Source organism: Battus philenor, unplaced genomic scaffold, assembly GCF_028537555.1.
Source record: "Battus philenor isolate CCGP_79_NKW_IND1 unplaced genomic scaffold, ilBatPhil1.0.hap1 SCAF_13, whole genome shotgun sequence".
In the NCBI taxonomy this organism is placed as follows: Eukaryota; Metazoa; Arthropoda; class Insecta; order Lepidoptera; family Papilionidae; genus Battus; species Battus philenor.
This window is the reverse complement of record NW_027181675.1, coordinates 15,299,024-15,443,202: the sequence shown is the minus strand read 5'-3', so window position 1 is coordinate 15,443,202 and position 144,179 is coordinate 15,299,024. Positions and strand designations below refer to the sequence as shown.

General features: G+C 43.8%; 6 protein-coding genes and 1 pseudogene across 11 annotated transcripts; 2 read left to right on the top strand and 5 right to left on the bottom strand.

The window, feature by feature from the left end:
• Positions 1-30,995: 30,995 nt before the first annotated feature.
• LOC137933216 (ras-related protein M-Ras-like) lies at positions 30,996-35,926 on the bottom strand. The gene is made up of 5 exons (XM_068777070.1): positions 35,559-35,926; positions 33,831-33,984; positions 33,389-33,542; positions 32,838-33,000; positions 30,996-32,372 (listed from the first exon to the last, which is right to left on the bottom strand). The coding sequence occupies exons 1-5, from the start codon at positions 35,595-35,597 to the stop codon at positions 32,286-32,288; spliced, it is 597 nt and encodes a 198-aa protein (XP_068633171.1). The 5' UTR covers positions 35,598-35,926; the 3' UTR covers positions 30,996-32,285.
• Positions 35,927-35,955: 29 nt separating this feature from the next.
• LOC137933215 (uncharacterized) lies at positions 35,956-56,460 on the top strand. The gene is made up of 8 exons (XM_068777069.1): positions 35,956-36,038; positions 50,876-50,940; positions 51,673-51,825; positions 53,161-53,315; positions 53,698-53,881; positions 53,954-54,100; positions 54,787-54,936; positions 55,019-56,460. Exons 3-8 carry the CDS (start codon positions 51,678-51,680, stop codon positions 55,975-55,977), a joined length of 1,743 nt encoding a protein of 580 aa, XP_068633170.1. The 5' UTR covers positions 35,956-36,038; positions 50,876-50,940; positions 51,673-51,677; the 3' UTR covers positions 55,978-56,460.
• LOC137933513 (uncharacterized) lies at positions 37,517-42,102 on the bottom strand (annotated as a pseudogene).
• A 2,326-nt stretch (positions 56,461-58,786) lies between the features above and the next one.
• Positions 58,787-65,373, bottom strand: LOC137933324 (double-stranded RNA-specific editase B2-like). 2 transcript variants are annotated; one of them, XM_068777239.1, is made up of 10 exons: positions 65,069-65,373; positions 64,788-64,843; positions 61,699-61,851; positions 61,496-61,592; positions 61,083-61,204; positions 60,805-60,904; positions 60,054-60,146; positions 59,857-59,987; positions 59,184-59,406; positions 58,787-58,949 (listed from the first exon to the last, which is right to left on the bottom strand). In XM_068777239.1, the coding sequence occupies exons 1-10, from the start codon at positions 65,151-65,153 to the stop codon at positions 58,870-58,872; spliced, it is 1,140 nt and encodes a 379-aa protein (XP_068633340.1). In that variant the 5' UTR covers positions 65,154-65,373; the 3' UTR covers positions 58,787-58,869. The 2 variants fall into 2 exon arrangements, with proteins under 2 accessions (XP_068633340.1, XP_068633341.1); XM_068777240.1 differs by lacking the exon at positions 60,054-60,146.
• Positions 65,374-67,108: 1,735 nt separating this feature from the next.
• On the bottom strand, positions 67,109-68,216 carry eIF6 (eukaryotic translation initiation factor 6). Its single transcript, XM_068777297.1, has one exon. It carries the CDS (start codon positions 68,081-68,083, stop codon positions 67,346-67,348), a length of 738 nt encoding a protein of 245 aa, XP_068633398.1. The 5' UTR covers positions 68,084-68,216; the 3' UTR covers positions 67,109-67,345.
• Positions 68,217-68,535: 319 nt separating this feature from the next.
• LOC137933512 (uncharacterized) lies at positions 68,536-74,288 on the top strand. Its single transcript, XM_068777470.1, has 8 exons — positions 68,536-68,724; positions 69,006-69,116; positions 69,418-69,505; positions 70,277-70,428; positions 70,900-71,129; positions 71,300-71,520; positions 73,966-74,098; positions 74,186-74,288. Exons 1-8 carry the CDS (start codon positions 68,536-68,538, stop codon positions 74,286-74,288), a joined length of 1,227 nt encoding a protein of 408 aa, XP_068633571.1.
• Positions 74,289-74,877: 589 nt separating this feature from the next.
• On the bottom strand, positions 74,878-139,714 carry LOC137933136 (microtubule-associated protein futsch-like). Of its 5 annotated transcripts, none has more exons than XM_068776932.1 (19): positions 139,506-139,714; positions 110,871-110,925; positions 110,305-110,419; positions 109,887-110,012; positions 101,510-109,773; positions 99,700-100,984; positions 99,077-99,294; positions 98,092-98,653; positions 97,303-97,410; positions 96,106-96,309; positions 95,418-95,554; positions 83,464-83,562; positions 81,317-81,392; positions 81,091-81,189; positions 77,901-77,996; positions 77,414-77,501; positions 76,392-76,530; positions 75,386-75,537; positions 74,878-75,084 (listed from the first exon to the last, which is right to left on the bottom strand). In XM_068776932.1, exons 2-19 carry the CDS (start codon positions 110,922-110,924, stop codon positions 74,961-74,963), a joined length of 11,946 nt encoding a protein of 3,981 aa, XP_068633033.1. In that variant the 5' UTR covers position 110,925; positions 139,506-139,714; the 3' UTR covers positions 74,878-74,960. The 5 variants fall into 5 exon arrangements, with proteins under 5 accessions (XP_068633033.1, XP_068633032.1, XP_068633034.1 ...); XM_068776931.1 differs by lacking the exon at positions 139,506-139,714 and adding an exon at positions 126,540-126,608; XM_068776933.1 differs by lacking the exon at positions 139,506-139,714 and adding an exon at positions 126,540-126,608 and having other exon boundaries at positions 99,086-99,294.
• Positions 139,715-144,179: the final 4,465 nt, after the last annotated feature.

Sequence of the window (144,179 nt, the reverse complement as noted above, 5' to 3'; positions counted from 1 at the left end):
ACGAGGGCCCGGCCCAGGCACGCGGTCGCGTAAAGCGGCGTTCGTAATACGTCCGTACGATTTTGATGGAAACCTTAACGGCTCACGTTGCGAGCTTTCTACATGTTTACGCAGCTGTAAAATGTTCCATGAGCTGCGTCGCCATTTTTAAATATAAATTTTATATCAAACAGTAAAGAGTGTTTATGGGCCATAAAACCGAAAGCTATCTGTTTGTGTGCGGGGTGTGCGGGAAAGAGCGGGGGACGAGCGCGGGCGCCGGTGCTCGCCTGCACTCGAGCCGCTGCTGCACGCGCTCGCTCGGCCTGCAGCGACGACCTCGCGTTCTCGAATGTTAAGGTGGCGACATCACGGGGGAGTCTTCACTGACATCCTGTGGCCGTCCCAAGCACGACGCCTTTCCTGTTTTCACCCCACGGACGGAAACAATCCCGTATCAGGGCGCGAGCTGTTGCACTGGCTGCGGCACCCGGCGCGGCGTGACGACACTCACGGCGGCACAGAGATATTAGCAAATGTCACGTTACGCCGACCGTCACACACGAGCGGGCGCGAGCACGCGCCGTGTGCTCGCACCCTTATGCTTCAAACCTAACGAACTTATTAAACGTATCAAAGCTATCTGTGTCCACTCGCGGTCGGCCCAAGGGGCCCATTGTGCGGGAATCGATTCGTCACCCGCGCCACGCACGCTCCCGTGTGATCCTTCGGACGCCCCCTGCCGCCTGCCCCGCCCCCCCGACCGGACTGCCGCCTCCCCCCACGTGCGGTTACGGCGAAATTGACGGCGCAATTAATGCGGACACGAGCGCGACACCCGGCCCCCGCGGCCGTGTACATGCGGTGTAAACAACTTGTGACCGCTTCACAGACTGTACACTACGCACACGACGCACACGACGCACACGACGCGCCGGCCGAAGGACGAAACATTTATTTATATTACAATTAACAGCTTTACAGCGTTTGAGAGAAAATAAATGACTAAACAAGAACCCTAAACTTTGTAACAAATAACCAAGTCGAAGTCGAAACTGTAGCAGTAACCATGTGTAGCGACTGCGGGCCGACAAGCGCGCGCTCGGCGATCGGAAGTCATGGCCTCCAGGGTAACGATACGTATTAAAAATGTTTAATAAGATGTTGACATACAAATAAGCTCATCGTCATGGGTTCACCGGCAAGGGGGCGAGTAACGAACCCGGGAAGCTTACGGCCTCGATGTACGACGGCTGAGCGCACGACGCACGCACGCACGACGCACGCACGCACGCACGCGTCGCGCCGCCCGCCGCCCGCCTCAGTGTGCGTCCACACTGAAAGCGCGGTGACTGGAGCCTAGGCGGGCGCGGCGAGCGGTGGCGTGCGGTGGCCACAGTAAAGGCGCGAGCTCTTGTAGCGGTTTGACGTACATCAGGTGTTGTAAACTATTATGGACGAGGATTTGCTATTTTTACTAGACAGTCCGATTCTGAGATGGGAGGTGTTGAACACCAGAGATGGTGTGCACGAAATAAATAAAAAAAGAGCAATAACTGGTGAATTTGTTAACTTATATGAAGAATTGAGATTATACCCTACAAAATTCTTTCAATATACTCGAATGCCCGTGTCAACTTTTGACTACATACTAAGTAAAATATGGATATTTGCTTTTCCAAATCGGTGGTTTAGATTAAATTGCACATATAAAAGATTCAGTATCTATCGCCATTTTACGACAAACAAAACAAACAGACGCGCATACGCCGAGCGACAAGACTGAATTGGTTTGTTACCCCCGCCATCCGCGCTTTGGGTCGCTCGCTGACTAGGCCCGTAGTGGGGCCAAAACGCGCGGACAGAAGGGTTTGAAACTTAGGCGCGCTGTCTCGCTCAGTCCCGTCGCACTAGGCTTCCGCCTTAGTCACTACAATATGGACGCAAAGGCGCGTTTCATATGTTTGATACTTCGCGCCCGTCGTCGCAACCGCGCTAGGCTCGCACTATGGACGCACACTCAGACGCCGGGGCCTTGACTCTTCTACGGATCTTCTCATTCAATTGAGCAGTAGCACAGCCCTCTCTATTGCTCTCCGAGTGCCCTTGACTCTTTCAGTATGGCCAACCGCAGACGACAGCGGCTCAGATCAACAAGTTAGCACCAGTAACATACACTGATCCTTCGATGATTTTGAAAACGTTTAGAGCTTGCTCTTTCGATGAGTGGTTCCCAAAGTTGGACTTTGCGAGTTGGACCGTTTGTTCTAGGTATATATAACTATCTGCAACTTCGAGCGGCCATTACTCGAACAGGCACGACAAGGACATTAGCCGTCTACTTCGTCTTCTACAGATTCATTTTAAAGCCTATTGCCTGGATATCATCTTGTCGAGTATTATGTGAACACCTCTCTGCCGACAGTCGACTCAGCGCGTCGGACTGACCGCAGCGCGCCTCGGCCGAATCGAAGGCATACTCCTAACCCACAAACGCCATGCGCAGACAACCATTTTTAAAATACATTTTGAATAATAATTGGTGATTTGAGATTGTTATCAGTAAGTAGTTACTAATAACACATTTGAAGTAGACCATTGGAAGAGCACCAAGCACTCGTCTAAAAGGTTTTTAATGTAAGCTTTTGTTACCTTCCGTGTCATCTACATTTATGAAAAACTTTCAATTCTTTTCATCTCAATCGCAATTTCATTTATTTAAATAAAATAAAATTTTATTTAAATCGCAATTTAAAACAACGTTGTTAAATTAAATAATATTTAAAACTGTTCAATGTACGGGCGCAGAAATAAAACTACAAGTTGGTTGAAAAATATACTTATGGTTCTACTCTACAGGTACCATCACAATAGCTGCTCTTTTGTATTTAAATAAATACCTATTTTTTCCACCGTTATATATTGTACTGCAATAATTAAGCAATATGTTGCAAAAGTTACGAATCTTTTTTGTCAATGACACGCGCCACGCGTAGTTAGGGCACTGTCATCTAATATCAATTTGTCCTATGTACCGAAGATGTTCCGAACATAGGCCTTTTCAACATTAATCCCTCCCTCAATCAAGACTAACAAGCTTGGGCTCCTTACCCAGGAGGTGGCACAGGGTCGACACACACGGAGCACTAGCTGCGGTCGCACGATGCAAAAGAAAATATCACGGCGGTAAGCATAACAGTTACAATGTAATACAAACATTTGTGATGAAGTCGGATGTTTTCAACCAAAGTCACAAAGTCTCAAACAACATTAGAAACATACGCGCGAGTGAGATGGGCAGGTTTATCGCGCCGCTTGTGTTCATAATTAAGGATGAGATGAGTTGCGTTCGTGCCAGGCCTGCTGCACCCTGCACACTGCTACGACTCGCACCTGGACTGAGGTCGCGGAGCCGGTCGCGCGCCTGCTCGCCATTGGTTACCCGAAACTACTTTTGTCAAATCGAGGTTTGCAATCAAATCGCAACGCGTAAGCGCTGTTTAAACAACATAAAATATATTTAAAAATATTGCCGTACCGCGGCATCCAATCTACATCAACAAAAAATTACATTTTTCACTTCACTCGCTCAAATGCCTCCAGAACTTTTTACCTCTGAAAACCAAGATCTCCCTCGTACAGACTCTCCTTTTCCCCATTCTTGACTACGCTGACGCGTGCTACCTGGATGCCACTGAGAAGCTTCTAAACAAACTAGAGCGTCTCCAAAATGTATGTATTAGATTTATTTTCGGTTTACGTAAGTACGATCATATTTCCCAGTTCCGATCGCAACTCAAGTGACTTCCAATTCGTCACCGCAGGAACGCTCATGTTCTTTCTACTCTCTATAACATCCTATACAATCCCTCTGCTCCTTCTTATCTCCGTAACCTCTTCCACTTCTCCCGGGCCCAGGACAAACCTTGTCGTACGAACGTAAGGACGTCACTGGCCATCCCCACCCATCACTCTGATTTCTTTTCCTATTCCTTCACTGTCCATGCCGCAAGATTATGGAACGCTCTCCCCTACGAAGTACGTGATTGTCCATCATTACCTGTATTTAAAAAGCGAGTCAAAGAGCACTATTTATCGCTAGTTGTCTAGTATATATAATATTTTTAGTTATATATGTTATATATGTATTTATGCTTATATTATGTATATATATTATTTATTATGCTTATTTATGTAAGTATATAATATGTAAGTATACATTTATGTTCATGTTAAGTATGTAATTATGGTCAAAAGTCGTATCTATTGTAAATATTTCAATTTAATTATTGTGCACGTTGTGTCTGCCTTACTTTTTATGAATCTCCTTCCGTAGGCCTACTGGAAGAAATTTCTGGTTAGAAATAAGTAGTGCCTGTTGTGTCAGTTATATTTGTATTGTTACTTTAGTGTTTTTATTGTGTACAATAAACTGTTAAATAAAATAAATAAATAAAATGTTTTCCGAAAAAATTCCTGACGTCGGTTCTGCTCGCGGCTCGAGGACCTCTCGAGCGCGGAATCGAGTTTAAGGAATTTTTCGGCAACTGCCCCGCGCCGAGTACAAAATTATCTCTCATGAAATGTACGTACTCCTTACTAAACCCAAACGTTTCATAATTAGTGTTTATCGCTGCATGTGAGGGCATTCATTGAGATTGCAACGACTGCCAGCGGGTGCGGTACCCGCTCGCTGGCTTTCTTCTGGCTGCAAACGTTTCCAGGTTTTTCTTTCCAGGTCAAAGATTTATTTCGGACGAGAGCAATGAGCAATGAACGGCGTCGGCAAGACGCGCTGATCATAATTTATATTGAATGTGATAATAGACGTGTGCTGCTTTGGCAGCGTCAGCAGGGTGGCGGGGGTGGCGGGGGTGGTGGCGAAGGTGGCGGGTGCCGCGCGCCGGACGTGAAATAGATATACAAAAGCCATTACCTGCGCTAATGGACGCCCGGCGCCCGGCGCCCGGCAATCAAACGGGTCCCCGCAGTACGCGCCCGCCGCGCTGCCGGTCGTGTATCCAATTGTGTTCGCGCGTCGTTCATCAGGCGCGCTGGCTGCGCCGGAGCGTGCATTTCACTTAAAAGTGAAATGCATGTTAGAAGATTAGAGTCTTAAGAATGTCAATTTGAAATTAGCGGTACATTGAGTTTGGCAACTTCTACATTAATGACGATTCTTGAGAGAAGAGAGAAAACATTACAGAGGAAAAACGACTATTGATAACGACGAAATTGTGCGCAATGTGCCATTAAGTTAATCTTTCATAATAGAAAGAATATAGGAGAATTTAATTTTTGAATTACATTCAGGCCGAGGCAAATGCAACTTTCGGCAACTTTCGTCGCTAGTCGGGGATGTTTTAATAGATTTAAACTTCCTCAGATTTTAATGTTGATGAAACAAGCATTCTTTAGATAAAAAATGCCAAAAGAAACATTTCTATTCCGTGAAGAGAAACGAGCACCGATTTTAAGATATACCGACGTTGTGATGTAGCAAGAGAGCGATTAGCACTTTTACTGAGTGCCGACGCAAGCGGAGATTTACAATAAAAACACAAGTAGTTTTTTTATTGTAAATCTCCGCTTTACTTTTCTAAATAAGAACTTCACCTGTGATTTGGTAGTCTAAAATAGTCTAAAAATAAAAATCATGGAAAACTATAAAAGTTTTTCGGGATTGGTTGTAACAGTTAGTTAAAATTTAAACACGAGAAACATCTCATAAATCGCAATACAGCAAAAAATTGTTCAACCCTTAGCGAGTATCGGTACATCTCAAGTCGCGTGGGGTCGTGGGAGCGTGCTATTGGTTCAGCGGATCTTTGTTTTTATAACAAAAATTCTAATGCGCCCGCGCACCAGCGACAGCAGTTTACATCATTGCCCGGGAGAAAGATCCTGGCCTCGGTCGCGTTCACTAGCTAGGTGTCGTCTCACGCACTGGGGCCAATTAGAATTTACGTTATAAATTCACGTCTTGGTCCTTTTCATTCTCTGGGCATCATTTAATTCACTCTACAACTTTTATATCGCCTCGCACCTCAAAGGTTGAACAAAAGTGTTGAACAAATATTATAAATACATTGATATTAAGTAGCGTTTAGCTATTAGTTGAAGCTCAACATTTTGTCTGTGTCCATAGTTCCATCATTATGTATTCATTATTACTTTTCAATTTGTTTGTTTATCTCTCCTTTTTCTATTTTACATGCTTTACATTTCGTAACTTCGTTCTGACAGTAACCAATCACATTAACTGCTTTCGGCTTCTTCCCTTCCTTCGTCGCAAGCCATCCCAGGGTTTACTGTCAGCGGAGCAAATTGTACATTAATTTATTTATGTATATCACAACTGTGATATTTATTCACAGGTGCGAGTTTTATACTAAAAATTACCTACAATCCTTGAGGTTGAATTTGTATCACCTTGCACCAGAACTAACACATCCTATGAACTCCGGCGCTCCCTGCTCTCGACTAGCTGCCGCCTGACCAGTCCTGAGAGATCGTGCGGCTGGCTACCACCACCATCAGAGGAGTACCGAGCTGCTATGTAAAATCAGAACTAAGTAAAACAAACGATATGAAAAATGGGGTAAACGTGAACGCGTCGAAAAATTAGTTCAAGAATCTTTCTAATAGGGCTCGTAAAAACAAACGAACAAGAAGAAAACATAAATATCGATAGAAGTGATTTCGAAGAAGAACGAAAAAACCTATGATGGCGTTCGTAGGAAGGAGTTTGACTGCTGTTACTGAATCTATGAACCAATTTGTTGTAAAGGATCCAACTTTCGAAAGGAGCTCAAAAGCAAGGCGGGGCGATAGAGATCATAGTAGAAGAAGTGAAAGAAATAACTGTTTGGTTTTATTTTTATTAAAGAGACATCATTATTAAATTTAGCACATAACCAATTTCTACCTATATTGCTCTAACCCTATTATTTACATACGGAGATGGCCTCGCATAACGCTCTACTTTGATGGCACGTAGCTTACGCGTTAAGCGGGGTCCCGCTGTACCGTCCCCACCCGCCTGCCGGCGCTGGTCGCGCGTACAATTCGTGCCGCGGGCGGGGCCGCGCCGCAGCTGTGGCGGTTTGTTCCGAAGTCGGTCGATTTACTTTCCGCACAAACGTCTCGGGCGTCGTGCAGTTTATAGCGTCTTTAGGCGCCAGGCCCCCCTCCCCCCTCCTCCCCGTGCCGCCCCGCGCCCTCCTCCCGTTGTTTGACAAACACTCGCGCAGATGTAGTTGTAAGCAATGCGATTTACGGCCGCCACGTGCCGCAATCTCGTCGCGGTGAAAATTACGTCAGGTTTATTTTGTCGGCGCACAAAGCGAGCGACGCGGCCCGGCCCGCTCAGCGCCGAGGAGCGTCGAGTCGCGCGCTCGCCTCCTCGGACGGCCGCTTGTCGCTGTGGAAATTTGTTTGTTTGCTGCGAACCGTCCCAGAGCATACGACTGTCGTTACCTTGTTAAAAGTAAATCTACGGGCTCGTATACGCGCGACTGCTGTGAAAACTCTGGCCTCAGAAACGTGACGTTGTTGTACTGACCACCACCATAATCAATTGGCGGGTGTTCCGACGCCGCACTCGCGTATATCCTTTATTCTTTTATTTATATGGACCGCTCTCGGACGAGACTTCATTCAAATAAAAAACAAAACATTTGATAAAACGACAGAAGCAAAACAATTTCTTTGGAATTCGCAAATAAATTGTTAATGGCGATTCGACATGGACTGATTTCCAATGATTACCTTCGTGTACTGCAAGTGCAGGCTCCAGTTCAAAACAATTTTTTTCTCTTGATCAAATTCACGGCCAAAATTTATTTTCCGTTTAGTGACCCCTGCGCACCACGTCGCGACGGTGGTTGAAAAATGCAACGGCTGCCAGGTGGCTGCCAGCGCCGGCACTCGGGGCGCGCTCAGTAGTTCAAGCCCGCAGCACTCGGCTACGCTGGTTACTGTTATTGAATTACAAGAGTCGTATCGGATATGCAAGTTTCCGTCGGCAGTACATTCTTACGTAGCATACGTTTTCATTGTGTACGTTTGCCGCAAATTGTCCGAGTGACTAATGGTTGAGGCGCGCGCCGCCGCCGGCCGTACGTCTTCAATTAGAGCGACTTCACATGGCTATTTGTTAACAAAATGTGTTCACTTAAAGTTTCAGCTTCACTCTGCCCACAGTACCAGAGCTGTCCTGGCAACAGCTCGCACAGCTCCCTTGCGGAGGCGTCCAATTTCGTTGAAGAAATTTTGAGCTTTAGAATCAACCTGGTCAGACAGGCGCTGCGCAAGTCCGGGCGGCGGCGCCGGGCCATTAGCGTTAAATCCGCCCCCGCGCCCGGCTCAGCGCTAACAACTAATTAAAAGCAAACACCAGATATCGGTATGCACGGGCACGAACTCCCCCTGCCCGCCCCCGCACCGGTGTCCCCTGCGCTGCATTATGCAGGAGCTCGACCGGCGAGTTCGCGCTTAGCTCGCGTCCTGTTCTTATGTCGCAGCGCACGCGGAGCTGTAAAACTGAGCGGCGCATCGTGCATCCGGACACATTGGTTGTGTGCGACGCTATCGTTCGTGTGGCTGTGTTTTGAGGGCACTAATAACTTTGTTTTCTGATAATAATTCTTTCTTTCTTTGTCGCTGCAGAAATTATAACCATGTTCTGTACGCGGCCATAAGAATGGAGTGAAATCTTTCTGGCCTACCGCCACCAGGTAAAAGTTGTCAACTGAATTTTTCTCAACTAAACTGGAAGTCCGTTTCACCGGGTGTTTTCTGTTTTGAGCAACATTACCGGCAGCGCCCGCCGACTGGGTTCGGCGTTGATTCAAGAAGGTCAAGTTATCCGATTCGCAATTAAGAGAGGGCGCGCAGTCCGGTAACGTGATCCAACCGAGAGCTCGCCAATTAGGGCGCTCGCACGCGTCGCGCAGTTGTCTGCCTGGTACTCGGATGGTTTGAAACGCGAGACTTTGGTGTTCCGCCAAATTGAAGAATTCACTTAATTGGCTCGTCGGTCGGCTCGTCGGCGCGCCAGGGCCGCCGGCGTCGCCCTCTGCGGCGTTGGCAGGTGGTGCACGGGTTGCAGCTCCTGCAGACACGCAGGCGCAGCAGTCATCACCTGCGTACTCTCTCGCGATATATCGGCAGCCAAAAGGCTTGGAGTCAAAATCTTTAATCAGCAGCTCAGGTGCCATCCTGAGCCATTGTGTATTGAGAAGAGTCCGCCCTTGTGGTCGCTGTGGATCGTTCGTGTTGCACGGTACGACACCAGACGTTTATGTGACAACAACGAGCTGCAAGCGAAGCGCGGGACACCGTCATGTTGTTTTACCTAACTCGTACTAACGAGAACAAACGTACCCGTTTTATTTGTAATTTTCAGATGGACACTTTAGAATCTACAAAGATAAATCGCACGAAAGGTTTACTAAACAAATATTATGTTACAAGATTACGCGGGAGCTTCTGTACCTTTGATCCTTACCATTTTGTTCCATTAGCGAACAGTCTATTGCGAGGTCGCCGCTCGGAGCTCCCCGCGCCCGCGATCTCTTATTTGATATAATGCGTAAGGGTTACAGGTTCACCTTGTTACATAAGAAGGGTTCCCGGGGTATGATTTAAATCCGTTCAAGGCACACGCGGCTGCAATAACATATAGGAACAATCCGGTAAACCTCATAGCGCGCACGCGGCCCGCCTTGCGCTGCTCTGATAAGATAATAGTAAATATAACTGCGGCCGAAGGAAAAGGAAACACGACCCGTCTTGTCGAAAAGCACTAATCTTCAATTGGACGTTCCTTTCAGACAAAAAAATAGTTCAGCAATACAAGTATGAAATCGCTATGAGGGACCCAATGTGTACCGTTTTATGTTTTATCATGAACTATGATTTCAAACGGCAGAATGCCGCCGGCAATGCAACGATGCTCATTTTGGATCGATGTGGTCAAGGAGCACGTGCACAAGGACGCCGGCGGCGCGTGCACTCGAGCGGTGGACACCGCACGCGCGACGACGCCTCGTCACGAGCGGACAACGCTGCTGCTGGCAGAGGGCAGCGAGCGCACCGCACACACACACAATTCATTCAACTAATTTCGGCAGATACAGGTTTCACATTAATAACCAAGCCGCGCCGCGCCGCGCCGCGTCGTGCTAGACAGGTCGGACACGTTGTGTGTGTGCATCGTTTGCAATAGTGGAGTACACCCAGTATTGCGAACGATTCAAGAACGTCTTTATCAAAAGCATTCTTTTCTTCATTTGAATGTAATATTGCATTGGTTTCGAAAAGTTTGAGTAGTTTCCAGGCAACGAACCGTCTGGTGCCGGAGTCCCGCGTCGCAGAGCGTTGCAATTGAAAATCGAGATTCTAAATGGAAGTGAATTGCGAAGGAAAACCAATTTCCGACAACATGCCCGGCGAACTTTACTCGGGGCGGGCGGGCGGCGGCGGTGCGCGCGGGGGCAGCGGGGGGAGCATACTGTCGGCAAACACAGATGTTCCCGTGCAAGTAAATCCAGTAAATAGAACCGAAGATTACTTTGCGATTGTTTTACAGGGAACAACTTATATCGACGTGCCCAACTCCGCATACCCCTTGCCTCCGCTGGTTACTATTTTTGTTGAACTAATTTCCAAAAGGCAAAACCGCCAAGTGAAAGAAAACTGCCATTAAAGAATTTATGGTAATCTGTCACTCCCAAGAAATTACAAAATTATAATCAACTTTTTTACATTTATTATTTTGATATTAAAAGATTTGTGCGTAATAAAACGGTACCGATTCTAATTGTTTTAACAAAATAACGTCCGCGCTGCGTCCGGCCCGCCGCGCACTTCACGCCGTCGCTTCCCAACAGCGCGCGCGGGAATAACCAATGTTTATAATTTTTCAGTGTCACCAGCCAAGAGGCGGACGGATAATGCGGCAACCGCCACCGGTCTCCGGCGCAAAGTCAAACTTGAAGAACATTATTATCACTGGTGATGCTACGAGGCTCGCCCCGGGCGCCTGCTCTTAATTAAAAACGTCATTCAGCGCGCAGAACAAGAAGTCAGGGCGCAGTAGCGCGGAGTGAAGGGGGCGCTCCCGAGAGCTAATTAAAATAAGTCCGCGGCCGGGAGCCGGGAGCCGGGCAGCTGGATCTTTTGTTCATTTCGGCGTGAGGCGACCGTCTGCGAAGCGGGTCGGCTCCGGCGGTCGCTGCGGCGCGTGCCGTACGACCGACGGAAGTTTTGCAATAAAATTGAAAAGTTTATGTGAGACTGTCCAAAACCTTCCTTAAAACAGTGTATCCTAAAAATCAGAAGCAGGCTGTTCATTGCTGCTGTTTATATCAAATATTTTAAAGAGCAATTGCAGACATCGCTCAGACGCTAATGTCTTCTTAGTCGACAAAACGCCGCTATCGACCCGCACCCAAACCGCTAAATGAAAGTCAAAGGTTATTTAGGGGGTACTGAGCGTTACAGAGCTCTGCGCCCGAAAACACCCGTCGAAATAACCCGTCGACGTCGGACCAGACCTAGACACAGGCCGCGGTCTGGCATTGTCCGCGCGGCGTAAAAAATGTAAACATTTGGGCGATTAGGTAAGGTAACCCAGGCCATCCACTAGCGTCCACGCTATCCATCGTCAGCGCGGAAACGTTTGATTAGAGGTCGAAGTAGCATCCGTTGCAACATTTTAGGTCATTTGTAACATTCGCACGCATCTAGAGACCTTCCGGCCGCCGGGTCGAAGCTAGGTCACATTTTGACATCGACTTTGAGAGAAAGTAAATGTTTGAGAGGAGAACTTTGCCGCCGCCATAACCTCGTTACAGAGCGACCGGCTGCGGGAACCGCCCCGCCGCTCCGCCACCCCGCCGCCCCGCTACCGGGGCGCGCTCGAACGCCAGCCGAATGCAATTAGGCTGAACATTATATATCCTAATTGGACACGCGCTAAATGAAATTAGCCACACGCGGCCACGCGGCAACGGTGCATCGCACTGGGTCCCGCAGTCCGCTAACAATAGAGCAACTACCCTGGTATCTTTGGTATTTGACTCATAAAGCCAAAAGATGTGAGACGTCTGACGTCCAGCCCTGGGCGCCCGACGACAATTCCGCGGTCGTCCCGAAATTCAGTGATCACCTATGTAATATAATTCCGGAATAACCAAATTTAGTAGATATTGATATAAAACTAGGCTCCCCTAATGACGTTCTGTTGTTTAAAATAAAGCTAAGAGAGTTCGTGTCGCGGCCGAGTCCGATACGAGCTCGCAACAAACTCGGTCGAGATTAAACGTTTCCGTACGCAATCTCTACTTGATGATACTTCTGGACCACACGCGAGGGAACGCCCGCCTCCCGCAGCAACGGGAGACCGTTGCAGCGATGTCTACACGAACCCGCCACGACAAGAAGTAGAACCGTCTCCTCGGCAGAACTTATTGAGAAGAAATTGCTTCCCGATGCGCGCGTCGGCTAATTTCGGGAAGGACCTATAAGCATTGATGTTGAGAACCGCGCGCCGGCGGCCGAACGCTTACAAGAGGATTCCCCGGTCTGCACCTGTTATGAGAGCCGCCGGCGCTCGCGTCAGCGCTCCGGGCGGTCAAAGTACTCTAAAACGATACTTTAATTAATACGAAAACTTCGGAAGGTGTTGAAGCAATTGTCGGGCGGGGTGTGGGCGGTGTGCGGCGGGGGGAGCGCGGGGGTGTCTCCTCGACACGAACTTCCATAAGTTTAGCGATAAAGGTGGCGTTAATGACACCGTGACTGGTGACAGCGAACTTTTCGCGTAAAACGTTATTAAAAAATAACAAAAGTAATGACAAGCGACGGAACCGAACGACTAATGAACAGGAGGAAACCTGGCAGGTGGCGCCGCCGATTGGTTTTGGTTTAAGGTTTGTGGTTTAAGGTCGCGCGGCGCACCAACGGCGATAAAAAAATTTCACTGTTAAACCGGTACTGCGGTGAAGATGTGGAACCAATGTAATGCGACATTCACCAATCCTCAGTTTCTTTCACCCTTCCGCGTGCTCCGCAGTGTCGAGATGGACGCGGTCTCGGTGCAGCTCTTCACGGGGCACGGGGGATTCTTTGAGTACCTCCACAGGTTCAAGCTCAAGGAGGACCCCTCGTGCTTCTGTGAACCGGGCGTGGACCAGACCGTGGCCCACCTTGTGACCCATTGTCCCGCATTCGGGGGACTTCGGTTCGACTTCGAGTGCCGGTCTGGTGTAAAAATCAGGGAGGAATCAATATCCTCCCTGATTAAAGAAAAGACAACAAAGAAAGACTTCCTCTCACTCTGCAGAGTAGTAATTAGCAACGTAATAGATAAAAATAAAAGCTAATAAAAATGTAAACAACAAAAATCCAAAAAATAATAATAATGTAAAACAAAGTGATATGTGATAATAATCCTATATAGAAATAAAATAATAAAAATGTAAAAGAGTAATGAGGGATGTATGAAAGGCGTTACAGAGCGAAACGGGAAGACAGAAGAACTGTAGCAAGAATGAAAAGATCGAAAGATCATATGATGTATGAAAGAAGATAAAAAAATATGTGAAGAAAATTAAATAACGGTAAATAGTCCTTGTCCCACACAAGATAGGGGGTACGAGAGGCTCCCAATAGCGGGGGCCATTAAAAAACCCTTACTTTCAATATCATTGCGTGCTTAGGAGACAAGTAGCGGTTAAAAAAGCACAAGGCCAGCACACACGAGACGTTAAAACAACAGTTAAATAGAGAAATAATAAGTGTAATTTTACAATTTCCACGTACCAGGTCCTAGAGGGGCTTGTTTTATCGGCCCAAGCGATAGCGCGTTGTTTTTATTTCGTTCTGGACGGGCGGTAATGTAACGCGGGCGCTGGTCGCTTCATTTCAAAACTCCGGGCGCCGCGGGGGCAGAGGCAGTCACATACACGGATTAGATTGCACGGTGACATATGATAAATAATGTACACGCGGGAAAGAAATGAAAAAGTAAAATAACTCTTAGTACTGAATTCAAACTCTAGAAGAGACAGTAGATATTTAATTCTGGCTGGAAACAAACCCAACTGTTATTTTATCGCTTTAAAAGTGTTCAGTGTTCAGTCTCAACATATTATAGAGACAATAACCACTTGACAATTTTAAGTTTGGCTTCAAGTGCAGAGCAGCGTTTTATATCTTGACAAGACCTAAGTATTATTTTGTAAGCAAAAGCAGACATATAAACGTTTCGCGACAGTGTCTGTGATCGGTAACTGTAATCTGAAAACTCAACATGGGATGTAAATCTTCAGATGCGACAGTGGTTCCGTGCCCGGAGCCCGGAGTGCCCGCCCAATTTCAGCGTAAACATTCGCAATTATTCATTAAAATCTCAAGTTTTGAGTTGAGTGGAAGTCGTACGCTCGCGTTCTATTGCACGATCCCGGGGAGGGGAGTCAAAGTATAAAGTTCCCACGTACTCGTTACGCTGTAACTTAAGGCTCGGAACAAACAAAGCGAACGATTTATTTTTGGTTCTGTATGTGTTTACAGTTATCCTTACATGTGTGTTGTGTGTGATTGTGTTTGGGTACATCTTAAGCTTCAAGTGTTCTGTTGATATGGATGCCCACAAGGAAAGACGTTATTCTGATATTTCTTTTAAGGGCACCATATGCTTTCAATCATAAAAAAACACATCGCAAAGAGTCCAGGGAATGCTGCAGCACAAATCGCCTGAGACAAAGGCAGCTGATACAGCCTTCCGCACAACTATTCACTTAAAAACCTCGACAGACGGCGCGCTTTGTCCAATCGGCAGCTCGCGCTGAATGAATGTCAGTGTACCTTGTTCGATACGCAGCCCGCCCTCGGGGACGCCGCCGCGACGCGCCGCGCAGTGTTCGCAGAGCCCGCGCGACTCCGGGTACACTTTGCAATATTATTCCTGCGGGTGTATACACAGCCATGTCATTTAGTAAACATTAACATTCCACCAGCAGTGTGCATCAGCCATCCGGTTTGCTTTACTTCCATACAGTAACGTCAACTTTTCTTGACGATTTACTAACGGAGGTTGTATCAACAATTGGAATCAGGTGTATTATGTAATATTATTACTTAAATGTAAAAACATAATAACAAGTAAAAGATAATGCTCTGAATATTTCTACCATATTGTTGCGGCTTGCGGCGGCGGGTCGCGGACGAGGGATCCTCGTTATCTATTAAAGTGACTCCGGGCAGAGACGCGACACGCAATTCTTTGAAGACGAAAATAGCTTTTGGAATTTTCATCGCTAACCGGTGCTACAACCGAGAGGGAATGTCTGTCGCGTATGAACGTGGACTGAAACAAAGTGACGGGAAAACACGCCTCACCGGATGGCATTTCTCCTAAATTTTTTTCCTAATCATTAAAGACTGCATGTGTTTCTTTGTTAACTTGCATCTACAATTTTCTCATGGTACTCGGGACTCCTTGAACACGTCACCCTAGCCTTTGCAGTTTTTTGTAGCTGCCACTTGGGCCTTCATGTTTTATCGGCCGCTTGCTAGCCCTCCAGTTTGGACCAGTTACAGGCAATTCGCAATGGCACTCCGCAAGGAACACTCATTCGATTTTCTTCACGCAATATTCTTTTAAATTAGGACAGAGAACCTCTCTCAACTCCTGAAGGTTCATCAAAGTACAAGGTTCTCTATTGCTAAAACCTCATACTTTGTTTATTTTTGCTGCATATTTTGGTTCGGACTTCAACTCGCATAGTTTTTTTCAGTCATTAACACAGTATAGTTCTACGGCCTGCTACTGTGGGATAACGTTGCTGCAAGAAACACAACTTCTGTACAGCAGGAGTGAGCTATTCGTGCCATTTCCAATTTAAATTGTAGTGTTTTTTAAAATATATTGCGACGACCGCTTCGCGCTAGATCAGAACATGGGCAGTTTGAAGTCTAACGCCTCGTCAGCGACAGGCAGGGATGACGTCGAAGCAGTGTTCGTGAAGTAACGATCCAGGGTTCCCGCAGTGACGGAATGTTCTGCGAATAATCAGTATGTATCCATGAATCTTTGCGATCTCGGTGCCGTCGGTAAGCAAATCTTTCCCGTGCAAGTGGCATCTTAATGATGCCCCATCTTTACACGTCACAGTGTATTCACAAACACATCACCGATTTTCTCAGAAACTGATGTGCACAATGTGCGTATTAGAAGTAAAAACAAATTATTACTATTACGCACAAAGTAAAACAACTTCATCAAGTTGCAAGGGAAATGTATAAGTTTCCATTGCTAGATTAAAAAAGGTTATCAAAGAACGTTTGTTGTGCTAAGGGCTACTGCACTCTACACGACTTCATTGCAGAAGCCACAGCTGGGAATGATTTGTTCGCTTCTGGGATATTTCATTGTTCATTCAACTATGTAGAATCGAAGCGAAGCATTTAGCCTTGATAAATTTTCTACGCTTATTATTTTCTTAATTTTTTGTGGTCAATTTTTCTAAAAGCTACCCACTGTGAATTGTCGCTCGGTTTCTGGATCATAAAAATAGATCCCGTTTCGTTGCCAATGATAAAAACTGCATTTCTGGCACCGACGGTGAACTTTAAAATTATTAATTAAAAAAAAACGATAAACAGGTCAAATCTTCCTGACGCCTAAATGAACAAGTAAGATGTTTTGAATTTGACTTCAATCAATGCCCGAGCTCACATGAATCGGTTAAAATCTAACTCTTGGCAGCTTGTCAGGGAGCACCGCACAACGTCATTATTAGTTCCAGGAGTCGCTGTGGACGGACCTGCCTTACGCGGACTCTCGCCGAGGCCCGTAGCGAACACGCTCGGACTCGTAAAGTCAATCGTAAATTTACTAAATCTATCTCTATAACTTAAAACCGACCACAATGAAAACTTTCACGTGTTAAATTCATAGCGACGCCGAGAAGTGATTTATAAGTCGACACTGATTTGTAAAAATATTGACTGAGTGACATAAAGTACCTGAAAAGATTACAAAGACCTAATTTTAAAATGACTACTGGGTACTTTTATAACATAAAAGATCCTATACAACAGTGAACACCTCGCATGTCCATCGCTAAGTATTAAAAACTGAAAATAATTGCGCCGCGTTTTGTAATATCGTTTGCAGACCACTCAGTCTCCGCGAACTCATTTCGACGAAGCTTTAACAGCCCACCAGGCTATCAGCGTCGACTTCAACAGAAACAAGAGATGTTTTATCATCAAAATCAGCTAATTTCGTGGATACCGGAGGCGTGCGCGGCGGTAGTGACACTTTACTATTGTCGCAGCGACGCATTCCGTTACCTGTTCCACTTGAACGTGGCGCGTGCGGGCGGGGCGGGGGCGAAGCTGCGCCGCGCTCGCGTGGCGGTCGCGGCGAAACACAAATTGAATCGGCGAATTTATTCAATAACTATGTAAATATGCGGTGCGTCCCACGGGAGACGAGGCGCGGGCCAGGGCGGGAGCGCGGGCGGGAGGCCGGGCGGAGGGCCGGCGTGACGGCGCGCGGTTAATGTCTCCGAGCCGCGGTGAAGCTGCGGTGCTGCAGGCGGCGCGGTCGGCGTGCCGGACGTGTGTGCGGGTGTGTTTACATTATGCTCGGACAAATGAATTCCAAAGAACGCCGGAGCCGCGCAGCGCGACCTATGTAAATCACTTCTTTCAACTTTCGTTCGCGACGGCGCCTCCCCAAGCGCGTGATGGATGTTCTGTCCGAGGGTTCTGCGGACACTCGCTTTGTAACTGTCACTAAAAAACTACGCGAATTACAAATTGAACTTTTCCAGTTGTAGCTACAGCAGATGTGTGCGTGCGCCGTAACACTGATGCGAACAACTATAGATTCAGTTCAATTGTAATTTTCTTAATTTCTGTCCCTATTTTTTTAACTTTAAAGGACGAATAGCTTTAACATGAGAGACTCAATTTATTCCTTGCAATTAAAACCATCACGATGGTGGTGTGGGGTGGGTGGTACATTGGCGTGGTGGTCCTAAGCCTACTTGTCGGTCTTCGGAGCTGTGGGAGTTTAAGGCGGCGGCCCTATCCCCCCCACGAGCTCCGACTGCTTATGTTGTCAAAGACGGTACGCAGATTACTGGGAAGACGGGCTATTCATTACAGCGCAGCGCTGGAAGGGCTGCGAAGCGTTCTCGACGGAGTTTCCGCAGCAACTTACAAGCGCAGAGAACAATTACTGAGGGAGTTTTAATAGCTGGATATCCTACATAATCCTTGCCCCAAAAGCTAGTCATCTTGTACAGTTCAGAAGTTTTCCTCCTAAGTAAAAATGCTTGCAGCTCAGCATCTAAACATTTCCAATTTTAATTTACATTCATTTTGCGGTGAGCTTTGAGAGCAGCGCGCCTGCAATCAGAGATTGAACGCGCGCCCGTGAGTGCGGACACCGAGCGTGCGCGGCTCCGCGTGTTGCGCCGCGCGCCGCCCGCCGCCAGCTCGGACTCCGAAGGGTCCGCGCCCTTGTAATGTGTAAAACGAATATTGCATGAACCGGAGCGAGAGCGTGGGGCGCGCGGGCTGCGGGGCGGGGGGCGGGCGTCGTCTCCTATCAAACGCAACAACCGTGCCCCCCGCGACACCCCCGCGCCACCCCCGGTGAACTCATGAGATGGAAATAATCATACACGATATTTACCTTTTATCCAGCCGTCCGGAAACTTCATGCTTCTTCAAAATATTAACCCGGCAATAAGTGACCCTCAGACGCCCCCCCTGCCGCACCCCTGCTTCCCACCGCGCCCGCGGCGGTGTGGAGCGCACAGCTGTACCAAGTGACCATCTCCGTGGCGCCAGTTCTGTCGGCGTGCGGTAATGCGACTGAATCCCCACTGAATGCGTCCACCAGATAGAATCATAGTAGCAGATCAAAGAGACTTTTGATAGCTAAATGTTTACATAGCTATGCAGTGCACGCTGGACAAATAAAAACAACACAAAAAGGTCTCTGTATCAACTATCCCACATTAACGATAAAAGTAAAACACGGCCTCATTACAGCCACAGATGAAAAATTACAAAATGAAAACTTTCCGTATGCGCGTAAGGCTTGTGGTACAACGTATACCTGTACGTAATTGTAAATTGTCCGGCGCATTCCCTTGAACTCCTGACACAAGTTCAAACGGAGGTCCTCCGATCTGGTATTCGCTCAGGGAGCAGAAAATATTTTGTCAACAAATGTAGACCAACATTCTCTTCATCAAAATTTGTTAACATGACATGTTCTCCTTCTTGCCTAATTTGGTTAATTATTAAGACTAGTGTATATTCTGAGTTATGAACCAAATAATAAAAGAAGAGCCGCTGCAGGTCAGCGGGAGTCAACCGGTCGTGCGGCGGCGGCCGGTCCCGACCCGTGTTTGGGTGTCGCTTCCACGTACACTAGGCTCACGGCTCTACTCTCAGGCCTCACAAGACTTGACAGGGGAGGAGGTGTGCGGCACTGCCCCCGCCGCAGATTCAATTACTACTCTGTTATTGGAGCCCTTTTTAATCGAATTTTATCAATTTTTCAAAAAGACGAAGATTCTTGTGTCAACTCTCGGTGCGACGCTCGGAATCGATACAGAGAGCGGCGCCGGGCGGGGCGGCCCCCGCGCCCGCCTGTGATTTGACACTTTGGAGCTGTTCTCAGTTACAATGCATTAGCTGCGCGCCGCGAGCGGGCGCCCGCAAACTATAATCAAAACTCACACCGCGCCCGGCGGCGTTGCGCGGGCTGACGTCACGACGGTGCGCCCGTGTCCGTCGCAATACTTCATTAAAGCCGCAGGGGAGTGATCTATACTTTAGTATTATTATATGTAACACACGCTCACTAACAGTATTACACAATTTTTCCTTCAATAACAAATATAAAAGAAAACAATAGCTATGCATTCAACTGGACCAACTACATCATAACATACGCTTTCTGAAACTTAACGTCGAAGAAGCTTTTGTAAGCTTTGCGTTGGATCAAAGCGATCCCGCGCTGATGACCAGAGCGCCGGGGCACCGGGGCACCGGGGCACCGGGGCGCCCACCGGAGCCATTTGTCGGCTGCCACAAGCACCGCGCTGGCACCCGACCTTGCCCAGTCCGCTCCCGCCAAAAGACTCGACATGGAATTATTTTATTGACCCCTGTCTTTTTTTAATGACCGTCTATGTAGAAAATATTTGCTTTACGCTATAGAAGCGGGGTTGCAACACCGGTTAACATACAGATAACGCGTGTTCGTGTGCGAGGAGATCGCGCGGAGTCGAACCCGGGCCAGACGGGCGCGCGGCGGGTGCCTGCGGCCGCGACCTGTGATTTCTCAAGCCCCCGCAATGATGGATGCCCATTAGCGAAGCATAAGTTTATTCCCGGGGGCGGCGTCATCGCGCGCGGGGACGGGCGGGCGCGGCGCGGGGAGGGCCGGGAGAGGAATCACTTCCGAATAAGAGATTGAATCTCGGGGGTGGAAACCTTTGCTTCATTGAAAAGAAATAATTAAATGAGGCGCTCGCCGCGCGGGAGATGTTTTTCCGCTACGCGTTCCGCGGCTGTTTATATCAAATTATGACAACATGCGCAGCTGATAACGCTCGCGTGTGTGTGCGGCGCGCCGCTGCTCTGTCATGAGCTGGCGTTGTTGTTTTCAATTAGAAATTAGTTATCGCAGCACGTCACGCGTCCGGCTAAACGCGACGCGCGCTCTTCGCGACAGATTGCCGGCGGTGCGAGCTGGCACAACTCGTTGTAACGTTGCGTTCCATATGTTTTAATCAAAACCTTAACAAAAATGTATAAACACAAGAAATGTCGGTACTCACGATACATTTCAGTTGGCGTGGGATCGTGGAAGTGTGGTATCGGTTCAGCGGACCTTTGTTTTTATAACAAACATTTCAATGCGCCCGCGCTCCCGCCACAGCAGTTTAGATGTATTGCCAGGGAGAATAGACCCTGTCCTGGGTCGCGTTCACTATCTGCGTGACTTCTCACGCGCCGGGGCTAATACGAATTTACATTGTAAATTCTCGTGTTGGTTCTTCAACTTCATTTTCGGTGCATCTTTAAGATCACGCCACAATCTTTACATCGCCTCGCACCCCAAAGGAGTAATTGTTGAACAAATATTATAAAAACATTAATATTATGTAGCGTTTAGCTATAAGCCAGCGCTCAGTATTTTGTCTGAGTTCATAGTTCCACAATTATGTATTCCTTATTATTTTTCAGTTTGTTTATCTCTTCTCTTTTCATTCACTATGGTTAAAATTTTGTAACTCTGTTCTGCCAGGAAACAATCACATCAACTGTTTTCGATTTCTTCCCTTCCTTCATCGCAAACCAACACGGGCTTCACTGTCAGCGGAGCAAATTGCATATATATTTATATATGTACATTATAATCGTGACATCTATTCACAGGTGCGAGTTTTATAATTAAAATAACCTTCGGTCATTGAGATTGAATCTATTCGTGCCTCGTACCGGCACGAACACATCCTGTCAACTAAAGGCGCTCCCTGCTCTGACCTGCTGCCGTCTGACCAGTCCTGAGAGATCGTGCGGCTGCTTACCACCACCATCAGGGGAGTGCCGACATCCGGTGTAAAATGACACCAGGCCTTTAGCCCACTACCATTCATTTATAAATATATTTTTTTTCTTTTCTCGAGTTTGCTGTTTCTTTTACCTTCCTCGCCTTAGGCAGCTAGAAGACATGACCGGCACAACGTCTGTCCGCCGACAAATCGTTGCGGCTACAAATATATTAAAAGCCGCTGTTAAAATGGAAATACACGTGGAGACAAATGGAGGGTTCAGACCTTAATGACGGGATATGCGAAAGGCAATGGAGCTAAGCGGCAGTAGCGCTGGTTGCGCGGCGTATCAAGAGCAAATTCAAAACAAGCCCAAGTCATTAGTCGTTAACGAAATTGCGGGCAAAGCTGCTGTGCCGGCGCGGGGCGCGCGGGGTCCCGTAGGGTTCCGCAGATGAATTCGAGGTTGCGAGGCGACAGCGCGTGAGACATGTCCATTTGTGATACAGAGTTTGCGTTTACTATACAAGTTGCTGCCGGCGTGACTGACAGGCCTAGTTTCAATAATTATTGCAGGTCTGACTTCAATGTGTCGTGTTTTATGTCGACGGTAGGTATATCGATGCAATGATCAGTGTTTGATGGGTTTATTAGCATCATTTTACTGAACAAACACACAACTAAACTGTAATAAAAGAGGCAGCGGGCCGCCGGCACGAGTTTACGAGGCGCCGCCCCCTCGCCCCCTCGCCTACCGGGCCCCCCCGCAACGAACCGCCCGATATTGGAAACTGTTTATGGCGTCTTCATAAAGATTGCGCTGATCTGACAAGATGTCCCCCGCGCGGGTGCATCGTGCTCGCACGCGCGCAGCTCACGAGCGCTGAGCCAGGTCCTCGCTGAAGTTCATTGCGCTTAACACGAACCGATAGGCTTTCAACTGTAAGCGATCTGTCCGATATCGTCCAGAAACGTATAAACATCGGTACGCGTAAAAACATTCTAAAGAGATCGTCCTGACGTTCGCCGCGGTGGTGCAATAAAATATTAGCGCGCCCGCGCCCCGCCGCCTCGAGGATGAGGGGGAGCCATCAACAACATCGGACTGTTGCGAACAAGTTTATGTTGCATCGAGTGGTACCCGCGCCGCCAGCACTTATCGGCGCGCGGCAGCAGCACGGCAGACATGGACGTGTTTAGCTTAATAACTCGCTGGAGTCGCAGTCATTATCAAAGATTTAAATAGTTCATCGGAAACGCAAACGCTGGCCGCGACCGGCTGATTATTTTCAATGTGAACAAAAGCTCGCGGCGCGGGTGCAGTCGCGACTGATCTGTCACCTGTTGCAAACAGTGACCCGCCCACCGCACGCGACGCGCACGGACTGTTCATTTTCATAATCTTGTACACTAATTCATATGCATTCTACACACCCACAGTACAATTACGAAGTATATCTGAGTATTCTGTATGGATTTGTAATAAACGCACGCGCACGCGCACGTAAATGTCCCCCGGCGCGCCGATAAACGGTCTGATCGGCGGTGCAGCTCCGCGCGACAAACATATGCTAATGTCAGTTTTTCCAACATTCGTGCCCCGATGTTGGAAAAACTAAGAAACTAACAACAACTAAAATGAAATGAGTAGTCGTTGATCGCGCAGTATTTTGAAAAAGAATTTTTTTTTGTTATAAACTTGCGATAACTGTTATCGCAAGTTTTGCGCGCGTGTAACAGAGTCGCATGCCCGAACGTGGCAGCGAGGTGGCCAGCGCGACGCAGTGCACCAGAAAGCACTCGTCGCCGCTCATCAGGAGGCCGGCCGCTCCGCACGGAGAGCGCGCCGCCTCGACTAATAAGGGTGCTCACACAACGCTAGTAATTATATTTAAATTGCAGTCAAATAAATTAAAACCCCACCAACGTATTAGTTTACACACAACAAACATAACGATGAACTTATGTAATACTAGTTATAATCGATTAAACAGTTCCTCAGTAAAGTTGAATTGCGGGCAGTTGCATTCCGTCTGGATCTCAAATGAATATTTATACATTCGAGTACAAAATAGTTACATTAGAAACAGTGGTGTAGCACCAGCCCCGACCTTCTCGCGACTTGAGCGTGTCGTAGCGCAGGAGCGGTTTACAATCGCGCTTCTATATTTCCAGCATCACTTCCGAATCGACCGCACGCGCTGCTCGCTTCCATCGCCGCCGAATGTTCTGGATAATGCTTCTCGTTCTTGCAATTTGTCTTCCATAGATAATCCAGTTTTTGATTTCGTCAAATGCTTGTCTACTGTGTCAACAATTAGACAAAATGATATAAATTATTTTCTATTAGTTCGTGTTCCTGGAAAATATTCTGGATTTTTAACTCCGGGATATGTTTGAAATTTTAAAAATCTTAAAGTCGTAATTACCGATGTCTACTTCTGACAATAAGCAGGAGCGGAATTAAAGCTTAATTTCTTTCCGAGTAATCTCTGCCGTGTAAACAAATCGATAGGCGACCAGACGCCGCGCGGTGATCGCGGACGAGTGCCCGCTGCGGCCCCCCCCAGCCGGGGCCGTCACACCTGCCGAGCCTCCGGCGCGCACCGCATGTGTCACTCAATTACCGCTAATACGGAGTGATTCATGGCGGCGCCGGAAACAGGAAATGGCAGCCAGCGGCCGCGCGCACCGCCAGTTAACTTGTTTATGGAAGTGAACGAGCGGGCCGGCCGGCGCGGCGTCCCGCACCGCTAGCGGTGTGCCGCTCAACTTGGTATCGATATACATCTTGCCCCGGCGTTACCGGTCGGGCATCCCCGAAACTCGTAAAAATTGCGGGCTACGGCTCTACGTGACAGCCGTAGCAATACGCCGGCGTAGCACGCGCCGCACCCCGGCGTAACCCCCGTAGCAAGACAAGGTTGTAGCACATGCTCGCCGCCTACGAACCCGTGTCGTTATCGAGTTGTTTTGTAGCAGGTAAAGTTTTTACTGCCACGCTGTCTCATTCACACAGAAATTTTTTAAACTGACCATTAAAAAATAAACGAAATTCCGAAATCTCTACAATTTCAAAGAACTCTTCGAATATTTCCACGTACTGTAATGTATTTTAAAAATTCGTTGCAACTATAAAATAAATATCATCGTCGTTGCGGACTAACACGAGTACATTTTTGCTCAATAATTTTTGAGGAGAGCGGACGCGGTCCCCGCTGACTTCGTTACTGCAGATGTCGATTAGATTTTTTATTTAGTGCTGCCTCGCCTTTGTGCGCACAAAATGTTTAATGTTATTTTCCAAACCTACTTGCGAGAAAACTAATCGAAAAATTAACAAAGGAATGTTATGAAACCTCACTCACGAAGCAAAAATTTGTGTGCGCATTTTCGGTCGCAGCCGCGACTGGTATGGTATTTGTTTCATTTATTTTTTGTTCCGTTTGTCTCTCTGCCGGAATTAAAACATAAAGAACAGAAAAGTTCAGATATTTTTAAAACTCGTACCCGTGTGGAATACACGCCGCTAAACAACAACGGTTAAAATTAACATTCGGCTTCGTGGCATCGCTGCCGAGTCCGGAGAACATTATTTAACGTTGACATGATCTCGAAAATTGCCTGAGAAACGGTCGCGCCTACACCAAGGAGTCCGGCCTTAGGGCGAAATTCAAATAATTAAATACAAGTTTATAAAGAGCGATTCAACAAAGACTTCGGTTTTCAATGTTATATAAAACGAAGCTTGTGTACAAAGATTATTCAAGTTTTTACTGTCGACAGTGAGGATTGGCAAATACACGCGTGCACCCCATGTCAATGAGTGTGCGTGCATGGAGCGCGGAGAGAGATATCGGAAATGCTGACGTTGACACAATTCAAAGTTTCGGGGGCGACCCGTATGGCATGTAGCATATAGCATTTAACATATAGCCAACAACATGCATCGTATATCAAATAGCTTATAGCATGTAGCGTGTAACAGCTCGCGTGCAGCGCAAATCAAAATGCAAATAGTTTATATCATAAACCGTATGGGAAAGAACGTATAACACATGCGGTATATATCACCGGGGCGGCGGGGCGGCGGGGCGGCGGGGGACGGGGCGGTTCAATTACGCGCACGTGTCACGCTCGCGCGACTCATTCAATTTTTTGTCGAGACAAACCTTGTTACTGGCGCGCTGTGTGTTGACGAAAATAAATAGCTGCCTCCGACCAAATTGGGGTCCGCCGGCAGGACGGCACATACTCAAGAGTTCTCAAGAGTTTCCAGTAATGCTTTACGTACCCGAAACTTTAACGATTTAAAAACGCACTGACGCTTTACTTATGTAATGCTGGAGAAGAATATCGCAAAGGGCATGGATTCAGCGCTGCTTGGTTACCCCATCCTCCAGCACCTAAAGACCAAAGAACGCACGTATCGGCAACCAATTGACCTCCAGTTCTAAAATTCTTTTGCCTGGTACAAATTAGGAATCTTTCCGTACGCTTTTGGTGGGATCTGTATATTTGGGATAATAGAAAAGACAGCTATGGGTATTCCGTCCGGTTTCTTTCGGAATCTGTGCGTTCGAGGAACCTCCGGGAGCGAGAGAAGGCAGGAGAATGGACGCTCAGTGACTTCATGACCATGACTTTTCCACCGGGAGTACACGACTTGGAAAAAGAGCCAAACAAAGAACGATTTACAAGCGCCGCAGTGCGAACGGTGCCAGCACTTGAAGCGCTGCGATAACAGCAGGCCACGGCGCATCGCGCGGATAGGATAGTGTATGTAAGGTTAGTTGAGACCAAAAGTTTTAAATTCAAACTAAGCAAGTTATTGAAGCTAATTTATGCAACTTTGTATTTATTTATAACGTAAGAAGTAGTTACAGCTTGCGACCAGTGCTTTTACACGGTGCTCAGCTGTGCGGCGCGGGCACCGGACGCGAAGCAAGTTGCCCGAAACTGCTTTACGAAAGGCCTCCGAAAATTCTCGTGTTGTTATTATTATGACGCAGAACGTTTTCTAATATTAATGATCGACCCACATGAAGCGTTGAGACTTTATTAAATAGTTATAACACAATTGCATTATGAAGAAGCGTACGCGGCGCGCGCCGCCGCTCCTCGATGCGGAGGGGGTGAGGGCAGGGGAGCGCCGCCGTCCCGGATACATATATTAAACGAGTTACGTGCTCCGATACACGACCGGAACATTCTCTCTGCCGTGTGCCATAAATCGTACTCGCATTAGAAACTGAAGCAACCGACTGCGGGTCCTTGCGATGTTGATTGTTTGTAAACAGCGGCACCGCGCCGCGCCGGCCGTGTTCGCCCGCGGGCTTAGGACGTCACGCCCTGATCCTGCGTGATCACTCCGTCCTTTGATCCGCCCGCGCGCCGCCCGCGCGCCTCACGCACCAGACGCCTGAATACATTTGCACACGCTCGGGCTCCCGCTGCATCTATTATTCAGAGGGCGGAGATACGTTACGAAGCCCCTTACATTGTAGAGTGAACGGTATAATACGAACTGTTTGTTCGGGTACGCGCAGCTTCGGCCAACTTGTCCTGAATGAATAAATACGTTGACAAGACATTGCACCGCGCAATTACTGTTCGGACGGGGCTGGGGTTGGGGGGGGGGGAGCTCCGACTTCATCAATCAGCGAGCACTCGGTCCAAGCCCCGTCCGCATCGCCCGGCTCCTAATCGTTTGGTTCGGTTCAGCGCTGCGTGCACAGACCTCTTCCACGAGCTCGGCGCGGCGGAGCGTTTGACTAGTTATTACGTCTCTCTCTCTCTCACCATGGTCCCTTGATAGATTTCTTATAATGCCGTAGAGCTTGATATCTCAGCGCTATTTACAATGGAAAATGGCGGCCGGCGGTCGTTTGTTTGTCTCCCGTTAATCTCCCGGATCATCGAGGGGGCCGGTGGGGGGACGGGAGTACCGGCTTACTATGTTTTTATCAGCTTCAACTAATGTTAGATTTGTAAATTGTTCTAATTGAATTACAGCAACAGAACCATGCCGGAGTTTGCGGAGTATAATCATCATATACACACATACACAGTTAAGTGTAGGTAACGGCGAAAGCGACGTGTGTGCTGGGTGTCGTGGTTTCATTGACATCTTGGTGAAAGGCTCCGGGAAATCCGCTGCCCGCTTTAGTTGAAGAGGCTAAGAAGACCTTTCACTTTCCAACACACCATTCCTAAGGTAGAGAATGAGTAATGAGTACGATACTTTTCCGTGATGATGGGTCATGATGAAGAAACATCATTTAAATCGATGCAAGGTATAGCCTGCTCTTGCGCACACTGGAGTGATTGTGTGCGGGCATGTCCCAAACGTGCAAATAAATAAATTAAACAAAACCAAGGTGACTTTTAAAATATTTGTTTATGCTATTATTTCACTGGTAAGGTTACTCGGAGACAATGTCCGCCCTAACGTATTGTTTATGTTTTTTTTTTCAGAAAAACCTGAATCGTCCGCAGTAGCAGCTACATATATACATTAATTTCCGCGAGGCATCCGTCACAGAAATCCACACCATTTATTTATTATTTCAATATTGACCGTAACAATTATTTTCCTCGTTCCATATTATATACAAATTATATAAATATACGCAAAATATACTTCATTAAATACTACTTTCTGACCACATTTGTTTTTTAATCTAATATTAACTGTACTATCAACAACTTTTTTATTCACTTCTATTTGCACGTATAAAATATTCCCTAAGTTTTACGACAAATCTAAAAGTTTATCCGTTTCTTTGCGAAGTTAATATTGTTCTGAAGTTTTCTTTTCAAAATTCTTAGTTCGCACAAGCAATACGGAATGTCGGGCAGCTTCAACTGTGCACCGCAGTGTACACGTCATTCCTCAACTCCTCCCTCGGACTCACAAACGCTCCGGCGCGCAGATTGCATTGGAATCATTGGTTTCTAACAGGGGTACGTTGAGCTCCTGTCAGTGTCTGTACCTAAACAACGTTCCAGTTGCAAGAAAATAGTAAAAAACGTTATACAAAAAAATAAAAATCCAAATATACAATAAGAAATGTGATAAAATGTGATAAAATAAAACTCAAATGTGATATATAATGTATTATAGAAAATAAGTAAAAATGTAAAATAAAAATGTAAAATGAAAAAATGTAAAAAGAAAAGAGGAAAGAATGATAGATGAACAGAGCAACAGGGTAGAAAATGAAAAAGTAGAAATGTAGCACGAAAGATAGATAATAGACCAAAAGAGAAAGTAAAATATGAAAGAAGAGAGTAAAAATAAAAAATCATGTAAAAAATTAAATTGCAAATAAAGTCCCTGTTCCACCATAAATAGGGGAAGGAAAGGCTCCCAATAGCGGAGGTCATAAAAAAAAACAACGTTCCAAACAAGGGTGGATGGGCCAGGGAACAAACCAATACCATATGTGCTTTGCGATGAAGTCTGTTCTCTCTATAGGAAGTAATGTCAGTGCAATTATAGTTAGAAATGCGTCTTACACCATGTTTGCTGGTTCATACGGCCAACTGGTCGATGACGTTTCGATGACAATGCTGATAGCGACTTCAGTGTGCATACAGACAACTAAGTTTAATAGCTTAAAAGCTTTAAAAGGATTGTGTTGCTGTCAATAAATAATCACACTTTCCAAAAAAACCAATGCCTTCAGAAATAATGTATATCTACGTAATGATAATATAGTAGACGAATCGTTTTCAAAATTCCGATTACTGCATATTAAATTTAATTATTATTTACTGTCTGGTTATTTGCCTACCACACTCTGAAAGACCAAACAAATTAGTGCAACATGTTTTAGAGTGACCACTTTATACAGGTTGATTCGAAATAGGTATGAAAGCTTTACAGCATTTTCGTTCACAAATGAGCCATACATTCACCCGTTTAAAGTTTTTCCACGTGTAAACAATCATACGTGTATATGGAGGTCAGTTTAGACACATTGGATCGTTGAATGTTCCATTTAGCCAGTGTAAATAATCGTAACATGGATACATATCTGCGTGCGTAGTAGATAGTGCCTGTTTTGAACCCGGTTCAGAATATAATTCGTTTTGCGTAGCACGCATCTCATATTATTACATTTCTCATCCATTCATTTATCCGAAATTATTGCATTTACTTTATTTACAAGTACTTAGGAACAAGAACTCCATCAACATATCTCAAATATAGATTTATAATATGCAAAAATCTTTATAATTATATACCTTAAATAGTATATTATATTATATATATATAATATATACATGGCATATTTACTTACGACAGAAACTTATTACAAAATGTATGTAACTGCCATCTATGAAAAGTTGTCGTAAAATAACTGAGAATTTTAAAATAGTTCAAATTTTTTTTTCTTAGTCGGTGGTGTAAATTGAAAGCACATAAAAAAAGAAATCTAACAAAGGTACGATTTCTTTAAATCACAAACATTACTTTGTGTGCGATCGCTTGAGCGACAGTCGTGGACAGTGACTTGCTACGTGAATCGACGTCAATACTTATGAAGAATATTGTAATTCAGTCGCCCTGAAAAATTGCTTCATCAGTTGCATGACTGACAGTACATGGAAATTAATTAAAACAATTATTCGATTTTAATATATTGTCAAAATATAACGCCATCTAGTAGCCTTTTAAGTCACTTATTTATCGAAAACACGCCACATAGGTGCTCTGATATGCGCAAGTTTCATTTAAATTAAATAAATATATTTAATACTGCTACTGACCTATTTTATTAATAATATAATGGGTCAGCGATTATTATTTGTATGCGTAGTACTATACCACAGGAAAATAACCACTGTTGTATATTGTTGAGATAGTCTTCGATCATTAAAAATCAGATTTTAAGCCAAGCCTTTAGTGTAAAATTTTTTCATTGTTTTTATATACATCAAAAATGTTATTCTATCCTATTTTTTTCATTTACTAAAGGTTTCCTAATCAAAAATTGTATCGGGTTATCGAAAAGTTTATGACGTGGGTTTTTGGTTTAGCGGCCGGTGATTAAAAAAAATCAAATTTTAGCGATTACTGCACCGAGAGTAGCGACATACAGCACAGTATTTCATGCAGCAATCAGCATCTGAAACATAAAAGTATGTTGACAGATTTAGACATCTGTCACTGTAGTGACATTCTGCTAATGGCCGAGGAATACAGTTGACAATTTTATACGCGGCATGAGATCACTTTCTTCGAACTAGGTAGCCCTTTGATGAGACCCCAAACACGACGCCACCGCGCAGTTGTCACAGCGGGCGCGTGGCTACGGTAGCCCTTATGGCCACTGCCACCATAACTTTTAACTTATGACGCAATGTTTAAAAGGATATTGTAGAGGGAGTAATTAAATAAAACACTCGTGATGCATTTCATTTAATGCAGGTTACAGCACGTGAACAACAACACACATACTTCGCTACTATCGCGGCTACAGTCGACGTGGTCGGTGTTAGTACTGTCTGTACAAAAACACTAGAATGTAAAGAAGGACTAGAATTGAGAAAACGAAACTCTTTGGTATATCAAAAGTATTACAAAAGGTCCGCGTGCGGTCGGAAGCTTCACGGGTAGTTTGTACGCTCTATGTTAATTTGTTCCGAGGCGACGCCAAACCGCGCCGGCTATTAGCAGATATCGCACTATTTGTTTATAATCGCTTATATTTTTTTTAAATAAATATACGACTTAAATAGTAACTAGATTATGATAACTAAAACTAAACTAAACGCTATTCGTTGCGATGGCGCCCACCGCCCCCGCGGTCTAAGCAAACGTCGACAACTTCTAAGCGGACAGTGATCTTGTCACGAGATAACAGATGGCGCTGATAATATTTCAACTGACAGCATTAGCTCGGTCTATGCGGTGCTGTATACAAATTCAAAAGTACAGCTACAGAATATCAACATCTCAGTGTTCGTTTGTGCGTGTATATGTGTGCGTGTGTGTGCGCGCTGAAAAATCTCGTTAACAACACATGGAACATCAATATTAATAATTACACACCCGGCTCAAAACTCCCACCTATAGTACCTTCTCAAATTAACTACTGGGACTTGAGCCAAGACTTATATTCCATAGAAATGGCCGTCGCGGCGAGGGCGCGTGGGCGTGCGCAGCTGGGTAGGCCTTCGTTATCTCTTACGACATTTAATCCTAAATAATTTCAATTCCTTAAAGTTGCTCCCCATGGACTGGACAGTGCGTGCAGATGGCGCGAGTGCGGGTCGACTTGCTCGGTGCAGCGCACGCCTCCGCTAAATATTAAACATACCGTGCGCGTCTACAGCTAACGCGGGTCGGCTCAAAGAGGGCCGTTGGTAATGTCAAAGAACCACTCCGTGCAATAGCCAACAAATACATTGAACAGCAAAACATTTAGACAGCAAGCAAGTTACACAAACACGTCGCGTCGCGGTGCAGCGCGGAGAAACGGTTTGCTTATCATCGATAACATCTGCGAGGGATCTAACGCGCACTAGGTTTGCGACGAAAGGGCGGCGACGCAGCCGAACTTAAATCGCAGGGTAATAAATCAGATATTATTGTTTGTAGTCGGGTAACACTGTATGAAGGTCTTCAAAAGTGTAGAAAGGGATAGAGCGATGAGGAGTGAGTGAGAAAGCAATGTGTAATGGGCGTGGTGTTCACAGCAGCGCGCAACGGCCGAAGAACCGTCGCCGGCGGCGCTGCTTCTCTTCCTGTTGCGGGTGCTTGCGGATGATGCGCACGAGCTGCAACACACAAGTCACTCTCTAAAGCTAAACTTACTGCGTTCTTGCTCCAAACAAAATATAAAATACAGTTATCCTATAGCAATTAGACAAGGTCCAGGTCTTGTTCCTCTTGGGCACTCCTGCTTTGAAATGGTGAACGCATCCCAAGCCAAGGTATTCTCGACTTGGACTGCATGTACATTTGTGCAACCAACCTATGAACTTCGGCTTCTTAATGCATTCAATTAACTAACGTAACAACTCGAGCCGAGGATCTAGGCAGCTCCCTCGAGTTTAGCTACTGTCAAAGCGAGTTTATTAAATGAAACAACGTGTCTTCAGTACCCGAAGAACAGCGGCCACTTCGTCGCGTGCCGCGCTACCTTCAACAATATCTTAAACTGTGCTGTGTCCATTTAGAAATGTCAAGGATAGACCGCCTTCATTTGCATATACTCATATCTAATTGTTGCAAGTGATCACCTCGTGGAAGGCGGCGTCGATGTTGAGCGGCGGCTCCTTGGCGCTGGTCTCGATGTATGGCGCGGCCAGCTGGCGCGCCAGCTCGCGGCCCGCCTCCTCGCTGACGACACGCGCGTGCACCAGGTCGACCTTGTTGGCCGCCACCAGCATGGGATACGACTCGCTGTGACACAACCGCAGTAAAATTATTATATGGGCAGTGTGTTGGCCGGTAGCTCAGACGAGACATTCCTAAATACACATTGAGTGATAGTCCAAGCCAACATCCTTGAATTCCCTTGGACCACTCAGAGCGTTTGCCAAAGCGACTTGGCTTTTAGTAACTTGATACCTCTGTTCTACCATCATACCCTGCTTCTCACTGATAACCAATTGATTGTTGTATTCAATTCTTTAGCAACATTGTGAAACTGGAAGCATACAATGTATAGACTAAGTAACTACTACAATAAATTGAGAGTCATCTTAAATCTATTGATCTAAAACACACTTCTTTGGTTCTGCAACAAAAATTAACTTTTGCTTCAAGGTCACAACGAATGCCGCCTCACCGGTCCTTCACGCGCAGGATCTGCGTGTGGAAGTGACGTATGTTCTCGTAGCTCTGCACATCGGTGACGGAGTAGACGAGCAGGAAGCCGTCGCCCTTGCGCATGTACTGCTCGCGCATCGCGCTGAACTCCTCCTGCCCCGCCGTGTCCAGCACTGCCAACAAAAGTGGCACAGTCAAACACTTTATGCCAGAATTTAACTAATGCAACAACTATTTTGCAATATCAAGAATGTGTTACAAAATAAATCAGAGCTCAAAACAGAGCGGATCATCTCACAACTATTGCATACAAAACTTTTAAAAGTTCTGTATAGAAATGTCTTGATACATTGCTTTAAATGTGCTATAAAAATATTAATGATTAATATACAACAGATAATACTGCATATTGTATCTGTCAACTTTTCTGAGAGCTTAACAATTGACATCAATTGCTGTACCATCTAGTATGCACCACTGGCCATCCACCTCCGTGTGCTGTATGTATGAGTCCTCAATGGTGGGGTCATAGTCTGTGACGAACAGCTTCTGAAAGAACTGGATGGTAATGGCGCTCTTGCCCACGCCACCGTCGCCCACAACAACCAGCTTTACCTGGGACAAGTAAAAAGGGATCCAATTATTATTTATGACAATTATTTTTAAGACAGAAAAAAACATTGAAACATGGTAAAGCATAACTTTTTCTCATCTTTAGCTGCACAGTGTAGTCTAATAGAACACATACTTTTTCTCTGTTGATGGTATTATTATTAGCCTAAGAGCTTCTACAGCTTCATCGGAGCTGAGTTCATGGAGCAGAAGGGCCCGTGAACTTAAATAGAACACATGCTAATTGTTTATAAGTATAATTAATAAGCTGCAGGTTGGTGTTATTATTCATCAACATAAATATGTGCTATAGGAGGAAATTATATGAAATATATGTAACAATCATGGAAAATAGCTTAGAATTTAAATTGAGTAAATTTAATATTATGTAAACATAAATAGTGATAGATAAGGCAAAAAAGCCAACCACTGCATGATGGCAGTGATTGAAAACAATTTGGAATATTAAAAAAAGATGCAATCAGATAGTTTCTTTGGCTCAAATCAACACTAACAATTTCACTGGCTATATGGTGGTGGAGCACTGAATGTGTTAGCCCAGATGTATTTGCAGTGATCAAGTTACTTTTGAGTGCTGTATATTTATGAGAGATCTGAGCCAGCGGAAACCCACCAAACGACTCTGGCTCTTTTAGTCTTTATTGTTATATTGTAATTATTTAATGACACTTTAATTGTGTGGCAACACTAAAGACAGTCATTGATTGCCAACATTTGGAATCATTAAGAATGAAAACAGCTCACTGTGTAGGTATAGGCCACTGCAAGCTAATGAGATATTGTACACTTTTGACCAATACATAGGTTGCTTGCAATGCCTTCATGTTAGCAAAGAAATAAACACATACTGCTTCTATGAGGTTATTTAGAAAATAATTTCAACTAAATTCATGTAACAACATTGTTTAAAAAACAAATGTCCGCACATAACAGATAATGTGAGCTATGATGTTTTATAACTTAATTATATCAATGATGAGTAACTTATTTAAGCATCAATTACTTCCTGCTTTTGTTGTGTTATGGTAAACATTAAAAACTTATGGTAAATATGACAGTTTTTTTACAAGTAAATGTTACAGATTTAACAGGCCTCCAATTAATACTAGCATTTAATAATGCAGGGAAAAAAATATATTATTATATCATTGCTACTAGAAGTCTATTATTACAATTTCAGTAAATATTGGCATTATAAGATAAAATAACAAAATGTTAATAAAATTTTGTGATAAATATGCCACTTCTTATCATGATTAGAGAGATATTTATCAGGGAGTCTAATTTATCTTTTATTATATAAACAGTATAATATAAATAATTTAAAAAATTGCTAATTATTTTGTATTTTCAATATTCGTGCAGTAAAACTATCAAACTAGATAACTAGTAAATAGAGAAACTAATAATTATTTAACAACCAATGTATACCATGAAAAAATAACACTGTACTGTAATATCGTTGTTCCTTCACAAATGTTCCAAAGTGCAGCTAATCAAGCATTTCCTGTTCATTGGCACTGAAATAGAGTTTAGACGAATTGTAAACAACTCACAGTGGGAAGATTCTCGCTCGGAGGTCCGGGCCGTGTCATTTTGGTTTGTAGGCGCGCGCGCTCACGGAGCGTCTGCTGCGGCTGCGAGCGGAGTGCGCGGAGTGCGCGGAGTGCCGGCGGGTGGGCGCGGGTGGGCGCGGAGTGCACACAGGTGAGCGCGGCCGGCGCGCTAACAATTAACGGTGGCTACGCATCGTGGCGGAGTGCGGCGTACGTTCGCCCACCGCCGCGCTTGTGAACTGTGATCACGTCTGTGATGATAAGACAAATCGGCAGGAGGACATTAGAGAAGTGTTATTGAATTTACAATCATCGATAAAAAAGATCACTTATGTGCACAAAACATTGACAGCTGTCACTCACAGCTACGTTACGTCAAAGACAGTAGTGCAATAACATAGACAAAAAGAAAATTGTACTGAACAACGAGCAAATTTATGCTGTTATATTGTATTAAATGCAATAATAAAACTTTTAAAGGTAAGAATAACAATAATAATTAATAAAGCTTTTTATTTCATACTCTTCTATGGAGGGTGATTTTTCTGGAAAACCTAATTCTTACAGTGGACTTAATAAGGCTGATATAATAATACATTAAAAAAAAATAGAATTAGCTGTCTCAATTAAAAACAAGTTTTTTTTTTTTAAAATTACTGAACTTTCTCACAATATAGTAAATAGAGATGCCGTCGAATTGCATGCAGTGGTCATCCTGAAGCATACCCGCGAGGGGCCTCGGATTGGGCATCACTTGTCGGTAATACCCGGTAAGCATTTCGTAACAAGGACGCCCGAGAGAGCCGAACCTCTTGTCTCACTTCGAAAAGCGTTAGAGCTAGTAGAAGACGTGGCGGAAGAAACGTATGACGAACAAATAAAAGTACGAGTATAGCCGCCGCCTTTGATGTATGATCCGGACTCGTTACCGACCAGGCCGCTTAGTTAGAAAATGGTGACGATGACGGTGTGCTGACACGAAGACAATAAGTCATCGTACCCTTGGTTTATTGTCGTCGTGTCTTAATATAATGCGACATTTTAATGTACCGAATATAAAAGTATAGTAGGTGGCGGCACCAACAACCAAATAATTTGTGTCGTCCCCGTTCTAAGATCTGGGCGATTTTTATTAGTTACGGGTCGACATGCAAGTCTGCATTGCTTAAATGGCGCGCCTGTACCTGTACGCATGGACCTGTACTGTATGACCTGGAGAGTGTGGATGAGGCGCAGAGTTGCCCGAGCGAGGGACGGGCTTGCACAGCTCTGTTTTGAGTTTTATAAAGTGTCACTTTTTGACTGTAACATTCTACTCCTGCTGCTTAGCAATAGATAGAGGCGGCCAAGAACAGAGATCCACTGCCATTAACGAACGAATAATTTATCAATTGAAGTATACTATAACACACAGAGAAAACATTAGCTCTGCGCACGATAGACCTTTAGGTAAAGAAATTTTGTTTACTGTTACAATAATCGTAGTTTAAATATAAATATTATGTTGGTGGCGGTGCGCGCCAGGAGCGATCTCGTGTGCGAGGTTTGAAGGGCTGGCGTCAACTAGCTGCGCCGATCGGGGGCAGCGGCCGCGGATTATCTTGGTTACAGTCACGACACCGCGGCGAGCGATTCTGGATGCTCGATCTTGTTTTTGTTCCACGTCTATGAGTTCGTAACACTAAGTGTACACGTATATACACTTACTCTTACATACCAAACAAATACGGTTAAAATTGCGATCAACGCATGCAGTCACACTAACATCAAATCATTTTGTTTATACTTTGCGATCTTTCAAAATGATGCTCGTCTACGCTGCAAAAAATATATTTTTTTATTTTAAATTTCTAACATATGTTATAACTTTGAAATTTTTTACGTTACAAAAAAGTTTAACTAAATTATCTGCAGGCAAACGCTTGTAGCTAGCGACCTATCGTCAGACCGCATCGAGCTCAAGAAATATTTTCATCGTAAACAGCGAGGCAGTTAGATTCGGATTCGAAGACAGGTGTTCGGTTAGACCGTCCGGCCCCAGCGAGCGTCTCGTTTGTTCTTCTTTTCAGCCGATAGATGCCCGCTGCAAAGATTAGGCTTCCCGCTACCTTACGCCGTCGTTCTTCTGCAAATTCTCTCAACCTCCTAAGCTGTCCCTCTTCTTGAATGGCGACCTTGAGCCTTCTCATGAGAGCGGTCGTAAGCGACATCTCGGATGCGTGTGTCATTACTAGCAACACACATTGCTCAAAGACCGTTGTCTTCAGGTCTTGCGGTGATTTGGTCGAGAAGATGTTTCGGAGCTTCCGGAACACTACTAACCCGATTTGGATTCAGCGAGTGGCCTCTTTCTCTAAGTTGGATTTACGAAGCTGGACGATTTTTCCCAGGTATATATAATCGTCTACAACTCCGAGCGTAGCGTCGACGACAACTACATGAGCAGGCACGGCATGGACATTAGACATTAACGTCATCTTGTCCATATTTATTTTAAGGCCTACTTGTCCAGAAACCCTACTGAGTTTATCGAGTATTGTACCCAGGTCCTCCTTAGTCTCATTCATCGGTGACCGTTTCGGAAAAATAACGTCTCCCTGTCTCACACCTCTTTGTAACTGTATTTGTTTCGAGCTCTGGTTCTGCAGGCTGATTGACATGGTAACGTTTTTACATGAGTACTTCAACATCTGGATGTACCGATAGTTGATCTGGCATCTTTGAAAGGACTGCAACACACCAAAAGTTTCGACCAAATCGAAGGATTTCTCGTAGTCCACAAAGACCAGGCATAGTCTTCAGTCTTCTTTATAATCAGCCGCAGCGTATGAATGTGGTCTGTTATTAGTCTTTACGGAAGCTGGCTTGATCGGGAGGCTGGGGATCATCAAACCTGCCCACGAGACATTTTGGTTTGACCTTTGAGAACAACTCGCAGTCACGGCACACAAGTGAGATGGGCCTTTTAATGAGTCTTCAGCAAGATATCACCCTTTTATGAACAGCGCCACGACACTTCTGTTCCAAGACGTTGGCCTCTTGTTTTCGTTAAGGACAGTGTCAAACAGCTACTAAAGGCCTTCGGCTCACTCGTACCTCCATCCTAATCTTTATCTGTTTGCGAGCCATGTTATGTATAGCATCTGTTTTTAAACATTATGCCGTATCAGGCTGTAGATGGTAGGTGAAAAGAAAACAGCAACTCGGCAACAGAAGAAAAATGTATTTAAATCAAAAGGACAGGGGGCAGAAGGCCTGGTCTGACTTTACACCGCAGCTCGGTACTCCCTTGATGGTGGTGGTAGCCGGCCGCACGATCTTCTGGGACTGATCTGGTTCTAGGCGGTAGCGGGTTGAAAGGAGGAGCGCCGGCAGTTGGCGGGATGTGCTCGTGCTGGTGCGCGGTACGAATAGATTCAACCTCAACGACCGTAGGTTATTCTAAGTATAAAACTCGCAACTGCGAATAGATGTCACAGTTATATACACATGTATACATATGTAAATATGTGTGCAATTAGCTCCGCTGTCAGTTAACCCGGAGGTGACATGAAGGAAGGGAAGAAACCATAAGCAGTTGACGTCATTGTTTACTGTCAGAACGGAGATAAAAAATTTAAAACATTGTAAAACAAAAAGAGAAGAGATAAAAGAATAAACAAAATTAAAAATAATAAGGATTACATAATGATGGAACTATGGACACAGACAAAATACTGAGCGCTGGCTTATAGCGTTTCACGTGTTTATATTTTTTTGCTTAAAATTTTAACTAAGATATATGGGACGTTAATATGCAACGTTACAACATATCTAAAAACCATCCATCATAATCTTTAAAAGTCATTCTTGTATTTACGTTAACTACACAATTACTTAAAATTTTAAAAGAAATTCAATAATGTTACACTAATAAACCGACCTGACAAATCACCCGTGAATTAATCGTACAAAGGCGTTGCCATGACGACAGGATTGGCAAAATGGCGGATCTCGCGTGCCTTCCCGCGCTTTCTGTGTTTTCCCGCCTCATCGATCGCGCACGTTCCGAGTCACAAAGCATCGTCCAACATTATCGTGCTGCCGTTTAAGCAAATATCTTTTAAATATGTTAACGATCAAAAGTTTCTTTTAGATAATATATAAACCAACAGATAAATTCCATTTATTTTCAAATTCTCTGTCACAAAATAAGAAATTTATTTTATTTTCGTTTTGGAAAAGAGATTAGTTTTTGAATGACTCTTTGCTTAGAGTACATTAACCGCCTTTTATTATTTTTTAACTGCTAGACATTTTATAATTAGCAAAAACAAGAGTTCTTAAGACAGGAAAACGATGTGATAATAATTACACAAATCGTAAAGTCCTTTGTTTAGTTTTTTACACCATTGCAATCTCTGTGCAATATTTTCGTATATCAAAAGTTTTTCTTAGTCCGTAAATTAAAGATCGTAATAAGAAACAATTAAAGTTCAATATACCAATGATAATTAGGAAATAATTTGAAATTAATTTAGAAGCGGTGTTCTTTCACTAACTCTCTTAAAAATACTTTTTCTGCCTAACACTGGACTGATCTCATCAAAACTGCTAGTGACAGTTTACGGGCTACGTTTAGGCTACGTAAATGAATGCTGTCACTCCGCTAAACACCGAACTGCATGGCGACGCGTAGCGAGAGCAGCGGGGGCACCAAACCGACAGGAGCACGACCACGACATCCTGACAAGAGTGCATCAATGTGAAGACTTTAAGTAAAGATATAACAAAAAATATACACAGTACTTGTGTTCTGATTCAATAATTATGCTTTTGAAAATTTAAAGTACATGTCAGACGAAAACAAAGGGTTAACCGTTCCTTGAAAAGTAATAAAAAGGCTTCGTTAGGGAGACAAGAGCGTATCGGTAAACATACGTAAGAGCTTACGTATTTCGAATTCGGGAAGTTTCGCCGCGGACCCTCCGGCGCTCAGTACGTCCCGGGAGCCCGACGGAGCGGTCGCGTGTCACGTCGCGCCGCGGTGCCGCGGGTTCAATGCACTCGCATCAATAATACAGTTGCTTACAAAGCGGCAAATCTGCGGGAAAGTGTTGTTTTGACATGATTACAATTAATCTCCGCTGAGCACTGTTGAGCGGGGCGCGTGGGGAGCAGCGCGCGGACGCCGCGGCGATGCGCGCCGGCCGGTGAGTGGCGCCTGCTTATTGAGTAATGATAACAGTCCTCCAGGTATTGCGAGGTGGGCGCGCGTCGGCCCGCGTGGACCCCGACGACAATGATTGACGGATTAATTAGACCGCGCCGCCACGTATTACGACCAGTAGCTGTTGACACAAATTCTATAGTTTCTTTATTTTTTGCAATGTGGAGTTTTAATGGATTTTTATATTATTTTCATTCTTTAATAAGAATTTTATTTTTGTTACGTCAGTGCGTTAGAGCTCTTTGTTTTAAAATAGTTTTAAGTGTGTAAAAATGTTCATAACAGGCGCTGAACCAGGTGCCTTTGTACAATTTAATGAGGTTACCATAACTTTGAACAAAGAACTGATTTCTTCCTTTGACGTCTGCACTGTAATAACTGAGCCAATGTGAAAAATTTTTGTATATTTCCGAAAATTATATTCAAATTCCGAAGGTAAATTAAGAGTTATTGGCGCCCAACGCGGGACTCTGCTGTTTTATACCGATTTATTTGTAGTGTTCATGCAGGCCGTTAGCTTATGATAGAACATTACCGTTTGTGCGTAAACCTTGAAACTTCATTAAATTATGACCCTGTTAATTAGCAATTAATCGGCGTAAGTGAGGAGCGCGACATGCGCCGCAGCGCCGCAGCCCCGCTTGCTGGCGGTTAACGTTCGGTTCATTTCTTTGTTGCTCTCGAGGTAACGACGTCGTTACGTCATAAGCTTACGCGGTCATTGTGGAGGGCAGCCTAGTCTTTAGTGCCATACTTCCGGTACTTGTCTTGTGTAGTACAAGAACCAAAGTCCAAATTATCTAATAATACATGGAAAAAACTATAAAAATTACAATCATATAGAATCGAATAGTTTCCGCATACATGCGAAGTATGCAGTTCTAGGCAGGCCGTGTTCATGCAAGCAAACATCTTCGTCTCTTCACTGGCTGCTAACGTAACGCGGACCGGCGCACTGGTTGTACCGGAGGCCTTACGCCCCACTTGCTGCTCCCAGGTCCCGACGTCACTTCAACTTTCGAATCCGCTGTGACCAATGAAGCGCAGGTCGAGAGTCCACGTTGCAGTGTCGTATCATTTTTAACACGCATGGGTTGTAAATTTTCGCCTTAGGCAATGAGGTATATTGGACAGTAAGGTGTTTCGTAACTATCCCAACTCAAAAATATTCAAGGCTTATTTGAAGCATCTCCTGATCACGTTTGAAGTAAAAAAACTGCGTTTGCTAACCCGCGTGCCGAGCGAGTATCGATATACACACACTTCACAACAGACAAAAAGACCTGGCCGCCAGTCACCGGCAGCTCCCCTATTCCAAGCGGGGGTGGCAGCCATGGTGAGCCGGGGGTACTAAGAATCCCGAAGTATTTTAGGTGGTAGGAATTCTACATAACTCTCTTTTCTCTCCGTAGGTAGAGTATTTTGTTTTTACGGAATTTCCAAGGAAAGCTACGTCTTTATATTTTTTATTGTGTATTAAAATTACTACTTTTGTACGGGAAACACCTCGCCTTCTCAAGGCAAGTCGAGGTCAAATGATATCGTAACCAAATTGAAAACCTCTGCAGTGGTCCTTAGTTGTTTGAGGAGATCCGGAAATCCACCGGCGGACAATTAAATCCTGACCTAACTTGTAGTCCCTTTTAGTCGTCTTCTAAGACGTGTTAAGGGTATCTTAGTCGTATTTTCAAAAAACCGTTAAAGGCCATCTACGAGAAAATCACAATGGTCGCGAGAACGTGGTGGCCTACTTTATAACGTGTTGCGAAATAGTCGTTTGAACGGCATTGTCATGGTCACTGCTTCGTATCAAGTGCTGACCACTAAATACTAACAATAGGCCGCGGCAATGCGCAGCACCGAGCGGCAGGGCGTGCCTTATCGACTTCAAATCGCACGAGAGAGCGGCGCCGAGTGCGATTAGTATTAGCATCTTCTATCGTGTGAATCGACTTTTTCATTTCATCAACGAATTAAAGAATCGGGGAAATATCTCATCGCCAGAGGTTTGGACGCAATACGCGGAGTCACGGCCCAGCGCCTTGAAGTTACTTCAGTAATTATCCAGGTAGCGTTGCATTTGAGAAAGCGATGGATATATCTTTAGCCGATAACCTGCTGACCCCTCTGCGAAGTGATGCCAAAAGTCGTTGCAATAGATCGCAATAAAAATAATTATTGTCTAAATTTTCTTAATTGTTATTTTCTACCCGCCTAGTAGATTGTGCGTTTTCAATAGAAGAACTGTGTGGACTGCAGTGATCTCTAATTAATTCATTTCCCGTTAGATCGAGACAGTTTTGAATGTAAAACTTATTCTTATTTGTTTGGAAACCATCAGCTAACGTATTTGTTATTAATTAACAAAGGAGGAAGAAGTAGCCATTATTTTTTTTCTTAATAAAGACTCTTTATATTAGTTTATTATTAGTCACTTTGTCGACCCATTTCTCTGTCTCGATGGAAACTGCCGACTCAGCGGAGGACGCTGCCCGGCCTCATCAGCGACGTCTGCGCGCCCCCGCCCCGCCGCCTCGCCTCTTGGGGTGGCTCGTTCGGGACGAAATGCTCTCTATTTAGATGTACAAATCTACTAATACAGGCGCGTTGGTGTCCATGGTATAATTTCATCAGCGGACAGTCCGTTGAGCAATCGACAGCTGTCACAACTGGTCAGTCACATAGCTTCCATGTACCAATCGCACATTCAGGAAGGGGCGGACTTTCTACCCTTACCATGATGGTAGGGGAGGAAGGTCTTTACCGTGTCATTATTTCATATGAATTCAAATTTCTCAAAAGTATCCCATCATGCGATGCGCCCCAATTCTGACTGGTATTGTGTCATCAGTCAAAAGAGTGGAATTTCAATTTGGTAAAATAAATAAAGTAACTGCGAGAACTCTGGCGTCCGGACGAAGTCTAGGCTAACACTTTGCATCCCTGTAATCCCAAATTCGACAAAGTTGTGAACGCCAACGAGCACACAGTTATTGAAGTTATCTACTTTAGATCACGTGTAGTGTATACGACAAGAGAAGAATATCAAAAGGGCCCAACTTGGGAGAAACTGGAACCAAATGAGCTCTCCTCTAATGACAACCTTAAACTTAAAATCTGCGGAAGTTCTAATGGCAAGAAGTGCTACCTACTCCGAGAAGATCCTCAACAAAGTCAGTTGCACTTGTTTCTGATCCCTGTCACAAATGTTAAACACATTTGTAGCCATTAGAGCAATTAATTCCCAACTCGTGTTATTTATTTTTACTAGATTTGGTTTAAGAAACTTTTCAAATTAACTAATCGCCTGCGGTGGGCTCGCGTAAGGTGATAACGTCCGACGGTTACTGCACTCGACAATTTATAAACAACACTTATCGCACGATGCGGCGAGGGACCCTGCCCCCGTTTATACTTCGCAAAGCCGAAGGAGACGGCCCGCGCCGCCGTACGCAACCCTACCGGCGCCCGGGGGCGTTCACCCCCCGCGCGGGGCGGCGGCCCCGTGCACCCGATAATTCACCCCAATCCTCCGGTGGTTCCGTCTCGTACTGATCTGTTAGATTATTGCGGTGGATGAAATAGCAAACTGATACAAATAAAATAGTTACTCATAGCATATCAACTTGCATTTGGATCTTCATAAGTCTTCACAGTTTTCAAAGCTTTGTTGAAGACAAAATCAAAGTTTCGCAGATGTTCTCCTTTGTTCTCTACACTAAACTGTGTTTATGTAAAAATACGGTTCAACTCAAACGAAACTATCACACGATAATTCGAATTTATTGGAAACTTTTATTGAATCTCTTGTTGTATAAAAATGTACCTTTGTTTTATTTGGATCTGTTTATATATTGAAAAAACTACAGCTTGAACCATTAGGTAACTTACTTAAATCTGTAACAAATGGTAACACGGGAGACACGACTGGCTGTTGAAGGTTCATCTTGTTTCCGAGTCAAATCCAATTTGTCGTCCCGCCGCAGCGCCCCGCGCCGGCTGGGGACGCTCCCTCGCGTCATGCGCTGAATTTAAATAAGAGTTAAATTTTAAAACTCATGTTCGTATAAACCCACGAATCTAGACAATCACTGCGCTCGATATGTTTATATTCATTTGTTAGAGAAGGCAAAGATAATGAGATGCGTTGAGCCAAATCTCGCGTTCCTTCGCCGCGTTATATTTCCGTTGTGATCTTTCAATAAATATTTATAATTTTATTACGCTCCTCTATGCGACGTATAATAGTTACGCGCATTGTCAATCCTCACTTTTATAAATCAGCCTTCCTTTATCATTAGTATCCATGCAAATTCGCACCGTCATAGAACTTACGTAGTAACCAATATCCCATTTCTGATTCTGTAGCAAATCAGACAAAAAATGCAATCATGCCTAGTTGTAATAATGTCTAAAACTGCTCTAAACTACCCCTTAAGTAAGTTTTTTTTTATTTTGGTCTATTCCTCAGATACGTTTATTAATTATCTGTAGGTATAGTGTCGCTGTTGATGGCGCTGTGATCGTGCCGTGTACAGTCGCACGGTTCAACTGCGGCAGCTTTTAATGAAGGGTTTGTGCGGAAAAAATATTAGTGCCTGTGCGTGGTCAATGCGGTGGGCGGCATTACGGCGTGAAATAACGTTTTATTGCGTCCCCGCAACCCGTTACGTTCAAGTGTGAGTACGCAAACGTGTAGCGTCGCGTGCGTCTGTTTACTTAGAATGCGGCGTCACGCGAGCGCTTGTACTCATGACGCTCCGTGTAAATTCACCCACCGCACTCGACACAATGACCGTATTCATACCTCCCACAAAGAACCTTCCGCGCGCCCCTAGCGTGACTAATATTTTTTCTTTGGTTAACTTTGTGTTGCGGGGGAAATATTTAAATCATGCACAACGTTACTACAAAAACCAGTTTCATCAGCGGGCTGGTCATCTCCGCCGATAAAATGTCAATCAAATTTATAAGCACGTTGTATAGCGCTCACTCCGAGATATCTAGATGTTTTCGGTCTGGTCACGGCAAGCAATATTTTAGGCAAACGATAAGATTTCATGACCGAGCTGCGTGAAGTTCTTAGATGCTGTGTAATGTAACTAAACGGAAGTCGATAGATTTCACACGAGATCGATATACGCTTAGAGTATAACGTCCTAAACCGCAATTGATGCATTATTTTATTAATATCCTGAGATATTTTAGAATTGATAACGCTAACAAACGGCGCACTGAGGAGCAGTACGCACGCACACACACGAGCGAAGGCTCCCGCATTTAATTACTTTCTACCCCCAAATAATAAAGATCAAAGAATGCTTTCCTGGCCGGGAATATTCTTACATCATCATTTTTTCGGAGCAGTTTTGCAAACAAGTCGACCTGGTGCTCCACACATGCCGCTCCTCAATTAAGTGCGGCGAGGTGACGCCGCTCGGGCGGCACCCGGGCTTCGCTAAGCGCGCGCCGACGAGATAAGCGCCCCCCGGGAGGGGCGGCCGCCCGCCCCCCGGTCGGTGCAGCGGGTGCGCTCACTGGAGCGCTTCCATTCAAAGCCAGACTCCGCTGTAATTAAAATGCATAAATCACGACAACCGGAGTGCCGGCTGCCGTCGCTTGCCTGTTCATGTGTCGAACGCGACAGCGGCTGTAGCGTTCGATACATGAACACGCTCCGTGGGAGGTGCTGAGGCTCGCAATCGGCTAGGTAAAATCGGTATCGGTAAAATCTGTGAAACAACCGCCTCCTGACACTTTCTATTCGAAAAAGGAAACGTATACAACATTTCTGTTATAAGTGTTGATTTATAATCAACTTATAATTTAACCCTTCTTTGCATGATTTTTACTATTTTTTTTAAAATAAATCAGGGTGATGTAATTAATGCTCTAGATTAAAGGAAAAATATTAAAAAAAAATCCTAGTGTTAATAAAAATATGTATTATGTAAAAAACAATATGATGGAAATTTACATCATCATGCAGTTTCACATATTTAGCCCGGTACTAAATAAATAAAAAAAGTTGTTTACTTAGTCTTCTTTTTTTTAGTGATAATTCAAAAAACAATAATTATTTTATTTAAGCACCAATTGACGCCACATTTATTACACGAAATTGTAGAATAGCCTTTACATTTGGGAAATTTGCACCGGGGTGACCCACCTACTTTTGGTCAATGTTCAGCACCATCTTTTCTTATGTCTTTTGGAGGTGGTGGAGCTGGAGAACCTTTTCTTTTTTTGATTGTAATTCTTCTTCTAGTACACTGGTACCAGGACGCCCTCTTTTAGCTGCTTTGGTGGTTCCTTTGTTGCATAGCACAAAGGACAATTCATTTCTGAATTGGCCCCATTGTAAGCAGACTCTTTTTAGGTTCATCACTTTCTTGAGCATTTTTTTTATAAACAATCCAAGAGTTAATAATAGCAAGATCAAATAGATGAAAAAAATACGCAAATACCACTTTTTAGACCCCATTTTTATATGATTCTGCCCAAAAAGCTATCCATGAGATCTACTCCTCCCATATGTTTATTGTATTCTTGGACAATAAACGGACAAGTAATATCAGTATGTATACCAGAATGATCTTGTGCTAGGAAATTTGATTACTGGCATATATAATAATATACCAAAGAACTTATACAAATCATATTCTGTAAATGATATAGATAAACTGGGATTACTCTGTTTTTTATATAAATTTGTCTCCTTTAGTAATGTTTTGAAAAAATCTTCAGTGATAAAATGGTGAAAACATTGATATGGAGTTTCTAGGTGTGATAGACCACCTGAAGCAGCAGAACTCCCCAAGAAAGTAATTTTATCTGTGTCACACACCAGATTCCTTTTTTTCCAAATCAAGTTTCTTTTGTCAAATGGAAAACTGGATGAAGACTGCAAATTAGATGAATTTGATGTGAGGGGGTTCTTGATCGTCTGGTTTTACAAGAGGAGGTTCAACGTCAGCAGTTTCATCCACATCGTCATCATCATTCTCCTCCTGCAACACTTATAATTTCATCAGCATCGTGGTTTTCATTATCGGAATCTTGGTCATTAAGGCCATCTTCTGAGAGCCAACCGCCTTATAACTTACAAAGATAATCTGCAATATCTCTTTCACTCAAGTTTCCCCAAAAAACAACATAAAATAAACATTTACAAAAAAAAAATTCCCATACATTACAAGTGAAGTTACTGCATAGTGATGTAAATTTCTATTACAACGTTTTGAGAAATTCATTTATAGTGTTTTGATATAAATTGTACATAAAATAACAAAAACATGAAAACAAACCTTTTTTCCACTCATTTTCATTTTTTATTGTATTTTATATCTCCGTTTATTTCCATAAAACAATTTAATATCTCGCTCCTTTCTTCCAGTTTAAACAAACAGCAGAATTACAAGTTCTAGGTCTGGTAATTCACAGTGACCTTTGCTATTTTTCGACAACCGCGTTTTGTTGTACGCAATAGTCGCTTAAAAAGTTGCGAGCAACAACAAATTTACGTTACAAGGTTTTTGAGTATATTTTTTTGTTGACTAAATGTTATGATGGAAATTTCCATCACCATGCAAAGAAGGGTTAACTACACTATTATTTTGTACATATGTATTTACGTGCAACTGTAAGTCTTCGATAGAAATAAATAAAATAAAAAATATATACGTTGTGCAATGCAGCTGGTGCCCGCGCGTCCGGACGCGGAAAGCGAGCGCTGCGAGTCGGTGCAGCCGACGGCGGCAGCAAACGCAGTTATTTGAGAGAAGATCGCGCAACGCGTTCTGCACTGAAACGTCAGAATTAATAAACGTCTCCCCTTTCAGGAAATTAAAGTTTACGTTTTAATTTTAAGCAACGAAATAGCCGCGCGTTTGGTTTTTGAAATCTCATTCGGCGGCGATTCCTTTTCGTTCAATTTGGATGTTTTTAACATTTTACTTGTTTAAATTTAGACAGGGATTGAAGACAATTTTAAATAATACATTTATTAACTAAATATCTACATTACGTTGCTTCACTGTAAAGTGAGTATTGCGGTCTTGTGGTAAACAAAAGGGATTTCCTTTTATGTGTTTACGTGTGGAAAGTTAAACGTTTCAGCCGAAATGTTTTAGGGCGGGGGCGGGCGAGGGTGCCGGGCACAAAGCCGCGCGACTAAAAAAAGGTTCGTCGAGTTTTTATTGGGGCGGCGCCGCGAGGCGACGAGTGCACGCGCACCGGCGCTGCGGGGCGACGAGTGCACGCGCACCGGCGCTGCGGGGCGACGAGTGCACGCGCACCGGCGCCGCCGCGCCGCTGCATCGCAGCAGCCGGCACGAGACACTTCAAACTTGAAATCCGTCTCCAGATGATCACCAGTCGCACAAATTATGATGATGTATACGTGTTTTCGCAGCCGCAAGAAACTGATTGAGCATTCTCTGCTTTTTTAGTTAAAATCATTACGTTGCGTGTTTTGAGGAGAATGTTTATATAAAATCTCTGGCAGCGCCAGACTTTGGACGGCTGTTCTTATAAGATTACAATAATAATGTATATAGCACTGTTGGCAGAAGTAGCCGTGGTGTAGCAACAAGGAGCGCTCCCACTCGAACGCTGCAGACACGGACTCCCGCTAAGCCGCGCGTGTTTAAGAATGGACATGATTATGTTAACATCACTAAATATTATTAGCGCAAACAAAACACAAAGAGCAGACGATAGTTTATACTGAGCGTCGTAAATACAGTTAAAGAAAATAAGTCGTCACAAGAGCATGTTACGAGAACGACACATATTGAAAGCACTCGCCAACACCGCCAAACGGCAGCACTGCAAGGACCGTCGTAGTTGTGATCACAATAACAAGTATGGTATAGATATACGTATGTGAGATAAGTAGATTCCGCATCTTAAAGCGGAATCCGTTGCATACGCACTCCTCTAACTGCCGACTCGTACGTCTAAAACTGAATAAGCCGTGTAACTCGAGGAAATGCTGCAGGTGACCTGCTCTGCCGGACTGCAGAAACCTTGTTCAGTCCCCTGATCTACTGAGCGTTGATCTGGAACATGAACGGTACGTGTATAGAGATTTTGTGATCAGCGTCAAAGCCTTTGTAAAACTTTTTTGCCAATTTCACCTCCAAAACGACGCCATAAGATCTTCAACGTTTCAATTTCTTTGTGAGTGCAATGCACGCACAGCGGCGTCGAGTACATCGCGTCAGAGTCGCTGTGCACCAGTGGCAGTGCGTTGTCGGCTGCGCGGTAACTTAGCACACCAGCGAACTTTCAGACTTGTGCAGTTATGTGGACCCTCTAAGCTCGTCTCACAAAGCGCATCGGCGTGGACGCTGAAGTGAACAATTGGCAGCCCGTCAATGGTCACGAATGCAGTACCATTTATGAAGCGTTCCAATAGAAGTTTTACATATTAGTTACATCGACCAAACGTTTTGACGGTTGGAGCGGCGGGGTCGCGTCCTCTCGTCAATATTTACTCGTTACGGCGGCTGGTCCCGGTCGAGCCCCTCCGTCCGCCGAGAGGGCGCGGCGTGCGCGGGCGGCGTGCGGGGGGGCGGGGGCGATGAGGGCGAGGGCGCTGCAGTTTTTGCCGGAAGCGCGTTTGAGTCCGGAGAGGCGCGCCATTATGGCTGAAGGGTGTTGAAATTGAAATTGCTCTGCAGCCACTGATGCCTATTTTTTTTTAACTTTTACATGATCTATCTAATGCTTACACTATATGAATTTTTATTAAATATAGATTTATTGTATTATTGCGTTACAAATTATTTTGATTATTATATGAAGAATATTTCTGAAAAGTGACGGTCACTGGTGATAGAAAGTATCATTATTTCAGCCGCAGTACGTGCGCTCCACAGCGTCCAGCGTCTTTCGATGACTTTAACGAAATCATCTGTTTAGTTTGCGAGCTGGTGCACTGCGCTGCCCTTGTCGGCCCTTGCTCTCCACTCACGAACCTTGTTTATAAAGGATAACAAATATAAGGGATAAAGGAAAATCATTCATTAAAACAGAATATGATAAAATTATGATTCATAATCAATAATCATATTTTAAAAGGTACAATTGTTATGCGTTGCAGTGGTGTCAACACCCGGCGGGCAAGCCTGCAGACCGTCAACGGCTGATCAGTGGAAACAGCAGTTTGTATGTGTGTCTCAGTATAGTGTAATAGAGTGTACACCTACCCCCGATTTACACGGTACTCGTTTTCGCTTTTACACGGTTTTACAAATATTTTTTTGTTTTAATAACCGATTTTATTACCATCTCTCACATTGTAAATATTTCTGCTTCAAATATCGAATCGGCACAAATAACTTCGAGTGATGGAAGTGAAATCGGACCTCGAAGGGATTCGAATCGAATCCGAAAAAAAGAATGAGAGTAATTTCTTTTTTGTTCTTCTGTTTAATGTATTGCAGTTAAATAAAAAAATAGTGTCTCCGTAATATATTTAATATTTTAACTTGTCAATGCATTTTTTAATTTTTGTGTACACCTAAAATAATTGAAAAAAAATCACAACTGTTAAATAGCAAAATCATACATTTTCTGCAAGTTTTTCGATTTACACGGTTTTGACTTGAAAATTTTTAATTTTTGATTTACACGTTTTTCTCCGAAACGTATCTACCGTGTAAATCGGGGGATAGGTGTATATCTATCATGTGGTCTGTGCAAATTCCTATTTTTTTAAACCGTTAATAAAATTGAATAATAAAAAGACACCGGGTGAACCGACAGTACAGTCGAGGTCGCGGGAAATCGCTGAATGTAGGCAGCGCGCGACCGGTCAGCGCTTCGATTTCTGCGAGAGATTTTCTGTGCTTTGGGCCGTGTGTCAGCTGACATGATAGTTGCTGCCCCCGTCCGCAGGTAGCATGTGGTCGTGCGTGGAGGCGGGCGGCCCGGCGCCGTGCGCGCGCGCCAAGCACTCGGCCACGCTGCTGGGCGCGCACCTGTACGTGCTGGGCGGACGCGGCGCGGGCGGCGCGCTACCGCTACGTGACTTCTGGCGCTACTCACTCGGTAACTGGCGCCCACCTCGCCCGGCCGGCCACGCGGCTACACACCAACCACTTTACTCAGTATACCTGTTCGCACAAGAGCACACATCCATTTATCAAAGTACAACACTAACGTAATCGTCATCATGTCAGCCAATAGATATGGCTACAGCTCCCACTTCGGGGCATTGGCCGCCCACAAAGATCGCCACGGTGACGTCTTCCTTGTAAACTATGTCTTCGATCGTAGACATGAATAAACCTTCAACTGTCGTCTCTTAAAAACTATAAAATAATCCTTAACAATAAATGGTTGTCTTATCACTATGTTCTTTGCTGACGCTGCGGACCAATGTCATCTCACGAACGCATCCCATAGGTCGGAATGTCGTTATAGTAGCTATAGTTAGTTTAGTTAGCTGGTTATAAAATGAAGCAAAACAGTTTCAAAATTGTCAATATTGAAGCGGCTGGGAGACGCCGCGGGGGAGGGAGCGGGCGGCGCGCGTGCTCCGGGCGGCGTCCGAGCGCGCGGAGAATCGGGTCGAGAGGCACTCGCCTTCGACGCCGCCAATTAGTGGCCACGGCTTCAACTGAGCTGACCGCGGCGCCGTGCTCGCTGCGCGGGCGTAGGACGACGCTAATGACTTGCACCGCGACCGCGTGCGGCCTCTTCTTATTCCCTCCAAGAAATGTTTCAATGCTCCCACTGCGTGTAGTCAGAAATGGGCATAACTCAGTTCAAAATAAATATATAAATCCCTCATCACTTGTTCCATCCGCTGTCGTGCGATCCCGCACGGGGACTCTAAGAATTAGTTGGACACGAGAACATGACAAGCGTCATCACCATCACATCTGTCAACAGACGCCCACTGCAAGGCATATGCCTCTCCTAAGGATCGCCTCGATGAGCAGTTTTACGCTGCCTGCGTCCGCCGATTTCCCCCGACTTTAACTATGTCGCTGGCGCACCTAGCGGGGACGTATCTGCCGGGCCGCGCGCACCGGCCGCACGAGTCGTGTCACAGTCGTTTAAGGTTTTTCTGTGACCCTATTTCCGATTCGATTGCAACTGCGATTAACAGATTATTGATTAACAGCGTGCTGGGAGAAATTTCGAAAAGTTCACAGTGGCAATCGACAGAAGCAGCTAACGATTCTTCGTAATATTGCTGTTGGATGGTTGTAGTTTCTCCGCCGTGCTTTTTGAGTCTTGTGGTGAGAGCTTCTGTGCGCGGCAAGTGACGTATAATTGTAAATATTTGCACTCGGACGCGTGCACCGGGGAAGGTCTGGTTAAGTCAGACGTGGCCGCGCGAGTGTGCGAGTGGTGGTGTAAGCGGCGCTGTTGCAGCGGCGGGGCGGTGGGAGCGCGTAGCGGCGCGGGGCGAGGCTCCGCCGGCGCTGCAGGAGCACTCGGCCACGGCGCACGGCGGCCGCCTGTACGTGTTCGGCGGGCAGGCGGGCGCCTGCTCGCACGAGACGCCGCTATGGATCTACGACGCTGAGGTGCGTGACGTGACGTGATATTAATATTATTCACTTGTTTAGACAGTTAAAATAAAATGAAGTTAGAATGAGAGTGGTCGTTGTTGGTCGTTGTGATCTATCCCGGAAAGAAGTGAAATTATAAGTTATTACATTGTATTTATGATTCACATCTCGTTCGTTGTGGCAAAAAATGTAAGTCAATTTTACACGAATAAAAATAAATTTAGCTGCTCAACAGAAAATTAATTTAGGGTTTGTCCATTTCCTCTGAATATTGGCATCAATTGATTGTCATATGAGTTGTGGCCGCGACCATTTTATTTGTCCTATGAAGAGTTGTTTCTGTCATGTGCAAATAAGGTGTAATTATTAGTCCAGTAAGGAGCGTTTGATCCTGCAGCTCGAGACGTGGCGCAAGGTGCCGGGCCAGGTGCGGTGCGGCGGGCGGCGGCGCGGCGGGGCGGGCGGCACGCCGGGCGGGCGGCGCGGGCACTCGGCGCACGCGCTGCCCGACTGCTTGTTGCTGTACGGCGGCTACATGGACCTACGGGGCTCCACCGACGAACTCTGGGCCTTCCATTACGGTAAAGTGACGGGTCAGCCGCGCAGCTAAGTCACAAGTATGCACGCAGTAACCGAGCGGTCGGTGCGCGCAGAGACGGAGACGTGGCGGCAGGTGCGGGCGGCGCGCGCGGGCCCGGCGCGGCACCGGCACGCCGCCGCGCTGCTGGCGGAGCGGCTCTACGTGCACGGCGGCCAGTGCGACCTGCGCGCGTGCGCAGACCTCTGGCACTACGACATCGGTGAGCACCAGCCCCGGCGCGTCAGCCTCCGCGCGCAAACATTACAAGAAAACGGCTTCGCAAGATCGGTCATCGTGGCGATCCTCGGAGGAGGCCTATGCTTTGTAGTGAGCTATCCATACGCTGATGGTGATGATGATCGAGTCTTCTGGGCCCGTCAGAAAACAATGCCCTCTCCATGGATGAAGTTTTCATTTTTTTAATATCCTCCAGTATTATTTGAACTGTATTGTAAGCACGTGTAGTCAGACATCAGATGAAGTTAAATGATTACCGATTAACAGCAACAACGAGCCAAATATTTGGTTAGGCCAGAGGACGCGCGCGGTCCGCCGCCACCCACGCGACGCGTCCGCGTGTCGCTGCGGCTTGTTCGTGTCTCATTATATTTTCCAAATCAATCATTTTTAAAATTGACCTTCCTATGATGGCTTCTTTGAACTTAATAGGAAGCTGGGAAGGCGCAGCATTAGTACACGTCGTGATCTAACAGAACACCACAGACAAACTTCGTCAGATTTGTTTTGAAAATAATTTTTACGAAAGTAGAAAAAACGTTTCAACGCTTGAAACTTTCTGCGTTTTTGTTAATTTGCTTAGTATTTACAAGATAATATAAATTTTAATGATTCTAAAAGTAACAGCTGAAATGACTTATGTGTCGCGTTCCCGGTGCGTTGCCGCAGTGTCGCGCGTGTGGACGTGCGTGCGCGGCGGGCGGGGCGCGCCGGGCGCGCGCAGCGGGCACGCGGGCCTGCGCGCCGGTGCGCACTTCTACATCTTCGGCGGAGAGGCGCGCGGGCACGCCACCAACGAGATGTGGCGCTTCCACTTCGGTACGCGCTTCTGCTTTGTCGCCTTTACTTTATTAAAACGTACCTACTCGTGTTAATAACCTGTATCGTTTAATTTGTCCAGCGACGGAAACATGGGAGCGGATAAACCAGGGAGTAAAGTGGCCATCGGCGCGCGTGGATGGGCGCGCGCTACTGGTGGGGGGCGGGGGGCGTGTACGGGGGGCGCCCGCAGTCCCGGCCGGCGCTCGCGCCTCGCGCCTCGAGCCACCCGGCGGCTTCCTGCGTGAGATCTCCAAGCTCTCCTCCTTCCACATCCGGCGAGCCACGCGTTGCTCGTACAGCGTCTTGGCCGGCGAACAGGACTCCACCGAAAGCCTCATACGATCGGAGCAACCGTCGCTGTCCAAGTCACGCTCCGCTTACATCATCGACGAGCGACAACCAGCGGATGGCGACGAGAGCCCCGCTGAGGGCGATCTGCCCGAGGCGTACCGTTCTGAGATGTCGCGGGAACCCATATCAGTGCCCGACTTTGCCGACATGATTCTGCCCACGCCGGTACTCTCCTCCGTCGAAGCCACCAAGCTCGTGTATTTAGATTCTGAGGAGGAAGAAGAGATGAAGAAACAGATGTCTCGGGAAGCCACTGAGAAGGCAGCGAGCGCGCACACGAGGGCTCGGATTGTAGCGATCCCTAAGTCTGCGTCGGTGCGGTTCACGCGAGAGCGCGCAGTGGACGTAGGGGAAGTGGGGGATGCGGGAGACCAGGACGCGGAGCTTTCGACGTCAGACTACGCCAGCGCGGAAAAAGTCAACAGAATATCTGGGGCATCGTCCCTCGGCTTCAGCAACCCGCACTACCTGGGTCCGGACGTCAGAAACTTGGGAGTAGCTATGACTCCGGATTCTGGCGTGGGCCCCGGCGACATCGAACTACAGGATTTGGGAGAGAGACGCGCGCGAAGCGAAACGAGAAACGGGGAGACCCAGCTGCACCTACTGCTGGTGGGAGGGAAAGAGCCCCCGCACCTGGCACTGTTGCAGAGCCCGCTGTCCATGTGGACGTACCGCCTGTTGTGAGTATTGGCTTAGACTAGGAAACTTGACGTCCATTTAGTGGAACTAGAAAGCGTTTTCTATTTCGCACCGCTGCGACAGGACCGAGGGTAGATTTAGGAAGCAGGTGAACACTTGCTCGCAGCAGTAGCTCATTCTGGAAGAACACCAATGACTCGATTTTTTGAGACTACGTGGTTTTTACCTGTGGCACGACCAATAACAAACTGTAGAAACCAGTTCATTCAGGCGTAACGTCCAAATTCTTTATATTTAGAAAACATTGAAAGTTAAGAACAAGCGTCAGCGCGGCGCGCTAACTCCCGGAGACTGCGGCCGGACTTCCGACTTACAGTGCTATTGTTTTGCTTAAGTTGTTTGTACTGTGCAACTGATATTTTTTTGTATTAATGGGAGTTACCCCACCTAGTGCAATATTTTTTTTGTTAAATGGTATGTTAAGGAATGTGTTTTGTCCCCGAAATGTTTTTTAGATCAGAAATGAGAACGCTAAAATATATATTTTTATAATTATATTCAGTTTTAATAAATAATAATAATTCAATTATTTATAATTGACGAAGTAATAGACTAGGAATAGATGACCACAGAGCAGAAGGCGACGCGCGCGCCCCCGTTGAGACTGAGTGGCTGAGGTAAGCATTTTATTAATGATGTCCTGCTCCCGACCGTCAGATCGTAACGTGGACTCGTCCCATTATCTCATTTTGTTTGCTTAATTAGTTATGCAGTCTGCAGGAGTCAGTAAATGTATTCAATTGACTTCCGGCGAGAGTCCCACGAAGTCGAGAAAATCGATTTAAAAGCTCTTTTTTAAACCGAATTTATTTTAAAATTTGAATATTTTGTCAAAATTTGTTTTTTTTTCACTGTAACAAAAATTCACAGGAATGACTATGCCAATATATCTTTATTACCTTCTGGCAACACCGTTCACAGCTATGGAACGTCACTGATACGCGCGTGTTTACAAAATGACTAACTGAGAACATTCTTGAGACATTAATAAATGCGGTCACGTCCTTACACTGCGTTTTACTTTTGGCACATGAAACCTGACATTACATAAACTTCCGAATCGTATCCAGAGTTAGCAGGGCAGGACTTTCAGGGAGTGGTTGGACGGTCCGTTGTTGTGCGTACCGATTTGTTTTTAAGCTGGTTTTCTATAACACACATCTTTCGCACTTTGTAGTATACGGCACGGAGCCTAGATGGGCGTCATTAAATTCAGGTGACAATACCTCGACAGAAAAATGTAAACTTTTTCAGAAAACTCTCAACAAACCTGGTCCGAGTATCAGCATCATTTGATACGTTTCATCTAGGGCTCGTACACTCAACACGACACGATGGCAACGGTGGCAAACACCACACCACGTTATGTGATTAAAAGAAATCTTAAATAATAATAAGAAAAACGTCTGTTGCTGTCAATTTTTAGTAAATAGTTGTGACACTCTACCGATGACGTCATTCATAGCTTACGCGTGTACGAATTGCGGCGGCGAGCAGCACCGCGCTCCGGCGGCGACCAGGTCACACTACTCTTCGTCATAATAGCGCAGTTTGAGCAACAACAACTTGGAAGATAAATAGATAAGAAAAAGACCAAAATTTAGCCACTTCCGCACATGCAGTGGTTGTCGTGTCTTTTTTCTTACTTAGGATGGACTTCCGTTTAAATAGGTTTAAATAGTTCGTATACATACAAGTTTATGGTATTCAATTATGTGTACTATATTGTTTGTAAACCGTTACAGTTAGTAATAATAGATTTATCAATGACGGGTGTTTTTATCTTATTTTTCCTTCCTCTTTTGGTTTTTACAGATGGATTAACCACCTGTTTTAATTTATTTCTGCAAGAACCCAAACGGTTTAACGGCCTTACTTTCGCCATTTTACATACACAATGTATTATTATATATTAGAAATATGAGTCCACTGTACCGTATTAAGCCGTAGGTGGTGGATAGGTGAAAATTCAACCTCAATGACCGTAGGTTATTATAAGTATAAAACTCGCAACTGCGAATAGATGTCACAGTTATAGACATGTAAACATATGTAAATATATGTGCAATTTGCTCCGCTGACGGTTAACCCCGAGGGAGGGAGATGTGATTGTTTACTGTCAGAACGGAGATAAAAAAATAAAACATTGTAAAACAAAAAGAGAAGAGATAAAGAAATAAATAAAATTAAAAATAAAAAAGAATACATAATGATGGAACTATGAACACGGACAAAATACTGAGCGCTGGCTTATAGCTAAACGCTACTTCATATTAATGTTTTTATAATATTTGTTCAACACTTACCACTTTGGTGGTGGTGGGTGCAAGGCGATATAAAGGTTGTGGCGTGAATTTAAATATGCTCCGAGAATGAAAAGAACTAAGACGTGAATTTATAACGTAAATTCGAATTGGTCCGGCGCGTGAGGTCACGTAGCTGGTGAAAGCGACCGAGGCCAGGGTCCTTCTACCGGGCAATGGATGTAAACTGCTGCAGCTGGCGCGCGGTTTTGAACCAATAACGCGCTTCCACGATCCCGCGCCACTTGAGATATACCATTCGCCGTCAAAGGTTCAAAAATTTTATACTGTATTGCAATTTATGTGAGATTTCTTGTTTATATTTTCATGGATAAAATCTTAATTAAGGTGTATGGGACGGTAACATGCAACGTTACGCCACGTAATTATGAATATAGAACAGTCGTATGTGCGAGTGCACGTACGATATCTCACCGCTCGCAAGTTTCCGCGTGCCGGCAGCGGTGCACCGGGCAAATAAAGAGGCACAATTAATTCCAGCATCTTTATGTCATACATATATATAGTACGCAACTTCTTTATTAATCTACAGCTTATATCTACGCGCCGGCGCTTAGTTCTTGAACTCGACCCCGAAGAGCGCCTGGCAGGCGGCGCGCGCCGCCACCCGCCGCGCCTCCTTCTTGTTCTGCGCTGTAACATAAAATCATTTACAAACATACTGTCCGAACTAGCCAACCGAACGGGATGCCTCGATGTTATTTTCAAAAGGTTGAATCGCAGCGTGAGACGCACAAACGCCAGGAAATAATTCACTCGAAGCTTCAAGCAGATAATTGAAGTAAATAGTTGTGTGAGATCCCATCCCGCTACACAATAATCATTGTTACCAGTGCCTGCCAAATTATGGGTTTTCGCCGATGGTACCTTTGCCAATGTATGTGGTGCCGTCCACCTCCAGGCCAATGGTGTAGAGCATATTCTGCGGGCGGTCACCCTGCACGGCCAGCTCGTGGTACTCCAGCGAAGGCCGCATGTAGGTGAGCAGCATGCAGGGATGCATGAGCGCCGCGTCGGCCGGCAGCGTCTTAGGCTTCTTGGGCAGGCGCGGGGTGCGCGCCGCCGGCTCCAGCTCCACCGTCTCCGACTCCTGCCAGCAAAGCGCTTCGCGTACATTGCCGTGTCCAGCGGTCGTTAAGTTTTATTAACTAAATAACATCCACGCACACAACAGCGCACAGAACAGCGCACTGCTCTACTAATGCATTTAAACAATTACATCAAACTACTTTTTTATTTTAACACGATTCCTAACAAAATTCTATTAGACGTGTGCATATCTCACCTATTTACCGATGATAGCTTTTATTTCGTTTTTACTCCTTTCCCGTGGTTGCTGGGAAAATTGTTTAGAGTTTTTATATTCACTATTTTAAAAGTTGTGGGACACGGTATATGTACACTTACCGATTTTTTGCAAGACTTTCTAATTAAGATTTTCTAGACACGTTTACTATGTAAAAAGGCATGTAATGTGTCTAATGTGTGCGAGTGAAGGCGATCGTTCCGTGTGCAAACAAGTGCAAGTGCAAACACTGACCGAGGTGGCGACGGGCTTGAGCTGCGGCACGCGGTGCCCCTCCACCTCCCACTCGCAGAACAGCTTGTGCAGCGCGAACGACGCCAGCTGGATCATGGGCAGCGGCTCCTCCTCGTCGGCGGCGGCGGTGCCTGCGCGCGACGTGCGATTAGTGACCTCGCGTTACGGAGCAAGCGGCGGGTGCAAGCGGCGCCTACCTTCCGCGGCGACAGACTTGGAAATCTTCTTGATGATGAGGTCCCGGATGGCCTGCTCCGCCGCCGCGTTGCGCGCCATCAGCTTGTTGTCTCCTGCCAGTACGCGACACCTTTATACGGATGTCAGATGGGGAACCAACGTATTTATAGGAGATGAACATGCGCGGTGTTACCGCGCTGATTTTCATAAACCGTCAAAAGTGTAAATATAGAGTTTCGGACAATTTCTTCTCGATAGAACAACAACCGAGACCTGTGCGTCGCATCAATAAATGAAAACAGACATCAACAGATAAAATCTTTTCGAAGGCAAAGCCCATTCGAAAGAATATTTGTTTCAATGCTTTTCGTTCGGCTTGCGGCCAATAACAGACCCCTCAGGCGGGGCTACGGTTAAATTGAAGATTTTTTTAAATAGTCCGCGGCGCCGCCGCCCGCGGGCCGCGTGCTATCATGTATTTATTACACTGCATTTACACTCGGAACCTGTCCTCCTGTGCCAGCTCCGGGCGTTTCGTTTGGCTCGCAGGAAATATTATTTTTGTACAAACAGTTAATTTTAACTAGCGCACAGATATAACATCGTCGGCGGCGCTGTGCGAAGTTTTTTTAAATAAATTAATTTCCAACATTCAGTGATTCCTGAGGTCGGTAACAAAAAGGCATTTTATCGGAGCAGCTGGGGCGGCTGCAAGTGCAGGTGCAGCGCGTCGGCGTGGTGCTGCAGGCAGCGGTCGTCTCCTCGACTCACCGAAGCCTTTATAGTTTTGTCCGTCGAGCATGAGGTCGGCGCAGAAGCTCTGCGTCTTGAAGTACTGGTTGCTGCTGGGCACCACGTCCACGCGGAATTGCTGCAACACGTATTTTATCTTCAACTAGAGACGCACTTTCATTCAAGAGCAATGCTTAATACAGTATATTTTATTTTGGAAAGGATATACAACTAAAGCTTTAATTCAAAATTTGGTGTAGAGTGCACGTGCACTGAGCTCAAAGTGCGCGCGCACTGAGTGCGGAGGGAGCGCGTACCGTGGTGAGCTGGTCGTTGGGCAGCATCTCGTTGAGCACCATGAGCGCGTTCTTGGGCGTGAGCAGGCGCCGCAGGTTCTCATTCTGGCGTCGCCGACGCTCCTTGTTGCTGATCTTCTTCACTGCTCGGTGCCAACAAAATACACTTTAATAATAATGATCGACAACGTCTACCAAAACATTTGATGATTTTACATTAAATCTTTGCCGTTCTGTACACCACTCGCGGCTGAGGTTCGCTGCGCTCGGAACAAACACGCAATATTTATCCATCATTGCGCGCGCCCGCCGTCTGAAGTTAGGGCGGAGGCAGACAAGTTTTTTATGTCTATTCTGTAAAGTAGCGGAAGCGAGCGCGCGCCCTAGGGCTGTGGGGCGGCAGGGGTGGGACGAGTACGTGCGTGTGCTCTCACCGCCCGCTAGTTTGGACTTCATCCAGGGGGGGCGGGCCTCTTCTTTGTTTTCTCCCGCGTTATCCCGCGCCTCTGATTGCATGTCCGCATCGGTGTCCTGTAACATCATTGCAATATCTACAAAAGCCGCCACAAAAGCTCCAGAAGTGTCGGTGCTTCCCGCACACAGACGGTAGTGCCTTGATAAAAAGGTACACCTGTACCTGGACAGGGGGCAATTGTGGTGAAATTTCGTTCTTTATGAGGGTCGGCTTCACGAACGATTGGTCGGCGGCGGGCTGTCGCGGCGGCGGCTGCGGGGGCTGCGGCGGCTGCGGGGGCTGCGGCGGCTGGGGCTGCCCCGACAACTGCACGCCCTGCGACATTGACGTCACAAATAAACTAAATGCTGCGCTAAAAACAAATAAAACAAGATAGTGTGAACATCAAATATACATCTTCCTTTGTTACCGAACCACCCTGACTAGTTACCGCGTTATGAAATGACCTGCTGTATGTCCCTACACGTTGTAGACATTTTCACAACTCCGCGACTAACAAATTCATGAGCCGCCAAAAACATTATTTGCACAGTTCTATTGTGCGCAGTAAGGGCTTGTTGCCTAGCGAGGCGATACAGCGGAAGCAACGATGCCTCCCGCGCGGCGCGTCGGTGCAGATGTCGGCGACGCGACGCGAGATGGCGTGTTCTTACTGTCATTCCCACGTTTTCCCCTGTTCCGCGTCGCGTCGCCGACACCTGCACCGAGTGATTGTCCCAATGCAAACATATGATAAGCTAGTCATAAGGTACCCGTTTCATATAATCTCACCTAACAACCTGCAGTCATATTTTCGCTTGGAATTCTTAAACTAACTCTTCACTTTCTCGGGCACCATTTGCTAAAAAAAATTGAAGAATACCTTTGAGCTACAGGAAAGAATTCCTGGCATCGATTCGTTCCAGAAAGCTCCTTTGGGCCAATTAGAGTGCACCCAAATATCGCACTGTCATTTCCTGCCTAATACTCTGCTCTCGGCAATGGCAATAACTGCGCTCTCATTTCCATGCTCGCGGTGGTATCAAATTTATTTTATCTACCTCCGCTATTATTCCTATTCCTTCCTTCCTTCCCTAGAACACATAAACCGAATTCAGAACTTGAAATCGTTATGTCGTCATAGGGTCGCAGCACAAGGTGACAATACCCACCTTACTTCATGAGAGAACATCCCATGAAGTAAGGCGGGTCTTGTCAGTAGAACCATCTCATGATAATTTTTTACTTGACACATTACATTCACTTGGAGACCATATATTTTTTGGTCTTTTCAATTTCTATCTGAATCACTTGTAGCTTTTAATAGTTCCCACACTGCAAAAACATCTTGTGACTCAACTGAAAATCAAAATAATCAAAAACGTTCAAGTTATTTTGCAACAAATTAAAAAAGATCCTTAATCCAAAATTTAAAAAAAATCCCACATTGGTGTCAAGCAGTTTTTATATGATAACACAACTTGGGAATGAATTGCTCTATCCAATACATGCCACTAGGTTTGTAAACATGATAATAAAACTAGACTAAGTTTATCAAAGCTCGCTAAGAGATTAGAACACATTCAGTATATAGCCTATAGCTTTAAGTTGAAGACATGCATTAAAGGAAAGGGAAAACAATGTGATAACTGATGAATGAATTTTAACAATCAATAGAATATGTGGCACTCATTTTGATGGCTCGTTCTACTCAGGGACAAAACAACAAAAAATACAGGAAATGAAATAGTTCCTATGCCAGTAAATATAACAGTACATTAGTGCTAACAATGTACCCGACTCCACTGTATCATAAAATTCTAAGCAGGGATAATATGTTAAGGAATACCTTGTGCATCAGAGTACCTGGTACTTGGGAAAGCTTACACACTTTTGTCTACATTATAAGAATTTTATCACTTACTGAACTTTGATGCTGGTTTTGCAGAGGCTGCTTCTGCTGCAGAGAACCGGCCGCTCGCTGTGGACCCTGCGCGCCGCCCACCACCAGCTGGCATTTTGTAGCCTTCTAGGTCATGCCAGTTGCCTCTCATGTGCTCATACAACACTTGCATACTCTCCCATATACATACACACATACTGTCTCATAGACAAACCTCATCAACAATACTAATTGAAGCTAACACCACTCAGATTGAAACAGCCATACTGATACAGAAGGAAGTAAATATATATTGCACTGCTGTACACAACATGTGCATTCTTTTTAATGTTTCATGACCAATTTTATTTGTTAAAGTTAAATGTTTATTTGATAATATTTCACTACATATGTTTATAACTAAAAGATTTTTGTTAACTTCTTAAGAATTTAACTACCAATAGCAATCACACATAAGGGCAACTAACATCTACCACTTTCCCTCTTACATCCTAGCATGTGACCCACCCAGTGACCTTGTACCAGACTGCACCTCTGCCCACTAACATTAATAGCATCCTGCCACCTGCATCTCAGATTGTCCAGTTACAACTTCAGAGGGCAATCTCATATTAGGAGTTGAGGGCAGGATACTTTCCACCAGTCTAGAGAATACTTTATGTGCATGAAATTAGATCTCACACTCACAACGGATTCTCTTAACCCGCAGCTATGCTCCGAGACCACAACTCTCCCATTGTCACCTGATCTACTACATGTGTATACTTTGATGGAAATTAAAATAATTGTCAGAAATAATATTTTGACATATATGTTAAAGTCCAATATCAGAGAGATTTTAAAGCACACATCTTCTGTGATAGTGGAGTGCATGGAAAAGTTCTTGGCACAATCAGAGCATAGCTGGTGACTCAATGACAGTGCCTGGGTTTGGCGGCGCAGGGTTGCGCTGTATTAACAGATGTCTCATCAACATCGCATTACAAGGTATTATTAGGAATATCAAAAATAAATTGTAGAAAATTCTGTGTGGTTTATATTTCCCAAATGTGAGCCTGTGTCTTAAGTTACATGTCCGTCATTACCCGCTCAACTACTAAAATCCAGAGTGAACTTTGATAAAATACAACAGAAAAATGTACACCTTTACCTCAACTGGCAATATCTCAATTTTGTTGTTATAATAAGTTACTAAATGATTTTAACCTTTTTGTAACAATTGGTATGCTGTAACATTGTTGAACAGTTTTTGATTTGTTTTCACAACATTACATCAGTATATTAATAATAGTAAATAAAAGGTGTCCTGAGTGGAGGGTATGTTGCAGTACAGTTATATTACTAATATAATTGAACATCTACCGCTTACCTCGCCCGCGGAGACGAACTGGCCAGGCGAACTGTAGCGACCACTCCGAGTGTTGTCTGTGAACAAATATTGATGTGAAACAATTCGGTCGGAGCGCATGTTCAGAACCGGAGACCGACGTCAGCCTCGCGACTTCTTACAAATTCAACGTCTTAGTCGTTCGGGGCTATTATTTTGTTTTAGGGTTAGTACTTGAATTACATTTGTACTAATGTAGCAAAGATAATGTGAGAAAAGCCCAAATTAAGATGTACTTTAAAAAAAAATCACTGCACACTTACATTGATTGTACATTTTGTAAATAGCTTTGCTTGTTAAGAAGTTACTTCTTGTCGTATACGACTTCAATCTACATAAAAACGACATGCAACTATTAGTACTGTATGCACCAAGTCGTTTGAGAAAACAACCGTCCCGGCGGACGCACCGCCGCTCCGAATTATACTCAACGAAGAAGGAGATAAGACAATAGTTCAGGAGATAGTCAATAACAACGTCAAGGGTAATCGAATTGCTACTAGAGTTAAACCGAATTTAATAAATTCATGACTAAACTCAAACTAAACTATATTCGCAATTACTATAACAAGGGTACAATACAGATACTATATCGTATTTTGTTGCAGTAATAGCACAAAACATGAACTTTTTGCCTGAGTATATTCTGATAGTATATTTAATTTTTTTTTTCAAAAATTATAGGTATCCTTATTTTTACAATAAAAATAATGTGTTCCAAAGAATTCTTTACTTTTAATACTTTTCAATTATAATCATAATATTATTACTTTAAAAACAAATAAACACCTAGGATTAAAGAATCGATTTCCTCAAAAAATTAAAAGATAAAAATTGACTTATATCACTGAAAGACAGTTTTCAGTGATTTAAGTCAATTTTGATTATCTGATATAGATAATCTGATAAAATTATCAAGGCAAAATTAAGTTTGAGCGCATTACACATGCAGCAGTTTCGCAACATTAGACATACATATATGACAGCTCGGGGTTCACTGTGCTGCCAAACCAGCGAGCTTAGACGAGTTAATAGCAAACATTTATCAATAAATCAAATCAATTTTGGGGTCGTTGACTAACTTGCGGGGCTATCTCAATGTACATATAATTTCATTGCACGTGTACTTAAAATGACAGACGGGCTAAATAAGTCGCCGAGCTTCAAGGCCGCGTATTTATCGGAATTTAACAAAAATTTTGTTTCAAACTTGTTCATCAATATCAGAATCCGAAAGGTCAAAGTTTTATTAAAAAGAAGTTATGTGTTAACTATTTACTAACTTCAGTAAATACGCTTCTGAATTAAAGTAGTTTATTTTATTTACAAATGTTGTTTATTTTTAACAACGAAATAGGACGTATTATTTCCTTTTTTTTTTCACTAATAAGGAATAATTACCGTGAAATCACTCATTAGTAATATCATATTTTTCTATTTAAAATGATTGGGTCTCTTCAATGCCCCTCTTTTCTAAGTTTTCCAAAACAAAGCGGGATTCAGCTTCTTGGTAAAGCTCACAATATAATGTGGAGACTCCTAGTCGACTGTATTTTACATCAATGACATTCAAATAAGCTTCAGAGCAGAGGTAGATGTATCTGCTTTGATAGAAAGTAAACAAACATGGAGAAAAGGGTGTCTCCATATTGACTCTGCTGTTCTTGCCCTTCGAGACTATAAGAGGAAGTGTAGATGTGATAGAAGAGGGGTTGTGACAGATGTTCAATGCTTGTAGCAATATAAGAGGTTGTACATACTCTGCTCGGCTCTAAAGTTTTAAGACAGTGCTATCACACAGCCTACTTGATTTTAAAGGTATTTTAATTTTTAATAGTGCATTTCACAACATTTGTACTAAGCTTTATTAAGGGTAAAACATATTACACTTGTCTAGCTCCTATGAATTTTGTTTACTTTTATTTTAAAATTACTAATATTTTTATACTATACATACACTCTTCTATATTTAATTAGGTAGAAGTATATGAGGTCAATAGGTTTTTAACTGGTTACCACAAGCCAGTAGAGGCGGCATAGGTAGGCCGCACACTAGGTGCACCAATGACCTAATTAAGATTGCAGGAACATGCATGATGCAGGTGGCACAGGATTGGTCATTGTGACAACTTTTGAAGGAAGGCTATGTTTTCCTATGGGTGTCTGTCAGATAACATGAATGAATGAATATGCAGCTTTCCAATTGAATTCTTAGATGCATTTTCATGTTTTACATATAGTTAAGTATTGTTTATATTATTAAATTAAAAAAAAACTAGATACAAAAAATAGTTTATTGTGAGACAAGATTGTATTCCACATGGAAAAAATTGCTTATTGCTCAACTTTACATAAAGTGCAAGTATTGCACAATGTTAGTAAACAGACTGATGTGAAATTAAACAAGAATTATCATATTATAACTAATGATACTTGACTGAACAATCAAAAATGTTACAGTAACTATTCATGTAGGTGGTGCTTATAAACAAAGTATCACATAACATTTATGCAAGAAGGCCCTTCACAGTGGCCAGGTATTATGACATGCTATCAATGAGTGAGGCGCGCATAGTGGATGTGATAGCTGTTGGTTTGGCATCATTTAGTTTAAATACACTCTCGATCACAGATATCTCTGTTGAAGTAGTGTCCATCCCACAAAAAGCACTCCAGTCATTGACAACCATTCCGGCTGCAACTACTTCACTGCCTCTGTTCACTGTGCCAGCAACCAGCGGGACTTGCAATAAAGATGACAGCTCATCCTGATCTTGTATTGTGGTTTTTGGGTGGACTAAGCCCCCTCTGTTGCTGAGCGCTATGTAGGAGCCAACGAGGACGTTGCCCGCGACGGTCTGCCGGAACACCTCTACGTCGAGTGTGTCTGCTAGGATCTCCTCGGTGTCTCGGTCCAGGTCCGGGTGCACTAGCGCCACGTAGTCATTGCACGCGATAACGTTCCCGAGCGCGCTGAGCCGCTCCTCTACGCGCTGCACTTTAACGTTATCGGGCAAACTGTTACGAATGTGTTGCAGCTCAGTATCCGTTGTAGACGACGGCACCAGAAGTCCGTTCTTGTTGGCGACGGTCATGCGCCCGATGATACGGCAACCTGCTATGCTCACGTGCACAACCGGGACAGCTTCAGCCAACTCCGCTTCGAACACGCTGTAGAAATTCTCGGAGCCGCCAATAGCGACCAAGCAATAGGAATTTGTTAATTTACTAAACACACCTACTTCATTATTATTTTCAAATTGGACGCGGACCGCCATGTTTCCGTAAGTTCTGTTTGTTTATGAGTAACTGTGAGTTTAATGAATTGCACAAGAAAACTTAACCTTCACGTGCAGGAGGGATGAAGCTAAAAACACTTATATATGTCATCTTGACAGTTTCATGACATTGCTCTCTGTCTAACATAATGTTGTGCAATATTTGTTGCGTTCAGAAAATATTATTGTAATAAAAATGTAAAGAATGATTTATTTAGCTGATTTAAGTTAAGCAAATAGTAGAAAAATATATCGTATAACTTTTTGGTCAGTTATTATATTTTAATCTGTCGAATTATTTCAACTAATGCTATTCTAAAAAATTATAATTAAAGAAATTAAAATTGAAGCAATAATTACGACGTTTAATTGTCAATTTTTGGAGTTCTTGTCAATCATGTCTATATAAATTAAACAGAAAATATTTCACAAAATGACTATGCCCCAGAAAAATGCATAAAGGTCTAATGTTGCGTAATTTCACCGAATATGACGAAAATTCAAGATTTTCAGGGAATGTGATACAGAATATTAGACGCGCCGTTCTTGCGCCGCCCGAATATAAACAAAACATTCAGCAAGCATTAGCCAACATCAATTTTAAATTTCATAGAAGATGCAGTTACAGCAATTTAATAAGGGTATGGTTAGCTGTGGATTTATAAAAGTAACTTCTTACATCGTATTTTTGTTATTATCGTAACACTTACTTTATGTAAATATTTCCTTTACATTTTTTTTTGAAAAACATTGTCTTTGCAAATTAACTTTAATTCTTTTCGTACGTCGCGTCTTTGTATTTTTATGTATTTTTTTCTTTTAAGTTTCTAAATATTTTTTCTTTTTATAACTGCCATATAACTAAGAAACTGGGTATAAAATGAATACGTAATGTAAATTTTAATTTTGCGTCGCTAACCAGGAGTGTAATGTGGCAGAAGGACAAACCTTTCTGATTTTCTGGGGCCACGGAAGCTCTGAAAGCGGCATAACAATCATGTCCGCATCCAGCAGCGCTTCACTCCATGTCACGGTACGTACTTTTTAGCAGGATTATGCCAAGCAATTTGTGCATTCTTGTACATTTATGCCCTGCGTTTGTGTGATTGGTAATCTGGTAATCTTCCGGTCCAGTTAGTTTTAGTTGGTTACTCTATAGTAAAAAGAAAAAAAAACAATAAATAGCGGGGATTTGTTGAAAATTTTGGATGAAAAATTTAAGAGGTCACTTTTAAGACTACACTATTTTTTTGTTCTGGGAGCATCTGAGATCGGGAAAGTTGTGTCATAGAGCTTATTTATTGTATAATCTTGTCTTGTTTGCATGGCGTTAGCCGGGTTCGCCAGTGCAGCAACACGAGCTGCGGTCGACGGGGCAACAGACAGACATCAGCTGTCGGTACCCAGGCTTTACCTCACCAGGTAAGCGCTTTAAGCTGCTCGAATACGAGTGGTTTTACAAGAAATCCAAGTCGTCGTTAAAGACACATTTGTCGATAAAATTTTAGGAGTGTAGAGGTTTTCTGTCTTATCTGAACTGAAACACTGTTGTGTATAGTAAACCCCATAGGTGATCCAAATGGAATGTTTGTATGGATAAAATTGCGCGGATACACCCCATGGATTAATATCAAAGGGTTTTGACAGTCGCTACGTATCAAATGGCACGCCGTTTGTTAAGGCGACGTTCTCCAGTTGCGGCTGCGTTCTTCGCAACGACCAGTGTTTGAGACGAGTTGCACGTCAAGGCAGTTGTTCAAAAAGAATTTGCTCAAAGCGGGCAATCGGTGGGGACCCGCGGGTTCAAGTTTTGCGATAAATGTGCAGTTTGTACTGTGCAAATATAATTTGGGAAAATTTATTATCCGCGGCTTTAAAATGGAATCCAATAAAGCTTTGGAAATATATGAATGAGATTTTACAAAAGTCAGCTGCCTAAGAAGCTATATTTGCAAAAAGATCTCAACTTGTTTATCGCAATTCGGACGGCCAAAGACAACACGCTTAATTGTTTCACCATTAAATCGCTTTCGACTACGTCGGCACGATACAACAATCTTTGTGCCAGCTCCAGGTTCGCACTAGCGGTCTCCATCAGAATAGACCCGTGTCGTTATGGAGGTGTCTCTATCTGACTGATGACGTGCAAAATTGACTACTGGCTACTTAGTTAACGCGAAGCTAACTGTGCAGCGGCGGGTCTGGAGGCGGAGGAGCAGCGCGCGCTGCGCGAGCGCATCGCCGACTCGCTGACCTTCTCGTCGGCACCTTCGCCGCCGCTGCAGTCCGCCAACCGCTCCGCCTCCATCCTGGGCTCCGTCTGTGCGCTGCTCCTCAGAAAACAGGTCGCCCACCCATCTTGTTGTAGTAACGGGGTCATATTTATCAGGCGTACATTAATTTTGAACGCAAAGTATTCTGTTGTGGTTTGTATTGTATTTAATGCGTGTAAATTGTTGTGCCTTCGTGATTTACGCAAAGAATTTGTGCGCTGCATCCCCCGGGCACAGACGTACCGAACAATCGGATAATAGCAAATAATAGCAGTGATTGTATCTTCCAAGGTCACTCTTGCGCTCCGCACCTGGCGGTCTTCCAATTATGTTGATATATAATATAAAGGCACGAGCCGAACTTCTTTTCGGAGCTCTCTCAGTTCATATAAATGAAGAAAAACGCTAAGCGCCTTTAGCGATACTACATAGCGAAGTGGGAAAAGCCAGGATAAACAGTATTTAACGACAAAATAAATATGTGTTCGCACACATAATAACGTATTTATTGCGAAGTTTTCCGCGCGTTGCCTGCGCGCGTAGGGCTCGGGAGCCGGCAAGGAGGCGTGCGAGGCGCGGCGCAGCTGGCAGTCGGCCAGCATCTGCCGCATCTGCTTCGGCGGCGCGTCGCGCGAGCGCCTGGCGCGCCCCTGCGCCTGCCGCGGCACAGTCGCCGCCGTGCACCGCTCTTGCCTCGAGCGCTGGCTGCTGCAGGCCGCCACCTCGCACTGCGAGCTCTGCCGTCACCATTACGTCGTCACCCGGACCCACAAGTGCGTCTCTCTACCAGCCTTTATACCATAGATGATTATTTCAAATTCTTTATTTGAACGTGGAACTTCTGCGAGCATTCCCCCCGGCTCAATGCAGCGAGCCCGCGAGCGAGTTGCCGCCAACTCGGTCTGATGTGTGTTGTGGAGTTGAGATGCGTGCGCGCGTGCAGGTGGTCGTGGTGGCGCGCGGCGCTGGCCTGGGCGCGGGCGGGTGGAGCTCGCGCGCTGGCAGCGGACGCGAGCCGCGGTGCGGCGCTCGCGGCGGGCGCGCTGTTGGGCACGGCACGCGCGCTGAGGGCGTGCGACGCCGCGCTGCAGGCGGGCGCGCGCCGCGGCGGCCTGGTGGCGCTGGCCGCCAACGTCTTCTCTTCCCTGCTCATCGGCTTAGTCGGTAAACCACCTCTTTGCATTAAACCCTTTGACGCGAAATGTTCCAAAAGGTTTAGCATTACGTATGCGTACTGTGTTTACTACTAGGCGCTTTTAAAGGCGTGGCCTGGCCAAACCTGCAACACTTTCAACTTAAATGTTCCTAAATCGAAAACGTTACGAAGAACCGTAACCGCCGTTGGAATATCATAAGAGAAAACATTACTGCAATTTCAAATGGATCGGTCGGAACAGCAGCTTCGGTTTAAGCGGACTAGGCATTAGCTGAGGAGAGCAGCGGCATCAGAGGCACTGTTGCCCGCTAGTCGACGACTGATTGTTGGGGACCCAACTGGTGTCTCAATGTGTTTTTTAATTTTTTTTTTGTTTTACAATAGCGTGCCGTACGAGCTATTTACGGATTAGGGCCGCGAATCTCCTTTAAAATGCGGTTTAAAGAGACCAATATTGTTACAGTGGCCTCGCAATACATTTAAGACGAAATTTTGTACGTTTACAATAGTTACAATTTATAAAAAAAGGGAGTCGTCCATAGTGTATTTAGAAGGCACCGTGAAAAACTGGCTGCATCAAAGTTTCTACGGCAAGAAGTCTCAATTCATTTGCAATAAACGATTTCATATTTTTTATGAAATGCTGCAAAACATTATTAGGCTACTATTTACAAAATTCAAAACACATTTTAATTTCAAATCAATTTTTAAATAAATTGACGGAAATTGCTGGTTATTCAATAAACCAATATTTAAATGTCAAGAACTCTTGCCTACATCTGATTAAGTGTATGTGTACATACAAGGCAACTTCTCTTGAATATGTCGGTATATGCTCCAAATAAACAGTAACGCGTTGTTTTGAAAACAGTGATATGTTTTAAAGATATTAAACACGGTAGGTAGGTAACAATAATCACACACTTAATGTTTTATACCACTAGCCTACATGAAGACAGAGAAACGACATTTAAAGATTATTAATTAAATTGTCGATTGCTTTTGAAAGTTTATTCTGCAATATTTTAAATTATCACTTTCACATCTAAAATAAGAACTGCTTTACTGACCATTATTAATAGCGCCAAAAATAAATAAATAATAAGTTGACAATCAATGAGAGTTCTGTTAACAATTTCAATGTCGAATAAAATAATTTTATCTTTATCTGAAGTCGGCCAATGAGGCCTCGCTCCACTTCAAAACATGAAATTAGCGCAGACAACGACACAGTTCGACAGCGACTGCACGTCCTCTCGCTTCAAGTGCATTTCACTTCCACTATTATCTCGGGACTAAAATACTGTATCAGCTCTATCTTACGGAGACGCAAATCAGATGTTCACAAGAGGCGTTGCACCTGGCGTACCCCAGGTACGTCCTGGAAAACAACTTCCGATCCCGGGGCCCCGCGATGATGTCAGTCGATGTCAACGTAATCTTGAAGACCCTAATTTCTCAGTGACATAGGTTGCGGCGGATACAGAAGTTGGGAAAATTTTGTACGGTTGTGGTTATCGATCGTACAGCGGTGATTAGGCGACGACTAAGCTCGTAGAAAGGATATTCGCGAAAACAAGAAAGCCTTTAACAGGACTGCCAAGGCCTGCAGATAAGTCCAAAAGAAGCCTCGCTTCGACATTTTCAGCCGAGTTGGGATCAAACTTGCTTCATGGCTTACTTGTAACAAAGCATTTAATGGAATCAGGCGTTACATTGCGGAAGTCCATCCTAAATAAGAAAGGACCAATATCTAGCCACTTCCGCACATGCAGTGGCTGTCGTGCATGAAAGTGCACCGCCCGCCAGCCCGCTCGTAAATGCGCACGCGACAGACAATGCCAACTACACAAACGCCACCGTAAATCCACTCAACACGTGTTTCACTCTCCACGGGGCACGTGGAGGGGGAGCGGGCTGGCGGGCGGTGCACTTTCATGCACGACAGCCACTGCGTGTGCGGAAGTGGCTAGATATTGGTCCTTTCTTATTTGTAACAAAGCGTTTTGGTTTCTGGCAGAGTCGGTTAAAACGAATTATTGCCGCTCCTCTCTGCCTTTACGTCTAAAACCTGACGGGTCATTGTCGCGCACCGCAGAGGAAAAAGCAAATTTCTTAACCCAATTCTTCGTGGAAAGTTCTCGTCTAGGAGCGACCAGTGCAATGTCTCCTTGCTTACCTCGGTGCGAAGATTTTCGGCAAAAACTTGCGCCGCCTGAACGTTATTAAAGCTAGGGGCCCATAACGAGACGATAAAGATTTCTTTTAATTTGTCTAGTTGCTTCATGAGATCTCGTAACCGCTGACGCACAACGTCTTAGCACGTCGATCCTTTAAGCCGCACCACGAGCTTCTTGGTTTTGTACCTTTAGTAACTTTAACAGGATGAAGATTTCTTTTGAGTGTTTATAATTGACTGTCTCGACAAGTTTCAGTAGAAATCCTGGTCGCAGGCGCGCTGAACGGGCTGCTGACAACGTGGATGCTGCTGAAGGTGCAGGAGCACCAGGCAGCGTGGCGCGCGTGGCGCGACAGCACGCTGCACGTGCGCGTGCTGTTGCCGGACGCCACTCCCGAGCCCTCCACGCGGCCCTCGACGCCACCGTCCACGCAGCCCTCGGCGCAGCCCTCTACCGCGTCACAGCTGTCGTCGCCGGGGCCGGCGGGCAGCAGCTGCTCGCTGCGCACCGTCACCGCCGCGCCCGCCACTGCCGACCGCGCCACCAGCGCCGCTGAACCCTGCGCGCTCGCTCTAGCGGCCGGCGCGACCACGTGACCACCGCCGCAGCCCTCTTTCTCGACATTACGTTTTCACCAAACTTCATAAGCCGCGCGTTTCACTCGCACCAAATGTCACAAGTTTTTATCTGCTTCGCCGCCAGCGCGTGCGTCTTCTTCCTGATCCTGTTCGTGGTCGCGTTCGCCGACGCGTGACAAGGGCGGGGGGAGGCTCAATAACATACACAAACTTAAAAATGTTAATTGTTTTTATTTCATTTGTATTTTATATAAATTATGTCAATTACAATAGTCAGTTTAATAAGATCAGTAGGCGATTATTTGAAGCCGTCATTATTAATGTCAAATAAAAAAAGGATAAATAATTGAGTAATGTTAGCGGGCGCGGCGCTGCCCGCTTGCGCGCCACAAGTGCAGGCCTGCGCGCGCGCCGCCTTACGAGCTACTTTATAAACAATCACATACATCTCGAGATAACAATAAATAGGAGGGCGCGCGGCGGCGCGTGGAGAAGCGGCGAGTTGGGCGGCTGGCGACGGATAAACCTCTCACATAAAGCAATAAACGATTCAACAAACGATCTTTGGACAAACTAAATACACCGAAACAACGAAACGCGCGGCGGCCCGACGGCCGACGACCGCGCGCCGGCGGGGCGCAGCCACCGGGGCAGTGCCACCGGGGTACCGCGGGCACGCGGGCACGCGGGCTATTTTTCGTCCTTGAAGCGGCGGTAGATGGACTGGACGTAGGTGAAGACGCACTTCCAGTCCGGCTTCCGCATGGCGACCATATCGTCCACGTCCAGCAGGGGGTAGATGCCCGCCTTCTCTCTGAAACACACGTTTCCGCACATAAGATGCAGCTGCTTTATGCTTGAGTCTACCATCGCAGGCTATAGTCTAATTCCTCTTCGATAAATAGCGAAAGGAGAATTGAAATTTCGAAGATAACTACTCGCTTTTAATATTAGCATAGCAACGTTAGATTATCGACTTGCCGGAGCGAATCGAGCAACAGTGACCGGTAGATTCGTTCGCGCTGTCCGGCTCGCTGATTGTTAACAGCGAGACGTTTTCATCTCGGTATTGGGAGGAGCGTGAGAGGGTAGGGGGGTAGGAGGGAGACACTTACTCGGCGATTTTGAAGGCGAGCGTGAAGTTGCGGCGGCGCGTGTCGGGCGACAGGTCGCGGTAGTCGAAGGCGTCGGGCACGAAGTGGTGCAGCAGCGCGCAGAAGGCCAGCCCGTCCGCCCAGCTCGTCGAGAAGTTCTCCAGCTTCACATTCTGCGCACGCACGCATACACTCGCACAATCGATACGGACACTTCGGCGCCGATGTCAGTAAACAACATACACACAAGTCTGTCTGTATACTGGTAGAGATTAAAATACAATAGACACCGATGCAAACAGTTCACAGGTAGTAAGAGATAATGTTATCGTTTGTGAATTCACGCCTGCAGCCGACACCGGCTCAACACGAGGGCCGGCGGCGCTGCGGACAGTTGTTCAAACCAAAGCCATAGAATTTGGTCGTGTGATGAGTGTCGGGAGTATACCGTGTAATGTTGCGTATATACAGAGTAAGAGGTGGTAGCCATAAAAAGCGTAAAAAGCGTAATGTCAATGAGCGGCACGAGGTGGTAGCGGCGGTCGCTCGCCGGTGGCGACGTTACCATTCTAGGTGAACACTCAGTTTTGTAACTTTAAACCGACTTAAATTTCCATTCCATAAAAAGCAAAAATACTTATTCTTATTAATTTTTGCCGTTTTTTATTACTATTATAGTAAACTAGTTGTCTTAATGAACAACGGTAGGCGTACGAAAGGCGACCGCCAAATCGCTTGAGCGAGGGCGCCGCCCGCCGCAGCGGTGGCAGCGGTGGTGCCGAGGAGAAACGGTTAGTCATTCAAGTCGGTCCAACGTCACGGCAAGCGGGTGCGCGCTGCAGCCAGCTGCAACATGCTCTGCCAAACAACGCGCAAAACCTCCCAAACTGTTATCACACCACTTGAGTTAGAGGAATTAATTTGAATGCCTGCAACGGCGACGCGACAGCAGCGCAGTTACGTCGAGAGTTGGAGGATGGAGCGTTAGCACGGCGAGGTGCGCGGGGGGGTGGGGGGTGCGGTGTACCTCGTAGTCCCGGGTCTTGTCGCGACACCAGTGCAGCAGCCGTTCTTTTATAGTGAGGGCGCTGGCTTGCAGCGCGGGGTCGGTGAACTTGAAGTAGGGCTGCGACGGAGAGCCCGGGCTCTGCGGACTCGCGGGCGCGCTACAACCGGGGCTCAGGTTAGTGCCGCCTCGGGCGCCGCTCGTGTGTTTACACCGACGTCACAAACTTTGCAAACGCGATAAGCGACTAACGAAATTTTCATTTCAATGCATAAATCTTAAGTAAATCACAGCACCGACCGCTTTGGAATCGATTTGGCTACAGCACACACAATGGGAGGGACGGGGGAGGGCTAGATGAGCGCGTCGGCGGAGGCGCCCGCTGTGACTGATGAGGTGCTCGGTCGGACCGGCTGAGCCGGATGGTAAGCGGATGTGTGGGCGGTACGATGGCGGAACGATGGCGGTACGATGGTTGCGGATGGGTCAGTGCGGGCGACGTGGATGCGTCCGATGTGATGCCAGGGCCACTCGGCGGGAGCGACGTCTGCGTGTGTCTATACTTTGTAACGAAGCGGCTACATATATGAATGGCATAATAATAATATTTACTTGTGTCCTTCAGTCGGGCCCGCGGGCGCGGCTGCCAACATAAATACATACGCTGAGTTAAGATTTGAATGCGATGCCATATGAAGCGGCCCTAACATTGCCTAATGTATTTGCTGGAGTCGAGTGAATTCCATATAGATATCCTTCATAATTTCAATATCGCAGTACGGGCGTGTCCAGGCGTCCCTTGTCCTAGGTTTGGATACTTGTACTATGGTTCTCAACCGTTTCAATGTTATTTTGGTCCGAAGAAGCAATGTACAATGTATATTATTTTTCCAAAAAATCTTTCATGTTATTTTATAATTTTTGCAATACATTCTTAATTTTTTGGAAAGAAAATAACGAAAACAAATAATGACAAGAGTCGCCTGTGTGCGTGTGGTCCGCGTGTGCGTGCGTGCACGTGGGGCACGTGGGCGTGTACTTACTTGGGGGAGTTGATTGTGTTTTGTTTCTCGAGCTGCCGGAACTTCGCGAAGGGCGAGACGGGCGCCGGCCGGGTCGTGCTCTCGGTCACTGCGGCAGACGGGAGCTTTCGATAAGTGGTTACAAGTTGTGTCGAGCGGTCGCCGATGAGGCAACCGACCTGGCGATGGCGCTTGTCCTCCCCGGGTTCTTTGCGGTGACCCAGGGAGGATTGACTAAAAGTGGTATCCGGGAGGTACAGTCGCGGCTCGTACCTATTGGAGGTACGTCGATTCGTTCCGCAGTGTTGCGATGTATTCACTGCACTGCTATTATCTGTTGCAGGCCCTTGTTTCGGGTAACGTTGTTAACGTGTATGGGTGTTGTATTTATAAAAAACAATAAAACGGTTTAAATTTTTCAATTGCAGAATATTTCCATAATTCTTGCGGATCAAAAGTAAACAAGTCCCAACACGCATCAAGCTTGTACTCCCAGGGCGTTGCTTACCTTTTGAAGTTTTGATGGTGGTGGTGCTGGTGCTAATGGTTTTCTCTGAGGAGTTCCTCCTCGCGCTGGACGTCACCGTCGCCACTTCCTCCTCCTCTGCAAACAACAAGCGCAATCGGGTTGTACTTCACGGCGGAATACGTGGAGGCGATGACTCAGTCCAGGAATCCACAGCAAAACAAGACGTAATACTTAAAGCTATTAGTCAAAATAACACGGTTACGTGGCACGAGTGCCGGGCACGGCTCTTGGACTTTAGTCCGCTCGGTGACGCGACTCGGGAGACGTTCGGCGCTTCGTCCGGCAGTACGATGACCGGGGATTTGTTTCGCTTTGCGCGTGGCCGGTCTCGCGACCCGTGTTGTCGGCCAAAGCCCAAAATCCGTGCCCATGACGGTAAATGAACGGAGGGTTTAGCTGGCATGTGTTTATGTACATCGAGTGTTGGGGCGCGTCAGGGTGGGTGGGGGTGAGGGGGCGCGTTTCGGGTCATGCGACGCGACACAAGCAGGCGCCACACACACACGACTCACGTCTCGCGCCCTACCCAGTGGAATGTTGCGCTAAGCGAGCGCCGACACGAGGTCCTCGAACGCGTCGTCCGCGTTGCTCTCGTCCAGCAGCTGCAGCTCGGACAGCGTGCCCACCGTGCGGCTGCGGCCGAGCGCGAACATGCTGGCCGGCGCGCCCGCCGTGCCCGCGGGGGCCCGCGCCACACCCGCGCGCCCCGCGAAGTACGCTTCCACCGTGCGCCGCTTGTCGGGCAGCTGGTCGCGGGTGATGCCTCCTTCGTAGAGCTTGGGCGCGGCGAGCAAGTGCATGGATTTGGTCCGGGCGGTCACGCGGCGGGGGGAGGTCTGCGGCGAGGAGAGCCGGTGCCACGAGCCGCTGCGGGCCAGCGGGCTCGACGACCCGCTCGACGCCGACTGAGTAGACGGGATGCTGTCGCAGTCGGACGCGAGTCGGTTGTGCGTCCGCGCGGTTGCCGTGCGATTGTACACCGCACTGGGTGAGTTGCATTCATTGTAGTTCTGTGTGGAGGTCCGGGACGGAGACTTGCGGTCGGTGCTGTGGCTCCTGCCGGCGGGCAGGGCGGGGAGCGCTAAGCGGTCCAGTGCGGCGCGCAAGCCGTCGGCGGCGCGCGTTGTTACTCCCGCTGTGATGGTGGCAGCGCCGCGCACGGGCCCGCGCATCACTTTCGTCACCACGCTGTGGTGCTCTGTTGTACCTTCAGCCAGCTCGGTAACGTCTCCGTTTTGGTAAGGCGAGGCTTTTGCCGCCGGACTAGGTATATGGGTTGCGCGGGGCGCGGGGTGCGCACTGTTCTCGCTCATGACCACGTCGGGCAGGTAGTCCACTTTGTGCGCTTTTGCTTTTTCAATGTCGGGCGTTTGCTGTAGGGGCACGAAAGACGCGGAGACGTTGGGGGGAGTATAGTCTACTATAGTGTAGGAGGGCGGCGCGGGAGGTTTGTTCTCGTGTTCGCGATGTCCATTCGTCAGGGCGCCGCGGTGAGTCTTTTCACGAACCTGTCGTTCGTAAAACTCTATCTGGAGCCGCTGCGCGTCCACCGGCCCCGGAAACGGCTCACAGTATGGGGTCGTTGCGTGTATTTTCTTCACCAGCTCTGGCGCGGCCAGGTCGTTCTGACTCGGGATCGCTTTCACGGGGTAACTTTGTGTCTGCGGAGCGGTGACGTGAGTCGGTGTTGTGGGGGGATGGTAGTTATACAATTTCGGAGGAGGAGATAGCAATTCCAACTTATCGTTTTCAAATTTGGAGACGACATGACCCACCGTCTTCCACGGCTTCTCATTGTCGGATGCCCGAGATACTCGAGGACTAGGGGGACTAGGCGGTATAGGCTTAGAAAAAGGTGGGAGGTCGGGAAGGTTACTCGTGGTCGGGGACTTGAGGATACTCGAAGGGGGACTCCAGACATTTGGAGGAGCGGATATCGGTGAGGTTATCTTTTTTAATGGTTTGAATGCTGACATCGGGGCGTGGGAGAATTGGTTGACGGGAATTGGTTTCGCAATGAAGGGCTTTATTAGGCTCGGTTGAACGGAAGGTGATTGTGTTGCGGGAGGTTGCGCAGTCAGGAGGGCAGTCGCGCGAACGGACTCCTTGCGCTGGGCCCACGGTGCTCTGCTGATCTGTGGGATGGTATCGGACAGGAAGGACGGCGGGCGCGCGCCAGGCCCTTCTGTATGCCAACGACGCGCGCTGGCGCTGACCGAGCGTGCCTGCTCGGGCTCGACCCGGTCGCGGCTTTCGAACGCATTTTTGATGTTGCCAAATCTGCTGCTCCAGTTGGCGGGCCCCGCCGGTGCTTCCTCTCGGTTTTTCTGCATAAACGCGAGGAATTTTCGATCGTTGTCCGTTTTCGGGCGAAACTCTGGCAAATTTGGGGAGCGGTTTTCTTCTTCGCTTTCTATCTTGTATCCGCCCAAAGGCTTACCTATATCTATAGTGTTCGCGCGTTTCATGCGGGCGCGTTTGTTGGCGCTGTATCGGCTCACCGGCTTGGACGAGTCGTCGGAAAGCGGTGCCGCGAAGTTGTACGTGGGAGGGAGGGGGCGATAAAGGGGCGCGCGTTTTGTCTCCTCTGGCGACTTTTGAACTGCCGGCGGGGGCCGCACCGGGACTCGCCGGGCCGGTGGGGGTTCCGCTTTTGCGTCGAATTTGTTAGCAATGGCGGCGATACTCCTGGACTCGGGCCAGCGGGGAGCCGGATCTGCTGCTCCTTCCGCCACCGAATGTCGAAAGAATTCGGGTTTTCGAAAGGTGGGCACGCGCTTTTCGATCGACGTGTGCTGCGTTTCCGGCGACGGCAGCGGGGGCTCGGGTGGTCGCGAGGGGGGCGAAAGAGGTGAAGTAGATTCGTCGATGAGCCGGCGCGCCGCCTCAAGGTCGCCGTGGGTGACCGCGACGGTGTGCCGCGCGGCACGGTTGCGCCTGCGTAGGCGACGGCAGCCGTCCAGGCGGTCGGCGTCTAGCGCGTCTTCCAGGCGCTCGGCCAGCGCGAGCAGGGCCCTCGCGTGTGGGTGGTCGGCCGGTGGTGCAAGCGCGGCGCGCAAGCGGGCCAGCGCGCGGCGCACGTCGGCCACCACGGCGGCCGTGGCACCGCTGAGCGCGGGCGCGCCGCCGGCCAGCAGTCCCTGCAGCAGCGGCAGCAGGAGACACTCACCACGCGACTCGCCCTCGCCGGCCGCGCCGCCCTCGCTGCCCTCGTCGGCCCGCCCCTCTCCCGCCTCCGCCAGCGCCTCCGTCACCGCGCTGGTGCATGCTGAAACGTGAAACTGCGTAAACCTCGGCATCCTTTGCAATTTTACGATTTACAATTTAAAGTTTTCAAAGAGATTCTTTTCAAATACGGGCATATGAATATTGAAGGGAGGTGCGCGAGTACCGACCTTCCTGCTCGGCCATGAGCGTGCGGATGCGCGCGCGCAGCCGGCGCCGTTGCTCGTAGTCGCTGCACTCCTCGAGCTGCAACAACACACGCCCACTGTCACACCAGATACTACTCCTCCTGCCCGCACTCGTGTACGTAACAGATAGACGTGCTCGCACATTACATTGAGAATAAATTGAAATAACCAGTAAGAACTGGCTTTTGTTGTGAACAGCATATGAGTTAAACATCGTGTACCGATAAATATTAATGTATAAATTATGTCACAGTACCTTCTGAAGGGTTGACATTAACCACTCTGTCTCACACGGCTTTACAGTTAGTAAAGGGGTGTGGCAAAGCGGCGGCACGCGCGCTTTTAAGAGACTATGTAAACGAACAGTATTATATTTAGTAACGGCTTACTATAACTTTTGCAAGGATGTTTATGTTAGCCGTATTTCATTAAGTGGCTACACCAAATTACGATGGACGTATATTCACAGCTAGCGATGCAGCCGCTGGGAAGCTATTATTAATCAGGTGTCCCCCGTGTGATGCGCACAGTTGACGGACGTCCCACGAAGCCTAGCGGGTAGATTTCGTAAAACGTACTCAGCTCAAGGAATATTTCCACCATATTGCATGTATAAGCTAAGTTCCGCCTGTATATAAATATTAATTAGCCGCGTTATCGAGCCGAAACGGAATGCTGCCGCGCGCGATTTAAAAAAATATCGAAAATATGCAAACGAATGTTATGTTACGAAAAAAAAATTTCCATTTTATCGACACGACTTTATTAAAATTAGACGAGGTGGCAACGCACCAATATAACGGCAACGTGAACTTCCGTTAGCAACAATCCAAGCGCCGGAAATGGCGGGAAAGCAGAAGGCGGAACCGACTGCGTGCTAAATCGCACGCTTCGCTTCCCGATGAGCGGCCGGTGCGCCGAACAAAACGTCCGGCAAACGCTAACTGTTCCGACCAAAATATCCTCGCGCTCGCCCGTCCAGCGGGCAAAAATAGTCACGAAGCATTCGCAGGCGGCGCGCGGACGCGAAGTCAAATGAAACCTGCATCCTGGCAAATACCAACATAACCAGGTGCGCGCCCTGGCGGCGGACCTTGAGAGTCTCAGACATGTCCAGGCACCGGTCGGGTGAGCCTGCGGTGCGAGGCAAGCGCGGGGCGCTGCGCAGTAGCGACCACTGTTCATTACTGTATAAAACTGAAGCCGTGTTTTCTTTGCTAAGAACGAGAAAACTTGTCTTCGTAAGATTCTCACCGAAATCAAAAAGGAAGAATCCGTATAAAAACAATCAGTTGCATTATTAACAACTTGTTTAGGTATCGCTCTCTCTTTTGGTTTGTACCACACGTAGGTCTCTCGGGGCGGCCGGACCCGCCTGCCGCGACGCACATTGTCGTGGCTCGCAAAACAATGGTATGAATACCGTACAAGGTTTCAACTGCTTTTTGTGCATTCATTGCGGCGTATTTTTACAATTGCAGTCAGCCTTCTGTTGATGACAAATACACGAGAAATATGGCAACAGGTTACAAGCAAACACAAGTTAATTAGATATGTTATTTCACCAAAGCCTGCGGTAGGTGGTAACTGATAACCAAATTCGCACATATGCTATTTCTCGACGTCACGTGAAGTACTAAAAGAACACGAATATCATCGTAAGCTGTATTCCTCTTCAAAAGCATTTTTTTTTCTATTTTTGTTGGCGGTCAGACGAGTGAGGGTCCTCGCGGAATCTTTGCGTGAGAAGCACACCAACGAGGGAGATGATGGGAGATGATGAGAGAGTGTGAGGAGGGCCGTTTAACGACTGTCCCGTCAAGAGCACACGACTAAAAAGAAGTAACTTTCTTTGGCGTTCATGATAGTTTGCGAACGAGTGGGAATTTGAGTTTTAGGAGCTCTAAAGCAAGCGCCAATGTCAGCGTTTCATGTATTAATTTTCCAATTTTGCTACGTTCTCGTGGTCGGCGAATTCCGGTTCTATGAAATAATAATCAAAAAAACTATTTGTACTTATGAGATGACAAAGAATGTTAATGTTGGCTTCCGATGGCTAATTTGATACTGATAAAAGTTTCGGAGAGCCGGACGCCTGTCTGTCCGCTTGTCTTGCAGACTCTACTTACAAGTTGTCGCAGCACGCGCTCGTCCCAGCACTGCTCGAGGTCGAATTCTTCCACCTGGCTGCTGGCGGTGACCCTGCCGCCGGAGCTGTGCACGCTCTCCTGCAACAATGCACTGTCATCAGCACTGACGTTTTTTTCAAACAATGTAGAAATCGTCTCCATTATAGACAACAAGTGAACCTTTAATATTTACACGTTGAGCTTCAATTTAGGATAATGCGAATAATATCCACTGTAATCAGAGTTGCTTCTGGGACTTATTGACTTGCCGTGACTTACGATAGCGGGTTATGGGTTCGTTTTTACAAATTTGATACGGTGTAAGAACAACGGGTATAGATAATATTCACCCATACGTTGCGGGTGAACGTTACCGCTGCCAGTGGTTTCAGCCCCGTGTCCTGGGGGACAAGACTTGATTTTAAGCTGCGACAATGTTATACATTATGCAAAATGATGTCGATTGCGTGTCAATTTCGTACAAGTACCAGGCAGGAGGTATACGAGTACGAACAAACATCGATCCAAGTGTTACTTTGCAAATGATAATTTAGCTTTGGATATAATTGCTCAAGCGCTGAATGAAGGACTTTGTCAGAGGACTCACAACATGGACACGTTTGTCGCGAACGACTCGCTCGTAAATTGAAGAATGCTATCAAAAGGAAGTTCTTTTTGATTATATCTTAACAGAAATGATAATTAAGCTATCCTAAGCAGGCCCCCATCTAAGCCTGGGTATATTTTTTATGAGCGTCAAGAAATCGGCATTGACGAGATTTACAATCGACGCGTAATTAGCAGCAACTGAACGAAAGTGAGAGTCAACGCCCGTTTCACGATTGCGGTTTATTTAGAAAGCGCGCAACGCGCAAGCAAATGTGCGAACGCATTGCAGGCGCGGCCACTGCAGCGGAACTCTTCGCTGCAGCTTGTGTCTTCTAGAAACTGCTTTCGTAATTTCTCTTTAGCGAGGCAGTTTTATAAGTTCGTAGAGCGAACTTATTATATTTGTAGCTATGATTGCCTAAACTTATATAGTTAACGGATGAAAAATTTCTGCGCTTTTAGTGACCAAAATACACTTAAATTCGAAATATTTAAGAGTTACAAGGTTTTTAAAATTCCTGAAGAAAATAAAGAGCGGACATGTCCTTCGAAGACCAGAATATCACGCCGTGATATAAATTTTTACAACTAAAAAGAAGATAGAGAAATTTAGACAATCGAAAAAATGGTTGACAAAGCTACGGAGCTTTACGGAGCCTATACGGATAGGAGACAGGAAAAGATTATTGCATTGAAAATGATTGGGAGATTAAAGCAAGAACGTCGTGTTAGCAAGTTGTATATCGAGTCTGCCACTAAACATATAGGTGTCGTCGCTGCAGCACTGAGAGAACGTGAACTTGAACTTGTTGTTTCGTGAACTGTCTTGCCTGTTTCAGTTGGCGGGCAATCAGAGGTGGACATTTGTTTTAAACTTAAATACTTTTGGAAGTATGATGTTACGATGTCCGCTAAAGATTTCGCAAGTTTCAATCAAATCACCGGTAGCACTTGAAAGATCAAACAGAGGGATCAGTATATATCAATTCGTTTAAATTTACGTTTGAGTTTTATATACAAACGCGTTTTATTTGACTCGTCGTGCGAATGGGCCTTTAGGCGCGCGCGGCGGCACGTGGCGCTGACTCAATAAAAACCGGCTCTAGAAAACATTTTTAAACACGCCCGCTCGGACCGTTACGATTGAAGCGTTTTCATGGCCGCTTACGTTTTTTGCTTCTGGCTTTAATATCGACCGGATTATTTTAAAAGGTTTTATATGCGTAGACGAGATATATTTGTTCACCGGAACCACGAGATATCACCGCCGTAACGAAATTAAGTCGTTTACATATGGATACTCGGTAAATAAACAATCCGCTAGAAAGAGACAAAACATGGGAACTGGACAGATAACATGGAGAGTATTAGTTTATAGCAATTAATAAGTTTTTGTCTGAAGTTCGTTGCAGCTCGAAACTAATTATTGTTATTTACACTAATATTACGCGAAGGCTGTTGACTTAGATTTGGCTGAATACAGAACCCGATACCGATGAAGGAGGTGTCCAGAGGAATGAGGTCTTTAAGGCCGTGAGTTAGTGCAAAGATGCGGGGTCATCGTACGGTTTGTTTTTATAGCAGTAGAGTGAGGAATCCGGGACTGAAGTTACTGATGCTATTGGCAAGATCATTCCTTTCAGGCCATAGACACCCACTGCAAGGTTTAGGCCTCCCCCAGAGATATCAGTAGGGGTGGGGGGATATACCACGTAGTTTGGTATTATGACACTCTGAGGACGCTGCTGCCCTTTCTCCGGAAACTTGTTAGTGAGTACAGGCAATTGTTTATAATGAATGCACAGCGTGATTTTTTTTATTGTATCTCGGGAATCGAACCTACGATCGTAACTCACGGTCCTCAACTACTGGGCTACCATTGCTCAATTAATAATATTTTTGGATAAACATCTGTAAAACAGTTATTACGTCGGAGGAGTCTTGCGTTTTATCAATGCTATTTTATTATTATACACTATTAATATCGTAAATATTAAAGTGTTAAAATATAAATGTGGACTGTCAGATCTGGAACGACTTAAAAGAGCTCCGAAATAATATTTAAAAAAAATCCTTTTTAAAAGGGATCTCTTGGTATGTGAGAGAAAGTTCCGACCTCCGGAATTAGTAAATTCAGACGAGGACCTGCTAAGAAGTCGCGAACATGATTTCAAACCATTCATTATTCCCGCATTTTCATATTTATGTTTAAAAATATTATATACAGCATATGAATGGTTCAGCTTTGTTACACTAATATGTAATACTCGATGGCTTTGTCCGTGGATATTTGACTGGTATATCACTGCTGCACAAATGGCATTTGCAGATTCAGCGGGTATGAGGGCGCAGAGTGCGCCTAGCCTAACACCTGTTTAAAAGTAGCGAAGCTCGAAGTCTCCCGGAGGAGCCTTTCAGAAAGAAGTATTCTTTCAGTTCCCTTTCACAGAAATAAAGATCAATTTGTAATTATCTGTACACGAGCGCGGGTTGGCGTATCATTTGAGCAATTTTAAGTGCAACGACGATACTTTGAATTTTAAATTAGAACCGGGCCGATGCGCAACAAATAGAGTCCGACGTCGGCGGGGGCTGCGCCAACACTTCCTCACAGGTGTCCGGCCGGGGGCTGCCTCAGCGCCGAGTGCGCGCGGACTGTGCGCACGTGTTGCGATTATAATTCGACGCAAAAAAACTCTGATCGTACGTAGACTGTTAAATATAAATACATCATGATGATATTTCACAATGTCTCGACTTTAAAACAATCCTTTGTACCATAGAAACGGTAGTGGGGCCATAATATGACTAATTCAAAGTCAAATTATTCATTGTTGTTCTGCATTATAAGCCTTTTAAACATTACTTTTAAAATAAATATAGAAGTAAATGAATCAGAGAAATGTTTATATAAAATCAATTATGAAACGTCAAGGGGTCCATTTTCGAACAAAACAATGTACGCGACAAATTAGTAACATATTTTGAATTAAAAAACTTCATAAAATAAAATAGAATGATCCAGAGCTTGGGTGACCTGCGATGAGAGGAAATAATCTAAATATAGTCGGATAGATTCTCCGTATCGCAGAAGATCACTGGGCCAGATTTTTGGCAGGTCGCGGGCTGTAGCGCCGCCGCCATTTTTAAAAATAAACCGCCCGCGCCTCCGTGCCACTCTGCGCGGTGTTGACATAACAAAAGAGAAATTTTATGAAATTACGTAAAGCTAAAATCATAGACAAGCGTATTCAGTTTTTACTATCATTATCTAATCTTGAAAATGTGGATCTGGTGCGAGTCGTCTGGGCGAACTAGAGCGGTTCCTTATTAAATGTTTCTACTGAGTTTGTACTGAGAAATTAAAACATGGCGTCCGTTGCGATTCGCAGAATTTATCTTCGCCGGCGAATATATTCCACTTTCGAGTCTAAAAAACTTAAGAATGCTGCCATACCAAATGAAAACTGGTATTTGGTTTTATTTATATTTATTTTTGAAACTATCTGCTTTATTAAGAAGACAGTTATATCTGAAATTAGAATAAAAAAACTCAAAAATTATCTCGTCAACCTACATTAAGAGAAACCTGAAAAATACTTTGAAAGTACTTAAGGTCGTAATAAAATAGTTTGAAAGTACCTGTGGACAGTTATTTTGGTTTTAAATTCATGCCAGAAAGTTCTCTAAAACCTGCTGGATGGAGTTTTAGTAATATAATAAAGGGTCAAAAGTTTTGGAATGATCGATCCCTCCGATTGAAATACTTAACGCGTTTTGGGCACAGCTCGGGCGTCCCTCTCTCGGGGACTTTAGCACTTCTAGCTACTTCTAGAAACATTCCCAAAAGTAATCTAATAACTCCAGTGGATTTTTGGTTCAGTAATATAATTACAAGGTTTCCCGGGGACAACTCGCACGGTGAAACTATAGATATTTTCAAAGACAAGCAGTGATTGTTTGTCACAAAAATGTGTAGAGAATTATGTGTACGTCTTTTTAATCTATGATAAGCACCGATTAAAAGTTCGAGAGCCCTGTAACCAGGCACCGGGAGCGGTGGCGGACGGCCCAAGGATCGGACACGCGGTAGACGAAGTTGGAGGAATTTAACAAAAATATTATTGCGTTGATGGTCACACTTTCAGACGTCACCAAACCAATGTGTAATAATTGTTTACTATCAAACACGTCACAATAAAAACATAATTTTCTCACGGCAGTGTTATTTCAAAATTGAGAACCACGTTATTCCGTCTCTTTGCAAATGGAAAGTGCATATCTCGTCACAGAAATATTGCTTCGTTCATTCACAGTTATTCTGCAACAGCTGTGGTCTCCTGACGGCAGAGCACTCAGGCTTGCAGTCCTCGGCCGCGGATTCGATTCCCGCGCTACAGTCTTATATACAATTTACACTTTGTGCAGTATTTATACAGGATTGTAGTTACAAATAAGTTTCCAGAGGATGGACGGCAGCGTCCTCTGCGCCTGCCAAGTGCGGCGACTTTGGTACATTCCCCATTGATATATTAGGGCCACGCTTTGCAGTGAATGTATTTGCTATGTGCTAAAACGACTATTCTATAATAACACGTTTCAATGAGTTCAATGAACTCACACCATCAATTTGTTGCTTTCAGTAATTCTGTAACACAATAGTAACTATTTTATCATAATCTCATGTACGATATGGACATGCAGAGAGAGTGCATCGTTCGTTGCTTAGGTGATAATCTTTTCCAAAGTAACTGTTCGTGAAAGTGCGTTGCGTGCTGTCCAACGAACATTCTTTTTCACAGATATGACTTGCAACCACTGTCGTCAAAAGTTGTTTCATCACGGAAGAAAGCCGTATAAATGTTATTTATATTCTAAGATGTTCATTAGACTCTTTGAAACTGAACGAAGCATGTAAATCCACGTGTCGTATCGCATCCGCTATGGATCTTAATGTAATTACATTTAATAAGCTGTTTTGAAACTTATTATCTGGATAACTAGAAGTTTTCAGACACAGATTGAACGTAATTAGCAGCGTTACGTACTCTGCTCGTTATTGGCTCGGTTTGACCGTGTTTATTGGTCAGGTAGCGCGGAACACGCAACTTCTAGTGTTGATGAGGAAGCTCGTGGCAAATTGCCCGGATAATAGAAATAATTTGAATGTAAAGAATATTTTATAACTTTTATTAAGAAATGCACACCAGTATCGAAATACCTACAAAATTGAAACACTTACAGAGGTGATAGGTTGGGCTCAGGTTGGATCGATGAAGCTGTGACCACCACATTAACGGAAATCTTGAAAATAAACCTAGCAAAGCTGTCTTTATGTGTCATTTATTAACATGTAAAGCGTCATGTTGATTAATTAATTTGAGAAGTTATTAACTAAAAGTGATTTCTCTGCGCCGTGGCACGAACAGGTGGCCGATATATCTAGCGCGCGCTGGCATTCGGGTGTGAACGCCCTGGGTTCGCTTCTGGTTTCCCGAACGATCACATAAGACTTCAGACACTTTGTACAGCGAAAGCGGGCATAATGACGCACACTACCTATTATTTATCCAATTACGTATTTATTATATTAAACAAATATATCACTTTTATTGTTATTATTCTGAATTTGTGTTGCTTGGACGATATGAAGTGATTTGTTTTAGGTAAATGACTGGGTATGTAGATATGTCATAGTGGTGATCGTGTCGCGGACGATGAGAACGGCGTGGAAAAAAGTTTATATAAAGAGTACTAAAGTACTCGTTATATAAACTTTTTTCCAAACATAAAGACAACGTAGGGCGATTCCCCGCGACCCGATACGCTTACCTGCGACAGCGGGTCCGTTCCGCTCGTCGCCGAGTGCCGCCGCCGCACGACTACTACACTACAAAAAGTCCTGAATGAAAGAGTTAGAACAATTTTATTTTTGACCAGAACTAATACTTCAAAAATTGTCTTGGCAGAGGCACCTCAGAAATTCATCAGAACATTAGGTTGCTGTTGTTGCAGGAATTGAGTGCGGACACTGAAGACCAAGGATGCATTCGAACTGCAAGCGCGCGGAAGCCGCTTCGATTTGATAAGGACAATATCGCGCACGGAGAGAAGGTGCGGCGCACACTTGGCCGACTAAAATTAGGCGCGGGCCGGCGAGGGCGGGCGGCGGCGGGCGGCGGCGCGCGTCACTTCCGCGATCCCAAGTCTTCCCGATGACCTCGGTGCGAAATTGCAAGTGTACACATGCGCGGCAAAATAATTTGACTTGTGACGTTGCAGTTCATTTCGGCGTAGATATCTGTATCCATCAAGAAACATTACGCGTCTTTTAAATGAATACGAAGATTTTATTTAAAAACGAATCTCGTCATGACCGTCGAAGGAACGTCGCGCATGAAAACAATAAACGTGGACCGCGGAACAAATGTTTGCAGCCCAGAGTGACGTCGAAGATCGGTCGAAGTAATCGAAGGCCGGGGCTCCTTGCGACCTGTGACAGTTGATCACAATCCAAAGAAACATTGATATCTCTGCTACTCAAGCTGAGCATGGCGCGTGCATTCTTATCGGCAATGGGTGTATTAACCGTTCACCACTAAAAATGACAACAGTCACCAACTTGTCCCAGATTTAAGGTTGAGTTGCAACGCATCTAAAAATGAGACGTAGACTTTGATGGCGTAAAGAAAGGTGATCGTTGCTGCGGCTGTGGAATCGATGAATTGACATTTTGTATTTGTTTCCGTATCGAAACACAATTATTCAACTTCAAGCGTCGGTCTCGTAGCGACTGTGTAGTCCATTTAACATTAGACATTGTAGTTCCGCAGCGACTCGCCGGGCTCCGAGAGCCTTGTGCGTTATACTTAAGTGTAACTCCATTGTCAAACGTCAGGGAACACAATACGCGTCGCGGACAAACCGCTAGTGCGAGGCGGCGACCGCAACGCGACACCGGAGCCGCGCCGTCCGCACGCACCGCATTATGTTGCACACCAAGTGCAAGCCGGGGAACACTGCTACCGCTGTTATACGCACCTCGATCCCCATTAGCTTGTTTATCATTGAAATAGAATTTATCTTTTAATTTTTCCATATCCAAGATAAATGTCATGATAATCTAACATCTTATGTTTGCGTTGATTGAGATGTCATGTATTTTGATGTGATAACGCCCTCAAAAGCTGCCTTCCTTTGATTATGTGTTTATGTACGCGCCCGTCAAATTCAAGCTGCTTCAGTAGCGGCTGCTCATATCATTGCACAGTCATGTGTTAAGCTTTTCAGGAACGCGATTGCCGTCGGGAATGCGCCGTTCGTTCCTATTTATGATATAAAGAAGTCATTGTTTACAAACAACCGCCGTGTGGAAATGTTTTGGCCTCATGTCACCCGCGGGCAAAGCGCCTGGACCCGACGACGCGCGTGTGTGGGCTGCTCGCTGCGCGTCGGCGGCTCCCCCGGAGCACCGCAGTAACGCATGCTAACTAATAACAACACGAGCCGTCAGCTCCCCCGCTGTCTACAATACGTAGAACATTCCGTTGGAATAAAATTCCCTTGCTCCGAGTTACATATGATTTACAAATGTGTTCAAATGTTTCGCCCCCAATACGTTCCGGCAGACGAGCCAAGTCGTCGATATATCCTTTTATAAATACACGCCACGTATGTCAAGTAATATTTCAAAAGTGTTTACGGTCACTCCAGCTAATGAAGATAAAAGTTGGCAACAGCGCATCTAGAAGTTTTCCGCTTTGTGAAAAAAAAAATAGCAGCGGCTAGAGAGGAAAAGTCGCAGTGCAGTAAACTGTCGGTAAATGAGACAGTTTTATTCAAATAAGACCGAAGGTTTAACAAGAAAGCAAATAATGTACGATTAACATTTCGATATTTGAAAACATCAGCATAGTTTATACAAAGTACTATCGGGTAATGACGTGGGTAATTTAGAATAAATTCCGGGATAAAATAGAACAAAGAACGACGACGGTCGCTGCGTGGCATTTTCCTTAGAAGCCCACGGCAGGGACAAAGATCGCCGCGATCGCCGGTCTTTCGCTGCCGGCATCCAGCGGCTTCCTGCAAACTTTACTAAGTCTTCGGCCCTCCTGGTGGGGCCCCTGTCCGAGCAGCGTCTGCCGGCCCGAGGTCGTCACTCAAGAACCTTTCGGGCCCAACGGCCACCGTCTGCGCGGTGGACCGCTTAGCGATAATTTTGACTATTCAATCATTTTATTACATTGGTGTATCCCCTTCTTTACTGGTATTCCCGGGAGTAAACCAACGGATTTTTGTAAAAATTCCATTTCTTTTTAAATTTTCAACTTCTACTTCGAGAATGTAATGTAATGTAAAATTACTTGCATTGTTCCACTTAGTAAGTTCAAGAATTTTCTCTAGCTCTTAATTTAGTACGATAGCGTAATAGCTAAACACAACTGACCAGATATTATTTGAAGCTAAGAAACAACTTCCAGTATAACTATAATTTGACTATAGAGACGAACTGAAAAATTAAATACACTTCAAGGTTTATGTCAAGCTGGTACCTAAATAGTTTTGCACGTGAAAATATCAATTTCGCCAAAGCGCTGGAGGAAATTACAATTGTTAAAATTGTAATAAGAATTAATTACATACGCAAATAATGTAGGGACAGTACAAAGGCACTCACCCAACAAAAGCTTGGCTCCTAATACGCAATCCTGAGTTCGGGCGCACTCGGTCCAATTTGCAAAAATATTTCTAGATAATTGGTAGATGTTTCTCTACGGGCACTGTACTAATTTAGGGTAATAAGAGTTTCAGTGAAGACGAGCGCTACAGCGCGTCGTTTGGGCGCGAACCGGCTTGTGCGCGAGTACGGAACGGACTGCGCCGGCGGCCATCTTCGACGTCATCGCTACCGATATAGCACCGGAATTATTTTCAGGAATTTTTGGATATTTCACTACGGCTCCAATTGTTTGTAGAGTCTATATTTCCGCGTGCGTTTGGGTGAGATACGTCGTTTCTTGCGCGTGCACCGCGGTTATTTTTGGCGCGCTTTTCGCGTCGGCGCGCGTGTCTTTAAACGGGCAGCCGCCGCTCGCGACTGGCCGCGCAATCACGTTACGCCATTATTAATAAACGCCCAACGAACACAACGCGCGCTGCGGAGTTGTGATTATAACGCGATACGTTGCGGCCCCGGTGTTATTGTTGCAATACCATTGCACTGCGTCCGAGATAAAAATGTACATCTTCTTTAAAACATCTCCTCCACGAGTATCAGATCTTACGACGAAGCGATCGCAGCCCAACTCCTTCCAGTTCGAAATGTATCGAATCGTAACAATTACTTTGTTATACCGCAACGATTTCAAAACACTCGGCGCCCGATAGCGAATAAAAAAATCATCGCCAGTTACTGTATGTGTAATAATATACACAGATATACCGCACTTGATTTAACATTTAAAAATTTACTTTATTTTTTATTTAATATTCTTTTTGTACACGCTAGGTACATTCTTTTTGTATACATATAATATAATACAGTATTAAAAAGAAACATCAAACTGATTTGGATCGCACTCGCCTCAGAACGAATAGACACAGAGTAAGAAAAAGCAAAAAATACCAGATAAATAATCACAAGCCTAGTAAATAGTTCTGAATAATTTTGTTAGAAACTGGCAATTTAAATGCTCAAGTAATTATATGAAAGACATTCTGGAAGTGTGTGCTTGTTGTTGGCTTTTTTCTGATCGGCTTTGAATGTGCATACAATCTGTCAAACTGAGCTCTTCTGACATTTTACTGTAAACTTTCAAGTGGTCGCTGCAAAGAGTCTAATGTGTAAATAAATGTTTGTTGTGTGTTTGTAAGCGCGCTGCTAGTGAAGTTTTTTTTTTTAAATAATAAACTTTTGATTTATCTGTTATTCAATTTTGTATAAACAGCACCTGCGCGCGCGGTGTCATTTGGCCAGTGCGCCGGCAGCGCGGCCGCCGCCGTGTGCGGGTGGACACGGTGTTGATTGATTAATTGGATGATAGATATCCTTTTCGGTATTTGAGGAACTATCCGTATTTCGTGCAAAATTTTCCTAACTATTGTTTGCAATCGCTTTTGCACTTGTTTCTATCTTTGTGCAATTTAGACAGAACTAATCAGTTTTAATACTGTCTGTATATAACTTTTCAAGAAACAATTTTGCCTTCGGTAGTTATTTTTTCATTAAAAAGCAAATGGTAAAGAAAAGTTTACCATTACTTACCTTATTTGAACAAAAACACAGATATTAATATAATAACAACTTAAGAAAGATAAAAATAAATTAAATTATTAATCTTTAAAATTCAAGTGTAAAAGTCATAAAATTATGTATTTATACATGTCATAAAAAAGAAAAGCATATATAAAGAAATGATTGTCTTTTTTGCCACACACTGCTATTATTTATTACAGTGCGGTTACTTTTTATTTAATCTATATAATGATGACGGGTGACAGATGTCAACAAATTGAAGACGGAGTGCTTAGGTTAGAGAAGGACACAACATTTGCAGATTTAAACATTCAATGACGTTTCTTTGTTAATTTTATAGAGCCACACGACATGTTTTATTTCATTTGTTGGTCTTCACTAAAACTGTCTCTTATATAGATTAAAAAATAATCTAACGCGTATTAGTTCCCGGCGGAATTACGTGCGAATGTGACGTTTGTTTTTCTTTAATGGCGCATCAATTAAAGGAGCGCGCGGCGTGCTGTCAGCGCCCGCGCCGCCGCCATGTAATTATAGTTTGGACATTGACTCCGCACACAGCGCGGACGCGACGCTCGCTTGCATTGTGCCCCCGTCATGACTGATGACCACAAGTCTCATTATGATATTGGCCTCTTGTTACAACAAACATTTGTTACACGTTGCCGTCATTTACTTTAACACTTTCGTTTAAGGTAACATTTCATAAATAATTTAAAAAATTAACCGTAATTACGATTTCGAAATAAAAATTATAGAATGCATTATGCTAATTATGTTATTGCTTGCCCGGCTTTCTAATTTATATTTGCGAACGTCGAATCCTTTCTAATTTTGAGCGCGGCGCGGTACATGAAAAACATATCTTATTTGACATGTCAATTGTCGTAAATTCAATCGATTTGAACACAACTTGTTTTGGGATTCTAAAGCAAAAGCGTTTGATTCAGGACAAAACTTTTGAATCTGCACAAGATATCTTACCGTCAAGGATTTAAGAAGACGATCACCACAAGTACCTAAGAATCGTGCAAGTATCTCTTAATTCTTTTTACTTCGATGTACTAAGTTTACTATTGGCACTCACCTGCTTGATGACGAGCTTGCCGCCGGGCTGTTCTGTGACGTAACCCTGCATGCCGGCCATCAGTACACTGGCGCCCAGGAACTTGTTGAGCAACGCGCGCGCCTCCGCGTCGTCGCAGCGGTCACCGTCCTCCACCACTGCGCAATGGAACAGGTTCAGTGCCAACCTTCCATGAGTTAGTACTTCGAAGCCATGACTGTGGGCCTCCGTAAACCGGCGGGTACGTGGATCAACGGTGTCTCAGGCAGCGGAAAAACATCATGGGTCATCAAAAACATTGACTCTAATAGGCAAGTGTTGGTACTACCACCAAAAAGGTTGCGAAAGGCCTCACCATCAAACTATGGGAAATCCAGGGGAAAAAGCTCGAGATGGGATCAGAACTCTAGTATCACTTGTGGTGAACGGGGTACAAGGTGGGTGCGACTAACTCCTTGCCGACTAAGCGCTAATAAACGACTTCGGTGATGACAACCAAACTATCAGGGAGCAAAAGAGATCACTAAAGTGGGCGACGTAAATCAGTTGTTGTGAAAGAAGCCGTCGAGGTAACGCATACACAGCAGTGGTTTGTGCTTTACCGTCTTCCGGTTTAGGAGACATTACAGAAAGTGCAATTACTAAAGCGGAAGAGACCACGCCTGCGCTCGCCACGCGTGTTATTATAATGAATTCAAAACTTACTAACCGATATCGGCATTCTTCATCCTGGTAAGAATGTCTTGGACGCCGGTGACCTTGGTGCTGCTGTCCAGGAACGAGCGCTCCTGGCGGCTGCGTGTGGTGCTGGTGGTTGTCATTCCGCCGCCCAGCTCCTGCGTCCTGGTAATAGTGGTCACCACAGTCTCGTCCGCTGAACCCAGGCTCTGCTCGCTGTCTGTCCTCGTCAGCTCTGACCGATTGAAAATGATCCACTTTAGTTCCGACGTTTGTGTAATAAGGAACCTACACTCGTTCATTTCCTTTCGAAAGTTGGAACGCAATAAATATAAACGAACTTGCTTTTTTAAATAAAACGCGAGTTCATGCAGGGGCTGGCCTGTCGTCGTGCAGCCAGGACACGGGAGGCCGTAACATTGTTCGTGTACAACGGCACGCCGGCGGCGCGCGCTCCCGCGGCGGCCGGCGCGCGTCCCATTGTCTGTGATGTTGTGACGCGGGGCCAACGACCGATTGGCGCAGTGGTCAGCGCGCGAAATTATTTTCAATGTCTCCTTAACGGTACTTAACCGTTCGGGATAATAAAATGACTGCTCTCCTTTTACATTTTTATTCGAATTTGGAAGTCGTTCTCATTAAATATAAAGGAACAGGTTATCGGAATGAATCAGAGCGCTCCACTTTACAAATTATTCAACTCTTGCGGTATAAAGTCTTTCTAATTAAAAATTTTGCGGTGACTTTTATCGTTGACGTTGTTTCCAATATCTTGTTTCAAGCTACAAATTAAATTGGAAACAATGAATAGAACTGTTAAAGAGGGCGTTCAATGATTACAATGTAATTGCAAGGTGCCGCGATGTCTAAATTACTCAGCTAAGTGTCGTCAAGCTGAGTGTTGTATTTTTTCTACTTGGCTTATACTGCTGTCTAAGAGGCATTTGCAGATTCCTCGAGTGTTAGTAAGAAGCTCGTTGAGGGTGCTTTGGCTAAAACCAAGTTTAAGGCAGCAAGGCTCGTGAGCTCCCCGGTAAGGCGCAGCTCGGGCTGCAACTTAACAACTTACAAAGTTCTTTGCTTTGCAGTGCCCAACAGGATCTCTCCCTTTTGAGTCACCAATGTTTTATGGAGAAACTACGCGTTTTGTTATCAGCGGCAGTCTCGCCGCGGGTAATGTGTACGGATCAAATATGTATAGTATAATAGGCAAATTAATATGGCGCACCGGCGTGCGCTGAGCTGGAGTCGTTGGAGCCGCTGTCCTTGACGCTGCTGGTGCGCAGGATGAGACCGGCCTTCGGATACGCGGCGCGCTCGCTCTTCGATGACTCACCTGCAAGTAATTCTCTGATTAGTGAAAAGATTCAGCCAATTGTTGAAATCACTAGATAAAAAATAACTTACTAATTTGTTTCAAAATAAAAAATACGTTTTTTCCTAAAACACTTTATATATAAAAAAAGAAAATAGTATATGTATATGAATGAAGTAAATAATACAACTGCATACGCACCCCAATCAAGAGCTCTTTTGCGATAATAACAAGAAGGAAATGCTTTTAAAACTGTCACTGTCAATGTCAAAACGCGCGCTTATTTCGACTAGACGTTCGGACATTAGAAGTGTTCACCGTCCGCTGCCCACTCGGGAGGTCGCACCGTGACTGAGCGCGCGGAGGCGCCGCGGCCCGGGGGAAAGTGAACGCGGTTATGCAAACGGCGGTGGCGGGCAAACGCAGCCCGGTGAACAGTTTGAGTTGCAGTCGTCGACAGCGGCGTTAAACATTAAAACATGACAAGCTAATAAGATGTTGTTCGATGTGGAGAGAGACAACATAAGGAATATTTTCTAATTGAGTCTAAGCACATCACAGGACCAACGGGCTGCAGTCAATATGAACCCGCAAACGTTTATCGTTTGCAACGAACAAAGGTGATATCATTGTGCATCTCCGAGCGCTGGTGTTGAAGACGTCACCAGCGTATAACAACAACGAGCAGCATTGAGTACTTACTTGCATTCTTGATGAACTTTTCGGTCAGCGACTTGACGGAGCCTTGGCGGAGGACAGTCTTTCTGCTTTCCGGCGCCTTCTGAGTCCGGGCAGGCTCCTTGCCGCGAGAATCCCGCCTCTGCACATTCTCCATTCTGTCGACTCTTTCCTCTCGGACTCTCCCTTCCCTCTTGTCACTGTGGCTAGTTCTCCTGTCGCCAAATCTTTCTTCCCTTTTGGTTTCTACTGTGTACCCGACATCTTCGTTTTGTTTTCGCCTACGATCGTCATCCACGGTACGCTCCTTGATATAGGTCTCGCAGATCTCCTCGTGTGCGTAATTCTGAGAGCTGCCTACGTCTTGTTCTTCTCTGGTCACTTCAACAGTGTACTCGCTTTCCCACTCGTCGCCGCGTCTTTCGCGGCGTTGCTCCAATTCACGAACGTCCTGTTTTTCGGTGATGCTGTGTTTCTTCTCTCGCGCCTCCTCGGTGTACCTGGTCTCCGAGGAGCGTTCGCTGGTTGTCTCACTGACGCGGCGCTCGTTGTGCGTGAACTGGTCCAAAGCTGCGCGCTCGTTCTTCTACAATAATTAAATTAAATTTACTTTGTCGCGGTTTGAATGAAAAATGATAAAACCCGATTAAGTTAACTTTTTTTTAACCGTAAAACGACAAACCGATCGGGTCACTCACCGGGCACTGACGTGCGCTGACTACGACAAAATCAGTTTCAAAATAAAAGACCGACTATAGTGAGGGCACTATTTAAGCCGAAACGGAGTGACCTCTCCCGGTGCGCACGGCTTGCTCTGTTTATATTCATCGAGAGCACGATATTTCAATAAATATAAAAAGCTTTAGTTATATGAATATGTAATTATGTTATATACGACGCACGAGTAGAAAGGTGTTAAGTTCATAGCGGTTTAGCATTTGACTGTTAAATAGTCTACGTCTGCTTCGTTGTTGTGCGAGATTGCTAATGTAAAAGAGCAGGCGCTTACGCTATAGACCTCGCTGTACTTGGTCCCGCTGTCGCCGCCAAATTTCTTTGTCGTTGTGATGGCAGCGAGGCCGTGCAGCTTTGAAGGTCGCTCTCCTTGCTCCTGCAGCAGCTTTTCTAAATCTTCAGGCTCGGTTGAGTAGGCGGTGACAGAGACCGTTCCCACCGGCTCTCCTCCGTTTTTGGAATGGAACTCTTGGCGGATGACGGTTCCTTTCACTGCGCAACAAAGTCGTTACAAAATGAGTCGACTTTTGTCAGACAAAGCCGGCGTGCGTGTCGTGTTTGTGCGGCGCGGCACGGGCGACGACTGTTCACCTTGAACGCGGCCGTCAAACTAAACCGCGGTGACATTTATACTTGCACTTTTGATGTAATGTTGATCCTGCGAGCGGCACGACATACCGCACCATTTGTTCCTTTTGCAACCGTTTTAATACAATGATATGAATTAAAAACTGTTTAAAACTAAGATATTTTTTTATAGAAGCAATTATGTAAAAAGTGTAATATCAATGAAATGAAATGAGTAATACAAGGTGTGGTGTTTGTCAAGGTCGGGCGCTGAAACTTGTACAAATATGTGATCAGCGGGTGGGACGCAGGTCAGTGTGTGTGTATTACCTTGGTAGTTGGTGGCCCCTTTCCTGAGCGCCTTGATGCCGAACAGCGGGCGGCCGTCGGCGTCGAGCGGGCCGGGCCCGTAGCTGGAGGTGATGGCGTCGATGGGCGCCGGCGTTGCGCGCGCCGGGCTGGCGGCGCGGTGCTTGGCCTTCTCACTCTCCGACTTCTTACCGCTGTACGTGCGGACGGATGTGGAGGTGACCTTCTTCAGATTTCTGTTGGTCACCCACGACGGCTTCTCGTCTTGCGGTTGTTTAGGAGATACTTTTTTTTCGACATCGTTCGTGGTTTTGGTTATGGTTTCTTTACATTTTTCGAACTTTGGCTCCTGTTGCATTGGATTTTCAAAATCAGGACTTCGACTTCTCGATTTTTTCGGACTCTGCGGCCGACGCTCCGGACTACCTTGCTTCTCGGGCGAAACAGACCTTCTTCCGTTGACGCGAATAGTTTCTTCATCTTTGGCCGTGGTCCGCTCTGTAACATTGGTGGTCATGGTTGTCGATGTTTGTATGGTGTCGGCCGCCTCGTGTTCTTCTACGACGCGCACAACGTCGGGACGGTCTATTTTTTTAGCGGCACGCTCTTGCTTTACGGGGCTGGCAGTAGAATGTGAAGGTATTTTTTTAGCTTTTAGAGATGAGCTTTTGACGTCTTCAGATTTGAGGCCTATTTTCTTCATGTAAGCCGTGGCATACTCGCTGAAACGATTGGATTTAGGTTTGGCTGCAGGCAGTTTTGCGGGGGACGTTGGTCTAGCCTTCTTGTCGGGACTTCCGGGACGCGTAGGACTTTTAGACGTAAGTGTAGATTTTTGTGCAGGTTTCGTTGGACTCTGTGGTCTCCTTTCGACAGTAATTTTAACGGATTCCTTGATGTGACCGTTGGCCAATGATTTAGAAAGTTCCATGGCTTGCGTTCGTTCGGGCGAAATGGTCTTAAGTCGAGGAGATTGTCTCTCGGGTGAAGGAGATTTTTGTTTTACTGAGCTTGTTTCAAATTCAGGAGATGGTTCTCTCTGCGGCGTGCGACGAGTAGCGGGTGAATGCATTCGCTGATGCGACTTAGATTCCCTCTCTGGTGACTTTTGAGGCGTAGATCTCGCCTGATGTTCAGGAGTGTGTGACCTCTGTTGCCTTTCAGGGGAAGATATTTTCCTGACAGTTGTGATGGTCTGCTTTGTTGTCTTTGTTGTGGACGAATATTCATTTTCTTGGTTCTTTTTCGCGATTCGGATTTGTGCTCTTATACGGCGCCTTTGCTCGTAGCCAACTACCTTTTCCAACTGTAACAGGCAAATGTATAATTGACCGTTGTATTTTTTTTAAAATATCAACAGCAAAGAAAATGATTTACTTTAGAAAGCGGTTCACGTAATTGTAAGAGATACGTATTTATTTTTATTTATTTACTCTTTATTACCAAGATAACAAGAAAAAAAAATATAATATATCTACAAGAAAATGTAACACACAACATATTGATAATAAACAAAGGTTAAATAATTTATACAGAGACGTTTCAATATGCGTCTTTATCGCTCGAAACGATTTCTACCAAATAAAATTTCGATAGAGATGAGACAAGAAAGCAAGGGAGGGAAGAGCTCTTGTTATTTTTTTTAAAAGCTGACTTCGACTTGGCGCATCTTATTGCCATTGCTAGTGTATTTCATAACCCGACAGCGACAACTGTGAAATATTTCTGAATAAATACAGTAAAATGAAGGACGGATATGGAGGGACAGGAATTAGGCCACGATGAGCTACGGAATTGGCAGAGAGCTGGTAGTATGATTTTGCTCACTCACCATTTGTTCCAGCAGGTCCAGGTCGAAGATATCTTCTATGCAGGGCTGGTGATGCTCGAGGCTGGTGCGCCGTGGCTCGCTGCTCACACTCGACCTCTCGATGCTCGTGCGCCTGAGCTCGACGCCGAACTTTCCGCTCCCTCGGCGGCTACTCACTTCTATTTCTTCAATAACTTTCGGCTCTTCTTTCAGTTGACTAGTTTTTGTTGGCCGTAAATATCCAGGAATTTTGGCTGGCGATTTCTCAGGATGCTCCTGACTTTTTTGGGGTGATTCAGGTCGTTCTGAAGTAGGATGTTTAGAAGTGACATGTTTAGTGGTTGTCGTTGTTATAGTTGTTTCAGTTTGGCTCTGCACAGGAGATTTGTTTCTTTGCACCTCGGGGGTTCTAAGCCTTGCAGGACTTCGTCGCTGTTTATCAATAACTTCATCTTTTGTTTCATGCATGTTATTTGGCTTCTTCGTAATATGTATATCTTGAGTTGTAGTTCTTACAAACTCGCTGTCATTGTCATTTAGAGCTGTTTTGGGCAGACTTTCGTCTAAAGATGGTTTTAAAATAGTTCTATCGGATTTAATAGTTTTCACGTTATCTTTGAATTTAGTTACTTTAGTATGAATAACATCTTTAGAAGATTGTTTATTAGACGCGATGTTTTCAAAAAGTGCTTTTGCCTTTTTTACCGCTTCGCTGCTGCGTAAAGATGTTACTTTTATTGGAGTCTTTTCATTTGGTTTGGGGCAAGAGATTTCTGATAAGGTATCCGGCGAGGGTTTTCTATGAACCGTTTCATCTCGAGGCTCCGACACTTTGTTATTCGTTGTATCTTTACAAGTTTCCGCAGCTTTTGTGTCCTCATCTGACTCATAATCGACGTCCTCGATAATCTTTCTCATGATCTTGTCATGCTCTTCTTTAATTTTTTTCTCCTTTTCCTCTACCTCATAAGACTCGCACAAAAATTGTTCAGCGGTTTTAACAAATTTGTTTACTTTGTCAGAAACGCTGAGCAGACAGTCGTCACTTCGCAAAGATTCGTCAACTTCGCTTAAATCTGGCCGTTCCACTTTATGAGATGTTTTTGATTTTGGAACCTTAATATTTTCTGCAGTTTCAACAAATAAGTGGGCTTTATCGTTGACACTTAGTTTTGTGTAATTATCTTGATATACGGTGTCCTTGTCATATTCATCTTTAATGTTGCGAGATGGACTTTTACTTTTGCTTGTATCACTTGGACCTTTGGCAAATTTGTTAACTTTCTCAGAAACTGAAAGTAAACATTCATCTGACTTAAGATTTTCTTCAACAAATTCGGAATGTGCTCTGTATCCTGTTTCTTTTGAGCGCATGGGGACACCTTGTGGCTTATGTACAGTTTGTATTTTGTTTGTAAACTTAGAAACTTTGTCATTGACAGTTAATAGGCAGTCATCAGATTCTACTGATGGGCTTTCTTGCGTTCGTTTTACAAATAACTCTTCGTCTTCACTGATTTCAACAATGTCATCGACAATGGATTCAGCTTCGTGGATGGTATGATGTGCTCTTTTATTAATATCGTCATCAGGTTCATTAACTTCATCGGGGAATCTGGGAGTACCCACATCGTCAGAGAAATTAATTGGAGTGGGACATATGCGGTCTGGTGAATTTTCTCTTGAAGATTTTGCTTGCTGAACATCAATAATAATATCATCATCATCAATTGATGTGTTTAAGGAAGTAGCAGATTTAGGTTTGCTTGGAAGCTTAGACTGAGGTTCTTTGCTTACTAATTTGCTGGTCTTAGAACTACTTGACACTTTACTGATTCTTGAAGTAGTAATGTCATTAACCTGTATTTCTGGCTTAGACTTGACTTTTTGTGGCGATAAAGGTTTTTTAGATTTAAGCGTAACTTCACTGTTTGTGCGCGTAACTTTAACATCAGAATCTTTTTTTGTTGAGATATCTTTCTGAAAACCTTTGGTTGCTGGTATCTTTCTAGTATCCAAATCAGACGTTTTACTGCCTATACTTTGACTCACTTTAGTAACAGACACTTTAGCCGTTGTAGTTTTAGAGGTATTTTGCTTTGTTACGCTGGTTATCTTCTTTATTTCGCTATTTACCGTTTTATCTAATTTGGTGGGTGACGGTTTTCTTGCTAATTGAGAAGGTACATGTTCTTTAGCCTTGACCATAAATGGTTTTTGTATTTGTGGTGATTTTGGCCTTTCTGTAGAAGTAAAAGCTTTCTTAGGAGAAGTGCTTCTAGGCTTACTTAAATTTTCCGGCGTCTCAGGTCGTGAATTAAACACATTAGTAATCTTTTTAGTTGGAGACACGTTTCGTGACGAAGGTTTGCTGGATACTTTTTGGTCTTTAGTTTTATCTGGTTTTGGTTTCTCTGTTCGTGTTCTATCATCTCTTGTTGATATCACACGTTTATGTATAGATTCTGCTACTTCGTTGGCATCAAGCGTTTCACTAGACTGCACATAATCAGTAACATTGTCGATATCACGTAAACAAGTAGTTGTCTTTACTGGACTATTGTCTCGGCTCGGAGCTCTTTCCTTTCGTTCAGGAGACAATTTTCTCAGCGATTTTTGAACTCTGTCTAAGACTTCTTGTTCTCTTTCCGACATGATAAGCTGAGTGGAATAATCAGAAATCTCATATTGCGGAACATGTGAAAGCTTTTCAAATTCTGTGTCTATGGATTTTGGAGTGTGTTGATCTTTTGGACGACTACTAACTGGATATTTTGAATAGGATGTTGATAATTTTTCACCTCTTTGTGGAAATTGATTTTCTTCTGTTTCCACAGTTATAAATTTATTTTCTTCTGTAGTTACTTTTGGTTTTAAGACAGATTTTCTATCTGGACTCTGAGGTATTGATTGCTTGTTCGGTACCGATTCTTTTGGTTTTTTATTGTCTACAAAAGAGTGAGTATCTGGTATTTGTGACATAGGTTTAGATTCGGAATCTATTTGTTTAGTGAATCGCGATGTCTGCCTAATGGACGAATTGGTCGGAGAATGCAAATTAATACGATTTGGTGCTGTTTTCTTCTCAGGTATTTTTGATGAAGGGGAGTAAAGATTAGCTGATGTTGATTTAGTTGGCGCTTCTGAAGTTTTAGGTTTTCTTTCAGAGTTTTGACTCACCGAAGTGTGTTTAGTTGTAGCATGTCCTTTTTTATTTATTTCTTTCTCAAAGACATTAGTAATTATATTTGTTTCTGACTCTTCTGTGACATTCTGTTCAGTATGCCGCACTGTGTCAGAAATTTTTGTTGGTGACGTGTCCCTAGAAGGACTTTTTAGCTGTTTCTCTTTTTCTAATTTATGTATGTCAGTGTCGTTCTTTGTTTTAGGTGTTAAGTCCTGTGTCAGAGTTTTTTGTGGTTCTTCTGTTTCAGTCTTCCTTGTCGGTAAAGAGTCATGTTCTATTGGTTTTTGAGGCTTATCTTTATCAATTTTCTTACTCGGCGAAAAATCACGTACTGTTGTTTTTAGTGGCTTTTCTGTATCAAATTTCTTTATTGGCGAAGAATCACGTACTGTTGTTTTTTGTGGCTTTTCTGTATCAAATTTCTTTATTGGTGAAGAATCACGTACTGTTGGTTTTTGTGGCTTTTCTGTATCAAGTTTCTTTATTGGTGAAGAATCACGTCCTGTTGTTTTTTGTGGCTTTTCTGTTTCAAATTTCTTTATTGGCGAAGAATCACGTACTGTTGTTTTTTGTGGCTTTTCTGTATCAAATTTCTTTATTGGCGAAGAATCACGTACTGTTGTTTTTTGTGGCTTTTCAGTATCAAATTTCTTTATTGGCGAAGAATCACGTACTGTTGTTTTTTGTGGCTTTTCTGTATCAAATTTCTTAATTGGCGAAGAATCACGTACTGTTGTTTTTTGTGGCTTTTCCGTATCAAATTTCTTAATTGGTGAAGAATCACGTACCGATGTTTTTTGTGGCTTTTCTGTATCGGTGTTCCATGTCGGTGAGGAATCTCGTTTTTGAGGCTTTTCGGTTTCCGCCCGCTTTGTGGGCGAAGAATCACGTGATATAATTTTACGTGGCTTTTCCATATCATTCTTTTTTGTCGGAGAAGTATCACGGGTCATAACTTTTTGTGGTTTCTCATCATCTGGTTGTTGTACCAGCAAACTGTTTGTCTTTGATGTTATATGTGATTTATTTGAAATTTTCTTTGTAGGAGACCTATCTCGGAGAGGTGATTTTGAAGCGTGATCATCTTCAATTTTTTTATCCGGTGAAATATCCCTGGAAGAGGTCTTTTGTCGCTTGTCCATGTCCAAGTTCTTTATAGGGGAAGGACTTCTAGGTGAAGGCGATTTTGCTTCCGTTTGTGATGAATCATCAGTAATTATTTTGTAATCTTTTGTGTCATGTTTATCGATTTTTTTAATGGTGTCTGTCGATGCCTCAGTTTTCGTTAATTGTTGGCGTTCTTGCAACAAAAAGTTAGAAATATTTACCTTCTCTTCAGTTGATCGCACAATAGATGTATTTCCACGAATAAGGAATTTTTCTGCTTCCGGGCTTGTTGCAGTTGTAGTGAAATCAGAAACTGTTTTGGGCGAGTGTACTATTGTTTCCTGAGTATCAGAAGTAGAAGCATCGTTCTCCATCATGCCAAGTATTTTTCGGCACCGTTCTTCATAAGTTTCGCGACGCTCGAGTGGTGGTTTTGGTTTAACCGTAGTGTTTTCTGATTTATTAGGATAATCTTTTTTAATGTCACTCTCCGGGAAATCTTTTTTTTCGAACGTGGGTGACACGACAAAGCTCGAGGGCGGTTGCTCAGTCGGCGAGGCAAAGATTTTGTCAGTTGTAGGTTTTTTTAGTGAACTTTTCCTTGGGAGGCTACTTTTGTTAGGCATAGAAACCTTTTGTGGCGAAGGAGATCTACAAGGTATTTTAGAGGGCGACGTTGGCCTGGTCACTTCAACCACATTTTTCTTAACATCTGTAATAATTTCGGTTGATTCGGTACTATCATCAAGGTCCGTGACTACGACATCCTCTCTTCGTGGTGAACTGAAGTACACGAAACCGCTCACAGAAGTTGTGGGAGAGCTCTGTCCAGTTGAAGGTTCATTTTCGGAAGATTTAAGTTGTCTAGTGGGGCTGCTAGAAGGAGTGACGAGTTTACGCGGACGTACTTTCGCTGTGGTATCTTGTTCATCAGTAATATGTGTGACTTTTTTGTTAGTTTCCTCTAATGTTTTTTCAATGTTTATAAAGTCAGCAGTTGTTTCGTATTTATTTTGCACTGACTGTGTCTTCGGCGGTGAAACGCTTTTTCTCAAAGGAAGCTTATTGGTTGCGTCTTTCATTGGTGATTTTGGCCTGACTAAATTTCTTTCAGTCATTTTTTCAAATTCTTCAGTCTCAGTTAAAGTTTTCGTTTGGGTTTTATCACTACGTCGTTGATTCTTGTCATAAGTTCCATATTTCGTCGGTGAAGGTTCCCTACTCAAATCATTCTTGACTGGATTTCTCACATCATTATCTTTAGGAATGTGGCTTTCCTTTTTCACATCTTTTAGACATTCGTCATATTTATTAGACAAATGATCAATGTTATCATTACTTCTGAATTCATATTCCGATACTTTATTTTCCGTAAAAGTTACCGAACTTCTGTTCGGAGACGGTGATCTTGCCTTCTTATTCAACGGCATTTTCGGTAGCGTATCTTCATCACGATTAAATTTAGGAGAAGAATCTTTCAAATTATTAGCCGGTTGACCATGCTCGTTAAAAGTTTTATTTGTAATATTCTTTTCTTCATGGCGAGAATACATTTTTGTCTCTTCGTCAATTAATTTATAATGATCTTCCTTTATTATTTTTGTCGCTTTAGTGTCACGCTTTCTTTCAAGTTTTTCTTCAGTAGTTTGATGAACCGTTGGCTTTCTATCACAGTCGGTTCGCGGCTTTCTCTCTGGACTTGTAGAAATTCTATCAGGCACTTGTTTCGGATATAGATCAGTTTGTTGCACTTGTGAATAAAGTTTCGCAGGGTGTTCTTTATCGGGACTCGTAGTTGGTCTATCAGTATGTGGCTTTTGTTTAGGAGAATACTGGACGTCATCGGGATTTTTGTGTGCGTTGGGATGTTGATAGTCTGTGCCGGGGCTAGGGCTCTGCCTGCTGTTAGGCGTACCTTCAACCGGAGAACTGTCGTTATATTGATTCTTCTCAGGCCTGTCAATTTCGTTCTGTGGTTTCTGGCCAGAAGGTAAAGAAGACGGATAATGTTTGCTTTCACTTGGCCTTGTAACGTTTTTTCTATCAGGACTAGGAGATAGTCGGGAGGGCGAATATTTCCTGTTATTTGGGGAACTCGACTGAGGATGTCCTTTTGATGGTTGAGTGCTTAATACAGGGTTTCTATCAGGATAGAATTCAACGTTGGATTGAACTGGCTTTCGAGTCGGGCTCGGATTTTGTCTTGGTGGTGATCTAGAAATGTTTGAGCGATCAGGTGAAAGTTTGCGCGGGTAATCAGTTACTGTATTTTGCATTACGTCGGTACGATCCGGACTAACACTAGATCTGGTCGGAGTATAAGCCTTGTGGGGACGTGAAGGGGAAGTGATTCTAGTTCTATCTGTTGGCTTATTTTCAGATTTTCTTTCAGGACTAGTGCGATATCTGGAATATGTGTCAGACGGTGTTTTTTCAGGACTTGCACTGGGTCTTGGGTGATAATCTTTTTGAATCTTTCTTTCGGGACTATATGGTCTTTTAGGCGATTTTGAACGAAGAGCGTTATCCTCCGAGCGCTTGTTTGTTTTAATTTCTGTAACGGAATGCGTCGAGTGAGTACTTGAATATCTTTCTGAGATGTTGCGATTTGGAGAAGAAATGTCTGTTTTTGTGGGACTTCCTTCGCGGCTTGTAGGCTTCCTGTAGGCTTTATCTGGACTTCCTCCACGACTTGTAGGCTTCCTGTAGGCTTTATCTGGACTTCCTCCACGACTTGATGGTTTTCTATAGTTCTTTTCGGGGCTAATACTACTTCTTAAGGATGAACTACTTGAAACAAAAGTTCTGCTTCCGGGAGATGAAGCTCTCGTTGATGGACGAGTTGGAGTATCCGATCTTAAAGTATTTGCCCAAGCTTGGTGAGAGGGGCTCCAGTCGGTGCTAATTTTTTTTTGTGTATAATCGGACTGGTACGTTGTTTGGTATCTATCAGTGCTAGTCTTGCGTTCGATGGTTTCTTCAACTACTTTATCGTTTTTAACCTGATGGATAATTTCCTTATTGTCATTTCTGTAATGCGTTTCATCTTTAATGTCATGGCGTCCAACGCGCTGGTCATCTTCCGTAGACAGAACTTTATGCCGATCAACTTCATCAACCTCGGTCACTATCCTGCGCTTGTTACTGCGGTGTTGGATTGTTTGCTCGAAATCATCTTTCTGGTTTATCAAATGATCCTGATTTCTTTTAAAATCATAGTCGTCTAGGATTCTTTGCTGATCTACGATGCCTTCAGTGTGATCATCAAACGAGCCCCGGATAATTTTCGATGAAGATTCTTTGACGCCCGAACGTTTTGAGGAAGAGGAGTATGATGATGTTTTGCTTTCGCTTTTGCTTTGTTCTGAATGATGTTCGGAGTGGCTGCTCTGCACCACCGGCGCTCGGAATTCGCGGCGAGTGCTGGTGACCCTTGTGCCGTCGGGCAGACGTCTTGTCTCTACTATAACTTTTGTGTTATCATCGGGATACTCAACCTTTCTGGAAACTAATTCTCCTTGTTCATCGCTGCTTCTCAAATTCTGCTCATAGTCATTCGTTCTTGTATTCCGTCTTGTAGTGATTTCCTCGTTGCGCTTGTTATCGAAAGCTTGCCGTGACCCGTCGTAATCATCGGGCGTATACGGCACAGCGTCGTGCGACGACGAGGTGATTTCTTGAAACTTCGAAGTGGAAGTGGAGGAGCTTGTGGTACTCGAAAAGTGAGCTCCGTCGTCGGACTTACGGACGACCTGCTCGTGGGCGGCGGTGTTGGACGAGCTCTCGTTTCTCTTGAGGCTGGTATTGCCGTCGTCGTATTCGGTGACAGCTCGCTTGTGGTGGTCGATCGCCGCAAACTGGCCTTTTCCACCTTCCACGTCGTATTTGCCCTCGATGTTCGCTTGGACGGTCTTGACGTGGGTGCGTCCGTCGTCCGTAGTCGTATTTTCGGATTCCACGTTCCAACCGGCGTTGGAAAGCTCCTTTAGATCTGAAACATGGTTGAAAGCCGTCAGATATTTGACATCGTTTGCCGCGCTGTGGTTACTGGTTAATAGGCGTTAGTGATGTTAGGGTTATGCCGGTGTAGACGTGCAGGAGCACCTTGGCCGTGGTACGCGAACTCCTTGGGCGGGGAGCCCGCATCGCGCACCTCCTTGCTCTTCATGGATTGGAAGCTTTGGTCCGCGAAAGACTTCACATGTCCCTGCGATGACGTGAACTCACAACCTGCCGAATTTGGGACAAGACTATTCTCGTAACTTTACACAACAGTAATTACAATCTTTATTGGGTAACATCGTTCGAAATTTAACTGCATAGTGTTTACAGAATACTTTCTTTAAAAATCTACTTTGCGATATTGAGATTTATAGATCAGTTACTGATAGCAAAATATCTTTACCACTGATTCCCGCATTTCTGATTTTCTCATAGTTCTTTATCGAAAACATCTTAGCATCTGCTACAATTAAGTCAAAAAAACTTTAAATTTGGAAGAGTTGTTTGAGTGGTGGCTAACCTTTAGAGTCGACTGTGGGCTCCGGTGAGTAAAGGTTGCGCAAACGCTCCTCCCGCAGACGGTACATGTGCGCTCGTATCTCTTTCTTCCGCGAGAAGTCTTGGGTCTGCTGCCACTGCGTCGGCGAAAAATATAAAGTTGCACAAAAAATGGTTATAATCGCCGACTCAGCGCACAGCGCTGGTTTAGTCTATCGCACAATGTAGGATCCTAAATTTCAATTAATGGAGTATAATTTTACCTACGATTTTTAAGAGAAGCATCGCTCTAACCAAAGCGTACAGATTGACTGTCAGTGACAAGTGCCGGTCGAGCCGTTGCCACTGCCAGTGTACTGCGCTGATGACTTTTACACTAACAATTTAAAATTTGAGCCCTACGTAACATTTTACTTCAGGAATGCATTCAAATACCGCAATTATTTATCATTGCAAGTTTTAGCTTCGCGAGGCAAGAGCAAGCTTTAAAAAGTTTAAGGATATTCAAGTACAATGTACACAAAAAACTGCGTGTGCAAATAAATATGTGAAAATAGAATGTAGAAACAAGAAATATGTTATTCTCACCATGCGCCGCAGCAGGTCCTCGTCTCGGATCAACGAAACGTCTCCTTCGGACATCCTGCGCATAAACACACGAGATTGTTACTGGAGGTAATGGTATGAAACATTGAATGATGAATAAACTACAAAACATTCTTATGAGTGCGCGAGCAAAACGTTATAATTTACTGTTGTGAAGCGACAACAAGAGGCAGTTCATCATCGTTACGGACGGATCCAAAGAGCGCTACAAATCACGTATCTTAAAAGCGCTTATGTCATCAGCGGCCGCCTGCATCGATCGCTATGAATGACACAAGCAAGTAACAGTAAACATGTTAAATCGAGAAATATTTTAGGCTCTTATTTCTTTTTTTGTTTCGATACAGTACATAAAACGGAGGAAAAAGCTGTGGAAAAGATTCCTTCGAATTTTAAATGGAAATTCGTGACATATTTATACATGCATTTGCATCACGTGGGGTATGAGAACTACCCCGGGCTCTTTATTTAAAATAAAGCATGTTCCCGCAGAGTGCGCGGCGATGCTATTATGCCGAGAAAAATTGCCGTGTGCATGCGCAACATCAGAGCAGTTCTACTAGCAGACGCTTTTCGTCGAGTGGTCAAAGTGATTATGAAAAAGATTTGATATTCTTCTACTCGGTTTCGACTCTGAAGGCGCGCTATTTATAAAACAACTGTATTGAATGGCCAGGTTATTAACAATATCCATTACGCCGATAAAAATAAGGAAAGTACAATGTTTGGGCCCCTCATGAGAAATTCAAAATGCAACTTTTGATCCCGGGCTAGATTAACGGAAAGCGAAGTGTTGGTAAGAAAAGAATAATTTTGCTGCAAAACTTACTCTAGATGTTTAGAAACAGAGCCCGTTCGACCTCCAGAGGTCAATAATTAAGACCGCCTTAGTGGCCTGGCAACCACTTACGTAAGAAAGTGGCACTTCAAGAAGAAGAAGTTCGAAAAACGAGCAGGCCAATGACTATCTAATTCTGTCACGTTTAGGTTACAGCAGCCATGACTCCCCCCTACCCCCGTCGGGGCACTCAGGAGTTGGGATGCTGAACGCTTATTGAGTGACAGCATAAGGTGAAGTATACTCTCGGAGACTCTTGTACCCAGACAGTCCACTAAAAGTCCGCCTAATTAACTCGAGTTCAAGGCCCAGAGGTATATGTTGAACACCTTCAGCACTCGGGCACTTAAGACTGGGTGAAGCTGTAAAGCCAGCGGTCAACGTGCAGCTGTCAGCGGCAAAAAAGCGCCATATGGCAGCACAGCGGCCCAGTGGCGCGCCTTGCCCCGGCGCGGCATATGGCGCGGCGGGCCGAGGTCGCGGCCATATACGGCGGCCGCCCGCCGCCCGCCGCCCTTGCTCCGGATGCCGCTCCGGGCGCTCCGCTACCGGCCCGAGCCGAGAGCGCCTAGGCTGCCTTCTCACATTTTTTCTCCGAATTATATATTTTAGAATCCATTTCGCTATAATTCCTGGTTGCTCAACGTATAAAGTATTGATTGGCTACGCTGATCTATTAGCACCATATTTATATTTTTTAACTAAATACCAAGTAGTATCATTTGCCATCGATGATGACGAGCTCCGAGAATTGCGTTCAGAAAGTACCATAGTTCCACCGGTGCGGTTGTTAAAACATTCAGTTTATTTTCTAATTTATATTAAAATTCAAACATTTATACACGACATAGCGTCGTACACAAGTGATCTCATCTGTGTGAGAGAAAAGTACTAACAGAGCTCTATTTGATACAAACTACAACTAGATACAGCTCCCTTAAAAGTAAATTATTCGATTATGATATTCATATATTTTTGGGTTACAGAGAGAGCTGTTCTGATAAAGCAAAAGATTCTCCCAGAAAATATGATGACACAGTAGATGTACATGCATATGACAAATACTGTTTTATGTTAAAGTTGTATATGTGCATAAGAATATTAAAAATAATGATGCACGAGATAAGCACTAGAAATAAAGAAAATCTTTTTTTAACGTTCCCCAGGTTTAAATGAATTTTTAAGTGTTAATAAGGCTTTGGAATGTGTTGCTCTAAGTCAGCGTTTCTTAACGTGATGCCCGCGCCCCACAGGGGGTACTTTGATTGTTAAGGGGGGCAATTCTGAAATGGACTCGACACGAGTTTCTTTTTCGCTTTAATATAAACAAATTATGTATGTTACATAAGGGGCATGACACAAAAAAGTTGGGAAATACAGATCTAACCGTTGTATAAAGATTATATTTGTGAAAGCGAACATAGAAATAAACAACTGATTTCGTGGTGGGCGTTTCGCATGTTAGGATGCGCTTGGAACCTTCGAAGTTGAAGATGTGATCTTAGTTCTTCTGCGAATATCCTCGTTTCTAATTCCATTTTGCAGTGAAACGAACGAAACATAGTTCCCTCCATCGCTTTTTGTGTGATAGCTATAATTGGTTCTTAATAATAATATGAATATATAAACAAACCAAAGGCGCGCACGACGGCTCCGCGCTCTGCGTCCCTACCCGTCATCGCATGCAATACAAATAGTGCCCGTGTTCTCATTGTGAAGTAACACAATCCTTTAAGACCGACACGCCTCGCGCGTGAGCGAGTTTAACTGTCACTGCTGACCCGTCACCTGCCGAAAACCAGTAACTGCGACTTGTGCGGGTGGGTGCTGTTTAAAGACACTTTATTCCTTGTTAACCTCATACTCATCACAATACATTTTCATTGATAAATCTAACATGGTGACCTCCTTCCGCAGGACAATAGAGAGATCTTTTTTATTATTATTAACCCTTTTTCACAACGTGTGCAATGGTGGATATAATGCTTTATACTCATTCTCTAACAGTCAATCCGTGTTAATGAAATTTTTAATTATATCAGATTCCTTCCGGCTGAAACCTCACGGCTGTCTTCATGCGAGACATCACGGGAATACCATTGATTCCCTGCCTGCGTTTAGTTGCTAAAATCAATGTTAAACAAAGTACGCTAATTTAGGAAAACTCTACCGAATAGTCAAAGTTGTAACTTTGACATAAGCTTATCCATCGAGGAAGAACAATTATTTTAATGAAGCTGTTGCCTCATCTTGTAGTAAAGCTGTTTCAGAATTAGACGAGTCATTTGCAACAGTAGTGCTGCTGCCACGACTGGACTTATATAATAAGTGCGTATAAGCAGAAAGATGGTGCTGGCCACAATTTACTACCAAAACCTATTGAATCGTTGAATACTTATATGTATAAAATCAGAGTTGATGTTAAAAGCCAGAGGCCAGGGCTTGGCAAGCTAAATGCGGCGAATAGTTCAAGCGACAGGAAATGTCAAATTGAGTGTGGCGCATGAGCTTGTGTCTTCATCGTACGCGAGTAATTGCCGCAAACAAATGGGATTTAAAATGGAATAATTAAGGAGGTCGGTGCGCGGGCGCATCACGCTGTCGCCTCGGTACGGGGTCGGCAGGGACTGTATCGTAATGAGTATCAAGCTTCTGCCATTATTATGGTTATAGTTTTTACTTCAGCACTTTAATTACCTCGAGCTTTACAAGTTGTAACGTCCCTGTACTATAACATGGCGGATTGGAATACGAGGCAGTGGAGCCGTCGTAGAAATATAGCAAGAAGAGTCTACCAAAATAAGAAAGGTAAATATCCGACTGCGATATACTCGTAGCGACCTAGTGAGGATTGCCGGCAGTGAACACTTGGCTCAGCTGGGGTCTTGTCGCCTTCCGATGCCCGCGGACCTTGACCCAGAGGCTACACCGTGATGCAGCAGACAGGATAAAATAATTACAGTCTCAGAGTCGAAAGTAATAAAATACTTTTTACATTTTAAGAGTTACTAGGACTATGTGCGATCTCTTTATTCCCCGGCAAATAATAATGTAATCAGTTCTGATTACATTAGTATACGTGTTTTTATTTACTAGATGGAAACGTCGACACCGAAGGGTTAATAGACAAAAGGGTTTTTTTTTATAAATGTAGGCCAATCGTATACAGGTTGCTTAAAATACTTCGAAATAATCTTTACACAATTATTATTATATATTGAATACAGATTAAATGTAATATTTGTTCTATCCTCAACAGCGTAACGCAATCCGTCTGTATCGTTTAATATATGAATGCGTAATTAGTGAACACGAAGATAATATATACAGAAAGGACGTGTGCGTGACGCCACGGCGAGGCCCCGCGGGCTCCGGGTCCCGTGAATGAGTGCACTTGTGGGCCTGTGGCCGGGGCGCGATGACCTATTATACCATTATTCACTTTGTGCAATTGTTTACAAAACAATAGTTGTCCGAAACACGTGATAATAGATTGACGTAAATATGCCAATACAAAAAGCACTTTTCATTTTGGAGCATCAGGAATAGCTTATTCATAAATACTATATCAATACAATAACACACTTTGACTGTATCATTGAAAGGTAGACGGAGAGGTATTTAAAATTAGTCATCGCAGCCAACAAAGAAAGAGACAACAGCTACAACAATAATAGTCACATGGTGCAATAATGGAAACTAAATTTTAGTCTAATTTCTATCAAGTTATGCTATTCTGGTATTCTTCTCTTGTGCACAAACAGTGATCGCTCGTGCACCTGCACATTGTTCAAATTTGATGATAATATGAATGAATAAATAAAACATGTAATACAATATCTACATTGATATCATTGGATTAGACCTGTGATTCCCAAAGTAGTCTATATCGACCTCTAGGGGTCTATGACAACCTACAAGGGGTTTACGTTAGCGGAAAAAAAATTGGGGGCCCATGAAATGAAAATGGGGGTCCACGATAGTGGATCTCAACACATACACTGCTAGTACCTTTTTACTTACATCATACTATCTTATAATATCAAAACATTTACATTTGCATCAGGTTCATCCTTCTCACTAAAAATATTGACTTATTGCTTATGTTATCTTATTTATAGTTCATTTTATGTTTATTTAATGTTACGTATGTCTTACATAACAGATACAAAATTTTGTTTTGAGTAGTTTTAATTGAAATTCAATTAATAAATGTATAAATTACTAAATTATATATATATATTATAAACTTCACTACAGTTAGAAATTTACAGGAAATTAATATCAGGAAGTAGGGGGTCTACCCAACACGGAAAAACATGGCAAGGGGTCTACGACACAAAAATTTCGGGGAACTCTGGATTAGACGATCTAAAATATTACACCAGAGTTGTGGAAACAATCGCACGAACTAACCAATAGCATCCCTCTTAAATGGTCTAAGCATGGGAACTTTTGGAGTCGTGTGTCAGACACACGCTCCGTGACCTTGAGAAGGCGAGAGTTTTTCTTAATCGATAACTAGGTTTAGTAATTGGCGCGGACAGCGGACGTAATTGTAGTCGATTTAAAAAGCGCGGGCGTCGAATGTGCGAGAATGTAGACAGCGCCGTGGGCGGCCCGGCCCGCGCCTCCTGCAGCGTTGGAAGCTGCCGTGAGGTCACCTGCGCGCAGCACGCGGGGCCGCGCTGACGTCAGCAGTAAACATTTGCTCATAAAATCAAATCAGGTAAATGGTGATGTCCGGTGCAGCGCGGCCAGCCACTGCAGTGTCGCTCTAATCTCAAATACTCAGGTCGCCCAGGGGAGCAGGGTATGGGACACGCTTTCAGCGATTGTAACATAGCCGAGGTGATGGTACGCTAGCACGGTGGACCGGCTACAGTCGTGGTGTTTAATCACCGACCGGCGTGTTCGAATGTCATAACTTCATAGCGCTCTCTTCGAGCTGCTGGTGATAATACGCCCGTCATCGGATTACTATTGTCTACATCTACATACATCAATTGTCTAATGCTTTTCTAATCGTAAAACTAGTCTCGACTCCATTCATTCGACTATTTCTAGAAGGTTCTACTAATGAAGAGTGAAAATGGATAAATTATGAGAATGGTAAAGACAATTTTATTATGTTTTTTTCCAAACAAACCAGAAAGTAAATTAAAATACACGTGTTTAGCTATCAAATAATTGACGTCAATCAAAACCAAGGAAAAGTGTTTCAGAATATAATCCAACAAAAAACTTCAAACTGGTTTCAGGTGATCTTCGTCTTGGAAGTTCTGTGCTTCATCTTGCAAGAGGATTATGAATCCGGAATCCTCGAACTAATCGTCGTGTACTATGAAATATAAAGGTCAATATATTTTCATAAAATCACACGTTACGCGAGCAATCTAAGACTTTTCTGTACTTTTTCACTTTTTATCTTGTGCTTACAGGCTAATTGCTTTTAAGCCTTCTGGGGCACCTTTTAAATATAATTTACACAAAGAATTCGAAATTACTACAAAAAAAGTATACAAGAGTAAAGCATCGGAAATAAAATATAACCAAGCAGTTAACGTCGTTCCAAATTGTAATTTTTTGTTACATTTCATTAAGATGACGCCATTATTATGTCATACAATCAAAATCACTGAAGATACGTCCTGTCTCATAAACCTTACCGGGTATGTGTGGGAGACTAAGCGACCGCAGCGCTCGTAGGTTTTTGGATAAATGGAAAGAGATGTATAAGAAAACCTAAGACACAACTCCCAACAAAATCTTCGTATAAACTTCAGTTTTAGTCGATACCTCGCAGCCATCGCCCTGCACAGCACGCCGGACTACAGTGACCACGTCGCGGACCCAGCTCGCACCGGGTATAAATAACAAATACCATAGTTTAATCGCGATACGAAAATAGTAACGATTATGACATCTATTGATGAATTAGACGATAGTAAATTAGAGATACGCGTTCGTACTCTCTGAACAGCTTGTTTTAACCGGTCAATGTGAACTTGGCTTTCCAATCAAGGTCCATTAATAAGCTGAGTGATAACTACACACAAGTCACTATTTTCTTGCAACGGTTACAATCGCTATCTGAAGACGGACGCTATCAGTAATATCTCGAAGCCGCAGGTGCAACAAGTGCCCTGTTCTAAATCGAATATTCTTAATTGTAGTTATTGTGTACTTCAATCTGTTAGTTCACACAGATACATTTAAACTAAACACTGCAGATTGCGTAATCTACTTGTCATTTAAATAAAGGAAACAGCGGACACCGCGCAGTGAATAATTAACAGCTAAATACATCGAAAGCATTATGTTTTACATAAGTCTATACAAAATTATTTGGGAATACCCAGAAATGTATACAGCGGTGCTGTGTGACTATAAAACTCTCTAATGTTTATTATTCCTTAATTTATTCTTTAATTTTTGACTTTAAGTCGTTTACATTAATCACTTTTGTATGTCAAAACAAGAATGCCAGGAGCATTGAATTTGTTAAGAACTAAAATAAAATTAAACTCCTCTACAGTTTAAAATAACTTAAAATAAAGTGAGGGTTCAATCATAGTAAGTACACGAGCCGAGGCTTTAGAATGCCCGAGTTTAGTTACTAAAAACGAGGTTCACGTTGGGACTGCTGTTCATAGCCCGCCGGAAATGCAAACAGTAACCTGCCGTCAAAAAAAAACAAACGTATCTATCCGGACGTTGTTCACCTTGCAACCTTAACCTTCTCGTCCCGAGTGGGCGCGCGCGTATGGGCAGCCTATTGTGCCCACAATAATGGGCGCAGCGGTGTGCTCCCGGCAAACTGGTTCTGAACAAACTGAGCCGGGCTGCGCCGTGACGCATCGGGTTGCGCGCGCGCATGCGGACGTATTATTCGCGAAGCAAATATTTGAATCAAACAATGGATCAGCTCTGCCGCGTCGTAAGCCTACAGCGTCTGTAGATATTCATTATTATACCTCTCAAGACATCAGTCCTCAGTGTCAAACGGTTTAAGAACAATACAACAGAAGTTTAAAGCATTAGTGGCCTCGTAGTTGGTCGAGAAAAATATTAATCAGAAACGGTAACATTCAAGTGTTATTGTTCAGCTTCGAGGAATCGCATCTGTTTTCACAATAAAACAGTCCGTGTTGAATATTAAGGTAGACGACCCCCACGCGTCCAAAAAATAGTAAACACATTACAGTGTATGGGGTCTTTATTTTTTCATCTTGAAATATGATCAATTTAATGTACATATTAATTTATTAAATATAAAGAGATAACTACGTAAATAATAATGTTAATCTTGTTTGTTACTTGGTAAACTATAACAACAATAATGATAACAGAAAAGAACTAGGTAAATTAAAAATTAATTGCAAAATGCGTTACTACGCGTAAAGCACGGTGACGTTTCAAAAATTAGTATTTTTTTAATACCTTCGTTTTTAAGATTTTTTAGAAAATGGTAAAAACTGCGGGGAGAGTAATAAAAACTATTTGTGCATACAAACCACAGAATAAAAAACCCTCCCTTTATGTCAAACGTCTAACGTCAAAACCTAATGGAGACGTGTTAGCGTGTAAAGAAACAGAAAAATATCGCGCACTGTCATAGAGCATTACATTTTTTCTCTTTCTTTTCTGCGACATTGCAATTTGTGATACACAATAAGCCATTCTGCTGGTGTCTTTTTTTTGTTCAAAGTGTCGATTTTGAATTTGTGGTATCGGAGGGAATCTGTGCATATTCCTGTCATTTGGTGTCGAATCTCACGGGCAGCGTGGGCACGCTGTGCCGTTTCAGACGGGAATGTGTGACTCTTCCTGCGCCTTCCTGCTTCGATGCCAATTCTTTGACGTGGACTAGCATTGTCGTAATTTCTGCTATCTCTTGTGATCTCCTGTTTCATGATATGAATTTTTACGTCATATACATTCAGCACGAGTGTGTGAATGTTGCTGTTGCAAGCTGTACCAAAAGCTGGATACCGAAGGTCCAGATTGCTTTAAGAATGGTGTTGTAGATAGATTCTAGAACTTGCTTTCCGGTGATAGTTTTGACTTGCGTTCCACTAACCATTACATAGATCTGAGTTTTGTGTTTTGTTAAAATTTACCATAATAATTAAAAACAATTTTGGGAACATAATGTTGTTTTTAAGTTATTAAATATGTAAATTAATTAATAATTTTGAGTTACGTTTGGTTTATTTATTTTTTGTTTTAACTGTGACAGGCCAGTAATTGTTGACAATACGAAGTCTGGGAACAACTCGTTATGTATATTTCATAAGCTGGTATACGAGGTATGTTAGTATACCGCCAAATATGTAGTAACTTATTTTGTAGCTTTTTAATTATGATTGCCATTGTGATATATTGAACTAGTTGTTGGTTTGATTTTCCTCATCTTTAGTTAACATGGTTAATATAATTTTATAAAAAGTGATATATACTTCACTTTACACCACTGACGTGGCGTCACAAATGGCAGACACAAGTGAGAAGCGGTTACGACAGTCAGAATTGAGAAGAACCACGCAAGGAGTGATGTAATTTAAATATTTTAAATGAATTTTACAATACGTGTTAGTTTTATATATCTATTTCATTTAAATGCAACGATAAGCGCAAGTCTATATTCGCTAAGAGGTTTATAGTTAGCTCCTTTTTGTTAATAAAACACATATTTTGTAAAGATCCAATTCGTAAGAATAATGTGCGCGTGTACAGAATTTAAATCGGCACAAGAGAGAGTTGTCCCACTCATTTCCCACGACGTCGTTACGCTGTTCGTCGAATATAAGAAGTTTCCCCGAAACTATGTTGAATTGAGGCTATGTCTCCGTCACATATAAAAAGTAAAGTCAAATTAAGGTCCCCAAATACGAAGCAACCTTTTAGCGAGGTGTTTACATAAAATCTCACGCGTCTTGGGGCTCCGTGGCGCGTGCGCAGCGAGCAGGCCGGCGCCCAATAAGTGGATGTTATTTTAATCGATGCTCGCAACAAAGTTAGTTTTTTTTTAAAACCGCAGCCGTTGAGTCAGTTATTTGGGCGACGAGACAATTAGCGTGCCGGCCGCGGTCAGTGATATCAATGATTGTAAGTGCAGCTTAAGCGCGTCTTGCGCTCGAATAGAAGGCTTTTAAACAACTTGAACATGAAAATCGACGCTATGAAGACGATTCGTTATCCAGGATTAAGTGATTGGCTCCAGATGCAAAGGTTGCCAAGTTTTACGAATCAAATGAGGACTTTTATCGAGATGTCCCTGAATCTATGCGTGCGAAGAAAGATACCGGAGACTGCATAAATGGCCGCGCAGCAACAAAGAGATCACGACAAAGAAGAAGACGGCTACCAAATAAATAATAGTTTTATAAAAATCCAGTTGTACATTATGTAAACATTGAATAATGAAACATATAAGTTGAACAACCTTATGCACGCAAGACAGGAAACGCAAAAATAATTCAATATATTTGTCATAGTTGATATATCTTAACATAAATAAATGTTAAACGCGTCCTTCAAACTATATTTAATAATATCCAAGTTTAACCAGCAATGATCAGATATTCTCTACGCCAATGTTAATGAACTAGCACCTAATGTTAAGAACGGAACAGAGGCGTTTGGAAGGCTGGGTTTATTTTAGGCAGAGGAATTAAATTGTAAGGCGAGTAGTCGCTTCCATTAAATTGGACTCCTCTAACGGTGTTCTTTTGGCGAACAAAAGTGATCTGCTCAAGGCGACCATATTTTGTAATAAGTTACGTCTAAGTTAAATCTACAATGATCCTGAGCTACAAGCGCATAAACCGACCCGATCCAAGAGTCTTTCATTACAGTAATAGTTCATTAATTATTAATGTCAATAATTTGAATTATCTGCGTGTGACTGCGGAAATTGCAGTATTTTCGTCACGACAAATAAATTGTTAAATATACGCAATAAATTTATAGGTGTTCAATTCAACGCGTGGTAATATTAAAAACCTACCTAGGTAACCTACCTAATATTTGTTAAGGTGGCATCTGTGACTGTTGGTTATCTCTTGTTAAAACAAGATTGAGTATGATCTAGAAGAATAAAAAAGAAATGGAATTGGACACCGCGACAACGCAGAATCGTGATCAGTTGAAGAAGACAAATGACAAAATAAGGTTTAAAACACACTGCCACAAAAGGTGCTACAGTATTGTACACTAATGTCTTACGTCACTAGCAGTACAAAAATGTGTTTTGTTTAACTACACAGGGTTACGTTAACTATATTAGTAGTGATATCGACGGCTTAATAAAATCCCGCTGACAAATTGACGCGCCGCCATCAACGTACATCGTGATTGCTTCTCGCCGTCGCTGTCCTTGACTTGTTTCGCAGTAATCAGTATTAGTTCTGGACAATTATCGCCGGATCCCGTTCTCGGAATCGACTGGACTTGACCGCGACGATTTGCGTTCGTCCCCGTACGCGCTGTTGTATCGTCTTCCTCAAATGTCGAACATCGGATTGATCAAATATTGTACAGACATTGTTAATTAACCCGAGACATTTAAAGTCTCGCTTATTTCCCAATTTTTTGTAACCGGGTAATGTAAAAAGTATGAAATAGTTGTAATTTTATTGCTAATTATCGATCACCTTACGTTGGAATTGTTGTTGGATATGTTGAATATGACCGAAAGGTTGCGGCTTTGCCACACGTGCCTTAACAGCGTTCAAGAAAGACAATGACAATTCGACAGCATTAAATATTGGACTTTAGCAATGTGATTAGCATTGGGAACAAAACGACAGTCCAACACGCGGAGTGGCGGCGCTCCTAAGTAATGTCCGGCGGCAACGAGCCAAGTGCATCCAACGAGGCGAGGCGTGAAGGTTCCGTCGCGTGCGCACCTCCTATACACACCGCAGTGCACATGCGTACACGGCAATGTAGGCACACGCGATGACGTCAGCTCCCGTACAAATTTAAACTAAATTATTATTTGTCAAAATTTCGTTAACGAATCTTATTGTTATGCCTTAAGATAACTAAAACTCGACGCTGCGAAATATATTCGTGTTTGTGAATTCTTTATATTAAGTTTTGACTTTACCCGTGTACAGTTAGAGCTTAGGTTATTTGAAATACTAACAGACATATGTCATCATATTCAAAAACAATCAAAAGTCTAAACATACATAGCATGAGGTACTTTTAAAAGTCAATATTACCTACGGGCTGTTCGTGGAACGCGGGCGTGACGGGAGCGGGGCACGACTGCTCGTCCTCGCGCGTGGTGCCGTGCACTACATTACGAAAGCAGGTACTTTTAACCTGTACACATCGCTACGTTCCCCTTATTTCACAGGAGAGTGAGACAGAAATAAAACAGAACCGAACAATGTAGATTTTCTCGTCTTATATGCAAGCAACGCAGCACGTGTCGTTTTCTGAAAAGTGATTTTTTTTCACTGTGACAAAAATTTTTAGCGCCAACTTAAGTGTTAGAATTTTATTCAAAACAGATGTTTGGGATGGATTAGATGGATCTTTAGAGTCAGGAACTATCGCGTAACAGTGAGGATGCGCATGCGCGTGCACTGCCCGGACGCTCGAGGATCGCGGAGGGTGGAGGGTGGAGGGGCAGCGACAGGTCCGCGGGCGCACTCTCATTTCGGCGCGTGACATCACGCGGCTAACAAGGATGGCGCTATCAACCCAATCGAGCCATTAGGTACACAAACACATTGCAATAACTTCTTTCGCACTTCATACGTCCGATGACCGTAGCAAACTCATAATAATTCTAATTTATTATACAATAACATAATGTCAGAGATACAATAGGATCGACTTGAAGTAATAAGTTTTTATGCTGCACCGCGTATTCGCTCGTCACATTTTAGTCTTTAAGTTTATAATTAAGTTAATAAAGATTACTGAATTGATTTTGTTTTCCTTTTTGAATCATTTAATATCACACGTGGACGTCAAACCGTCAAAAGAAGAATGTTGACTGCGTCCAATTTGATAGAAAATATACAAATTGAAATTCACTTTAATATCATCACCACCGTCATCGTCATTTCAACAGTATGAAGTACTTGGTTACCTTTAGACGGTCGTCTGTGCAACTTGTGGGTGGACACCCTACGTATCTAAACTTTAAGTAAAATTACACTTTTTTTTAAATCTGAGAACTGTCCACAACAACATTTTTAAGTTTTTCTATTATCAATTCCACAATTATTAATAATACGGTAGTTAGGCAAATTCATTCCTTCGCTTCAAGCCAAGACAACTTCAAGGGAGATGTTATGAGTAATTAAATATCTGTCGCCTAACAAAGACTCCCGCGCGCCTGACCAAGTGAACAACGAACGTACAGTCGAAACAAAATGATATCGTACACGAGCACTTCAAGTCTTTACAGTCAAAACAAAGTCTGTTTCACAGGAAAATATTCAAAATGTTTATACTGAGTCGTCAGCGGCCACGGAAGCGCGGTCTAGAGTGCAGTGAGCTAGTTGGTACATAGATTATTATTCATTTAGATAATCATTTGAGAGACACCCACTAATGAGGTTCCACCCCAGGCCTTTCCCCAAGAGCGCCACACTGACCGGTTTTGCGCCGCCTGCGTCCGCGACCTGAACTGCGTCGTCGTTCCGTCTGTTGGCAGGTCTACCTACGCCGCGTCTATCGGCTTGTGGTAGCCGCTTGAGAACCTTTTGATCACGGTATAAATAGTGTATAATGTTGGCTTCAAAGCATTGCATAACGAGAAAAAAAAATATTTAAATTTAGAACGATTTGTATAAATATGTGCCTCTGCGGGTGCATGTTTTCATCGCTGGAAGGCTACCGTCACACATACAGCAATATAATATGTATAAAAACGGAAACTTGAATGAATTAAAGTAATAAATCAAATACAAATGCCGGTCGACGCTTTAACGAAGTGCGATTATGCGCAGACACGGCCTCCGAGATTACTCAGCGCTAAATGTGCCGATCGGGTCGAGATATTTGCATGCCGAGATCAATGGAGATACACTCCTTATATGGCAAATGTAAGAACGATTTTTCAATAAATATGATCTTGTGACACGGTCAAATAAAAGATCGAAAATCTGGTGCAACGTATCACATGACTTCAAAAACTCAGGACGACAGAGTTGTAACGCAGAGGGTCGTTTCATGAAGCTCCTTCGGCAGAAGATGCTATGAAAAGCAGATGATAATAGAACAAACGGAAAAGAAAATTCCAAAAGGGATAGTATAAAGCTTATAGATAGAGTTCTTACAGGACATGGTTCTACAAGGAATGATAATCTAAGGATGAAAAGCCAAACTAACAAACCAAAATAGAAAATTATAGACGATTTTATCTTTAGTAAAAAAGGACCAATATTTAGCCACTGCCAAACATGTGCGGAAGTGGCTAAATATTGGTCCTTTTCTTACTTAGGATGGACTTCCGCAAGGTAACGCCTGATTCCATTAAAGATTTTATCTTTGATGTAAAATTGTATAACGAAACATCGGATGACAAAAATATTAGTACAAATCTTATTTACATATTTAAAAACAAAAAGACACTAGCGCAAGATGTTTTTAAACATTTCTTAACGGTGGTGAACTAAGTAGAATCAGATTTGTATTTATCACCGTTAAGCAAATTACTATCGATGTCGGCCTGGGTTAACATTTCGTCACGAATAAACAAACTCAAACCTCAACGTATTCCCGACCTGAATAAGAATATGTCACGGTGACACCCGCACATCCGTTGCGGACCAAATCATTAATATTGATTACCAAAACACATTACACTCATTGCAAGAAAACAAACAAGGCAAGTACAGTAACATTTGGATGACCTGCTTGCGAATTAAGTAAAGTCAGAAAGAAAATTCTAACTATTTCTGATTTTTCTAAACGTCCGCTATATATATAAACATATCTCTTTTGAATTTTTATAACATAGTTGTCGGGTCGCTGCGCACGCGGCTCGGCCTTCGATCGATATTCGTCATCTTCAACTCACTTGTATCACTTGTAAATATATTCACAGCCATATCAACTCATTTGCAAATGAATTTAATAACAATGTTCGGAAAATTCCGAGTACTGCTCATTGCTCATCGCTGAGACATTCCTAATGAAAATAATAAAAAGCAGAATACAAACTGGACGGCCGTAACGGTATTTTACAAATACAGATTATTAATTGCAAGTTTCAAAATTATAATGTAAACAGCGTTTTTTTTAATTTCTTGCAAAATCATAAATAAATGCAATGGACTTATAAACATTAATTATTCTCTTTGTATCGATGAGCTTAGAAGCCGGCGCCAATCGCAAAGATCAGGAACAAAACAATGGACTCGCCGCGAAGACATATGTACAACATTTTATTCGGAGAGTGGCATTACAAAAAAAAGATTAGCGCGAAATTGAGAGCGATCGACCAATCGCGTGAACTTTTTGTAATATTTTAAAAAGGTACCTACGAATAAAGAGAAAAGATTTCGAGGGAAAAATAGAGTTGTTTTTACTTCGTTGTAAATACAACTCTTTCTTTTCTTATACAATTCGCAAGATTAAATTAAAATACCTGTACCTAGCTGTAGATATCATATAATTACAGTAAAATGCCATGTCAATAAATATTTTATCTATTTATTTATCACGAAATCTGTGAGGGAATCTAGTAATTATATTTATATATGTACAGTTGTTAATTCTTTAAAGTTTAGGTCTTAGGGCGGCAAATAAGAAAACAGGACGTGAAATATTCGACTCACCAAAGCACCACCAGAAGAGTAAGGATCACTTAGAGTGGGGCGGGAGACGCGCGACGCGAGACTGCGGGCCTGCGCGCGCGCACCCGGCAGCCCGCGAGCGGAGCGGCCGCCCACCGCCGGGCGTGGGAAGCCGGCGCTCGCAATTGGCAATCAAAACATATTCCCGCGATGTTTGATCACACAGGTATCGATCGGCTATGTTGTGACCTCATCCGGCTTCGAACAGCGCCGTCCAGTTTATGATTTACATATTTTATCCCATAAAACCGTTCCTTTAGCTTTTTTGCAAACTGTTTGCCTGATATTGCCGTGTTTGCAGTAGCAAAGCGGGAAAGGCGCTTAACCGTGTCCTTCATGCAGTAACTAAGGTCAAGGTATCGCGCGGCCTGAGAGTATAGCACACGGGATTAATATGAGCTGTCACTTGAACCAAGTTTAACATTTAGATTCGAAAATACATACCCGAAAATGCGAAACCTATACAAGATTAGTTGTTGATTTTTTTATATAAAGTCACTTGAAATCTTCTTCCATAACTCGGATGGACGTTCAAAAAGTAAAAACAATTATAGTTCGAATTGCTACTTAAATTATGTGTAAACCTAGAAATATTATGAACCTAAAATGCAAACAACATTTACACTAACGTGAAATTACTCTTCCAGATCGTCTGTGCATTTGTACAAGTTGCTTCATGCGGTAACTACCAAGTACTTTGCTGAACGATCAATTATAGTTATGGTGTCAATTTCTACAGGAACCCATCTTTCTCCCACCTCCCTTCGGCTTAAAGAGGCGAGATTTAATTTTATTTTTACCTTTAGTCAGAAGCGAGGTTTACTACGAGTGAGAATATTGTCCCCAATCACAAATATGATTCGAAAGTCGGACAAAAAGTTTTCAAAATCTTGTGAGCTCTTTTCAAGCAGGTCATAAAAACCATTGCTTCAAAGGTTTATTTTAAAATAACCGGTATCGTTATGAGGAGCACACAATGGGCTTAATTTGATCCCACTTTCTGCCAAATTTTACTTCTTTTCTAAATACAAGCAAGTGATCACTATAGATGTTCCAAAATGGATAACAATTGGAATAGGAAAGAGGAAGCCGTTAGTTTTGCCGACAGGCAGACAAAAATCCACCATTGCTCCTTCCTTACTAATGTACTAGGTAAAACAAAGTTTAAAAAATCGCTTGTAATATGATCGTGATGTTGTAAACATTAAAGGAGGGGCAGCAATTCAAGACTAAAACCTTTACGTTTGTACACACGACAGGAGAGCTTTCCATCAGATTTATATCAGTAACAGCTTCACCTAAAAACCTTAATAGTTTTTAATACGGAAAAACATCAAGTTTCATCTGAACGAGGCTAACGCGGAGGGGAAAATCTAGTGATAACATAACTTTAGCGATACACTTTATGCCGCTAATGCAATCATTTCATCATTTGTACACACATAAACAATATTTATTAAGGTTATTTGATTGTTAATTAAAAATCGATTACAAAACAATTACTGCGTCGATTATTAATCGATATTTCGAGAGATATGTAATAAAAAACATGTTATTTGACAGTCGCTTGCGCGGTTATCAGAAAAACAAAAGACGATCCTCAAGATGATTGGTGTCATTAATTACGATTAAATCTTTGATAGCCCGGTCATCATTTGAAATTGGCTTTAGTTAGGTTTAAATAAACACAAGTAGTGAGGGCGTTGCAAGTACATGTTGCGCACATTCAGTCAGGGCCATTACCGCTGCACCACAGCGGTCTCTGTAAACGGTAAATACACCCAATAAGGAAGAGCAAACGATGTTAGTTTAGATAAATGTATTTCTCGCCAGAAATGAAGGTCGACCAGTTAAGCGTATCCTCTAGAAGATCGCAAATAAAACACGAATGAGCATCGGCGACACGGCGCGGCTGGCGTCACCGCCCGATGCGGACAGGTGCCGGGGGCGCGCGCGCACGTGCGGTGCTCGCGCGGGTTTCGACGACAGCACCAGAATGTGCACGTGATTGAAAATAGGTGTGAACATTTTATAGAACCTATTTCCAATCGCTCTGTATACATCGGAAAACAAGCCTTAGTAGTATTTTTAAAACTTGTGTGGTCAATAACTTCTAATTTTAGAGAACGATTTTTATATTGTAACTAACAGCGTAAAAGATAAATGATAAAAAATTACTCGCAGATATACAGCTATTACTCAACGATTACTTTTTAACAGTGAGGTGTTAATAAAATGTGTGAAATAATCAATTTTGAACAATTAATCAGCATCGTTTCAGCAGCCGGAGGTCCGATATAAATTTCCAGTTTCCCTAAAGGTAGCAGTTTATATCCAACATTTTCCGACAAATATCAATTTAAAATAGTATTTCAGATTTGGTAAATGTTTCACTTGTAATCAAGTGAAAGTGATACTCCTGTCGTCGCTATTTTCTCTCAGAAGCTAAATGTATCGACGTCTTGTTCGCTTGGTTACTATATCATATTAACACTTGAAAAAGGTGAAATATTACTCGGTACCTTATAACACGTTTCTGCTACCTACTAATGATTGCGAAAATTCCTATACATTTAATCTTTTATTTTGAAAGATATTTTATTTTAATAACACGTAAAAGTACAAAAAGGCAATAAAATTTATTCTTAAATAATTGCATACATTTTAATGTGGGTATGTCCTGTTTGGATCCAACCGCACCGCGTCTACCGTCTCGTGGTCGCCACTCGAAAATCTCTGAGCCCCAGCGACCTTCGGTTAAGTCCAATTGTATACCTAATTACCGGCCTATTTGGCGCGGTAAGACCAGAATACCAGGTTAGCAGAAAATAAAGTAGGAGAACATCGCCTCACCGGTGTGTAGAGGAATGACAAAATAGCTGTGATATTAGAAATGTAAATAATGTGCGATATAGATAGTAAGAAAGTAAGAATAAAGAACAAATAAATTGATAAACATATGATAAAAATAATAAACGTAAACATTGTAGAACTCTGGACGAAGGCGAAGGAAGTGAGGCGACGTATGGAACAATGAAAGATTGGGTGTAAAGGAAATTAGAGGAAAGAATGAAAGACATTAAGAAGGACGAGAGATGAGCGTGGATATTTATTAAAATTTGAAATATTATTGCGTAAACAAAGACTTTATCAAACCATGACAGGCGTTGAACGTGAGACCTCAAAAACAGGTCATATAATCAACAGGCCAGTTACAGCGCGACGCAACCAATACGACCACTAAATTGAGCCATCAAATGATTCAAACCGGGATCACAATTATGTTGCTAAGGATATTACGAAAACCTGTTTAAAATCTAATTTTAGACAATCACGTAAGATTTGCTGTTCGTGTCACACGTAACCTTATGTTATGATAAAGTAGCTCGCGACAGTGCCCGCGCGACCGGCCGCCGGTGTGAGGCGGCTTTTGCGCGGCGCAGGAGTCGGCGGGCGGGCGTGGGCGCGCGGCGCAATGAAGTCATTACTTTGTCATTAGCTTTTGATAGAGCGATAGCGAAGGCCTCACACTCGCGAGGGATGGGGGGGGGGGTGACGAGACGATCCTCCGTGACCACCGCGCGCGGGGACGATCGGTTCCGTCAAACGGGACTCCTTGTAGAGGTACGATGTTTGATGTTTGAGCACACCTTTCAAGACTTCCTGCTACTTAAAGTTTGTATTTTTTATTTATTGAATTATTATTCTAGGCTATTACTTGGTGAACTACATAGGAGGTTTTTATTTTATTGGAGGATTAAATGTACAACTTTGTAGCGCGTACATGTCAGTTGAAGTCCTAGAACTGGTGGTTATGGAGTACCACAAAGCAGTGGCAACGGATCAAGACGCGCACCGACACTAGGCAAGTAAGTAAAGTGCTTAACTAAGGTCTTAGATTGCTTTATCTGATAACAAAGCTCGTGTAATGATTGAAATTGTATTTAGTCTTTCGATAATAATTTATAGCAACCAGAAACCGAAATTTAAAGAGGTTGCGTTTAAAACTGTGACGTATAGAGATAAACGCATCAATCGCAGAGTTCAGAGTTCAAATCCGTTATGTAAGTACTAATTAGACGCGCTGTTTTTCTAAAGCTTTGATGAAAGAAGTAGAATCTGTATCACTCAAATTTTATTCCTTATAATGCAATAAAAATAACGTTTTTCATTCCGTTACAAAAATGAAGTAGTTGTTGGTAAACTTTACTCAAGCTGCATGGATGTGGTGTGATCAAATAGCAGTATGGCACAAGAGAGGTCGCGTCGGCGCTGGTGCCGGCTAATTGGGCGCGCTGTCCCGACGACACGAGCTGCGGCCAATTAGCGCAGCGCGCGGCGCCGACAGACCTAATTACTACAGACAGGATACCTATCTAGATGTTGTTGTTCATTAAAAACTTTCATAAATTTTAAAATGTACACGCCTTCTTGTTAAGGAGTCGATAAATCGAAAACTCCTGTTGGATATTATGATTTTGGTAAAGAAGTTTTATATTGTAACTTTATCCAGTCTGTCTAATTTCGTTATTGTTTAGAAAAATTCGCGATATAAGCTTATAAACTTAATGCGACTCCAAACCAATTGTATATTATTTTTACATTAAATAATTTATATAACATTTAACAAACAATGAAATTTGACTGCACTGTATAAAACTGAATAATTAAGTAAAATAAAAAAGTGATTAGTTGTGAAGTATGTTTCCAAAATGGCTTACACGCACACGCACACGCACACACATTGATACATATACATACATATTAAGGTCGGCTGTCATTAATAACGGCAATCTTCTGTCTTTAGAATATCTTTATCCTTGATACAGCAGTTCTGAACACCTGCATTATTAAATTTAGATGATGATATTTCTCGTCCCGGCTTTTCATGTTAAAAGTGTAGCAGCTTTATGTTTTTAACTGTGTCTGCATGTACCTGTGCGTAATGCAATGCTGACACTCAGTAATTCATTGTATTTCTCGAATAATTATTCCGTCTGCTGACTCTAGAGTCTAGTTAAGAGAATACGTTTGCCTCGACGTCTGGCACAAAAAAGTTTTTGAAGAACAAATTCCTTTAACCATTATCTGTGTCCGCGCGATAACCGCGTAGTGTTACATAACGAGACGACATTAAAAACCGATCGACCGGATTGCGCAACGTACAAAACTAATTACCCGCGCGGTGCAACTCAATACAAATAAATAAATAAACACAACAGCAACAAAAGCGCCACGATTTTTTTAAGGTAAAACCCTGTCTGTTCAGGTGATCACATAACACCTCATCAACAAGGTCGAATAGCTGACACAGATGACAGCAGCTGAGCAACATAACTATAGCGCGGGGCGGATCCTCACGGCAGAACGGACGCAGGTAAGCGGCGAGCCTTCGTGACCATCGGGCGTAAGGATGGCCAACTCCTTCAAACGGAATTACTTGTCGACGCAGGATGTTTGACTATTTAGTAACCTTCTGCAACCTGAGACTACCGCACCCGTCTGGTCAAGTTGGTGTGGAGTCCTCCTGTCTGGGGGAAAGTGCGGAGGAAGTCCGACTTGCCACCGCGGCTGCCGACTTGGTAATTTATACCGACGGCAGCCGCATAGAAAATAAGGTGGGTGCGGCGTTCTGCGTCAAGCGGGGCCCCGCAGAGCTGTACACAAAAAAGCTCAAGTTGGGCAACTTCTGCACCGTATACCAGGCAGAGCTGCTGGCTCTAGCTGAGGCAACAGGGTACGCGGCCGGCGAGTCAGCGCAAGCCTGCGCCATATTGAGCGACTCGCGGTCCGCCCTCGAAACTGTCGCAAGATCGGACACCCTCCACCCCTTAGCATTAAGAGTGAAGGAGAATGTGATGAAAGTGAGAGAAAAAGGGAAGGATGTAAGGTTGTATTGGGTGAAAGCGCACGCGGGGATGGAGGGGAACGAGAGGGCGGACCAGCTGGCCAAGGAAGCGGCCCTGAAGAGTAAAAGACGACCAGAATATGAGAGATGCCCTGTTTCATTCGTCAAGCGGCAACTGAGACAGGAGTCGCTCGATGAATGGAACAGGAGGTATGTAGAAGGAACGACGGCTTCGGTAACGAGGATGTTCTTCCCGGACGCCGTCTCAGCCCACCGCGTGCTCCGCAGCATCGAGGTGGACGCGGTCTTGGTCCAGCTCTTCACGGGGCACGGGGGGTTCTCTGAGTACCTTCATAGGTTTAAGCTCAAGGAGGACCCCTCGTGCTTCTGTGAACCGGGCGTGGACCAGACCGTGATCCACCTTGTGGCCCGGTGTCCCGCATTCGGGGGACTCCGGTTCGGCTTCGAGTGCCGGTCTGGAATTCAAGTCAGGGAGGAGACAATACCCTCCCTGATCAGTGGCGAAAATAAAAAGACATTTTTATCCCTATGTCGAGAAATCGCAAAAAAAGCCATCGACAGAAACAAAACAAACATTGTGTAAAAAATATAAAACAAAATAAAAAGCTAGAAGAACAAAAATGTAAAATAATAGTATAAGATCAATGTTAAACAATGTTAAATAAAATTAAAATTATAAATGTAAAAAGGAGAAAAAAGGGAAGAATGTCAGACGAATAGAGCGAATGAGAAAGAAAGACGAAATGTAACATGAAAGATAGACAAGACTGAAAGATTATGTGAAGAACGATAGAAGAGAAAGACAATAAAAATTCTGTGAAAAAATTATATTAAAAGATTAAGTCCCTGTCCCACTCAAGATAGGGGTACGAGAGGCCCCCAATAGCGGGGGTCATATAAAAGAAAAAAAAAAAAAAAAACCTTCTGCAACCTTAAGCCTTTTATTCTCTTACATGAACTTATATATACGATGTTTAAGCAATTCATTTCTTAAATGTATTAACACTTATATACACTGTAGAAGGAAGTTTTTCATTAATTTCGGACACATAACACACAATAAACAAGGACGAATAGTTTACACAGGGACGACAACAACTGACTACTTCGAAGAAACTCGGCGCACTAGTATTTTTCTTCTCGAGGAGTTCAAGATAAAGCATCGCCTCTCGGCAATCGCTTACTTTCAAACTTTGTAAGTTTTACGACGTGCAGAGGAAAGTTACCGCTATGCAGAGGCAAGTCACCGGACTGTGGGATAGGTGGATCATGTGAGGACCCTCGCGGTGTCGCTTCTGAATTTTAGCGCGCAAAGGGTCTCGGAAAAGAACAGATAGCAAAAATCGTGTAATTAAGAAGAAACAGTGACAGTGATGGGAGAAAAGTAGGGAATTGAAGAAGGTGTAAGATGCTGCAAAATCCAAAAATCAAAAGTAAGACGAACATAGACTGATAAAATTGATAACTTTTACCAAAACCGAAACCAGAAGATTCCGTGTTCATATCATGTCATAGTCATTACTATATACGTTTAACGGGTTGTTTGAAATCATCAACCGTGCATGTATTTGCTTCTCAAAACTATCAAAATTCAAAGAAGACTGTAGAATCACTGACGGCTTCCGAATTCAAATTTGAATTTCATTTAAAAAAAAAGTATTGCAGCCGTAGTAGCCAGCAATACGGCGCGGTCGTAAACAAACGCTGCGAGATGTTTATAAAATGGTAACATAATAAGAATGTCCCGTACCTTTGAAAATGGAACACATTGTTCCTCTAGCGTCGTCCAGGCGACTTTAGAGATCCATACCCGTTACATTTACCTGCGTTTTTTAATTCTGCCCTGAAAAACATTTATCGCTGTTGGCAAACCGGGTTGTTGTTGATTAGAAAGAAACCAGTTGTAATGAAAACGACTGATAAGTCGCAATATAGCAGTGTCACGCAGCCGCCGGGGCGGCCTTCGCCGGCGCCGCTGCACTTTTATGTGTCGCGGAAAACTCCGCACTTGCGGCCAAAATGGTACCTGACTATTACGTAACATACACTTTGTACTAACATTACCCGCCTGCCTTTGTAGACTCTTTACATATCAGTACATGTTTAAAAGGAATCTTCTTAAAGGGAAGCTTAATTTATTCCAAAGCACGAAACGTTCATAAATGATTGCTGTAAAAAATAACGTATTCCCGTTATTTTAAATGGGGAATGAAGATTGAACACATTCCTGAATTGCGCGTGTAGCTCCAGTGGCGCACGCGCATCTTCAATCTATAAACATCGAATCAGGAATAGTCTGCCGTAACTACAAGGACGGTTTGAAAAGTCCTTGTCTGTCTATCCTAGACGTCGAGACGGAGACATCAGTTTCTTTTCGTTTTTTAAGTATTCGGAGCTGATACAACATGATGTATGATACGCTATGGGGTTATCCAACTGGAACAGAATCGTTCTTACGAATCCGGTAGCCAATATGTAAGTTCGAGGGCTCGAGCCACGGGCTGTTGCTGTGATTCTGGATTAGGAGTCCATTGAGTTCTCATATTGTTTCGGCTTACGGAGATGTCGGGCATTTGGTTATCGACACATATTTAGTATTCGATAGGCGCTGCCATGTTTACCATAGCTGTCTCTCCAAAAGACCTCAGACCAACTAAAAACCTCTTTGTTTTTAAAATACACTAGAATCTGTAAAAAATTATGAAATTACTTCGAAACAGCGGATGAATGCGTTGTTGTAAGCAAAGCTTGTCGGGGTAAATATTATTGAATAATAAGGTACGTCGCACTTGGCTCAGTGGATAACCAAGTTGACACATAATTTATGAAATGAAATAAACATTCGATTGATTAAATATTGGCCTCGTGCGTTCCTACCGCGTGAACACAGGCTTCCTCATACAAAGGCTTTTTAAACATTTTAAAGAGGATTGACAGAAAATGTGCGGCCGCCGCAGTCGAACCTGGTGCCTATGGTCTAAGTTTATCACTTAACACTAAGTTACCTCTCATAGATATTTAGTTTCGTCGTAACAGCAGGCGTCACATACTGCGCGTTACAAATATAACAACCCTTACACGTTGTTCGGTATTATATTCAATATAAAGGAAACCCGTGATACATATATAACTTACTGATCGCGTTGCAACGTAGTTAGGTTTATCGGAAAGTTTCCTATTTACTTGGACTATAGTTGATAGTAGACTATCGACTTTATCAATAGACAGACGTCGGGGCGCGGACGTACAAGCGACACCTGCGCTTTCCTCCTTCATAGATCTAAAACGGCCTTATTTTAAAACCTCTCTTATTGTTTGTAATAGAAATATTTCCCTGAAACGACCCGGAAGACCAGGTGGCTTATGTCGGTGCACCGGCGAAAACCCCGCGTTCGTTTACCTAATATTTATATTGATATGATCACGGAAAAGTTTTTAACACTTTTTAATATCTTAACCTCCAGTGCTATGGATTTAGTAATATAAATTCTCTAAATCGAGTTACACTTTTTTGAAAAACTGTCTGCTGTTTAAAACAGACACACAGTTTTTCAAAAAAGTGTGAATTTTAAAGTAACGAATGATGTGTTGAGCTTTGTTTGAAATAAATCGACTTCTCTTGGTAAGCCATTCATCCCGGGGCACAAGGATCGTTCAAGCTTGAGCGATATGCAGCCAACATGTCAATATTGACACACATCGCGCGGCGGGGCCGGTGGCGAGGCCGCCGATATGCGCAAGGTAAACACTAATTAATTGAAGTAAAAGTCAAATTTTATTGTAGGGTATTGGTTTTGCGGCTTATCGAACCAACTGTCCTTCGCACTCCGAGATCGCTTATAAAATTTCAGTAAATTTTAACAAGATTGCTTTTTCTTTGTCAAATTATTTTTCGCATTCGTATGCATGAACATTTTGTACGTTTTTAAACATAAGAGACGCTCTCGTATCAAATTAATCTAGTGCATCTAATGCAACTAAAGTCAAGTCTATCGCAGACAAATCTTTTTAATTTTATTGGCGACGAATTTGCATCAAGATTTCCTTCGGTGAAATCTTCGCGTCGATTTTCAAGCAAAATAACGACGTAATTTTCCGTAAACTGCTTTATCTGATTCGACCAATAATCATAAAATGTGTAAATAAATGCCCGTCTAAACAATAAGGTACATCGCATTCGGTTTTTCATTGCGCCGCGTCTAGCCTGAGAGACAATAAATGGAAATTCACTCAGCGCGTGCTTATCTGCGTGCACAAATACGTTGCTCACTGACAGTTCGTCTAAAGTGCGACGCGTTCACCTCGCCGCCGCATTGTACAGCACGCGCTTTGAAATATCACAATCACGCGACTGTTTCCAAGTCCTCTTGGCCGATTATGAGATCATCCCCAAAGAATACAACGACAGAGCATGCTCCAGTCATGCTGTAGTCTCCTAAGCCTGACTTCTCTGTACGTAATTACCATAGTGTACCTTTTGGAGGACATGCGACATGTAGACGCGATGCATCGCCGCCGTTAAACAGAATTCGTCATGTTTGTGTGATAAACAATGATTCAATACATTTAACATTAATTCTGTGAGAGACGAATAACAATATTTTTCCTCAAGTATGTCATTGTTATAATTAAAGCTATAGATATATTGTCAACAGATTTAGAAATGAGTTTGTGGTTTGACCGGATTGAACGAGAAATAAAAATAAACTCGTCGCGCCTAAATGTCGCCTTCGAAACGTTTAATATATAAGTTATGTATAATGAAGTTATACAAGATAACTTAGACTTTCCTTTTCTTAGTTTTAATTCTAAAATTATAAAGCATATTATTAAATAAATCTTATTATAGCATTCGAGAGGTTTCAGTTATTCGAAATTTGTGAAACTTGGTCTGTTGGCTTATTTATACGGATGATATTATAACTACACAACAAAAAATTTAATATTTAATTTTAAAAGAGCGACTGTTGTGTTTCTGGACGGCTCTCAGCAGATGCGCATTCCCAGCCGGCGATAGCTCATTGCTTATTATGTTAAAATAGTTGAAAATTAATTAGTGTATATAAATGACTACTTGAATAAAAATAATTTGAATTTGAATTGTGGCGTAAGGTAAAATGTGCCCTGTCTAGCGGGCAGCGAGCGAAGGCTGCCGCTTATCGAGCTATCTGCAGCCCGAGAACTGTCCGCGACGGGTTGCGCACGCGCTGCACAAATGTAAACTCCCTTGTCCTTTGCACGTACGCTTTAAAATCTTCGCGTCGAATTATAAAAAGATATTTAGTATACCTTTTGTAACGAGTCGTTGGGAAGTTATGTGATACCTTTAGTCCATCTTAAGATCTCTTAGGTTTACTTTAAGGAGCCTAAAAGGTTCATAAACGAAAGATAATTATGTATAATATATTTTAATTACATCTTAATGTGGATATTATCTGTATGCTTTTGTTTAATTATTCTCAACTGTAACTGTAATTGTTCAACATATATGTTCAACATAGATTTCAAGTGTTTTTCCTGGAAATAGCCCAAAGCCAGGCAGTAAATATAATATGACTGCTGGTCGGCCATGTCATGTACCCAGTGTGACTAAATCCTAAACAGCAATCTGCGCCGTCAGGTTTTGAATCCACAACTCTTGATCCCAGAATTTTTAGTACAGCATTATCTCCTTCTTTTTATAGAAGGCAAGCAAAAAAGTCGAAGGGTTCGTCGGCGTAGATTGTCAGAATCCCAGAGGTCAGTAACGAGAATTGGTTTCACGTTAATGTGTGAGGTGCAGGATAATTATTGCGTACTGGTGCGTTCCACAGAAGAGTCTAGCGCACCTACAAAGTACTGAGAATGAGCGGCGAAGGAGTTTTATTGGGATAGCAGCCCATGAATATATATTTCCTCTTCGCACATTTCATTATGACCCATAGACGTCGACTTCACGGTGTTGCGAGTAAATAATGATACAGCGAATATAAAAGTTGATTCCAATAAAGAAAATAAGTCACACGTATGCCTACTGCTACAGGGTGTTGTGCAGGATCCCCTTCCTCGAGAGCAAAAAAAGGCCTTCTACAAACCGACTAAACCGCCGTAGTTAGATCAAGATCAATTACCAAATATTGTCGAATTATTAAAATTTGTAATAGAGTTTGTTAAAAAACTCCTCAAGGTCATTTCCTTTAATTCATTTTAGAATTTCGTAGCGTTTGTTAAAGGAAAAGGACAAGTCTACGGAATAAAAAACCGCCGGACAACACAACAACACGTAACTAGAGAATCTTCTGAATGAATGATACGAATAAAAAATGTACTTCGTGTCGGTTTAGCTCGTCTTATTTGTCCACAAAAAATCCTTGTCGGTATTACAACATAATGTATTTATAGAGAGTCACATTACACATACGGTAATGATGCCATGGCTTCAGCCAGAGCCGTAAACAAGCGCCGATTATACTCGAGTATGTAAATACGATCGATCGAGCACACTAATTAATATGTATAGGTAAAGATAAGGATATTTGTATTGAAATGTGAACAAGGATGCAAGGAATTTTCTCCTTTGCCTCCGAGGACGTAAAGCGACTACCTAAACACAGGTGCGGACAGCGGCGACCGTCCGCGTCTTGTTTGTTTTGATGCAGCGGGAGGCCGCGCGACACTCGACACCTAAACACACGCTTCCCAGCTCATTACAAACAAACGGAACGAAACTAAACTCTATCACAATGTACGCGCAGCCTTCGCTGGCCGAAAGTTCCGAAACCTTTACCCAAAATTTTTTTAACAATACCGATACAAATGGTTATAAAATAGATTATATATATTACGCGATGATTTATATTATTAGCTGCGATAACTTAACCGAACATGTTCTGGTGCCTTAAACAACAAATTAAAAAAAAAAACAAACAAACTTTATGACCAAATGTGAAATTACTCAATAACTGTGGGGCGCCGAACGTACAAACAGACGTAACAGCAGCCGCAGCAACGGCTCGTGAATATTTAAAAAAGAGTTCGTCGAAGGCGTCGCCCTTTGCGGGATGATTCACAAATTCGTGACCCGCGCGGCCAGCACTCACCTGGAGGCGCGACGTCTTCAGCGCGCGGCTGCTGGCATGAACACTCGGCACTGTGCGCTGCTACTGCTTGCCGAGTTGCGTTGCGATGCGGGGTCGGGTCGCGGGTCGTGTGCTGTGCGGCCGGGGGTCACTCGGGGTCGGTTGTTATTTTTTTCGTTCGATCGGCGTGTGTTGTGACGTGCGGCGTACGTTATGCGCGTGCGGTGCGCTCGACGGGCGGGCGATCACTGCGCGTGCGCCGGCTCAGGCTCGCGGCCCTCCGCCTCCTGCCGCCCTCCCATCCCTCTACCGAAGCCTTCGCTGCCCTCGCCATCACCCGCCATCGCTCGCTCCCGGCGCCCGGCCGTGCCTTCTACTTATTTACTTTTATTTTGGAGATGGCAGTAACGTAGTATGCTAAAATTCTATTTCTACCTGCAAATGATTTTTCGCAATCGCGTGCTTCTGAACAAACGTCGTTATTATATTGCAACTCTAATATCATCATTATCACGTCAGCTGATAGACGCCCGCTTCAAGACGGAGGCCTGCCCGCGTGCAACGTCTGTAACTATTAAATTAAATTAAAAAAAAAAAAACTTAAGCAATACATAATGTCTGTATAGCCATCGCCTTTGGAAATGTAAGTAGATGTCGCCTGGAGAAACTGTATCCTTACCACAGAATTATGGCTTCAGCTCTGAGGTTCTAGTCGATAGGAGTGCGACCCCGTAGCGATAGCAGCCGCAGTGTGTTTCTGTATTCTTATAAAAAAAATTAGTTTAAAGAGAGAGCAAACGTGATTACACAATTTACCAATTTTATGGTCGAAAGTGATTAAGATCTTCATGATGACCAGTTTTCGTGGAGTCCGGGGATTGTCATTGAAACCTTACAAACTTAAATTATCAGGTTCACGAGTGGCCAACGCTGTGCCTGGATTTTGGAAATCATCAGACCAGGGTACAGTACCGGATTGGGCGTGACCTAGTTTAGTTCGGCCAATGAACTCTGTCCTGGAAGAAACCTTTTGTGTCGATGAGCCATCCACGTGCTTTGGCGCGCGGCGCGTGACGTCACGGCGGAGCTGCACCGCGGACATTGTTTGTAAATGAACGATGTTTTAAAATCACTCTCCATTGTCCCGCCGGACAGACGCGCTGGTGAGACACTGCGCACTTCCCGTTGGGACGCCCCAATAAATGTTTCCCTTCGGGAGTCTCATCGTTAGACCGTCAGTCGCTAGTTTTAGAAAGCTTTCTCAGTTCTAGTAGGCGACGCAGCCAAGCGGCGCAAGTGATTCCCTGACAAATCGCAGACATCTTAGCCCTGATTTTTCCTTCGTGATCACCCACGATAATAAATACAGGGTCGCGTAACTATAGTTCGCATTCGAAGGGCAAAGTGGACTCGGCTTTCGTATCGCACGCGGCTTGTTGTGCTCCAAAGTCGAACCCACAGCCTGCACGACAGCGGCCGGCTTATGCAGCTTTGAACTAGTATCGTTAACCGAATCGTCTCGGTCAATAATATGTGCAAACGAACACTATGTCAAGTCATATCTAATTCTAAGACATCTACCTCAAGTATGGCGGACATAGTTCGGCACGAGGTGCCCCTGTCGTTACCTTTCCCAAAGTCAACAATTAGCAGCGGCGGCCGCAGCTCGTTAGCTGGTCCGCGCGCACTCATCAGCATAGAATGCAGGCCGCGCGGCGCTTATGGTCGCCGCCTCGCGTTTGGGTCGCCATCTATTACTTAACCTGTTTCAGGACACAACAATTACAACTTCTAACAGTATCTGTTCACTCAACCATTTTTGTCTTTTTAACAAGAGCCCATCTATTGTGTAAACTTCTTTGGGAATCGCGATAGTGTTGTTCTGTCAAAAATAATTATATACCTCTATTGTTTCTTCTCTGGATCATAAATAATGATTTTTTTGTAGGAAACTAGAAACAAACGGAGCTCCTTGTAATAGCGTGCGTCCACTTAAACCAAAGCTGAGGATTCCAAACACATCCCTGTACTAAATAAAACGCACAAAAAACTTAGTAAGGATATTTCATCATAATTTTTACAAATGTCCTTGTTTCTCCTAAAAAAAAATCTTTACATTGTAGTTGGATATTTACAGTTTCTGTTTTATTAAATTTGACTCTCAATGAATGATTACCGAACAATAAACTTATAAAGTTCCATTACAAGAGAGTTATTATTTTTTTTTAAAAAGTATGTTAATATTTAATTCTAGTGCCTTGAATTTGTGTACAGATTCATGTTACCTATACTCCTCATTATGCGATAGTTTGTGATCTAAAGAAATAGAATCCAATTTGTTTGGTTGTCGGCGAAGCAATCAATTCTGTTATCTCAGTTGGAGCAGACGAACAGCTCAATGGTGATTTATTTGTAATATTTAAACACATTAATAGGGTCGTGTGGCTAACAATTACTGCTTCGCCTAGATTGCAAAGCATTAATATTCATATAAAGACTATTACACTTACTTTGAATTGACTCGTGTAACAATACAATTAACCAGTGTGTACTAATGTGAACCCTTCTAGTCGATGTTCGAACATTCATGTCGTTCTTTTGTAGCGAGAACATCTAACCAATTTGACACTGGCTTGACAACAACATCGTTAGACACGTTTATTCTTGTTCTATCTGTAAATTTCTAGTAAATTAAAACAAATCAAGTCGCGACGGTCTATCTGATACTCAGTGTAAGACATCGTCTGCCTGTTTTGCACCATCTGGTTGGGACAGTCGCACTAGAGTGGACATTTGTGGTAACTGTAGCGTGCCATACGTTACTTTGGTTCGGTACCTTCGTTCACTTCGGCCATTTTGATGCAAATGCTGTGACGTCACCGCCTGAGGTCAGTCGACGTGCGCTGGCGCAGCCTTTTTTCTCCCTCGTTCGGTTATTCTGGGTGTCGGCCATATTTAACCGATAATTACTATCAAATTTATTGCTCTGAACTTTGTACCGGTTCAGTATACAGGTAACATAAGCGATCACTTAACACAATATTTGTTAGAAAATAGCAATGTCATGTGGCGCAGTACTTGATTTAAAAACTTTTGACAGCCTGACCTATCTATAAATATTTAAGTAAAGTCATCCAAACCTGTTAAAGAGCAGCTCTTTTCCTGAGGTGTAACATTCGATATATTGTAGTTGTCCCAAAAATCCTCGCATTGATTTTAACTTTGTCAATGTTACTAGTAACACGCGCCTGATGTTATTACTTGTCTTCTGTTATTAGATAAGCAGATCGCAGTAGTCCAGCAAATGCACGTAAAATTGTTAAGAAATGTTTTAACTGTTCCTTTTGTATAATTAAAAGATATCATTACCATCAATAGAACGTATAGAGTAACAAAAATGTATCAAATTTTAGCCCAAGTTATTTAAACAGCTGCAGCGCCGGTGAAGCCTCAAACTCTCACAAGAAAACTGACTGTTGATTTCGCATTTACAACCCGCTGCAAGGACCTTATGATCAAAGTGATTATATAAAGACTTTACAGTCATTCCAGGGTACACTACCCCACCGCTCACAAATATAGAAGCTCCATAGTGAGACGTCAATGGACAGATCTGCCACTTAAAGTCATTTTGTATCATCATTATGTTTGGGGAGGAATTTATAAGGCTGTACAGAAATTCAAAAAAATCACATAATTACACTTGAAATCCCATCAACATTCATCCTCTGCGCTGTTGAGGAGCGCGAGGCCTTTATCAGATCTCATTGCTAACCTTCTGTTTTCAGCCGATATGCCAGCGTGGGGCTACGTAAAATTGTCGCCTTAAACCCATGACGTAACACAATCGGACTCCAACATCTATTATAAACTTTAAGTTATATACGATTAAATAAAATGTTGTGGTCGCGGTCATAAATCCAGAATATGCGTTAATAATTCGCCTCGTGCGGGACGGCGAGCGCACATCTCGCCGGCGCCCAAACACGAAGAAAAAAGCGAGTTCCCGGGTCCGCGGTCGACAACCCCCGGCCCGGGCTCGCGGGCTGCCCGCTTCGCCATTTCTAAGCGAAGTTATATCTCGTACACGATCCCCACGGCCCACGTCGCTAGTTGAGCGGAACAGAATAACAAAGCCCTCGCAGTGCAAACGGCTCGCCACTGCACACCAAGACGTTTCCGTAAACAACAAGCCTATATTACTATTTCTTTTCATCTTCTGCTCAAATATATAATAGAACAAACGGTAAAAAGGTCATTATAAAAGCGTAGTGCTTAACGCTTATCATGAAAAGGAATCCCACATCACCGCCAGCTTGTCTCCACAACACATTTTTTTTGTCCCGAATATTGAGTAAAACAGTTTCACGAGTTTACCAACTTTATATAAAATTAGATTTTATAACAGGGATAACCACGGTTTGATTGTGCGTGTGTGACAGAAATGTGTCAACGCATGCGTCGTACGCGCAGGTGTACCCTGTGGTCCGAGCAGCAGCGGGGCCGCGGGGCAGCCAGCGGGCCGCCGGCGAGGTGGCCGCGTGACGTCACCGCTAACCTGTCGCCCATTCATCCGAGCTGATAAGCTGTCGCGTTGCTGATAAGAAGCGCTCGCCCTCTGGCCGCCCGCGCTGACGCAACGGCGTGCCGATCGGCTGACTCATTTACATACACACACAAAGTTTTTGTTCTCTT

Excerpts from the sequence above, each read along its gene's own strand:
- LOC137933216 (XM_068777070.1), bottom strand. The coding sequence starts at position 35,597 with ATGACACGGCCCGGACCTCCGAGCGAGAATCTTCCCACT. Across the intron at positions 33,985-35,558 it reads CGAGCGAGAATCTTCCCACT|GTAAAGCTGGTTGTTGTGGG; the intron begins GTGAGTTGTTTA and ends TACTTGTCCCAG. Across the intron at positions 33,543-33,830 it reads CCAGTGGTGCATACTAGATG|TGCTGGACACGGCGGGGCAG; the intron begins GTACAGCAATTG and ends TTTTGTTGGCAG.
- LOC137933215 (XM_068777069.1), top strand. The coding sequence starts at position 51,678 with ATGTGGTCGTGCGTGGAGGCGGGCGGCCCGGCGCCGTGCGCGCGCGCC. Across the intron at positions 53,316-53,697 it reads TATGGATCTACGACGCTGAG|CTCGAGACGTGGCGCAAGGT; the intron begins GTGCGTGACGTG and ends TTGATCCTGCAG. Across the intron at positions 54,101-54,786 it reads CCTCTGGCACTACGACATCG|TGTCGCGCGTGTGGACGTGC; the intron begins GTGAGCACCAGC and ends GCGTTGCCGCAG.
- LOC137933324 (XM_068777239.1), bottom strand. The coding sequence starts at position 65,153 with ATGTCGTTTTTATGTAGATTGAAGTCGTATACGACAAGAAGTAACTTC. Across the intron at positions 59,988-60,053 it reads CAAGTCTGTCGCCGCGGAAG|GCACCGCCGCCGCCGACGAG; the intron begins GTAGGCGCCGCT and ends CGTCGCGCGCAG. Across the intron at positions 59,407-59,856 it reads TCAAGCCCGTCGCCACCTCG|GAGTCGGAGACGGTGGAGCT; the intron begins GTCAGTGTTTGC and ends CTTTGCTGGCAG.
- eIF6 (XM_068777297.1), bottom strand. The coding sequence starts at position 68,083 with ATGGCGGTCCGCGTCCAATTTGAAAATAATAATGAAGTAGGTGTGTTT.
- LOC137933512 (XM_068777470.1), top strand. The coding sequence starts at position 68,536 with ATGCATAAAGGTCTAATGTTGCGTAATTTCACCGAATATGACGAAAAT. Across the intron at positions 71,130-71,299 it reads GTCGTCACCCGGACCCACAA|GTGGTCGTGGTGGCGCGCGG; the intron begins GTGCGTCTCTCT and ends GCGCGCGTGCAG. Across the intron at positions 74,099-74,185 it reads GCCACTCCCGAGCCCTCCAC|CTGCTCGCTGCGCACCGTCA; the intron begins GCGGCCCTCGAC and ends GGCGGGCAGCAG.
- LOC137933136 (XM_068776932.1), bottom strand. The coding sequence starts at position 110,924 with ATGTCCGAAGGAGACGTTTCGTTGATCCGAGACGAGGACCTGCTGCGG. Across the intron at positions 97,411-98,091 it reads AAAGTTCATCAAGAATGCAA|GTGAGTCATCGAAGAGCGAG; the intron begins GTAAGTACTCAA and ends AATTACTTGCAG. Across the intron at positions 81,393-83,463 it reads AGCGCGTGCTGCGACAACTT|CTCGAGGAGTGCAGCGACTA; the intron begins GTAAGTAGAGTC and ends GTGTTGTTGCAG.